The sequence below is a fragment of the Callithrix jacchus genome, chromosome 15 (genome assembly GCF_049354715.1).
Source record: "Callithrix jacchus isolate 240 chromosome 15, calJac240_pri, whole genome shotgun sequence".
In the NCBI taxonomy this organism is placed as follows: Eukaryota; Metazoa; Chordata; class Mammalia; order Primates; family Cebidae; genus Callithrix; species Callithrix jacchus.
In genome coordinates this window covers 70,881,181-71,024,661 of record NC_133516.1, presented here as the reverse complement: position 1 = coordinate 71,024,661, position 143,481 = coordinate 70,881,181, and the positions used below count along the sequence as shown (strand labels likewise).

Here is a 143,481-nt window from a genome sequence, read left to right as displayed (position 1 = left end):
TTGACAAACCTAACAAAAACAAGTAATAAGGAAAGGATTCCCTATTTAATAAATGTTGTTGGGAAAACTGGCTAGCCATATGCAGAAAGCTAAAACTGGATCCCTTCCTTACACTTCATACAAAAATTAACTCTAAATGGATTAAACACTTAAATGTAAGACCCCAAACCATAACACCCCTAGAAGAAAATTTGGCAATACTATTCAGGACATAGGCATGGGCAAGGACTTCATGACTAAGACACCAAAAGCAATGGCAACAAAAGCCAAAATTGACAAATGGGATCTAATTAAACTAAAGAGCTTCTACACAGGAGAATAATCTATCATCAGAGTGAACAGGTAAACTACAGAATGGGAGAAAATTCTTGCAATCTATCCATCTGACAAAGGGAGAATAGCTAGAATCTACAAAGAACTTAAACAAATTTGCAAGAAAAAAAACAACACCATAAAAAAGTGGGCAAAGGATATGAACAGACACTTCTCAAAAGTGAGGATTTATGCAGCCAACAAACATATGAAAAAAAGCTCATCATCACTGGTCATTATAGAAATGCAAATTAAAACTGCATTGAGATACCATCTCAAGCCAGTTAGAATGGCAATCATTAAAATAATCAGGAGACAATAGATGCTAGAGAGGATGTTGAGAAATAGGAATGTTTTTATACCGTTGGTGGGAGTGTAAGTTCAAAGACAAATTGTGAAAGACAGTGTGGTGATTCCTCAAGGATCTAGAACTAGAAATACCATTTGAGTCAGCAATTCCATTACTGGATATACACCTGAAGCATTATGAATCATTCTATTATAAAGACACATGCACACATATGTTTACTGTGGCACTGTTCACAATAACAAAGACTTAGAACCAACCCAAATGCCCATCAATGATAAACTAAATTAAAAAATGTGACACATATACACCATGGAATACTATGCAGCCATAAAAAATGAGTTCATGTCCTTTGCAGGGACATGGATGAAGCTGGAAACCATCATTCTTAGCAAACTGATGCAAGAACAAAAAAACCAAACACCACATGTTCTCACTCATAAGTGGGTGTTGAACAATGAGAACACATGGATACAGGGAGGGGAAAAATCACATACCAGGACCTGTCAGAGGTGGGGGGCTAGGGGAGGGATAGCATTAAGAGAAATACCTAATGTAGATGACATGGGGATGAATGCAGCAAACCACCATGTCACATGTACCTATGTGACAAACCTACACGTTCTGCACATGTACTCCAAAACTTATAGTGTAATAATTTTTAAAAAAGCTTATCATCACTGGTCATTAGAGAAATGCAAAGTAAAACCACAGTGAGATACTATCTCACACCAGTTAGAACGGTGATCATTAAAAAGTCAGAAGACAACAGATGCTAGAGAGGACATGGAGAAATAGGAATGCTTTTACACTGTTGGTGGGAGTGTAACTTAGTTCAACTACTGTGGAAGACAGTGTGGTGATTCCTCAAGGATCTAGAACTAGAAATGCCATTTGACCCAGCAATCCCATTACTGGGTATATACCTAAAGGATTAGAAATTATTCTATTATAAAGACACATACACACATATGTTTATTGTGGCAGTGTTCACAATAGCAAAGACTTGGAACCAATCCAAATGCCCATCAATAATAGACTGGATAAAGAAAATATGGCACATATACACCATGGAATACTATGCAGCCATAAAAAGGGATGAGTTCATGTCCCTTGCAAGAACATGGATAAAGCTGGTTACCTGACACAAGAACAGAAAACCAAATGCTGCATGTTCTCACTCATAAGTGTGTGTTAGACAATGGGAACATATGGACACAAAGAGGGAAACATCACACACCGGGGCCTTTGGGGGATGGGAGGCTAGGGGAGGGTAGCAGGGTTTGGGGGAATAGGGGAGAGATAGCATTGAGAGAAATACCTAATGTAGATGATGGAGTGATGGATGCAGCAAATCACCATAGCACATGTATACCTATGTAACAAACCAGCATGTTCTGCACATATACCCCGGAACTTAAAATATAAAATATCATTTATAATAACCAAGTGGGATTTATCCCTGGGATACAAGGATGGTTCAACATATGCAAACCAATCAATGTGATCTATCATATCAACAGAATAAAGGACAAAAACCATATGATCATTTCAATTGATGCTGAAAAAGCACTTGATAAAATTCAACATCCCTTCCTGATAAAAACCCTTAAAAAACTGGATATAGAGGGAACATACCTCAACATAATAAAAGCCATATATGACATTATAATGAATGGGGAATATGTATCATAATGAATGGGAAAAAATCAAAAGACCTTCCCTAAGGTCTGGAACACAACAAGGATACCCACTGTCAACACTGTTATTTAACATATAGTACTGGAATTCCTAGCTAGAGCAATCAGACAAGAGAAAGAAATAAAAGGCTTCCAAAAAGGAAGAAGTCAAATTATCTTTGTAGATTATATAATCTTATATTTGGAAAAACTTAAACAACTGCATAAAAAAGTATTAGAACTCACAAACAAATTCAGTAAATTTGCAGGATACAAAATCTACATACAAAAATCAGTAGCATTTCTATATGCCAACAGTGAACAATCTGAAAAAGAAATTAAAATATAATCCCATCTACAATGGCCACAAATACAAAACCTAGAAATTAAATTTAAAGAAAGTAAAAGAGCTCTATAATAACAACTATAAAATATTAATGATAGAAATTGAAGAGGGCCCACAAAAATATGGAATGATATTCCACATTCACAGATGGAAGAATCAATATAGTTAAAAGTCCATACTACCCAAGTAATCCACAGGTTCAATGCAATTTTCATTGCAATACCAATTACATTATTCACAATAATAGAATAAAGAGTCCTAAAATTTATTTGGAACCACAAAAGACTCAGAATAGCCAAAGCTATCCTGAGAGAAAAAAATGAAACTGGAGAAATCACATTATCTGACTTCAAGTTATACTACAGAGCTATGGTAAACAAAATAGGAAGGTACTGACACAGAAACAGACACACAGACCATTAGAAGAGATTAGAGAACTGACAAATTCGTACACCTACAGCAAATTCATTTTTGACAAAGATGCCAAGAACAAACATTGGGGAACAGGGTATCTTCTATAAATGGTGCTGGGAAAACTGGATATCCGTATGCAGAAGAATGAAACTACACCTCTATCTCTCACAAAAATCGAATCAAAATGGATTAAAGGCTTTAAGACCTCAAACTAGAAAACTACTGCAAAAAAAGATTACAGAGACTCTCCAGGACATTGGTCTGGGCAAAATTTTCTTGAGTAATGCCCTACAAGCACAGGCAACCAAGGTAAAAATGGACAAATGAGATCACATCAGATTGAAAAAAAAAAGCTTCTGTACAGCAAAAGAAACAATCAGCAAAGTGAAAGGACAACCCACAGAATCAGATAAAATACTTGTAAATTACTCATTTGACAAGGGATTCGTAACCAGAATATTTAAGAAGCTCAAACAACTCTGTGTATAATAAATAAAACAATCTGATTTAAAAACAGGTAAATAATTTGAATAGAATCTTTTTCTTAAAAGAAGACATACAAGAGCAAACTGGCATACAAAAAGATGCTTGACGTGAGCAGTTATCAGACACATGCAAATCAAAACTACACTGCTACATCATCTCACCCCAGTTAAAGTGGCTTGTATGCGAAAGACAGGCAATAACAAATGCTGGCAAGGATGTGAAGTAAAGGGAACCCTCGTGGACTGTCGGTGGGAACGTAAATTAGCATAGTCACTATGGAGAAGAGGTTGGAGGTTCCTCAAAAAACTAAAAATAGAGCTACCAAATGATCCAGCAATCCCACTGCTGAGTATAAACCCAAAAGAAAGGAAATCAGTCTACTGAAGAGATATCTGCACCTCCGTGTTTGTTGCAGCACTGTTCAAAGTAGCCAAAAATTTGAAGCAAACTAAGTGTCCATCAACAGATGAATGGGTAAGAAAACTAGCCATCAACAAGAATGACATTTGCAAAGCAGGATTGACACTGGAGGTCACTATGTTAAATGAAATAAGCTAGGTACAGAAAGATGAACATCACATGTTCTCACTTATTTGTGGGATCTAAAACTTAAAACAATTGAACTCATGGAGACAGTAAAAGGATGGTTACCAGAGGCTGAGAAGGGTAATGGGGGCATGAGAAGGCAGGGATGGTTAATTGGTACAAAAAAGTTCTCAATAGAAAGAGTGAATAAGACCCACTATTTAATAGCACAACATGGTGACTACTGTCAGTAATAATTTAATTGTACATTTAAAAATAACTAAAGAGGCCAGGCATGGTGGCTCATACCTGTGATCTTAGCACTTTGGGAGGTCAAGGCAGGTAGATCACTTGAGGTAAGGAATTCAAGACTAGCCTGGCCTACATGGTGAAACCCTGTCTCTACAAAAATAGAAAAATCAGCCAGGCATGGGGCAGGCACCTGTAATCCCAACTACAGGCAGAGGCAGGTGAATCGCTTGAGCCTGGGAGGCAGAGGTTACAGTAAGCCAAGATTGCATCACGGTACTCCAGCCTGGGCAACAGAGTGAGACTCTGTCTCAAAAAATAAAATAAAATAAAAGAGTATGATTGGATTGCTTATAACACAAAGGATAAATGCTTGAGGGATTGGGTACCCCATTTCCATCATGTGATTATTATGCATGCATACCCGTATCAAAACATCTGATATACTCCATAAATATATACTATGTACCCACAATATTTAAAAACACAAATTTCTTTTAAAGAGCTGAAGAGGGGGGCCATTTTGTGAAGAGAGGAAGACTGAGCAGTTGCGTCCACATTGCCGACCTCGAGCAGCAGTCGGCTTCTGCACGTAGAACCCGGGAGTAGGAGACTCAGAATCAAATCTCTTCTCCCTCCTCCCTCTGGGTTACAAAACACTTGAAACATATAAGTTAGTGGAACTTTGCTTGAGTGAGATTTTTTTTTTTATCTTCAGCTACATTTTCAGCTTTGTGACAAACCTTATCATCAAACACAATGGCCAGCAATGTTACCAACAAGACAGATCCTCGCTCCATGAACTCCCGTGTGTTCACTGGAAATCTCAACACTCTCGTGGTCAAGAAATCTGATGTGGAGGCAATCTTTTCGAAGTATGGCAAAATTGTGGGCTGCTCTGTTCATAAGGGATTTGCCTTCGTTCAATATGTTAATGAGAGAAATGCCCGGGCTGCTGTAGCAGGAGAGGATGGCAGAATGATTGCTGGCCAGGTTTTAGATATTAACCTGGATGCAGAGCCAAAAGTGAACCAAGGAAAAGCAGGTGTGAAACGATCTGCAGCGGAGATGTATGGCTCCTCTTTTGACTTGGACTATGACTTTCAATGGGATTATTATTATAGGATGTACAGTTACCCAGCACGTGTACCTCCTCCTATTGCTTGGGCTGTAGTGCCCTCAAAACATCAGCGTGTATCGGGAAAAACCTCACTAAGGGGCAAAAGTGGCTTCAATTCTAAGAGTGGACAGCGGGGATCTTCCAAGTCTGGAAAATTGAAAGGAGATGACCTTCAGGCCATTAAGAAGGAACTGACCCAGATAAAACAAAAAGTGGATTCTCTCCTGGAACCTGGAAAAAATTGAAAAGGAACAGAGCAAACAAGCAGTAGAGATGAAGAATGATAAGTCAGAAGAGGAGCAGAGCAGCAGCTCCGTGAAGAAAGATGAGACTAATGTGAAGATGGAGTCTGAGGGGGGTGCAGATGACTCTGCTGAGGAGGGGGACCTACTGGATGATGATGATAATGAAGATCGGGGGGATGACCAGCTGGAGTTGATCAAGGATGATGAAAAAGAGGCTAAGGAAGGAGAAGATGACAGAGACAGCACCAATGGCAAGGATGACTCTTAAGCACATAGTGGGGTTTAGAAATCTTATCCCATTATTTCTTTACCTAGGCACTTGTCTAAGATCAAATTTTTCACCAGATCCTCTCCCCTAGTATCTTCAGCACATGCTCACTGTTCTCCCCACCCTTGTCCTTCCCATGTTCATTAATTCATATTTCCCTGCGCCTAGTCCCATTCTCACTTCCTTTGACACTCCTAGTAGTTTTGTTAAGTCTTACCCTGTAATTTTTGCTTTTAATTTTGATACCTCTTTATGACTTAACAATAAAAAGGATGTATGGTTTTTATCAACTGTCTCCAAAATAATCTCTTGTTATGCAGAGAGTACAGTTCTATTCATTCATACCTATGTTCAGTAGTTGCTTCCCTAACTGCAAACAATCTCATTTAGTTGAGTAGCTCCTGAAAGCAGCTTTGAGTTAGGAGTATGTGTGTTACACCCCAACATTAGTGTGCTTTGTGGGGCAGATCAACACAAATGTAACCATGTATTTTTGTGAATGAGAGTTGGCATGTCAAATGCATTCTCTAGAAAAATAGTGGTATAGTCTTAAGATTTGTTTTTTAAAGTTGATACTGTGGGTTATTTTTGTGAACAGCCTGATGTTTGGGACCTTTTTTTCTTCAACATAAACAAGTCCTTATTAAACCAGGAATTTGGAGAAAAAAAAAAAAAGGACTGAAGAATACCTTTGATACTCATTACTAGAGGAGTGGACATGACAGAGAAAGAATTAATGAGCCTGAATTTATGTGAATAGAAACTTTCTAAAGTAAAAACCAATGACGGACGAGGAATATTGGCTCACACTTGCAATCCCTGGACTTTGGGAGGCCAAAGTGGGAGGATCGCTTGAGGTCAGGAGTTTGAGACCAGCCTGGCCAACATGGCAAAAACTCATCTCTACTAAAAGTGCAAAAAAAATTAGCTGGGCATGGTGGTGCATGCCTGTAATCCTAGCTACTTTGGAGGCTGAGGCAGGAAAATTGCTTGAACCTGGGACAGGGAGGTGCAGTGAGCTGAGATTGACCCATCACACTCAATCCTGGGGGACAGAGCATAAGTCCCCCCCCAAAAAAAGAAAAAAATCCCAGAATATCCAAGAATTGTGAGACAACTACAAAAGGTGTAACATACACTTAATGAGAAAACCAGAAGGAGAAGAATGACAGAAAGGATCAAAGAAACATTGGAAGCAATAATGACTGAAAATTTCTCAAAACTGATGTCTGAAACCAAACCACAGACCCAGGAATTTTAAACAACAACATGCAGGATAAATATCAAGAAATCTATATGTAGGCATATATAGATTATGATAATAAAATGTATGGTCTTCACAGGTAAATCAATTTTGTTTGGTAACTAAACTGTAAATCACACTATAAACAGAAACAGAGACATAGTATAAACAAAATCATAAGACCCATGCTAGACTTGCAAAACATTATCTGTAAAGTAGATAGTGAAAAAAATAACTAAAATATACGAAGAGCTTCTACAAAGTGAGATGATAATTTAGTGGGCAGATGATATCACCACTGACAATAAATACTTTTATCTTAGTATGTTTGTACTTTATAAAAATAACAATGAGCTGGGCACAGTGGCTCACACCTGTAATCCAGGCACTTTGGGAAGGCAAGTCAGGTGGATCATGAGGTCAGGAGTTCGAAAGCAGCCTGGCCAACATGGTGAAACCCTATCTCTACTAAAAATACAAAAAAATAGCTGGGCATGGTGGCACGTAGCTGTAATCTTAGCTACTTGGGAGGCTGAGGCAGGAGAATTGCTTGAGCCAGGAGGTTACAGTGAGCCAAGATCACACCACTTCACTCCAGCCTGGATGAAAGAGCAAGACTCTGTCTCAAAATAAAAAAAACTAAAACAAATTCTTTAAAACTGACATATAAATAAGAAACTGAAGCTTCATTTCCAAGAGGCTTTAGTTGTCTGGGTATTATTTTTCTTACTGAAGAGCTAGCTGCCAAAATCAGGTGAACTGCACAGCTGTGTAGCTTCAACTTGGAAGATCTGCCCCAGCTTATGCAGCTGGGCAGTAGCAAGAGTGTACCTCTGGTTCCCATCCCATGGTTCTTTTATATCATCCATGAAAAAGATGAGCCCCGCAACCTCCTACAAAGTATAAGGATATTTTAGTAAAAATAGCCATGCCCATACAGGAGACCCAGAAGAGCTCATGTGTATCTCATGAAAATTGAAGCAAACCTGGAAAGCATGAAACACCTGGCAGCCGATTCCAGGTGAAGCTTAATTTTGCCTACCTTTGTTTTATCTTTTTCTTCTCTACAGAGGGTCTCTTGAGCACACAATGTTGTGTGTTTAACGTGGCAATCCATGGAGCAGAAACAGGAAGCAGGCTCAGTGTCCAGCAGGTGGATAAAGGTGACCTGTGCAGTTAAGTCAATTGTGCAGTTATGAGAATTTGTGAGGCTCAGCTCCCAAATACCATATACTTTCTTCCATCCAAATAACATTTAATGATTTGGGGAGTAGTGATCTCCTGACCTTGCTCAGCTTCTCCGAATGAGGGAGATTCAAGCACAGCATCTGTTAGTCACACTTCATAAATTAATTTGGTCCTTTGGAGTCTGTCTACAATGCTGTGTAGCAGGGAAATAATGGTGGGATGATAAGCAGAGCCATTGCATCCCATAGATAAAACAACTGTGAGGAGACTTCCCATTTAAAAAAAAAAAAAGTTCTTTTGTTGTTTAGATAGTCATAATGTCATTTGTATGGTTGAAAATGGAACCAGGACATGTCACCGCCAGTTGCTAGAACAAGCTTTCTCTCTGTGTGAAGAGAAAAGGGAAGCATAGAGTTCAGTAATAACAACCCTCAGAAGAACTCCACTGAAAGAGAATTGCTGATCTGTGTTTTCAGCCTGAAAATTCTGATTGCTGCTCTCTATTCTTATTTCTTAATTGCTTAATGTACCATGCAGGGTCTGGAGTAATGCCACCGAATGATCACTTTCTAATAATCACAAAAAGTTTTATACATAAAAATGAGTATAGAATATTCCTGGGCGGAACTCTTACCTGGCAGTCTTCTGACAACGTCTAAGCTGAGAATAATTACAAAGCTCTGGTGTCTCCCATCTTCTTCCTCCAGCAAATGCCTCCAAGATATTTATTACTTTTCTTGCCTTTAATTGGAATGGTAGCATATATCTATACATTTAATCTAAGCATTTGTAGGGGAGAATGATAGCCCTCATTTACTCTCCACAAAGCTGCTTTCAGTCTTACAACTCTCTAGATCTGCTACATTTCTGATAGACTTTTCCAAGACAGTAGGTGGCAACTGTAGTTCATATACATCTTTAAAACTATTTGAGACAAACAAATGGTAGGTAATAGCAGGGATTCTTATTCTTGGTATCCATTGTTTGGTATCTAAGACTATCCAAGATTGATACTTTTGGACAGTGGGGAATCTGATTGAAATCTGTGGCTGCTTATCCAGCAGATTGCCAAATGGGCAGTGGGAGTTCCTAAAAAGAAAAAGTAACTAGAAGAATTCTACTATGGAGGATTTGAAAAAGAATATTATTGATTTTAAAATGTAAAATTTTATTAACTTCTACAGTCCAAATTAACTAAAGTTAGAGGTTCTTTAGAAGACAATTTAAAGGCCAGGCACCCCCTCTCACTCCCGCCGTGGCTCACGCCTGTAATCCCAGCACTCTGGGAGGCCAAGGGAGGCAGATCACGAGGTCAAGAGATCCAGACCATCCTGGCCTACATGGTGAACCCCCATCCTGACTAAAGATACAAAAATTAGCTGGGCGTAGTGGCACATGCCTATAGTCTCAGCTACTCGGAAAGCTGAGGCAGGAGAACTGCTTGAATCTGGGAGGTGGAGGTTGCAGTGAGCCGAGATCGCACCATTGCACTCCAGCCCGATCGACAGTATGAGACTCCATCTCAAAAATAAAACAAAACAAAAAGATAATTTAAAAATATTTTCTTTAATATTTTAGCTACACAGTTATATTTCAGAAGGCAACCGGAAAACTTTCATAACTTTTCTAGAAGGTTGATCTAGGCAATTCTTACACACCCAATGATGCTGCCCTTCTGATCTGTAGACACGGGGCTGGCTCTCTGCCTACCAGACCTGGCTTGAATTTGCTGCTTATCCAAGCCACAGACCTTTCACCCTGGCAGACAACATCCATCCCTCTGGGTACATCCAAACACCTGCAGAGGCCTTGATACTCTTTATGTCTAGGTTAATTTGTAAAGGAGTTTCCAGTATATCCAAAGTTACTAAATTTTGTTCAATTCAGTGTCCTTGGGAAAGTACTAATGCACCAGGCAGGGTCTGGGTTTCACTTTGGCTTTTATAGTTTGTTTCCATTTTCCCATTTCATTTCTTAAAAATCTGTAGCTAGGCTCTGTGATGGCATTAGTTTACATTACTTAGTAGCTACACCACAATAATTTAAGTATTAGAGCATGGTAGATGTGCCTTGAATCCAATGACAGGGTCAGATGTGCCAGGAAGTGAAAGGAGAGTAGGCCTCTGAGGTGGTCTGACAGCTGGACCCAAAGGACTGCGAGAACTAAGAGTTCAGATCAGAACAGTGCTGCAAACACAGGGCCAGTTGATTTGCTACAAAACCTTTCAGGGAGCAAAGTAGCAGTGAACAGGTACAACCCCAGACTGGCCCTGTTTAGCCCTGCCTATGACGATGCACATTTTTTAAGTGTCTTAATACCTGTGTGCCTGCAGCTCTCATGTTAATAAACAATAGTCTGTCCTTCCCAATGTCAATGGTGTTAAAATGAACTTTTTGTTTTTCTTTTTTTCAGAACAAATTTGCCCTCCCCCTCGTTTTCCAGATACTCCAGTATCTGGAGCATCCTCAGAAAACATACTGGAATGGTAAATGAGCAGTTTTATCACATGGCGTTAAGCAGATAGATTTAACTGCATGTGCTTTAGAAGGCAATCTAGAAGTTTGCATAAAAGTGATGCACAACAATCCCGAATTCGGGATAATGCCCAACAACGTTGAGGGAAACCTATGAGAACTGGTAACTTGTGAAAAGTCTTTGATTAGGTTTTCTCCTGATAAAATCTGACCCACTCTTTCTGCCATTTATTATGGTTTTAATGTGTCATTTCAGTGTAAGAAAACAGGAACAGAAAATGTTCTTTTTCTATTGTCACAGCACAACTGTATTGTTCTATATGCTCACCCAGAAACTCTCTTAAGAACAGACTCCCCTCCCCCACAGTGGAGAATATAATTTCACTTATACTTCTATGCACAGAGTAAGTTTCTGTACTTCTAATTTGTAAGTTTGGTATATTGGATATTTGGAATATGTCTCTGCTTAAGTTATCTGTGCAAGTAGATCTGATCTGGGGGAAGTAGGGAAGATGGCAACATTTCTTCTTATACAAATCCTTGAATTCCCTTTAAGGTAGCAGTCAACACTGCCACCCTAATTCAGTCAGGTTAGAATTCTAAGTCACCTTAACTCTTTCTTGTATGACCTTTGTCCACCAAGAATGATTAACATTTTAAAACACGTGAATCCTGTGGTACAAAACAATCCGCCTGGACCCTACCTCTTAACATTTTGCATTTGAGTGTGCAACCTGGGAGCACAAAAACAAAACTAGGTAACAATTAACTTGATGAAGAGAACAGTATCTCATATCTCAACATTAATGTTGAATGTAAATGGCCTAAATGCTCCACTTAAAAGATACAGAATGGATTTTTAAAAATCACAAACCAAATATTCCAGAGACTCACCACACATCCTTATATGATACAAGGATCACTTCAAGAAGAAGATATTATAATCCTAAATTTATATGCACCTAACACTGGAGCTCCCAGATTCATAAGACAATTACTACTAGACCTAAAAAATGAGATAGCAACACAATAATAGTGGGAGACTTCGATGCACTAATGATAGCACTAGATGCATCACAGAGACAGAAATGATGGACTTGATGATGGAAGAAGATGAAGGACTTAAATGATACACTAGAATAAATAGACTCAGATATTTACAGAACATTCTACCAAAGAACTACAAAATATACATTCTTCTCATCAGCATGTGGAACATTCTCCAAGACAGATCATAAAACATGTCTGAATAAATGTTTAAGGTCAAAATAATGTCAAGTATCTCCTTAGACCATAGTGGAATAAATCTAGAAATAAATCCCAAAAAGGAGCCCTCAAAACTATGCAAATACATGGAAATTAAATAATCTGCTCCTGAGTGATTTCTGAGTTAACACTGAAATCAAGATGAGAATTTTAAAATCCTTTGAACTGAATGATAATAATGACACATGTTATCAAAACCGAGATACAGTAAAAGCAGTGCTAAGAGGAAAGTTTTTAGTGCTAAGTTGCTACATCAAAACGTCTGAAAGAGCAAAAATTGACAACCTAATGTCACATGTCAAGGAACTAGAGAAACAAGAACAATCTAAACCTAAAGCTAGCAGCAGAAAAGAAATAACAAAGATTAGAGAAGAACTAAATGAAATTCAAACAAAAACAAAACACCAATGAAACAAAAGGCTGGTTTTGGTTGAATTTTGTTTGAACAAATTCAAACACAAAATACAAAATATCAATGAAACCAAAGGCTGATTATCTGAAAAGGTAGGCAAAATTGATAGACTATTAACTAAACTAACTGAGGAAAGAAGATGATACAAATAAGCACAATTAGAAATGAAACTTGAGATATTTAACTGTTATACCACAGAAATACAAAAGATCACTTGAGACTACTACTAAACACCTTTATGCACACAAACTAGAAAACCTAGAGGAAATTCCTGGAAACATACAACCCTCCTAGATTACATCAGGAAGAAATAGAAACTCTAAACAGAACAACAAAGTGTGAGACTGAATCAGTAATTTTAAAATTGCCAACAAAAAAGCCCAGGATTTGATGGATTCAAAGCTGAATTCTACCAGATACTCAAGAAGGGTTGGTACCGATTCTACTGAAACTATTCCAAAAAATTGAGAAAGAAGGAATCCACCCTTAACCATCCTATGAAGCCAGTATCATCCCGACACCCAAACAAGGAAAGGACATAACAAAAAAAGAAAACTACAAACCAATGTCCCTGATGAACATAGATGCAATAATCCTCAACAAAATACTAGCTAACTGAATCCAACAGCACATCAAAAAGAATTTACAACTACAACCCCAAAAAGCAAATGCAACAAAAGCAAAAATAAATGGGACATAATTTAAAAATCTTCTGCACAGCAAAAGAAATACTCAGCAAACAGACAACCCACAGAATGTAAAAAATATTTGCAAACTACACATCTGACAAAGAACTAGTCTCCAGAATCTACTAAGAACTCAGACAGCTCTTCTCTGAACCACCCCTTTGCCTTCGGACTTCTCTGGGGCCAGCAGCCTCCCGACTCGCGGGCCCGGGGCCACAGGCTCAGCTGACTACCATGGGCTCCGTGTCCAACCAACAGTTTGCAGGTGGCTGCGCCAAGGCGGCCGAAGAGGCGCCCAAGGAGGCGCCAGAGGACGTGGCCCGGGCGATGGACAAGCCTCAGCTGCTGCACGGTGCAGGCATCTGTAAGTGGTTCAACGTGCGCATGGGGTTCGGCTTCCTGTCCATGACTGCCAGCACCGGGGTCGCCCTCGACCCCGCAGTGGACGTCTTTATGCATCAGAGTAAGCTGCACATGGAGGGCTTCCGGAGCTTGAAGAAGGATGAGGCCGTGGATTTCACTATTTTTTTTTTTTTTAAGCGGAGTTTTGCTCTTGTTACCCAGGCTGGAGTGCAATGGCGCGATCTCGGCGGAGTTCACCTTTAAAAAGTCAGCCAAGGGTCTGGAATCCATCCGTGTCACTGGACCTGGTGGGGTGTTCTGTATTGGGAGTGAGAGGCTGCCAAAGGGGAAGAAAATGCCGAAGCGCAGATCAAAAGGAGACAGGTGCTACAACTGTGGAGGTCTAGACCATCATGCCAAGGAATGCAAGCTGCCACCCCAGCCCGAGAAGTGCCACTTCTGCCAGAGCATCAGCCATATGGTAGCCTCATGTCCACTGAAGGCCCAGCAGGCCCCTAGCACACAGGGAAACCCAACACACTTTCGGGAGGAAGAAGAAGAAATCCACAGCCCTGCCCTGCTCCCGGAGGCCCAGAATTGAGCCCCAGTGGGTGGGGGCTATTCTTTTGCTATCAGGAAGTTTCAAGGAGCAGGTAGAGTGGAGAAAATGGGAATAAGGTGCATTGGGGCTAGTTGGCACTGCCATATATCTCAGGCTGGGGTTCACACCATCACCCTTTCTTCCCTCTAGGTCCGGGGAAAGGGTGAGTCAAAGGAACTCCATCCATGCTCTGTCCAAATGCAAGTGCGGGTTCTGGGGGCAACCAGGAGGAGGGAATCACCCTACAACCTGCACGCTTTATCTAAGGCTCCATCCCCAGAATTTCCAGCTTTTGAAAGTGGCCTGGATAGGGAAGTTGTTTTCCTTTTAAAGAAGGAGGTATAATAATAATTCCCATGCCAGAGTGAAATGATTAAGTATAAGACCAGATTCATTGAGCCAAGCCGCTACATTCTGTGGAAGCGAATCTCTCAGGAATATCAGGCAGTTTTTTTTTTTCCCACATCTTATATCCTCATACCCACTTTTGGGATAGGGTGCTGGCGATTGTCCCAAGCAATGGGTGGTAATGATGGCAAAAAGGGTGTTTGGGGAACAGTTGCAGACCTGCTGCTCCTACACTCACCCCACCCCATTCTGGGTCAATGTGATTTTATTTATTTGCTCCCTTGGATACTGCACCTTGGGTCCCACTTTCTCCAGGATGCCAACTGCACTAGCTGTGTGCGAATGACATATCTTGTGCATTTTAACTTTTTTTCCCTAAATACTCTGGTTTTGTATTTTTGCATATTTTCATCGAAGGCCCTCATTTCCTGCACTGTGTTCTCAGGTACATGAGCAATCTCAGGGGTAAGTCGGCAGCAGCTCCAGGTGTGCACAGCAGGAATACTTTTTGTTGTTTTTGCCACCGTGGAGAGCAACTATTTGGAGTGCACAGCCTATTGAACTACCTCATTTTGCCAATGACAGCTGGCTTTCTGCCACAGTGTCCTCTTGAAACCCCCCTGCCTTGAAAATGTTTTATGGGAGACTAGGTTTCAACTGGGTTGCCCATGACTTGATTGCCTCCTACTGGAAGATCAAAAATTAGTCTAAACAGGAAATGGTGGTTCAGAGAGGCTAGGAGAGGCTGGGCCAGGTGAAAGGCCCAGAGAGGAAGCCAAGATTAGGTGAGGATTGTCTAATCCTAGGGCACAGGACGGGCTTTACATCCCAGATCCAATCTTCACCCGGTTAGACGAGGCCTACCATGCACAGCAGGGTGTGTGTGTTCATAAAACCAGAGCTGGTAAGGATAAGTTTTGAGACCAGTACCCCTGTACTTAATCCTGTGCTGTCATGGGATGGCTATATGAAGTAGGGTCTAAAATCCTTAACCTGTCGAAATTCTTGGGTTCCAGGAAGACACACGAGCAGGGCTTTGTGGCGCCTGGGGCCGGTGTCCTGCCCTGCTGCAGTAGTGATTACTAGTGTCATGGTGGCTAAAGGAGAAAGGGGGTTTTGTTTACATGCCGTGAGATCACCGCAAACCTACCTCACTGTGTTGAAATGGGACAAATGCAATAGAACACGTTGGGTGGTGTGTGTCTGATCCTGGGTTCTTGTCTCCCCTAAATGCTGCCCCCCTCTAGTTATTGTATTTGTCTGGGCTTTGTAGGACTTCACTAATTTGGTGATTGCTAGGTGGCCTAGTTTGTGTAAATATAATGTATTGGTCTTTCTCCGTGTTCTTTGGGGTTTTGTTTACAAACTTCTTTTTGTATTGAGAGAAAAATAGCCAAAGCATCTTTGACAGAAGGTTCTGTACCAGGAAAAAAGATCTGAAACATTAGTTTGGGGGCCCTCTCCTTAAAGTGGGGATCTTGAACCATCCTTTCCTTTGTATTCCTCTTTACCTATCAGACCAGATCTTCTGTCCTAAAAATGTGTCTTCCACCCTGCCCTCTTTTCTGTTCACCCCCAAAAGAAAACCTACACACCCACACTCATACACATTTAATGCTTGGAGTGTCTCCACAACTTTTAAATAATGTATGCAAAAATCCAGAAGCAGCTAGAAACCCTCCATTCCTTGTTCCAGCCTCCTGAATCAAGACCAATACGTTTGCTTTGGTGAGCCACCATGTCCGGCCGATCATTTCTTGATGTATTCATGACAAACACTTAAGACACTGCTGTAGGCCAGGTGTGGTGCCTCATGCCTGTAATCCCAGTAGTTTGGGTGGCTGAGGTGGGTGGATCACGAGGTCAGGAGTTCAACACCATCCTGGCCAACACGGTGAAACCCCATCTCTACTAAAATACAAAAAATTAGCCAGGCATGGTGGTGTGTGCCTGTAATCCCAGCTACTCGGGAAGCGGAGGCAGGGGAATCACTTGAAACTGGGAGATAGAGGTTGCAGTAAGTTGAGATCGTGTCACTGCACTCCAGCCTGGGTGACAGAGCAAGACTCTATCTCAAAAAAAAAAAAAAAAAAAAAAAAGACACTGCTGTATTTTAGATGGATCAAACCTACTTAATTTTTAATCCTAAAGTAGAGAGATACAATTGGGGGCCTTCCATATAGAAAGTGGGGTCAGGAGGTCAAGAAAGGGAATATAAATGTATGTCCAAGTCACTCAGAAACTTTGATGCAGGTGCTAGAAACTTATGCCAAAGTGGCCACAAGATTGTTTAATAGGAGATGAATGAATGTAACTCCATGTTTACTGCTAGAAACCAAAGCTTTGTGTAAAATCTTGAATTTATGCGAGGGAGGTTAGGAAGGCCTGTACCTGTCTGTTCTTCTCCTGATCCCTTTCCCTCATTCCTGAACTGCAGGAGGCTGAGCCCCTTTGGGCTTTGGTGACCCCATCACTGGGGTGCGTTTATTTGATGGTTGATTTTGCTGTACTATTTTCTTTCCCATTTTCTCATCATTTATTAACACATGCTGACTCTTCCTTCCCTTCTCCTTTTCCAGAAAACTACAATGAATAATGACTTATTGATACTCAAAAAAAATAACTCAAACAAGCAATCTCATAAAAAAGTGGGCAAGGACATGAATACATATTTCTCAGAGATGATATACAATGGCCAACAAACATGAAAAACAATGTTCAACATTACTTATCATAACAAAATGCAAGTTAAAACCACAATGAGATACCGCCTTACACCTGCAAGAATGTTGTATATCTCAGTTTACAGTGTTATTGTTCAGCTGTTTCCTTTATATAATCCTTCATTTATAATCATATATTCGTTTATAGAATTAGTGCTTGAAGAGCAACTTACTGCTTACGTATATCTAGCATACTTAGTTCTATATAATCTTTCTATATAATCATACAATGGATGTAGTCAGAGCTGTACTGACACATTTAGTGCTGATTTGTAAAATCCTTCCCTGTAACCATATAGTAGTTTGTAGTAGGAGGAATGCCTAGAGCAGTCACAGAACAGAAGCAGTACCTGGGAAAACAGCCAGACCAGGATGAGAACCAAAGATCCAGGCGGTGGTGTTCCTGCCTGAAAGGGCATATGCTGTATGGCAGGCTTGGAGCAAGAGCCTCTCCTCCTGATTAAGGAGTTGTAATACCTTGCATCCAGTTCCTGTGGAAAGTAGGCCTCAGGCCCGAGATTCTGGAAGTAACTGAGGGAGAAGAACCCCTTGGGTATGACCAGTCACCACAGCTGTACACCCTGTCAGTCTTTTCTCGCTTCTGTGCTAGCTCAAAGAATCCTCCCAAAAATATCTTAAGAAAAGAGCACAAGTCCGTCAGCTCCCGCTGCATTGGCTTACAGTATCCTTCTATTAGAAATCCTTTGAAGTCTCCAGCCCCCAGTTAAGAAGTGTTGTGCACAACTCCTGCTGCACACAGCCCACCTCCTTGCCTCAGTGACCTAATGGGGGTGGACCCCTTTTCTGTACACGACCCTCTACTACTGCACATGGCACAGCCCCCTGCTGTGCACGGCCCACCTTTCTGCCCAGGTGACATAATGGGGTGGTCCCCTCGCTTGTAACTCACGTGATTATGTATGCCCTATTACTAAGCCTATATATAATAACCTCATGACCCTGCCCCCTGCTTGTACCTAATAAATACAGATGCTCTTGGGCATTTGGTGGCCACTGCTGATCTCCACTCACAGGTGGTGTGGCTCCCCCAAGTCCAGATGCTCTTCACCAGTTCTTCAATGTCGTCTCTTTACCTCTTGGATCCTGCACCTCAACACAGCATAAAGGACACCCCATGACCCTGTGGGGCCTCCACAGCCCTACATCTAGTGCCCAACGTGTGGGTACCCTACATCTGGCACCTAACTAGTGGGTGCTCTACAGTCATTATTAAAGTTACAAAACAATAGATGTTGGCATGGGTGTGGTGAAAAGGGAATGCTTATACACTGCCGGTGGGAATATAAATTAGTACAACCTCCATGGAAAATAGTATGAAGTTTCCTTAAAGAACTAAAAGTAACTCTGTGATTTAATCCTGCAATCCTGCTACTGGGTATCTAACCTAAAGGAAAAAAGATCATATGAAAAAGACACTTGCACACGTATATGTTTATAGCAGCATAATTCACCATTGCAAAGATGTGGAACTGACTTAAGTGCCCATCAACTAATGAGTGAATAAGGAAAATGTGATAAAGATACACCTTGCAGTACTGCTTAGCCATAAAAAGGAATAAAATAATGCATATTGCAGCAACCTGGATGGAGGTGGAGGTCATTATTCTAACTGATGAGCAACTCAGGACTGGCAAACCAAAAGCTATGTGTTCTCACTTATAAGCTGTGAGTACATAAAGCCACACAGAGTGACATAACGATCTTCAGAAACTCAGAATGGAGGGAGAAAGGGGGAAGCGGGAGGATAGAAATAAAAAATTACCTATTAGGTACAATGTACACTACCCGGGTGTCCAGTGCGCTGAAATATCAGAATTCACCACTATATAATTCACCAATGTGACAAAATAACACTTGTACCTCAAAAGCTATAGATAAAAAAAAAAATTTTTAAGTGCAGATCAAGGCAACAGGTCCTTCACATACAGCCAAACAGCCTGTGCCCTGCACACCCCAGGTGAGACCATATGTAGACCCATAGGTGAAGGAGTTGCTCTTGGGATTGTACAGTGCGCAGCCTGCACAACCAGACCTGGTATCCCTTCACATAATTCACTACAAATTCCTGATCCAGAAGTCAAGAAGCTGAATTTGGACACTAATTTCTCCAATAACTTACCTAGAGGACTTACTCAAGTCCCTTTTTCTCTCTGTGCCAGTTTCCTCTTCTGTAACAGGACTTGTGTCTGAAGTTTCCTCCTGCTATAAAATTCTGTGATTCTACAGAACCGATTTCAATTTTTGAAGGGCTGTTGTACAAAACATGAAATAAGCTCCCTCACCTGGCTTGAGAGAGAAGAATCAAGAGTTGGAGAGGGATATTAGAAACAGTTTATGCCTCAGTCAGAAATAAACTCTTCCTCATGATCAGAGCACCCAGCACCGATGAGGCAGCTCTGGGAGTGATGGGCTCCCCGTGGCTGGAGGATTATCAGTATACTGGATAAGCACCTGTTAGAGGTGGGCGGTCTCTTCCATCACGAAGAGTTCATTGTTGTAAAGCTTGGTTCGGCCTTCCCCAGTGCTAGGAGGCACTCAGCTGGGCCTGGGTCTTGTCCACACCTGCTGATAGTTATTAATGCAATGGACTTGTTGGTTCTGCCTCTCTACCCCTGCTGCAGCTCGCACAAGTCCACATTCTCCAAATTAAACTCAGCCTCTCGGGCCATGCTGGTGTTTACCTTTCCTCTGGCAAACAAATGCTTTCATCCCAGAAAGAACTAACAAATAAATAGCTTTACCCAGACTTGGGGTAGGGAGAAGATGGAGCTGGGATGGGGAACCACGCAGAATACTTGAGAAAGTTATCCATGCAAACACTTCCTGGAAGCTCTACTCAACAACAGCTAATGCTAATTGCAAATCACCCTTATCTAGGCAAGACTGCAGGTCCCCTAGGAATCCCTAGCAGCAGCAGCTGTGTAAGACTGGTTTAAGTTCCTGCACACGAGGGAAAAGAATCAGAGGGTTTTTGAAAAACAAATCACAACCATTTTTTTTCCCTTAATTCAGATCAGGTGCCCCCGAACAGTGTAGATGGATGAGGGTGAATTGCATTGCCTTTAAGTTGTGTCCAGAATTCCATGAGGAATGGCAAGATTTGGCAATTATCCACTCGAGATGATCAATGAGGGACATTCAGTTAGTCTTGGGAAGGTGGGGTCAGAATACCCCCACTGTTCAATAACTTCAGTGTTTTGCTCTCACTTTCAAAGTGAATCAATTTTTAAAAATCAGCTTAGATGTAGCTCTTAAAGACTTCAGTTCAGAAATGTAGCTCAGGGCACTGCTGGAGGCATTCAAACCAGAGTGACTCCATTTTGAGTGAGGGCTGGGAAAATGAGGCTGATACTTGCTGGGAGGCATTCCAAAAGGTTAGACTTTCCTAGCCTCTAGATGTTTACAGTTAAGGGAACAAATTCATAATGTTTACTAAACAGACCCAGACTTGGGAATGTCCAGATATCCCAATATCCAGAGAACAAAGGCATTCCTAATTTTGCTTTAAAAATAATACTAGTTCTTGCAAAATATAGTAATTAAGAAAATTAATCCTGTATCCCAAACCCTTGTAGCAGAGGGCATCTCCTGAAAACCTTTTTAATCCTATGTATAAACAAGCATTATGCCTAGGGTGGATGTGTTTCTCCTCTTACATTCAGGAACGCCCTACTCCATGAAGTAGCTGTACTTTTACTACTTTGCTTTCTTAATAAACTTACTTTGCACTGCAGACTCGCATTGAATTCTTTCTTGAATGAGATCCAAGAACTCTCTCTTGGGGTCTGGACTGAGATCTTTTTAAAAAAAATATACTTAAACTTTTGGGCTACATGTGCAGAACGCGCAAGTTTTTGTTAAATAGGTATAAACATGCCATGATGGTTTGCTGCACCTGACAACCCATTATCTATATTAGGTATTTCTCCTATTGCTATTCATCCCCTTGCCCCCCACCTTCTGACAGGCCCCAGTGTGTGATGTTCCCCTCCCTGTTTCCATGTGTTCTCATTGTTCAGTAGCCACTTATGAGTGAGAACATGTGGTGTTTGGTTTTATGTTCTTGTGTTAGTTTGCTGAGAATGATGCTTTTTAGCTTCATCCATATACCTGCAAAAGACATGAACTCTTCTTTTTTATGGCTGCATTGTATTCCATGGTGTATATGTGCCACATTTTCTTTATCCAGTCTATCCTTGATGGGAATTTGGGTTGGTTCCAAGTCTTTTATTGTGAACAGTGCCACAGTAAACATGCATGTGAATGTGTCTTTATAGCAGAATAATTTATAATCCTTTGGATGTCAGTTTGGTAGAGACACAGGGTACAGGAATGAGAGAGGCAGTCAGGGTAGGTTCCTGTATATGGACTGGGACTTAATCCACAGGGTTGCCACAACCCTGTGCCGATTGTGCCTTCGGGTGCCTGGTCAAAGGGGCAAGTGGGACTGAAATTCAATAAGGTTCAGCTCACCAAGTCATGTACCTTGTCACAGATTTTGATCCACCAGGAGAAAGGGGTGCCATTTCCACAGTTCCCAAAGGTGCTGTGTGGTCTAACAGGAGCCCTGTTTATCCTCCCCCTGGCATCATACCTTCAAAGCCTTTTTACACACAACTTCATGTTCTGTGTTCTCACAACTCCATGAAGAAGGGATTATGAGCTCTATTTTATAGATGAAGAAACTGAGGCTGAGATGTGAAAAGACAAAACCTACAGGAGCCATTCCTAGAGTGGTCTCCTCAGGTTCCAGGGACTCCCCTTTGGCTAGAAGATCCTGGGAGAACCAACAAAACTCTTGGCCATTTGTCTTCTGGCAATCTTTTTGTCATGTGGAAAAACACAGATTTGATGTATACAACTGACTCATGGTGTACCCTACATTACATAGCCACAGATACAAATTTTAAAAGGTGAGGTGAAATACTGACTCCGTCTATCGTTCTAAGATTTCCCCCACCCCAACAGATTGTCTTTGTAGGAAACTCATCTATAAAGGATGCCAGCAGAGACCAGGTTTTATTAATTTTGGATGAAATTCCATTTTGTGGCCCCTCCTCAGATTGGGAGGGGCCTGCAATCTCACACATTTGAAATAAATTTTGCTGAGAAACCAGGGCAGGTAATATCTAATTCTTACCTAGTACTAGCTTGGAGAGAAAATAAATGGGACTTTAGGGAAATTTTCCCCAAATTTTTGGTTTATAAAAATTTTCATTCTTGGTTTAAAAAAATCAGAGCCCAACCAAGAGAAGGGAATTTCCCCTACCTTGGCCAAGTCCCCTAAAGCATTCTGGAAACAACATTGTAGGAAGACTGTGAGTGAATTCAGATCCTTAATGAGCTTCTGAGTAAAATGGCATGGCTTGCTCTCTGGGGAGTAGACGATGGTACTGAAACCCTTGGGGGCAGTAAGTGTCATAATACTCCCCTTCCTTTTAAATCTAGAAAATTTATTCAACACATGAAATTCATTGAGAATTGTACTAAAAAATATACGCGCTGTCTATAAAACAAACGCTAAGGGGCTTTCTAACAGTTCCAATAACCAAGTCAGTTAAACAGATAAGCCAATACTCGGTGGCCATTAGAGAAAGCCTTTAGTACAGTCTGGCGCCATCTCGTGTCTAACATTGAGCTCGACACTTAGAAAATACATAGAGCAGAGGAATGTACTGGGAGGAGTGAGAGGCCAGGTGTTCCTGAGAATTGACAGGAGGGTTGGGGAGATGCAACTGGAAAAGTAGGTTAGGACCCGCTTATGATAGTCTTCATTTCACAGGCACTGAAAGGTTTTTAGCAGCTAAGCCACATGATCAGATCTGTTTTAGAGTAACTCAGCAGGAGGCACACAGGCACGGTCGGTGACAACAGATTAGACACCTAAGGGCTCACTGCTCCATACCCATGTTCACTGCTTGAAGTCTGGTGGCAAACCATTGGATCAGCAGCTCCTACTAGGATGTATGCAGGCATTACTGGTTTTGTTCGCATCTATATCCCCGCTGCCTAGAACAGTGCCTGGTACCTAAACGTCTTTATTTTAAAATAAAAGTGTATTTTCTTCATATATGACTACATGATAACACCGTTAAAATAGAGCCCGCACCCCATCCAGCTTCACAGCAGCCTGAGAGGAAGGCATCGCTTTCCTCATCTTACGGATGAAAACAGAGGGGCTCGGTGAGGTTGCCCTGGCAAGGGCAGAGGCGCAGCCCCCCGTGTATAATTCTTTCACGGCCAGGCTGCAGGGACCCCCCGCCTGTTGCAGGTAAAGGAGCTGGACTTCGGGATCCAGACCAGGCTTCCCCGGCGTCCGCTGCGTCACGCACTGACTCTCTCTGGACCTTCAAATTGCAGCATCTACACAGGAGGCGCCAGGACCATTCCCCAAACGCAAAGTCTTTAAAGCGACATTCCCCAGAACCCCCGCCCGCTCCCATGTGAACTAGACCCCACGGACTCCAGAGAAAGACACCACATCCGATCCCACCCAAAAATACGAAAAGTGGACCCGAGCGGGAAGCCTAAAGCTCCACACACTTGTCTTCGGGCGCCCTCCCCTGCCCTAAAGTTATAAATGAGGACGCTGAGGCAGCCAATGAAAAAGATTCTCATCGGTGGTTACAACTTGGGCCGGAGGAACCCAGGAGCCCTAGTTTTCGTTGGGACGGAAACGGTGGGATCCAAAACAGACAGCATGACGGGATTTCCAGAGCAGCCCATCTCAACAACTCCCACCGCCTCAAGTTGGCCCGACCCGCTCCGCCTCCAGTTCACCCGCTCGGCTCCGCCCGGCACGGGCTCGGCTCCACTCATTTCCGCTTGGCCCCACCGGACCCCCACCTCCTCTCTGTTCGGCTCCACTCGGCTACTTTCGGCTGCGCCAAACTCCCTCGGCTCGTCCACTCGGCCCCACCGGCTCCGCTTGGCCCCGCCCCCTCGCTCGGCTGTGCTTTGCCAGCGCGCTTACCCTCTTTGGCAGGTGGAGGAACGCGGTATCTCCTGTTCACCCCGCCGGCCTCCGGTGGAGCTGTCTGCTCCATCTGGCTTAGCCCATTTCGGCCCTCAGCGGTTTGAGTCGGGTACAAGTCCTCTCCATCCGGCCTGCTTCGCTCCCCGACTTCGGTCACCTACGAGGTCTACTCCTGAACCTGTCTCCCCCTCACCTACCCCAACGCTCTGGGGCAGCTCTGTTCGAAACGACCCAGGAGGGGTCTTGCAAAGCCTTCCATCATCGCGGGCACTGCGCGGCCTGAGGAACGAACTGAGCTCCGTATCTTAACTTGGCGACGCGTCTGGAGCCCCCACATTACAACTGGATGCCCTAGGGCAGCCCTCTCACATCTAAGTCTCAGTCTCCCCATTTGCAAAATGCAGCTGTTGCTAATTCTGCTCTTCCGAGTCCAGCGGGAGAATTAGAGGCCAGTGAGCACGTGCTGAACGCCCTCTGTGTGTTAGGCAGAGGTCACGGCCCTGGGTATGGAGGTGCACACAGATTAAACCTGCCTGTTTGCAAAAACGCCTGGCCCTCCTCTGCCTTTTACGCTGGCTGTGAGACTTTGAGCAAGTGGTCTAGCCTCTCGAGCCGTTTCCCCTTCCTAAGATGAGCAGAGCTCCTTGACAAGCAAGAACTGTCCGTGTGTGCCTTGCTCTCCAGCCCCAGACATCTCATAGAGGCGGCACAGGTGTCTGTGTCCTGCACCATCCTTCAGAAGGTTGGGTCGCAGGAATGATGGCCTATTATAATGACCTTCTGAATGACTACAATTCATTCCACAAACCTCTGAGGGCCTGGAACGCAATGCTGGGGAGACAGGGAAACAGTTGAGTACTTAAGTTGCAAGCTGCAGAAACTGACTTGGCCACTATAAATAAAAACAATTTGTTGGAAGGATACTGGGGAGGTGGTGAAATAAGGGAAGCTTGAAGACAAGATCCAATAAAGCAGAAGTTGGGCTACGTCAGGTGATCTTGGTGCCAAAACCCTCTGAACAGTCACCCCTGGACACTGCTGCTATGTGATGCCTTTCTGCTGTCCCGGTTAAGTGTCCAGAGAGAGGTTCTGATTGCCTGGGTGTAGGTGTCAGGGACTTCTTCACATTGAACTAGGTCTTGAAGGATGAGTAGAAATTTGCTAAAAGGAGAAGGAAAGGACATTCCAGGTGGAAGGAACAGCATGTACAGGGCATGTACATCACTGAAAAGAAATCTCAGGGCCATCTTGGACTTGTGCTTGCCTCAGTGTCCCAGGTACCTTCCTGGTCATGTCATTCAGTGCTCAAGAGGACCCTATAAAAGGGATATGATTAATTTTTGGGGAAAAAATATTGTATTGTCTTCATTAAAAGGTGAAGTGCTTTTATAAACCATTCAAGCTATATAGCAAAGTGCTGCCAAAATGGAGAGAGGAGAGCAATCACTACAAGCCGTAGTGCCCCAAACCCCAGAACTAATTTTAAGCAGCATAATTCCAGATGTTTTTCTAGGCATATATTTGGAAGGAGGGGTGGGAATGGAAGAAAGGAAGGGAGATGGAAGAGAGGGAGGATGGGGAGCAGAAGGGAAAGAAGAGAGGCAGGGTGCAAGGAAGGAAGGAAAGGAATTTTATTAAAACAAGATTATATTACATGTGCCAATTTAAGAAATTAAACATTTGGAGCATATTTCCACATGAATTTAACAAAAGAAAAGGAAATTTGAGGGAAATAAAAGCAGTTGTTAACTTTACATATTTGATTTGTTACCATAATGAATTTTTTTTACAAGATTCCCCCAGGTTTGTGGAGAACATTGAGATTAAGGGCCATTTCCTCCCTAAATTACATGTTTAAATCTTAGCATTTATTTTTCCTTGTTATGAATAATGAGAAAGTTAAGTCCTTCACACTTTCTATCATGCCCACACCGAATTGCTGTTGGTTATTGATTTTATTTATTTATTCATTATTTTTTGGAAACAGTCTCACTCTGTCTCCCAGGCTGGAGTGCAGTGATGTAATCTCTGCTCACTGCAACCTCCACCTCCCAGGTTCAAGCAATTCTCCTGCTTCAGCCTCCTGAGTAGCTGGCATTACAGGCACCCACCACAACACCCAGCTAATTTTTGTATATTTTTTAGTAGAGACACAGTTACACCATGTTGGTCAGGTTGGTCTTGAACTCCTGACGGCAAGTGATCTGCCTGCCTCGGCCTTCCAAAGTGCTGGTATTACAGGCAAGAGCCACCACAGCCAGGAGGGCTATTAATTTTGTAATGCCGAGGTCTGTAATATTCACAGACCTTGTAATATTCTGCCACCTCCCTTCTCTTGAATATTTAATCCTAGTCTGGGTTGGTTTGTTAGCATTGCTCACCTATAGTCCCTTTCTTAGTTTCTTTCTTTCTTTCTTTCTTTTTTTTTGAGACAGAGTCTGGGTCTGTCATCAAGGTTGTAGTGCCAGTGGCATAATCTCAGCTCACTGCAACCTCTGCCTCCTGGGTTCAAGCAGTTCTCATACCTCAGCCTACTGAGTAACTGGAATTACAGGCATGTGCCACCACACCTGGTTAATTTTTTTTTTTTTGTAGAAATGAGGTTTCACCATGTTGGCCAGGCTGGTCTTGAACTCCTGGCCTCAAGTGATCCGCCTGCCTCGGCCTTCCAAAGTGCTGGTATTACAGGCAAGAGCCACCATATCCCTTTCTGAATTTCTTATTTAGATTTATCTCTTGATTGGCGTAGACCCACTTTATGGATAGGAACATCAAAGCTGGTTCAAAGACACATTGCCCGTGGCACATCAGTGCAGAGCCAAGATTCTGACAAATATTTGCCTGACTCCAGAAGGAGAGCTCAGGAGACTGATGGCAGCTGTGAGATTTTGGACTTGGGTGTTGGCATCCAGGGAAGGAGGGAGTCACCCTCTCTTCGTGAACTTTCTGGGGCTGACAGAGGAACCTGGACAGGACTCGAGGCTAACTCTGCTTCAAGGGGTCAGATTAAGAGTTGAACAGGTTTCCCATAGTGCCTCTAGTCCAGCCCTAGAGATCTAAGGAGGGAATTAGTGATTCCTTCCTTAGAAGGTTGCTGATTCTCTTGGCCTAGATTTTTCTTGAGACTGAGCACTGCAAACAGAAAGTAGGACAATGAGAAGGCCCAATGCATCTGTTTTTCTTCCACTAGAATTAAAAATCCCCCAACCCGGAGGCCTAAACAATAAGATTTTATGTCACTTAAAAAAAAAAAAAAGCAAAAGCCCAGAGGCAGGCTGTGAGGCTGCTATGGCAGCTCAACCATGCCATCCTGTCCCAGGTTCCTTCTTGTTTTCCATTCGACCATCCTTCTCAAGATGGCTGCCGCAGGAAGGGGAAACTCGGGAAGCTAAAAGCCCAGGGGCTTCCGCTTACATCTCCTTTAACAGAACAAAGTCATGGCTGCCCCTAGCTGCAAAGGATGCTGGGAGGTGTAGTTTCTAAAGTCAGTCACAAGCCAGAAAGAAGTTTATTTTCAGGATAATTGAGATTTTTCACCACTTTTTCATCTACAATAACGAAAACAGCTACACTTAGTTGTTTGCAGATACTCATTTAAAGTGCCATTTGGGGACTAGGCACAGAGCTAGCTGCCTTGTGTAAACTGGTGAAAGAAGGGCTTGTCCTATCCTCACCTGACTTACTTAGGGAACAGTCACTGTGTTCAGAGTACTTAATCTACCACTTCACTTAATGTTCATCACACTGCTGGGACGTAAGTATTATCATGCCCATCCTACAGACCAGTAAACAGAAGCTCTGAGAGGCTAATGATCTGCTCAAGTCTCCATAATTATATAATGGAACCAGAATTCAAACCCATGTTGATCTATTCCAGAGCCTCAGCCATTACTTATTCCATTCTAGTAGGTTCCATCCCTAGCTGTGTCTTAGAACCTCTCTGAAAGCTTTTTATATGCTCCACAGAGATTCTGATTTAAGTGGTTGGAGGTAGGGTCCAAGCATCAGTATGTTTGTAATTATCTTATTTAATCCACACAACTGAAGATGGAGGTATTTATCTTTCTATTTAAAATCAGGGAAACTAAGACCCAGAGATGTGGGCTTACTTGCCTAAAGTCACACAGCAATTCCACAGTGTAACTAGAATATGTGTTCACATCCATCTTCTCCAAAGAGCTGTCCTTAGCTCCAGAAAAAGGCAGCCTCCCTAAAGCTGGGGGATATACTGGCCAATCCCTCTGCTCTAGCCCCAGAAGCCTCCCAGGGAATGTGCATGAGGGCAGAGCGCCAGGTGGCAACTGAGTGATAAACAGGCCAGGACATGCCAGGATATGTGCCGGAAGCCCAGCCCACTGAAAGCAGAGGTGTGGCTAGGCTGGGGTGGGAGCCGGACGTGGGGATGCACTTTTTCCCAGCACAACAAGCTGTGGGCTTCCTCCCTCCCAGATGAGCCCTCCCTGATATGGCAGGCCCAGAATGGGTCACTAGCTAGGGACTGGAGGGCTGGCAGGCAGGCAGGGGCCCAGGGCCAGTCCCCAGAGGAAGTCACATGACTGGGGGCACAGGCATGACCCAGGAATGATGAGGGGAGGGAGATATTTCAGGCCCGAGAGGAAGGGCCCAGCCCATGAGATGAATCACCCAGGCCGGAGATTATCCTGAGGAAGACCTTGGAGCTGGAATGGCGATAAGTGCTCTCCTCCCGAGGTGACCAGGAGCCCACGGGAAGCTGGCCAGTGGCCGGCGAGGCAAAGTGTGGCTGGAGCACACAGATGAGTCTCAGAGTGCCCACCAGCTCCAGGTGCTTTCCAGAAGGGATGTCTCAGTGGCCCTACAACACAAGGGGAAGCCCTGGAGACCAGTCCCTTGCACAAGGTCAGAGGGCCAGAGATCAGGTTTGGAGTGGGAGTGTGCCTCTCTGTTCCTACAGCTTGTCTCCCCAAAGCAGGGAGCTAAGACAGCCACTGCCCTCCTGCTCCAGGGACTTCCTGGGTGGACACAAAGCTTCACAGATAAAATACTAGGCTTTGGACTCCAAATGGCAAACCAGGTGTCAGAGCTTATGCTTGCTCCTGGATGAGGCACTAGACTTGTCCCAGCTTCTTATTACAGCAATGGGAAGTCAGGAGTCCAGAGGCTTACTCAGAACAAGGGGCCTACCCAGGACTCCAGAGCAGGCTGGACAGAGGCCAGTGGACCTGAGTCCTGCCTCCTGGCCCACAGGTGATGATCTTCTGGATCTCTAAGTGTGGCCATCAGCATCACCTGGGAACTTGTTAGAAATGCACATTTTGGGGTGCATTTCATTCAGCTCCAGATGGACTGAATGTGAACCTGGGCAGTGGGCATCCCTCTGTGTGTTAACAAGTCCTACTGCAGGGGATTCTCATGCCAGCAAAACCCAAAATCCACACACACACACACACACACACACACACACACACACACACACACTCATCAGATGGTATTTGGTATAAAATGTCCTCACACTGGTCTTTACCTCAAATTCAATTAAAACAGTCCCATCCACCTGATGGTCCATCCATGGGCTCACAAACCATGAGAGTGCACAGGTCTTTCAAAATCAACAGGAATTTATTTCTCAAACTTGAGGGATATGTGGGCTCCTTGAAAGGGGACGCTGCTTGTACATTACTCGCCCCCGCAACACAATGCAATGGTGGTTTAACTAATTTTTATTACACCATTGCTTAGGTTTATACTATCAGGAAACTAAGTGTAGTCTCTTATGCTATGAAAATCTGCAAGTTCCAGGTGAAATATAAACTGACATCAGTGCTACAAAACCTCACTTTTAAATGAATGATAATTGACGTATGCCAGAGAATGTTTCTTTGCTAAAGTTAAGTGGCAGCTTGTAGCCTGACCATGGTGTCACCTGCCATCACGTGGGGCCTTTTAAATTTGTCACCATGTATCACCCTCCGTCATGAGATAATCAACCTCCCAACCCCTTTCCTCTAGCCCTGCTACTCCTAACCCTTTCTTCACACAGGGCAGGGGCTTCAGTGCATTACTGCTTTCTTCACACAGGGCAGGGGCTTCAGTGCATTACTGCTTTCTTCTCCTGGGCTCCAAATCACAAAATTGGTTTTCGTGGGAACCTTATGACCATAAGCAAAAATGCAAACTCAAACAGGAAAGGTAATTAGAGGACAGTTCTCAGTTATAATGAGGTCATCCTGATAGTTTGAAATATGAGGATGTTAGATTCATGTTAAAAATGAAAAAAAAAAAATCGCTGGGTGTGGTGGCTCAAGCCTGTAATCCCAGCACTTTGGGAGGCCAAGGCGGGTGGATCACGAGGTCAAGAGATTGAAACCATCCTGGTCAACATGGTGAAACCCCGTCTCTACTAACAATACAAAAAAAAAAAAAAAAATTAGCAGGGTATGGTGGCTTGTGCCTGTAATCCCAGCTACTCAGGAGGCTGAGGCAGGAGAATTGCCTGAACCCAGGAGGAGGAGGTTGCGGTGAGCCAAGATTGCACCATTGCACTCCAGCCTGGGTAACAAGAGCGAAACTCTGTCTCAAAAAGAAAAAAAAAATCATTTTGAAATTCTCACTCTTGGAGCCCTGAGCATACCTCTCTGGAAACCTGGAAGTCCACACTTCCGAGCTGGAGAAATCAAGTCCCAGAGAACAGTGGGGACCCACTTTTCCCTTCTCTGATCCCTCTAACCTCTATCAGCTGATTTCTCACTAGTATGAGAAAGAAGTGTCCCAGTCACCATTGTACCCAAAGGTAAGGGGCGCCCTCGGGATGAGTGAGCTGCTCTCCCTGAGAGAGATTTGAGTACAGTTGGCTCAAATGGAGATGGGATAGACTTCTCTCTCCCTCTTCCAGGAAGTCCAACTTGGGAGGTGTTGAGGGGGACCTGGGCATCTGTTTCATACCCAAGTAATTTAGATGCACATAGAAGTTTGAGAAACAGTGGCCCCAATGATCTTTAAGATTCCTTCTGGGCCCGGTGTGTTGGCTCACGCCTGTAATCCCAACACTTTGGGAGGCTGAGGCAGGCAGATCACGAGGTCAAGAGATTGAGACCATCCTGGCCAACATGGTGAAACCCCGGCCTTACTAAAAAAAAACAAAAATTAGCCAGGCGTGGTGGTTCATGCCTGTAGATCCAGCTACTTAGGCGGCTGAGGCAGGAGAATCACTTGAACCCAGGAGGTAGAGATTGCAGTGAGCCAAGATTGTACTACTGCACTCCAGCCTGGAGACAGAGTGAGACTCTGTCTCAAAAAAAAAAAAAAAAAAAAGAAAGAAAAGAAAAGAAAAGAAAAGAAAAAAAGATTCCTACTGATCCTAGAGGGCTGGATTCCAATACATATCATTATTGCTATAATCATCATCATCAAATAACTATCATGTGTTGAGTGCATGCTATGTGTCAGATACTCTGCTAAATGTGTTACATATATGATAGCTATAACCCATGAGGTGGCATTATTATTATCATCTCCACACAGATGAAGAAACAGGCTAAGGGAGGTTCATCACTTCCCTAAGGTCACACAGCAAGATGCTGAGCCGACACTCAAAGCTGGGTGTGTTGCCCCAGTGCCCTCAGCAGTATTTCACATCCAACTCTGTCCCTAGCTGACCATGTGCCTTGGGAGCCTCTCAGGCCTGCTTTGGGCCTATCTCCCCACCTGCAGGATGGATTGTCTCTTTGCAGCCTCTTCCACAATCTTGTCCCCAAGATTCACAAACAGGTTGATGGTTCAGCAGGGGAGTCAATAGGACTTTGGCAGCAGGAGGAGAAAAACACCAATTTCCCAGACCCAAGACCCATGTTTCAGCTCATCCCAGTCAGAACGACCTTACCCGTTTCTGCCCCACCTCATGTTCTCTTGATAACACTGAGTCACCAGCCTGGGTGAGGCCCACCTCTTGCATAACAGTGGGCATTAGGAATGCTGGGATGGAGATGAAAGCTATGTGGGTGAAATCAGTGCAAAGGACCCTATTCTTGGCAGGGATGAGGAGATGTGGGAGAAGACAAAAAGGGAATGGCGACATGTGTTAACTTAAGTGCCAGACACTCAGCTAGGTGCCCAGCTAGACGCTGGGTAAGCAACTTAACCCCTCAACATCTCAATTTTCTCGTCTGGAAAATGAGGTTGTTTTGAGGAGTGCATGGGAATCATCCAGTTATTCATTTGTCTAAAAATTATTCATCGAGGGCTGCCCACGTGCCAGGCATCTTTCTAGGAAATGCAGCCATTAAGTAACAAATATCCCTACTTTGTGGGGCTGACAGTGCAATGAGGAAGACAAACATGTCAACAAATAAAGATACAGTGTAAAGTTGGGGTGGTACTGATAAATAAAGCCAGGGTAAGAGGTAGTTTAGAAAGTGCCATGAAAGGTCAGGGTACTCAGGGGCCACCCCCCGGGGTAGCCATTTGACAGGTGATATTTTGCTTGAATGAAGTAATGGGTGACCCATACAGCTATCTGGGAAAAGTGCTGCCAGAAGCAAAGAAATGTAAGGCATCCATCAGACAGCCTGGCACATAGTAGGTCCTCAGTAAATCATGGATGCTATGACAGTGCAAAGAGAGAAGCGATTTTCTTATTTGAGCAGACGGATGGTCTCTGTGTTCCTGCTACTCCCCAGCTATAGGAATGTAGTCTTCAGGCCCCAGCATTTTGTCCCGCCTGGTCTCATCCAGGGAGTAGGGACCTGTGGGCCAACAGCTGCAAGGCAGGGGGAAGAAGAGATTCCATCAGAGGCAGCACAGTCTCCCACCAGCCTGGCACACAGAGGGGGGCTCCCCAAGCAGACACCATGGTGCCAGTCACAGGGGGTTGAATGCTGGATAGCCACAAAATAATAGAGGCTGATCTCACTTGTGAAAACCCACATGGGACTGTGGGTTTATTACTATTATTTCTATCACAGCCCTACTCTGACAATGTGGGTACCTTCCCATCAACAGGATGAAGCCTACCGTCCTTTAAAACTGACACCCTAATGGCCTCTGCCACCTCCTTCCCAGCTCTTCTTCTTTCCAACTCCTCTGCTCTCCACGGGCTGATTACCCGGAGTCCTGTGAACATCACTGGGTGTGCAGCTCCGGGTCCCCTCTGGAGGTTCTCATGTCAGGATGGGGAGCAGACAAACACTCAGGCAAGGCTGAGCCAGCATGGTGGCTGCTTGTGCAGAGGCCAGTGTAGGGGCTGAGAAGGTCAATATCCCCTTGGAGGAGTTGGCCAGGGATGGCTTCTGGGGGAGGCAAAATGAAGCTTCAAGGGTGTTTTTCATTGTTCAGTTCTCAGCACATGTCTGCTCTTCGGAGAGGCCTTCTGTGGTCACACTACCTGAGGTTTCCCACCAAGCTGCTCTGCGTCATAACTCTAAATTTCATTTTCTTCTGAACACTATTCCATATGAGAGTATTTCTTTCCTTCATCCATTCATTCAACAAAAATGATGCTCCCAGTATAGGGCTCCCAGCAGCTCCACACACTTTAGTACTAAAAGCTTTGGCTATGGTTTGTGCTGCTGAAATTTTCTTCTAAGCATAAATGAAGAAAATGAAGGGATCAAACACAGGCAAAAGACTACAGTCTCACCCTGGGGACCTGCCACTGGAGACCGCCTTAAACACAAACATCCTTTCTTGATCCATGGCGGCACCAATGGTGGCAGTGGCCTCTCTCTTAATTTAATTTACAAGCATGTATGCAGCACTGGCTATGTTCCCGGCAATGCGATAAACTTGACGTACAGTATCAAACCTCAAAACAACCCAAGGAGGTAGAAACCATTACTATTCCCAGTTTACAAATAAACTGAGGCAAGGAGGGATTTAAGTAACTTTCCCAAGGTCACAGAGATAATAAATGGTGGAGCCAGAATGTGGACCCCTCTAGAGGCCTCACTGACAGCAGTGCCTGGTATACAGCAGGACTCCATATCCCTTACTGATTATCATTGCTCCCAGAAGTCTAAGCTGAGCTCCTTCTGTATCCAGCAGGGGGCGACAAAGCACCTGGCTGACTGTGCACCTGCCCCAGGTATGGTTGGCTTGGCTTAAAGAGGAACAGTACCTGCTGAAGAGATACCCTTCTCACTCCTTAATTCAGGCAGAGGGAGCTAAATGGAGAGAAAATTGTGGACTAGCATGACTGCCAAAGAAGAACTTTCTGCAATGGGTCGTCCTATTAAAACAGTCACGAAACCATTATTCACACTAGGTTCCGGGTTTTGGAATGAATCAAGTATAGTTCTCCCCTTGGGGGAGCTCCCAGTGAAGTGAAGGATTAAATGACCTGAACATTATTCGGCCCACAGAAATCCGAACAAGTTAAAAATAAACTGTTCTGGATCATGAAGCTACTGAGTAGCAGAGCTGGGATTCAACTCAGACTTATTTGACCCAAAAGTCCGCATTCCTTTCACCAAACCATGGTCCTCAGTTGATGCAAGCCCTGTCCTGAGTGCTGGGGACAGGGATGAATAATACAGCATCCTTCCCACAAGGAGATTATGTCCTGATGGAGGAGAGAGGGGAGTGAGTCCAGACAACATTCAGGGTGGGAAGGGCTCTGCCAGATCAGCACAAGACAGGTGGGAGCACAGAGGAAGAGATGCATTAAAAGGTGGTCCCTTTGAAGATCATGTCCACTGTGTTCACAGCTGTACCCCAGCATTGAACCCAGCCAAGGGCCCAGCACAGTTTAATCCTCAACAAATGTTTGATGCTGAATTAATGAGGAAGAGACCAAGTGCCTAGGAGTAATGTAGATCAAGGAAGGCTTTTCAGATGAGTTGATATTTGGGTGGGATTTGGAGGATAAGTTAGGAGTTTACCAGGTAGAAAAGACACCTAAAGGCATTCTAGACACATGCAAAGGAATGGCAGGCTCTCAACTTTTTAAAAAGTTGTCTCTCAACTTTTTAAAAAAAGCACAACCCGCAATGTATACACATACACATCCAACACACACAGGCACACATGAACACACATACAAGAGATGGAATCACCGGCCAGGCGCAGTGGCTCAAGCCTGTAATCCCAGCACTTTGGGAGGCCAAGGCAGGTGGATCACGAGATCAAGAGATCGAGACCATCCTGGTCAACATGGTGAAACCCCATCTCTACTAAAAATACAAAAAATTATCTGGGCACGGTGGTGCGTGCCTGTAATCCCAGCTACTTAGGAGGCTGAGGCAGGAGAATTGCCTGAACCCAGGAGGCGGAGGTTGCGGTGAGCCAAGATTGCGCCATTGCACTCCAGCCTGGGTAACAAGAGCAAAACTCTGTCTCAAAAAAAAAAGAGTTGGAGCCTTACACATAATGCCCTCTGTTATTTTCTGATCTATTTCTCTTGGTAAATGCTAGTGGCAACCCAATAATTTGTTGTGATACGGGAACAAGTGTTTGGGGAAAGTGGAGGCTGTAAAGGTAATTTTGAGCTAGACTGTAAAGATCTCTCGATGCTAGACTGATAAGATGGGACCCTTTTTAGTTCTGCGTCTCTTTCCTTCCTGTGAAGCCAGACACTGCAAATTCCTTTTTCCTTCTCTTGCCCTCTGATGAACTCCCTGCCTTTCAGGCTTGTCTTTGTTAACTTTAGTCACTCCATTTCCCCAGCTGGTTCTTTAAATCATGCTGAATTCCTGGGGCTCTGTACTGTGCCTTCCCCACTCATCTCTCTTGGTCTCCCAGGATATCCTATCCATGCCTTAATTTGAATGTCTGCCCACTTCTACGTAGCTGGGAAGATCCAAGCCAGAAGTGACAGCCTCAAGCCTCTCCCCGAGCACCAGTCACCCTTCAGTGACCTACAGACACTTCAGACTCAGCATGCCGAAAACGAAGTTCCACTCCCTGAGACTTTCTGCTCCCTAGCTTCCCCCTCTGTGTTTTCCTCACCAGCCACACTCTCATAGGACAGGACACTGTCCTGAAGGCCTTTTCCATCCTGCCCACCCTGCCTTCAAACTCACTCTCAAATACACTCCCTTCTCTCCCCACCATCCACCACCATCTTGTCCAGGCTGAGCCTTCTCTCCCATGGCTGTTTGAGACCTCCTGACTTGCCCTCCTCTCTTGTCCCTTGTTGGCTCCCACGACAGCCTCCCAAACATAAACCTGATCATGTAACACCCCTACCCCCTTAATATGCCCTGTGTCCCTAGACTCTTCCCTGCACATCTCCTTCCACCCTCATTCCCTCTAATGCCCCAATCTCCAGGCATCTCCACGGTCCTGTTTCCTCTGGTTTCAAAAACTCTACTTGCTTCATACCAACTCATATTTTTAGCATCCCACTTTAGGAACACTTCCTCCAGGAAGCCTTCCCTGATCCACTGAGACTGGATGAGGAACTCCTCTGTGTTCCCTCAGCCCTTTGGGCACCACACATCTTGGTGCCTAATACCTTCTTTCCTATTGGCGTGTCCCAAGCTTCTCCCCCACCTCCATTAGATGGGCAGCCTAATGGGATGGGGTGGGGTGGGTTATGAACAGATGCTGAAGTCAATATTCTCTAGGTTTGAAGCCCAACTCAGCCATGCACTATCTGTGGGAATTGGATAATTTATTTAATCCCTCCCTGATTCACTTTCCTCATACTATCAAATAATGATGGCTGTGATAATTATATCTACAAGTGGAGCACCTATGTTTTGGCATTTTCAGGGTATTCAGTGAGTTGATATGCTGAGGCCACAGATGACAGTGCCTGGCATGTAATAGTGCCACCTATATATTTGATCATTCAATCAGTCCTCAGATGGGTTGCCCCAGGAGGGGCACAGACTGGATTTATTTGATCTACTGATCTGTCTTGGACATATTCTTCCCTCCCATATTCCTCCTCTTCTTCCTCCTCCTTTTCTCTTACCTTCCAATGCATGCAGCACCTGCACTGACTCGTTGGTATGTGCCTGGCACCTGCCCTGACATCAGGTCACAAGTACACCCCAGCATTCATGACATGAATGAATCTTTGGCTTAGGAATGATGGTGAATGCAGAAAAATAAAGGGCATATTTGAGAGATTCTTTGGAGGTAGACTGCTCAGAGCTTGTGCTGACTGCATCTGAGGGTGGAAGAGGAGGAAAAGGAGGAGGAAGAACACAGGAGGGAAGAACATGGCCAGGAGAGACCTACTGATTTCCCTTGCCAAACCCTTAGCTCCTCCACCCATCTCCAGATCATTACATGGCACCTCCGATCACCCAAATACACCAGCCAACATCGGATCACTTGTCATCCTCTTTCTCTACTCCTCCCCCTCTCCCCTAAATCCTTTCGAGTATTATCAGTGTACAGACCTTATGTCCAAGGTCTCCTTCTCCTCTCTGTGCCCCACTTCCACCCTTACTGTCCCAGTTACAATTGCTGTGTAACAAGCACCCCCCCCCCCCGCAAACTTAGTGGTGTAAAACAATCAATATATCCACAAGTTACAGGCTCAGGAACTTGGGCAGGGTACACTGGGAATACTACACAGACATGGTCCACCATGCCTTAGCTTGGCAGACACAAAGCCAGCATGACATGATGGTGGGTGTACCTTTACCCACATTTCTGGCACCTGGGCAAGGTGACTCCAGTGCTGGACTCACCTGGGACTGTGGCTGGATCATGCACAGGTTGCCCCTGCCTATGCCTGGGCTCCCTCACAGCACGGTGGCCTCCAGGACTCTTCTATGGTGCTCAGGGCCCCAGCATCAGTGCTCCAGCCAACAAAACAAAGACTGCTGCATTCACTGTCTTCTATCATGAAGACTTGTAAGTTTTGAGCATCACTTCTACTACACCTTATTGGTGGAAGCCATCACAAGCCCCCCCCCCCCCCAGATTCAAGCAGGAAGAGCACAGAAAACCCAGATCTTCATGGGAGGAGGGTCACATAATTTTGTGGTCATGTTCTAAAAGCACCACCCTAACCCAAACCACCATGTCTCACCTGGACCCCTGCTGTTATCTCTCTGGTCTGCCTGACGGTGCACTTTACTGGCCTATCTCCATCCATACACCATGCTCCCATAAGACAGCCACCGGGAGCTTCTGAACACACAAATTAGATGGGTCACCCCTTCTTCATTCCTCCAATGCCTCCCAACTGAACACACCACTAAAACCCAGCCTCCTTGATGTGCCCACACAGCTTTGCAGATCTGTGTAGCCCCATCTACTCCCTTCAAGCCCAGGCCTTCTCTCTCTCTCTATCACAGCCTACCATGTCCTCCCTGGGGCTCATGCCCACCTCTGAGCTTTTGCACCTGCTGGTCCCCTTCCCGCAGTGTTGGACCCGCGATGCTGTGTCCTTCAGGCCTCAGCTCAAATGCCACCTCCTCAGATCTAAATGTACACGCCAACACCCAGCATTCCCTCTCCCACTCTCTGGCCCCAGGAGGAAAGACTTTTGCCTTTCTTCTTTCTTGTATCCACGGTGCCCATAATCACGATTGGCACAGAATATGGAATGTGATTGAATGCATGAATGGTGGCTTCGGGTGTGTGTGTGTGTAATTTAGAAAGGCAATCTTGAAAGATAGGTCTGCGGGTGGGAGGTTACTATAGGTGGGCACACTTTGTTTCACATATGGCTGTGTCACTCGCCAGCTGGTGACTCTGGGCAAACACCTTCAACTCCTTGAGCCTCAGTTTCTTCAGCTAAAACCTGAACCCAGGTTTGCCAGATCCGGGCATAAGGACAGCAGTTCCAGCAGTAACACCAAGCCAGGACCACAGCCGCTCCCAGGGAGCTCAGTCCCTGGAGCCCGAAAGGAACAGTCTCAGGAGACGTGGGCATAGCGGCTCCTAGAGACTGGGCAGTCCCCCAGGTGGCAGGTGGGACAGGCACCCAGGGGGAAGGACATTAACTGACAAAAACATAAACTGCCTCCCGGGTCTTGGCAACACGCAATTTCCAGGGACACTTAGACTTCCCTAGCTCACCGAATGGGGTGTACACCAAGGAAGGGGGTCAGCCCTCTCTGTCGGCTAGCAATCTCAAAGCATTCTGTCCCCCGGAGAGAGGCCGAGGTGCACCATCCGGCCGCGTCCGCCTGGTGTCGCCGCGAGCGCGCTGTGAGCAGCCAGCTGAGCCCCTCACACACCCGCTGCTCAGGCGCCCCACAGCTGTTCAGCGCGAGGCCACTGGGCCTCAGCCCAACTCAGTCTGTCAGCTAACAGCAGGATCCCAGAGGACACTGCCTAACCTGGGCATCCCCCTGCCGCCACCCTCGATAGATGGGGGTAAAGAAGAAATACACTGAGCCAGTTATCCCGGTCCGCCCGTCGCTCCGCAAAAGGGGGCGCTCTCCCCTGAAGCTGGGGTTGGGGAACTGGGGTGTGCCCTGTCAGCCCCAACTCCCTGTTCCGGGCTTCAGGGAGCGGGGCGGCAGACCAAGGCACTAGGGCTCTCAGCCGAGTCTGGTCCCCTCCACCCGAGGGCAGCCTCTGGACGCCCACCCGTCCCGCAACCTGTGAGTTAGTGACTCCTACCGCCTCCAACTGGGCTGTGCTCCCTGGCCTCCCACATGCACCCCGGATTAGGGAAGGGGGGGCCGGGAGCGCGCATGGAAAGGCGTGAGCGCGCACCTGGTGCAGGCGGTCCCGTCCCGCCGGCGCAGGGGTGCGGGGCGGGCGCTCCAGGGAGGCGGGCGGGGGAGGGGGCGGAGGAGGGACGGGGGAAAGGGGGGTGGGGCGGGGGCGGGAGGTAGCAGCGCCCCCGCACTCCCCGCGTCTCACACACTTGCACCGGTCGCTAGCGCGCAGCCCGGCGTCGCCCCACGCCGCGCTCGCTCCTCCCTCCCTCCTCCCGCTCCGTGGCTCCCGCGCTCCTGGCGAGGCTCAGGCGCCGAGCGCGCGGACGGGCGCACCGACAGCCAGCCCCGAGGACCCCTCGGCCCGCGCCTCCCGGGCGGGCTATGTTGATTGCCCAGCCGGGGCCGGCCCGCGGGATCAGCACAGCCCGGCCCGCGGCCCCGGCGGCCAGCAGGGACTATGAACCGGAAAGCGCGGCGCTGCCTGGGCCACCTCTTTCTCAGCCTGGGCATGGTCTACCTCCGGATCGGGTAAGGGCTGCCTGCGCCCTTTCCGCGCGTGTCTCGGCAAAGTTGGCACGGCCCGGGGAGGGAGGTGTGCCTCCTGCGAGCCTCTGCGGGCCACAACTTCCACAGCTTCTCCTAGAGGCCGGGTGGGCGCGGTGTGGGAGCGGTGGGCGCACAAAGGCCCCCAGCAGGCGGACGCCCCAGGAGATACAGGCAGGGGGACTGGCCATCCTGAGGACGTCTGAGTCTGGATACCCTAGGACCAGAGACAGCCGGTAGGGACGCTCCAGCCTGAGGGACTCTGGGAAGGGCTAGCTGCTACAAAGGTTCAGCCCATCCCGGCGACCCTTCGGACCCGCGCACAGGGGCAGCAGGTTCAGCAGGAACACCAAGCCAGGACCACAGCCGCTCTCAGGGAACTCAGTCCCTGAAGCCCGAGAGGAGCTCTCTTCGGAGGCGCGGGCACAGCCGCTCTAGAGACTGGGCAGTCTCCAGGTGGCAGGTGGGGCCGGTCCGTGCAAACAGGGAACAGGTACCCGCGGGAAGGACATTCGCTGACAAAAACAGAAACCGCCGCTCGGAGCCTTGGCACCACCCAATTTCCAGGGACCCTTAGACTTCCAGAGCCCCTTCCCGGGCCAAGGGGACAGCACGTCCCACCCCCCAACAAACACACACAAAGGTGGGACGAGAGGCGGCCCGAGACACCCAGGGAGACAAGCGCTAGAAAGAGGCGGGACACCCCGCCTCCTGGAACTAACTGGGCAGTCTAGGCGGCCGGGCGCGCGAACAGCCCCCGGGCTTCACCCAGCGTTTCTGTGGAGGTGGGGCTCGGGGGCGCTCTGGCTGGAAGGTGGGAGGGGGCAGCTCGGGACGCGTCCTGGGGCTGCTTGTGCAAAGCCGGTCACCCTTTGTATTTAAGACATAATGGGTGTGAGGCTCGGAGCGGTGGGGGTTGGGGGCGTCTAGGCATGGATAGAGGTTCTGGCGCTGAAGGGCCCGTTTGGTAGGTCTCACGCACCCTGCCCCTCCAGCCCTCAGCAGTGAACCCGCTACCGCTCCTTTTGGGGAGGGGTGGACCGCGAGGCTGCGGCGAGGGGGGTGTGTGGCAGATCCTTTGTGTTTTGTCGCTACTACCCCCTCCGTCTCCCCCGTCGCTTCCCAGTCCGCGTCTCTGGAGCCGGGATTTCGCAAGCTGTCGGGCAGCGGCGGCCAGCAGGTGCGTGCGGAGCCGACCAGGGTCCGCCAGCCCGACCAGCGGCGGAGAGGCGGCTGCGAGGCTCGCGCACTGCCAGCCTGCCGGAGTGTTTTAAGTGTTATTGATTCGCCCGCGTCTGGGTGGCTTTTCTTTTTTCCCCTGCTTTAATCTTCATCTTGGCCCGCGCCCCGCCGCCCCGCGCACATCCAGCATGCAGGAAGCCTGTCGGGCCGATTGGCTCCGGCCGCGTGCGGCTTTATCTCCTTTTTAATTAGAAACGGGGAGGAGGGACCCGGGTGGCGGGGAAGAGAGAAAGGGAAAACAGCAGAAAATAACCTCCCCTGGCCGCCCCGCCCGCCCGCGGGCCGCCCTCCCGCCGGCGCCGCGGCCTCCCGGGATTGGCCCTGCGGGGGCCCAGCTGCCCGGGAGGGAGGGAGGAAGGGAGGGAGTCCGGCAGGGCGCTGGCCTTCCACCCCAAGCTGCACTCTGGGTTGGAGAGGTCCAGGTCGGGGAGGTGGGAGTTGCAGGTGGGAACTGCTGCTTGCTGCACCTCGGGTTACTCATCTGTAAAGTGGGCATGAGGGTTGAAGTCTGAACGTCCCTAAATGGGTTTTTCCAGTTTCCCAGATGTGACTGGGTTCTACCCGCTTCTGGCTGATGGTGGGCATCTGTGGTATTCTTACTTTACTCGGATAGTTCAGGTAACTCTAGCACTGGCCTATTAACAACAATCAGATTCAGTAAGAATAACAATTACACCACTACCACATTTATGGGGCACTCACTATGTGCCTGGCACCTACTAAGCACTTTCCATGTTCTAGCACATTTGGTTTTCACAGCAGCCAATGAGGTGGGACTAGTTATCAATACCCTAATTTAGCCATGGAGAAACTGAAGTGCAGAAAAGGAAGGAAGCTTGCCTAAGATGGCACAGCTAGTAAGTGAGGGAAGCTTAGATGGGAACCTAGGCCAGAGCCTTAGGGGCTAGTCTATTACACCTGTGAATTTTTGGCCCCAGTGTGCGAATGTGTCCAGTCTCTGCTGGTGTAGAAATGACCTGGTGGCCAGCTAGGTGCTCAGAGGATCCTCCTGACAAATGATGCCTAAACATCTCCACTTAATCTTCTCATGCTGCTTCTTCCCCAGACATTCCCGGCATTTTAGACTCTGTTAGACTAACTAGTGTGTGTTAGACTCTGGTTTAGGGCTGAGATATAGAAGTAAACACCTCCAACACCTGCTAGCTGAGGACCTTCCTCCAGGTCTCAACCTCTGTGAGCCTCAGTTTTCGGATATGTGAAATGGGTGTGATGATTGCCGCCCCACAGAGCTGTGTGGCAAGGTCACATGAGCTGCTGCTTGTGGCAGCACCCAGCATACTGCCTTGGCACATAGTAGGGACACTGCCCAAGTTTACTGATGCATTTCATGCATATTTGGGGGCACCTGCCATGTAGTAGGTACTCACCCAGAGCCACATCTTTGAAGTGCCACAATCCATTTCTTCAGGCGTCATTTAGTGAACCAGCCGACAGCCTCCCTGCCCTCAAGGAGCTCATCCTCTCAGGAGGAAGACAGTGATCAAGTGAGCATGCAAATTAAAAGCAAACACATACATGAAAACAATTCAGTAGACCATGAGTAATCACGAATATCCAGTTAACAAAACAGAGATTGTGATGGAAAGTTATTAGGGGTAGGGAGGGGAGGGAGGCTCCCTTAGCTGGGCTGGGCAGGGAGGTGTCCCTCGAGGTCATGTGAATAATGGCAAGAAACCAAACTTGTGAAGATCAGGGGTGAGAGCACTTCCAGGGAGAGCAGGCAGCAGGGATGGAGTGCCTACTGCAGGGAGAAGGCTGGCACGTTGGGGGAACCTAGGGAAACAGGGCAGGACTGGTCAGCTGTGCGCTTGGAGGGTGTGGGTCTACTTTACTTCTGGAAGTTATTGATACAGGAGAACCACACTGTAACAAATTGCAATTCCAGAACAACTGCCCACAGCTGAGCCCCAGGACAAGGTACTTGCCCAGTGGCTCTACCTGCCACCGTAACACTGCCACCAGGCCAAGCCACCACCACCCTTAGTCTGCCTGGTCCCTCTGCTCCTGCTCTGGCACTGCACAGGCCTTTCCTACATGGAGTGGGGACCACCAGGTCATGTTAATGTCCTACTTACGCCCTTCAGTGCTTCTTGATGCTGCCTGATACCCTCAGAAAATGCCAGCCCTCAGCCATCGCCCCTCCCCAGGATCTCCCTGTTTCTCAAGCCCCAATTTTGCATCAGCTTCTATTCCTTGAAGATCCCGAGCTTGTCTCCCTCCTAAAACTTTGCATTTTCTGTTCCTTCTGCACAGAATACACTTCTCCAGATCTTCCCACAGCTGCCTCCTGGCCATTCAGATCTCTGTTCCAATGTCACCTTCTCAAGGAAATCCTCCTTGATCACCTCAGCTAAAGTGGCCCCCACTTCCCTCGCCACCCCCACGCTCTAGTTGCCATCTTCCTTTCCTTTCTTCATAGTGCACGTCATTGTCAGAGATGGCCTGTTTTATTCATGTGTGACACCTGTGTTGTCACCCTCCCTAGTTCCTTGAGGGCAGGGTCTTGCCCGTCAGGTGCACAGCTGTCTGCCAGCGTGGTACCTGCCATATGATGGATATCCGATATAGATCAGTGAGTGAGGTGAGGAAGGTAAGAGTCCCCTCGTAATAGGCACACACATCCTTCAGGCCAGTCATGCCTGGAGTGGGATGCATATACTCCATTGGCAGCAGGAAGAAAATGCCAGGACTTTTACTTACAATTACTTTTTAAGGTATTTTCAATAATAAAGCGTATGTATACATGAGAGTATATGTTACATATACATTTAAAAAACAGATTTTTTAATGAACATTAGTGCACGCATCCCTCCTTCAGAGGCACTTGCTGCATGAAACTTTGAAGTCATCATTTCCTTGCTTGCCTTTACAATTTTGCCAAAGAGATAATTCCTTAGCAATACAGGGTTTCTTTTGCATGCTTTTGAACTTCATCTCAATTACATCCTACCATAAACTCAAAGGCAACTTGCCTTTCTCACTCAACATGTTTGTGACATACATCATCTTTTTTTGTTTCCAAAAAGGAAATCAAGTTTCACTGATATTGAGTATACATGTTGATACAAGAGCCTATGTAGAAATTGTAGTGTTTCTCAGTAAATGCACATGAGTTAGGGGTACAGGATCAAAAAAGTTGGGAGACCACTGCTCGGGGGAGTGGGGTGGCTAGGGCTGGACACCTAGGAAGGGTACCTAGGCCATGCCCTTTTGCTGGCCTAACGCTCCATCTCTCTGTGTCTCTCCCTCCAGTGGCTTCTCCTCAGTGGTAGCTCTGGGCGCAAGCATCATCTGTAACAAGATCCCAGGCCTGGCTCCCAGACAGCGGGCGATCTGCCAGAGCCGGCCCGACGCCATCATCGTCATAGGAGAAGGCTCACAAATGGGCCTGGACGAGTGTCAGTTTCAGTTCCGCAATGGCCGCTGGAACTGCTCTGCACTGGGGGAGCGCACCGTCTTCGGGAAGGAGCTCAAAGTGGGTATGTGCTCACCCAAATACCCCAGCAGGGTGTTACAGACTATAGGAAGACCAGAATACCCTCAGGTATCCAATGGAACTCCCTCGCCTACCCCTGCTAGAATGCCCTTCAGTGTGGGGTCCTGCAGGTGCATTCAGGACTTGCAATGAGGGTCAGGTCTCTGGTTGAATCCATACCCAACCGTTTATTGACAGAAGTGCAAACCAGCAACCAGTGACCCGAATGCTAACCTCTGATACACACAATGATGATGTTTTGTTTTGAATTGGAGCCCAAACTTTAAAACTTGTTGTTACACCTAAAAAAATAGGAATTTCTGGCTTCTTTTGAAAAGTGGACAGATCTACTCATAATTTACATGTGTACCCACGTGGTTGCAAAGTATTGAAACTGAGAACACAGCTCCCTTTAGTTGTAGCAGTGACTAGGCAACCCATTCACTGCTGCAGTCCCCACCACTCCCTACTGCTACCCAGCCTGCACAATCCTGTGACATGATCCGCTGGACTCCTATGGACTTTTACTCTGCAGCTGTCTTATGGGAATGGTGCCTGCAGACACATACATACACACAGAGTTTTGAGACACACATTTGACTTCAGAAGCAATTATAACAAAAGCCCATAGAAAAGGGTCAGAGAGAGCAATGCTGGTCTCCAGGAGGCCCTGATCAGTGGGGGGAGGCCACACTGTGTGTCTTCTGGCCTGTGTACATGTGCATTAGGGGACCAGAAACTGCTGCAGGCTCGCTTCTGCACTGTGAACTTCCTGAAAGCAAGGTCAGCCTCAGATATCTTTGGGTATCCCCACTGCCTCCCCCTCATGTCACAGTGCTGTCACATATGGGCTCCCAGGCTGATCCATGCTCCCCCATGTCATCTCCCTTTTGCCCCCGGCCATCCGGCCATCCAGCAGACCCTTCTGCACCCAGCAGGCAGGATCAGCCTTTTAAAATGGAAATCAGATCATGTCACTGGGCTCCTTAAACCCCTCTGGAGGCTTTCTTGCATCAGAATGAAATCCCCCTGCTCATCTGGCTGCTGCTGACCTCTGCCTGCCTCTGCCTTCCATCTTCCCCCTTTGCCTTGCTCACTCAGCCTTGTCCTTTTTCCCAAACACATCACACTGGACACTACGCATTCATTCTGCTTTATCTCCTTTCCTTAGCCTTGTGCCCCTCACACTGTCTTCTAGAGCCCTGTTGATCACCTATCAAAAGTCCCCTCTCACCCCAAAGCTCCACCCCCTCAGCCAAGCACTCCACACTGTCTGAATCCATTCCCAAGTGGTTTGCAATGTCAGCCTCATGAGGGCAGGGCTCCACTCCCATGCTTACCATGAACACTTTCTTCCCCTTGCCTTTTGGAAGGAAGTACAGCTTCATCCAGCCTGCAGCAGGCTTGGGTTTGTCCCAATATTCTGTGAGTGCCTTCTTACTCACACCATATGGAAGTGCAGACAGGATCTCAGTATGGGGTCCTGCAGGGACATTGACTTGCATTCTGGACTCCCAGTGAGGGCCAGGTCTCTGGTTGAATCCATACCACCTGAGAGTTTATCGACAGAGATGAAAACCAGCAAGCAGTGACCCAAATGTCACCCAGTGATACCCAGGGTCACTGGTGAAGTTGGCAGAGGGCCTTTCCACAGGTGAGCCTTTTCCAGGGTCTCGTTGTGCCTTGCACCATCTTTTCTGCTTCTCCCTCTTCCCAACCCTAGGGCTCAATTATCAGGTGGAAACAGAGGCCCAGAGAGAGAATGGGACTGTCCCAGGTCACATAGTGAGTGGCATCAACACTGAGACTGCAGTTAGGCTGCTGAATCTGTCTTGTGAGCCTTCCCTTCACCTGTGGTTTTTGTGCTTTCTTCTACTTAGACATGACACACACACACACACACACACACTATTCCTGGGACCCAGGCCTGGGCTCCAGCATTGTTTTAAACCTGTGGCTTCCAATATATAAGATGTTACAGATGAGGAAACTGGGGCTCAAAAGGGCCTCACCCAAAGTAAAAAAAAGTGAGTGGCAGGGTCTCTCAGGACTGGGTTCATTCCAGTACAAATTTCAGTCTCAGAACAGCCAGTACCTCAGCTGGCATTGGAATAGTCCCCACAGAGGTCTGGGGCGCAGCAGGAGGGCTGCAGTGCAGGGCAGTGCCTGGACAAAGATCCCCTCCTGTTGAGCAGCCCTCAGCTGGCCAGGGTTGTAGAAGTGAGGCTGGGGAGGAATACTGCCAGTGCACACCAGTGAGGAGCAGAGTCCATTGACAAGAGGCATTCTAGTGGGCTTGGCAGGCAGAGGTGGCTGGGGAAATTCCAGCGAAGAAAGGTGCCCAAGAAAATCCATGGGACAGCGATGCTAGGACAGTTGGTCTGGGGAGCCTGGAAGGAAGTAGGAGCTGGAGCCAGGAGGTATGTAGCCAGATACAGATACAAATGTAACAAGTTTGAATTTCTGGGTGGGAGCTGCTGGAAGATTTTGAGTGTGGGAGTGACTGCCAGAGGATAGGCTGAATTTATGAAATTGTCACTATGCAATGATTTTTGGCCCACAAAAATGGCAACATAATATGATTCAACCCAATAGGAATTTTAAGATTCATGAAAGAGTGGGTATAAGTTCAATTCGTTATAATACTTGCTGATTTATTCATGCATTCACTAAGTTATTGGGTGTCCATTGTGGCTGGAGGCGGCTGTTCCAGTGTGTGTGGCCAGGGAAGGGCTCTGGGTTTGTGAGGGAGGTGAGGTATGGGCGTGTCTCGGGGGAGAGCATGTCAGGCAAAGGAAACAGTAGGTGCAAAGGCCCTGAGGTAGAACATGCTTTAGGGGTAGCTTGAGGAACAGCAAGGGGGCTGGGGTGGCTGAAGTAGAGTGAGGGAGGCTGAAGGGGAAGGCTTAGGGAGCCAGGAGCTGGATGGTACAACATCCCTCAAGCCAGGGCAGGGATCTGGATTTCCCTTCATGGGAATGGAGACCTCCTGAAGGGGCGACAGTAAGGGAGGGACAGCGTCCAACTTTGGGTTTAGCAGCATCACTCTGGCTGCTAGAAAAAGCATGAACTGCAGTGTGGGGTGGCAGTGGGAGTCAGGAGTCTGGCTGACTGTTCCAGGAAGGAGGTGATGGTGGCTCAGCCTGTGATAGCCATGGAGACCTGCTTTGAAAGCCACCAGCCAGTAGGGAGGGAGAGTGACAAACCAAAGCCCAGCTAGGAAGGAGGGAGTCACCCTGGCCTGGGCTTCTAGGGTGGCAGCAGTGGGAAGAGGAATATGAGTCAAGACAAGAGCCCTGACAGTCTGAAACCCCCCTGAGCTTAGGTTTCCTCAGGACATCGAGAAGCAAGCATCACATTTAGGGTCTCTGGGCTCCTCCCAGTGCTCTCACCCCCATCGGGTTGCAACTTTCTGGGATGAACAGCTAACAAGGGCTGTCTTGTAGGGGTGAGGATCAGGGCTGTGGTCTTCTGCATTTGGAGCTGTGGCCACCAAGTCCTAACTTTGAACAACAGGACCCATTGCCTGCCTTTAAAGAGAAATTTCCCAAAGCTCCACCCCATACTTCTGCTTACAAATCATTGGCCAGAACTTAGTCACATGGCCACACCTAGTTGCAAGGGAAGCTGGGAAGCATAGTCTTGTATTCAGAGTGGACATGATACCAACTGGAGCTCTGTGACTGAAGAGGAAAAGTTCTTTGTCCCATGCTTGGTTCCCTTCTGAGTGTTCTGGTTTCCTGCATAGAGCTGAGGGGCAGCAATGGGCATGTACCAGGCAAGGCCCCTTTGCATGCTAGAAACTGAATGCCAATTCAAGCTGCCTCTGGTGAAAGGAGGACTTACGTATGCCTAAGGTACCAGAGTGCCAGGGGAAGATGCTTACTTTTGGAATGGGCTGGATCAGAGATAGTGTTGGCATCCAGCAACCCCAGGGCCACCTCTTGGGGCAGCAGGATGGCTTTTGCACCTCCAGTGCCACAACTTCCAGGTTTAAGTACCCCCAGGCCTTGGTCTTTCTCTGGGAGCACCTGCAGAAGTTCTAAGATTCATTCAGATTGGACCAGCTAATGGGGCTTGACTTTCAGTTGTGTACCCATCCCAAACTAATCACAGTGGCCAAGGGCAACAGTGCTATTTCTGGCCCAGCCTGGGAGCCCCACCCAGACCATCTCTCAGGGGAGAGGAACTGCTCACGAGTATACTAGTCTGCTAGGGCTGCCAGAACAAAGCCCTGCAGACCAGGTAGCTTAAACAGCAGAAATGTACTGCCAGTTTGAGAGGCTGGATGTCTGAGATCCAGGTGTCTCAGGAGCCTCTTTCTTGGGCTTGCCACCTTCTCCGTAGGTTCTCACATGGCCTTTCCCCTTGTACATGTGCCCCAAGCATCTTGTGTCCTGGTCTCCTTTTTTATAAGGACACGAGTCATACAGGATTAGGGCCCATACTAACAGTCTCATTTTAACCTAATTATAAGACTAAAGTTCCTATCTCCAGATGCAGCCGTACTCTGAGGTACTGACTCAGTCCATAGTAATGAATAACCAGAGTGCAGCATGGTCCAGGCTTTAGGGAGAGGCATAGCGGGTGTGGTGGACTCTCAGAAGTGAGACCTCAGGATGGAGGAGGGGTCTGGACAGTGGAGACGGCCCTTGATCTGGGACTTAGAAGGTGGGGAGAAATTTACCAGTCAGTGAATGGGACCCAAGCAGAGGAAACAACAAGGCGAAGACATAGTCATGTGAGACCTAAGGAGGCAGGGAGCAGGGGCCTGAAGCTGCAGGAGACGATGGCTCAGGGAGCCCTCTGTGAGACGGCAGGCTAGCTGTGAAGACCCTTGAATGCCAGGGATTATTTGAGCGGGGTGTGGCCCCACATCAGTTTGACCAACTGCTACCGAGGTGCAGTGTGACCTTTGAGGGGTCTAAGAAGGCCTTCACTTCCCTGTAGACTTTTTTCTTTCTTTCTTTCCCTTCTTTCCTTCCTCCCTCACTCACTCTCTTTCTCCCTTTCTTTCCTTCCTTCCTTCCCTCCCTCCCTCTGTCCCTCCCTCCTTCCTTCCTTCCTTCCTTCCCTCCTTCCTTCCTTCTTGGTAGGGTCTTGCTATGTCAACCATGCTGTAGTGCAGTGGTGCATCATAGCTCACTGCAGCCTCCACCTCCTGGGCTCCAGGAATCCTTCCACTGGGATTACAGGCACATGAGAACTCACCTGGTAAATTCTTTTCTGTTGTTTTGTAGAGATGGGGGTCTCACTGTGTTGCCCAGGCTGGTCTCGAATTCCCAACTTCAAGCAATTCAAGTAAATTCTTTTCTGTTGTTTTGTAGAGATGGGGGTCTCACTGTGTTGCCCAGGCTGGTCTCGAATTCCCAACTTCAAGCAATTCTGCCTTGGCCTCCCAAAGCAATGGGATTACAGGTGTGAGCCACTGCACCTGGCCATTTATTTTCTTAAATAATATAGTGATCTTCCTCGAATTCATCCCCAACACAACTTGTCATCCACCTCTGTGAGACTCCCTCATGTCTCTCCTGCCTCTCCCTCCCTGGCTACGCTTTCCCTATCTTGAATCTTGAGTTTCTCATTCCCTTGCTTATTTATGTTTAATATATCATATGGAGATCTTCACCAAAAGTAAATGACTTCATTTTGGTTGGATTGAGTTGATATTGTGCCAAGTTCCTCCTCTGCTGGCCAGCGGCACAGCTCCAACACCGGGACTGGCCAGCTGTATGTCTGCCCAGTGAGTGGGTGAGAAAGGCAATCTCACCAGCATCCTGATTTTCACTTCCCTGAGAAGTGATGAGCTTGAAATCTCTTCCTGGCTGTGCGTGTTCACTCTTCCATGAGTTACCTCTTCATGCTTTTTGCCCATTTTTCTGTTGGGTTGTGGGTTCTCCCATTGCGTTTGGCCAGTGTGATTGTAGTCACAGTGCAGGGAAACCAGGCAATGCCTCAGGATGAGGGGGTTCCTTAGGGTGAGTGGGCTGTGTGGGGCTTCCCTCTATCTTGTATCTTTTCACTGAGGATCAGTGTGGACCAGGAGCCAAGACAGCCCTTTCTCATCCATCCATTGGGTCCTTGGCACCCCTGAAAGAAAGTGTGTACACCTCTGTCTCATTCCTAGGAGGCAGGCTTAGAATCAGGCAGAGGCTGCCCAAGATCATGTGGCTGGGTTTTGTGGCAGAGCTGGAATACGTTGTGAGCTCCTCCTTGCTCAAGGGATTCTTCTGTTTGCACAATCCTGCCAGCGTTGAGATTGTCAAGTCGGCCATGTATCTGGGAACCCCTTGTCTTGTTGCAGGTGTGGGGCTGCCAAGTGAGCACTGAAATCAGAGTCACATGGCCAGCTTTGCATCCTGGCCCCATCCCTTCCTTGCAGATGACTTTAAGTGAGTACTTGGCCTTTCTGATAGTCTACAGAATGGGGGAGTCACACACCCACCATGCTTGGTGGCAGTGGCATTACATGATATGGGATATAAGTGCCTGGCACATCGTTATCAATTGGATGCCATCCCCTTCCTGCATCCAGGAGGCCTGTGTGTCCATGTCACATGAACACAAGCTCAAGGAACCCAGGACCCATGCTCTAGATTTTATTGGTGATTATGAACCTAAGCTGACCATTTTGACTCTACCTCCAAAACATATCCCCCAATGTGTCCAGTTTTCACCACCTTCACCACCACCTTCTGATTCAAACTGCCATCTTCAGGGACTTGTTGCCAGGACAATGACATCAACCTCCAGCTACACCCCACCTCCTCCCTTTCCTCCTGCAATCCGTGCAGCCATCCAGCATGACATCTTCCCGTGTTGCTCGGAGCGTGGCATCCTGCTGTGTAAAACCCTCCCGTGGTTTCCTGTTGTTCTGAGAACAAAATGCACACCATCCTCTGCTCCTTTACGGACCTCTGCCAAAGTCCCTCCCGCCTCAGGGCCTTTCCTTCGCTGTTCCCGCTGCCTGGATGCTCTTTGCCAGCTTGGCTCGCTTCCTCTGTCTTTCTATCCTCTGCTCACCTGTCAGCCCCTCGGAGAAGCCGTCGTTACCCCTCTCTAGTGTACACTGCCTGTCCTTGTCCGCTTTTCTCTTCATATCACTTTGTCACTCCAGGATGTATTCTCTGTGACTTGCTCATCTGTGCAGCGCTGTGTAGCAGTTCAGCCCCGAAGCTTCCTGCTTGGTCATTTACCAACAGTGAGCCTTGACCAAACGGGAGTGATGATAGCACTGGTCTCACAGGCAGGAGGATGAGGTTACTTACTGCACTCAGAACTGTGCTTGGCACACAGGGAGTGCCCCATACATTGTAGCTGTGTTGTTACTATTGTCTATCTGTCTCTCTGGCCAGAAGGCAGCTCTATGAGGGAACAGGGGCCTCTGACCCAGTACTTGGCACATGGAGGGCACAGTCCCCGTGGAGGTGCTCAGCGGATGTAGGGACACCACAGGTACCAGAGCAGCCCCTTGCCCCAACTCCTCTCTGCAGCAGGAGATGATGCAGAGGGCACTTGGGAGAAGCAGCTGAGTGATGGTGGGCAACCTGTCCTCACCTGCATATGCAGGTCTCCACTCAAAGGCCACCTCCTCCAGGAGGTCTTCCTGGACCATCCTGCCTGAGACAGCACCCTCCACCCTTCCTCTACAGGGCACCCTGCACTGTTGTCTTTACAGCACTTACCACTTTGGGAAGTGACTTTGTTTACTTTTGCGAGAACCTGTCTGACATTTATTTTCTCAGCCACCATGAGGCTCCATGGGACCCAGAACTGCTGATCCTCTTCTCCCCAGACCCCCTGCGTCTTTCCTGGGGCCTAGCACACAGTAGGTCCTCATGGAAGACGTGGAGAAGTGCATGGCCCCCAGGCAGGTCAGCTCCTTTGTACCTCATGTGGCCCCAGTTCCTCTGAGCCCTTGAGGACAGGCCTGGCCTTGTTTATCTTCTGAATGCTGAGTCTTGGGAGTAACTCATGCACAGTAGGTGCTCCGTTTTCTCTGTTGTGTGAGTGACCACTGTTCATTTCTGACCCCAAATACAAAACTGCACGTTCATATCTGCACGTTTTCGTTTAGATCCATTCTAGCCAGGCAGTCTCATTCATCAAGATTTTTTAAATGTCAGTTTGACCAACCATTCTGTTAGCTCTCCTGTCCATCTCTGCATTGGCTTAAAATGGGATAAAAATGTTGACTAAGTCAGTGCCTAGGAAAGACCCCTACGGCACAATTCAAGAGGAGCTGTGCCCAGGATCTGCTTAGCAAATCACCAGGACCTGGGCTCCACACCCCCACTACTGCCAGCTGCCCTGGGGAGAAAAGGATATTTCCATGGACAATAAAATGGGAGGACTCAGCATATTATGCTCCCTGCTCCTGGAGAGTCAGGATGCCTGCCAGCATATTAAAGGCTCTGAAAAATCCTGCAGACAAGATAGCTTGAGCTGACTCAATCTGCAGGGTCCACTCATTTCCATCCATGGACTCACTGACTGTACAGTGGAGCTGCTCTTCAGGGGCACACACACTGGGGAATATCACTCTGGAGAGCCTCACAGAATGACCATACTCAGAACATGGTTTATGGATCAACTTGGAATCTACCAAAAAGTATATTCACCCACCACCAATGTCCATCCATATCTTTCTCCAAAGGTACAGAAGAGGCACATCCTAGCCTCTGACTTTGCCATGGACAAGGAAATCTATTCTAATCCATATTACCCTTGAAAGTCCCTTCAATCATGCATAAAATTCAGGATACCTGAGTTTCCATACAAGTGCAGGAGAGCATGAACATACATGTAAAATGTATATACAGCAATGCAGTATATAGGATGTCGAGTATCTGTCTACAATATAAGTATAAAATAGTTTAACTTTTTTCTTGTACATTTGGTTCAATTTATGCAAGCTAAATGTTCATGGAATAAGACTCCCTCACCTCTGTGTTCACTCATTTATTCATGTCTTCATCCCACAGAAATTTACAGGATCTCTGCAGTAAATGCTGGGGGGCAGTCTGGGGCACTTGCTGTCTGGTGGGGGTAAACTGGGAAGTCAAGGCCGAAGAGTGCTCTGGGGATCTGGTAGAAGAGACACAGGCACTGGGAGATGAGCACAGGGCTGTCTTCAGGGATCACCTGAACTAGGGGCACTCCACAACCCAGGAGGGGAAGAGGAGGGGCGGCAGGAAGGGCTTGGCGGGGTGACCCAGACAGGAGCCCTGGGATCCAGAGCAGCTTGGCATGCGAGACCGCAGGGTGTGGGGTGTGGATGGCAGAAGAGGCTGGGCAAAGAGGTGGGGCCAGGCATCCCACAGGATTTTGGGACCAGACTCAGGGGGTTTGCTTGGGAGGGCAGTTGTCAGAAGGATTTAATCAGAGGAGAGACAGGATGTAGGAAGATAATCAAATTCTTTGCACACACAGAACTTTGCTATGTCTCCAGCATTATCATCGGCAAAGACATGGTGATTTCCCGCCATGTGCTCCTGGGGATGGGTGCATTCTTTTCCACATGCTCACGACCTCCTGTTTGGTACCCTCCTGCCAGAATTTTTCCAGGGATGGGCACAAATGACCTAGGAGTCAACCCCTGGAGTCCACCCTCCTCTGTCTACAATCTGGGAAACTCTGATGCATTTCTGGGCTTCTGCCTCTGTTGAATTTGTCACCACTTCTCTTGGGCAGTCACTTAAGCAGCTCTCTCCTCTCTCTGACATGACTGCCTGGGATGAGGGTCCCATGTCTGGGGATCCACACACCTTGCAAAATGGACTCCATCATGTTTTCCCTCTAGGGCTGTCAGAGTGCAACACCATGTCTGGTGAGCTGGTGAATGCTTGGAAGGATGGATTTGAAGACCTTTCCAGTGAGAGAGACAGAAGCAAGGGGTGGGCCGGCTTCACTTTCTCTCTGCCATTTCTTAACAATGCGCCATCTTGCCCAAGCAAAAGACCTATTCTTTCCTTATTCTTGCTTAGAATGCAGCTAACAAAGGACTTTTTGTCTCGTTTGTATTTTTTTTTTTGTGCAAGCCTCAGTTCATCCTGGGTTTTAGCTCTCCTGACACTATTCTTTGAGATTAGTCTTTTGTTATAATGTTCTCTTTCCAGCTTTCATATGGTAGGCAGGCAGGCAGGCATGCGCACACACACAGACACACACACTTGCTTTCACAAGCACATTCATTCATTCATTCAACTGTTGAGGATTCACAGATAAACAATCTAGGTCCCCACAACCTAGCAGCAAGAAACGGATCATTCAATTCAATACAAAATAAGGATGTACAAGGTTCTGGGCCGCAAGTGGAGGGAGGGAGGGGATATCTGGGAGGCCTCTCAGAGTAGAGAACTTGGCAGCTGTGGCTTGATGGATATGGTGCTAACCAATAACGCATCTAATAGGAGCTACTGTTTATTGATCCCTTACCAAGTGCAGGCTGAGCTTACCATGTGCATTGGCTTATTTAATCCTCGCAGCAACTCTGGGACATAGATATTTTGCTATTCCCACTTTACCAATGAGGAAACTGAGGCCTTGAGAGGTGAGTTAACTCACTCAAGGTCCCACCACCAGGAAGAGGGAGCCAGGATGTAAACTCAGATTTATCTGCCTCCAGGGCTCTGCTTTAAAACCTACTGGGCTACATTCACTGCCCCTCAACAGACAGATGGAACAAGAAGGGCAATTGCAGGCTGAGGGAACAGCATGTGCAAAGGCGTGAAGCCAGGAAGGAGCAGATGTTGACCATTGGGAAGTGGTCAGCAGTGTGCTCTGGCCTTGCTCACTGGGAAGAGAGACCCTTGGATAGGGAAAGAGAGGCTGGGACTTGCACACGCCCTTCCCCAGTTTCCCTAGCTGTGGGCCTGTTACCTTACCAAGCTCAGCCCAGACACAACTCCCTGTACCCCCAAATCTTCCAGTTGTTCACTGAGAGGCTCCCTACTTCTTCTTGATGATAGCCCCGTGTGGCATTCTGAGCCCTGAGGGGCTGTGAACTGCCTGCCACGAGGCTGGCAAGAGCAACATTTTTCCATCTGTATATTTTCCAAATCATATATTTCAGCTTGTGTCACTGCAGATTGCTTGCTCTCTGACCCATTGGCTTTAAATAGCAAAAGAAAAAAAAATACAATGCACTTTGTGGTTTCCAGTAAGATACCGTAAATACACCCAGATAATATTCCGGTGCAAACCATTTACTGTGGCTGCATAGGGCGGTGGAATGGAATCTTTCAGGCAGGCTTGGACATCGGTTTATTTCCTCTGTACCCGCCAGGACCGTTATGGAGATGGAACCACAGAGGGCGTCAGCTGGGCTCCCCAGTTTCATCTCAGTGATAATACTCATTGTTCTTCATCGAGCACCTTCTGAGGGCTCCACAGAGGTCTCGTTTAATTTTCACAACTTGGCAATGTCCTCCTAAGAGTTCCCATTTCAGAGATGGGGAAGCTGAGGCTCAGAGAGGCAGAGTTCTTGCTTGGGGCGCCCCCGGTGAATGAGAAGTAGACAGGAGAGACTGACAAGTTCCACCTTATCAGAGTTCTGAGCTGAAGTCACCTGGGATATCCCAGGAGGGAAGGTCCCTGGGCTTCTGGGAGCCAGAGGAGCTTCTAGTCTTGCTGAGTCACTGGTGACCTCTCCCATCCTCCTGGAGGCTATCATTCCAGTAGGAGCCCTTGGGCTTTGTGTCTGTGGCTCTAGGAACCTCTTCTCAGATTCTGGGGATAGGTAGGGCTGGCAGAATTTACAGCTGCCCACAGCCTCACCCCCTCTGGTGCTACACTGGCTCGCCGGCTTTCACCACCAGCTGACCACACCATGTCAGGCCATCGCTCAGGGTGTCCCTTGGCCTGATGCCTTCTCTGCCCCCAGAGAGCCTCATGACCTCCCCACTCAAGTCACCACCCCAGATGTCCCCCACTCCCATCACTGCTCTGTGTTACCTTCTTCAAAGTCTTCAGCTGCCATGCAGTGGCATGATCCTGCTACTTGTCCTTCTACGAAGGCAAAGCCATGTCTGAACTCCTCATCTGAGTATTCCCATGCCCTTGAACAGTGCCTGGCACATGGTACATGCTCAGGAAATATCTGCTGAGTGAAGGAACAGATGGCTTGGTCAGGGAGGAGGAGGGAAGGGCAGGATTTGAGAGAGGTTCTTCCTCTGCTTCTGGGCAGGAGTGAGAGGCAGGTCCTTCACAGCAGGCTGTCCCCACTGCCAGGAGTGGAGGGTCTTATCCTAGAGGGCACACATGCCATGGTGGCCAAGCCTAGGGTCCACTCACAGGCTCCACATGGATGGTCTGGGCAAGAATGTGGGCCTGGAGTCAGTAGGACTGGAATGATTATCAAGACCTTGAGGCAGGGAAGTGGATCAAACCCTGGGGTCAGGCCATCCAAGTTTGAATTCTCACAGGTTGTATCACATGGGCCCCAGTTTCCACATCTGTAAACTGGAGATAATAGCGACCCCCACCTCACAGGCTGTTGCTATAGATTGTAGATCTATATGGAGTGCTTAGAACAGAGCCTGGTGAATAAGAAACATTTTGTGTGTCTTTGCTCGGCTTTTTATGAACTGTATGCCATTGGGCATATGATCTCATCCCATTCCCGCAGCAATGCAACAAACATCTTCGAACCACCCTTATGGTATCTCCTAAGAGAAATGAGATGACATTCAGGTAATTACCCACCTGAATGAAGGGGCTGCCCCAGGCAGCTGACTGAAGGGCTGTTCCCGGAGCAGTGGGCATGCTCAGGGTCCAGGGGAGTTCTCAGGAGTGGGGAGGCACAGCAGGTGACCTCCAGGTTTGCATCCTGCCTCTTCCTGAGCAAGTCACCTCACCTCCCCAAGCCTCAGTTTCCCCACCTCACCTGGGATGAGTAAAGGAGGCAGGCATGGATGGAGTCTGAGATTTATTTTAAGATTCCAGGAGACTTTTCCACATCCTTTCTACCATCAAGCCCTGTTCTCAGCTCAGCAAGCCATCCAGTTTGAATGGTTCTGATCCATTATTTATTGATAAGTTTTAATTCATAACAACTGAACGCCATCTCATTTTAGAAGTAAGTACATTTTGACAAGAGTTGATATCTTAAGCCAGAAGAGTCTCTGTGGGGTTTCCATGCACTGATGGGCCAGGAAGGGAGCTGGTGGGGCTGAGGAAGGATACTGCCCAACTTGGGTCTTGAATCCCAGCTTTGGCCGGTTTCTAGCTGGGTGACCTCAGCAAATCACTAAGTCAGAGCCTCCATTTCCTCAAGTGTAATACCGTGGGGAATGACGTCCATACTGGGGAATGTTGAAAACACTGCACAGTGGGCCAAGCCTGGGTCTGAAACCTAGTAGGTGCCCAACAAATGTTACCTTCTCTCCACTCTTTCCCATCTTCCTGAAAAAAACCAAAAAACCCAAGTGTCTGGCTAACTCTGTGCTGATGCCCTGGGGCAGTCTTGTTTTGATGAAGGGGCTAGGAGATTGGCTGTGAGGGGCTGGGGTTTATCAGGCTCCATATCTGCCTGGTTAGAGCCTCTTGGAGCCTCAGTTTCCTCATCTGCAAAATGGAGAGGCTGTTATTACCTCCACTGAGGGTTGTTTTCATGGGGAATAGATGGGCATCTTCTTCTAAAGCGCTGAGCAAGGAGCCTGGCAAACAATAAGCAGCCATTAAAGACCATGTGGTTGAAGGCACACAGTCCGTGGAGACCAAGGCAGAGCTTTCTTTCATTCGTTTATTCATTCCACTGCTATTTCCTGGGTACCTACTGTGTGCCAGGCCCTGAGGACATAGCGAGGGACATGACAAAGTGCTTATCTTCAAAGGAATTATATCCTAGAGGGGCAGAGGACATGGTGGTAGGGCTGGTACGGGGAACAGATAATCAATCAGCAGATAAGTCTAAAATGGCGGGGAGCGATAAGGACCATGGGTAAAACAGATGCAGGGCAAGTTCCTCTTCATACCTCCCAGTGGCACAGGTAATTTCATCAATTATTATAATTATAATGCTCAATACTGTTTGTTTAGGTAACTGCTAGGTGCCAGTGATATCTACCTCTTCCTACAGGGTAGCTGCTAATAACAGATGACACGATGGAGGCTCAGAGAGGTCAAGTGACTTGCCCAAGGTCACACAGCTTTTAGCATGGTTGAAATTGGGACTCAGGTCTGTCTCACCCCTCACACATTTTGGAGGGTGTTGGAGACAATGGGAGTGACAGACATGATCCCTGTCATCTTGTAAACCTGAAACTTCACTGGGCAGACAGACACCGGATCAGCCTCACACACTTGCCTCTGCCAGAGGCTGTTGTGACCTTCAGGACATTGTGAAATGGGACTCAGTGATAGCAACAACGACAAAACTCCAGCGCAACGGCTGATGTTTCCCAAGTGCTCACTACACGCCAGGCACTGTGCTCAGCACCACTCAGCGCCCCCAGGTAATGATGCAGTTCACTCAGACGCATAGTGCTGTGATATAGTATCCATTTCACAGAGGAAGCAATGAAGGGGCAAAGAGGATAACAGGCCTGACATTAGTCACACAGCCAGCTGGATGCCCAGGGCAGTTTCCTCCATGGTCAGTGTGGGCTGGAGTGGGCTTGGACCATCCCAGTCTAACGTGGGTGGGTAAGGGCAATGTTGAAGTTAATGGCAAGAGTTGAAAGTGACTCTTTTGCATCTGAAAGGATTGGACTTTACCGGCCTGTATCTGGGTCCCCGAAAGCTCTGAAGCCAAGAATGACTGTCCTTCATCCGCCCCTTGACTACCGCCTTCACTTCTCAGGGCAGTGAGTGCTGAGGAAGCCCAGCTTGGCGGGGAGGGAAGGCCACCGCACTTGATGAGCCCTCACTCTGGGCTGTGAGGGAGAAAGCTCTCCTTCTGGAGCTCAGGGAAGTGAAATGCGCCCCAGGGTACAGCTGCCCTTCCCCACCTTGGGGGTGGGATGGGGTTGGAAGCCTTCTGCAGTTAGCTGTCCATCTCTCACTATCTGCACCATTGTGCACTGCTCCAGAGACAGAGACCCAGAGACGGTCACCACTGGGCTGTAGAGCAGAGGGCACACAAAATTACCACAGGAGTCTTGGGCGGGCAGCCTCCTCCTGTGCCATCTGCTCCCCCACCAGAGAGAAGCCAGGGAGAGGGGCCAGTCTTAGAGGACAGGCCAGGCTCTCTGTGCCCCCTCAATTCACACACTCCATTCTTGGCCCGATAAAGAGGACACGGTCTCCTGTCAACTTCAGGAGCCTGCCAGTGGTGCCTGCTCCCCGCACTTGGGAGTCATTTCATCCCTGGCAGCAGTTATTAGTCTATATGGGGTGCCCACAGGCTGGGTCTGCAGCTCAGCTCTGCTGCCCACATATTGAGTGTCCTGAGCAAGCCAAAACTTTCTCTTGGCCTCAGTGTCTTCAACTATAAATGAAAAGCCCTCCTCCTTACCTCTCAGCCTTCTTGTACTTGTAGAGACTTGTTACCTCCATCATAGATAAGAACTGTAATAACTGGAGTACTTGGGGCCACATTCTCATGCCAACCTCTGTGCTAAGTGCTTTAGTATTGTTAATCTTTACCATCACATTTTACAACAGAGGAACTGGAGCACAGAGAGGTTAGGTGACTCACCCAAGGTCACACAGTGAGAAAACAATAAAACAGATTTCTTCCCCACCCTCCATCTGATTGTCCTTTTCTCTCATGTCCTTGAGGAACTATACTGATGTTGACTATCTCCCGAGGGCTTGGTTTTCTTGTGCGTTTGATACTCTGGAGAAGTGTGAGCTGGTGCCTGCAGTCGGAGAGCTTTCTCTTTGCTCCTCTAGGGGCCTGGGGAATCACTGGACCAGCGGTGAGTCTTCCCACTTGCCTTGGAGCCACTGGAGCATGCAGGGGGATATGTTTGAGCCTCAAATCTGTGCAAATGCAGGAAGCAGCGACCAATTTCCAGGAGATTCTGGCTTCCTCCAACCCCACCCACCCACCTCCTGCACTGGCTGTGGACCTGCGTGCTTGTCTAGCTTTGCCGGAGGGTGGGGACAGGTGCAGACTTTCCCTGTCTGTCTGCCCTTTCTCTGCCCGAGGATCTATCCATGAGGCTCTCTCTTTTCCAATGCCCTGCCTCAGCAGTGCTCAGAGCCTGGTCTTCTGTCACCTTGTGGGCTTAATCCCAAAGCTCCCTCCTTTGCGGAGCTCAGCAGCGTGAATTCTGTTTCTACCTATCTTGATGGCAGTTCTGTCTTCAACTTGTGGCTGAGACAGGTTCCCTTGTCCTCCTGTGGCCAAGTCCAGCATGGCAGATCTGACACAGCATTTCTTGATTTCATGTAGCAAAAGCATTGTTGGTTTTACTGCTGGACTGGAAGTTGAGCCTGTGCATGTGCGCCATGGCTCCCTTGTCCCTGCTGCCCTGTGCCAGGCCCTCTGATGGGCATGTGTTGCTCAGAGGTGTTTTCTTTTTCTTTTCATTTCTTTCTTTTCTTTTCTCTCTCTTTTTTTTTTTTAAGATGGAGTCTCACTCTGTCACCCAGGCTGGAGTGCTGTGGCACAGTCTCGGCTCACTGCAACCTCCACCTCCTGCCTCAGTCTCCCAAGTAGTTGGGATTACAGGCGTGTGCCACCACGCCCAGCTAATTTTTGTATTTTTAGTAAGGATGGGGTTTCACCATGTTGGCCAGGCTGGTCTTGAACTCCTGACCTCAAATGATCCACCTGCCCCGCCTCAGCCTCCCAAAGTGCTGGGATTACAAGTGTGAGCCACCGCGCCTAGCCCCATCAGAGATGTTTTCTAGTACAAAGGAAATGACAAGTACAGAGCAAGGAGCCCAGTAGGTGCTCAGATAACATCCTTTCCCAATCCCAAAGGTGGAGTTGAGCTCCCCAGGGGCTACATTCCCCTGGGTGCCAAATTTCATGTATGTGGAGCCAGGCACTGGCTACTCATTTCTGCATTTGGCATGGCCCCCTCCTCTATCTTCTCAGCAGCTCCTGTCAGGTAGATGTTGGCACTCTCCACATTTCATCAATGAGGAGACTGAGGTGCTGAGAGGAGAATGAGCCCCCCCAAGTCCCAGTCAGTAAGTGGCAGAGCTGGGACTTGAGCCCAGGCCTTCTGGCTCCAGAGCCCCTGTGTTAGCAGGGACACCGTGGGTGGGCTGGCATGGCACACCACGGCAAAGCCAGCCCTGGTATGGAAGCCATCCAGGCCAGCAGGTGGACAGGCCTACCTTCTGCAGGGTGGGAGGGCAGTGATTTGGGTGGGGGGGCAAGTTGTTTGTGTCGATCTCCCTCCTGGGGAGAGAGGCCCCAAGGCGAATGAGGAGGTGGGTGAGGAAAGAACCTCCCTGGGCATGGGACAAAGTGACCTGAGGCTGGAAGCAGCTTGGAGCAATTCATCCACCTCCTCACACACTGCTTAAGCCATCTCCATCCCAGCATTCTGAAACACCTTCTCTGGCCCCCCTTTGCCTGCTCCAGGCTCAGGGGCCTCTTCTTCCAGGTGCCTTCCCTGAAACCCACCCAGGCTACATGAGAGAGAACTTGCCCAGCGCTCCTCAGGGCTTACACCACTCACAGGGCTTCTCATCCGTTGCTTTTGTCCATCTTCACCTGTACAGCAGACATAGCCTTCTAACCCATTTTGCAGCTGAGGAGACTGAAGCCCAGAGAGGCTAAGAGGCTAGGTAGCAGCACCCTATTTATGTCAGCTCTGAGTGTCTACCTGCCCACACTGTCTCCTGCACCCCAGCTGCTCAGGACCCTGTCCCTCCAGTGGAGATACAGTCTAGTGAGGAGGCCACAGAAGAAGGGAGGGGATGGACATCTGAAATAGCAAGCGACACACGGAAAGAATAACAGTGGTCATAGAAACAAGAGCTAGGGTGCAGGTATGAACCAAACATGGAGCCAAGAGCTTTGCATGGACCAACTCTTGTTCTCCCTCATGGCCATGAGAAAGCTACCAATGACATGCCCCCATTTTACAGCCAGAGAGACTGAGGTGCAGGAAGGGGTAGTCCGTGGCTAATAGTCACAGAGCCCGGGATTCATGTTCCTGGGATTCAAACTCAGGCCTTCTGGCTCCAGAGCCAGTGCCCTCTGTGGGTGTTGGAGAAATACTGCTTTACGATGCTGTGAGCTTTGTGCACGTGTGCAGGTTACATGGTCATGTCAAGTGTGCTCGGGAGTGGGGAGTGGGGACTGATGGGCTAGAGGAGTCCCCCCAATCTGGCCTTCCAGAGCCTGGGCAACCAGCCATGCCTTCTTCCTTTATCACCCAGTCGACTCCCCAGGGAACTGGAGGTTGAATGGGTATGTGCATAATGGGAGGTGCTCAACTCAGCACCCCAAGAGGGAGCTTTGTTGGAAGTTAGGAATAGGTACTCAGTCGAGCTTTGGAGAGCCATTGCATCAAGCTCAGCCTCAGTCCTTAGTCAGGCCCAGCCTCCTCCCAGATGCCGCGGACCTGACCTCAGCTTGTCCCCTCTTCTCTCCTCGCAGGGAGCCGGGAGGCCGCATTCACCTACGCCATCATTGCCGCTGGTGTAGCCCACGCCATCACAGCTGCCTGTACCCAGGGCAACCTGAGCGACTGCGGCTGTGACAAGGAGAAGCAAGGCCAGTACCACCGGGACGAGGGCTGGAAGTGGGGTGGCTGCTCTGCCGACATCCGCTACGGCATCGGCTTCGCCAAGGTCTTTGTGGATGCCCGGGAGATCAAGCAGAATGCCCGGACTCTCATGAACTTGCACAATAACGAGGCAGGCCGAAAGGTAGGCAGCCAGGGAGGGCAGCTGGGCAGCGCTCGTGGAGACGCTGCAAAATGGCTTGTTTGTAACATCTGGTGCTGGGTGTCTGGTGAGGAGCCACAGGGCTCTGCCCTCAGCCGCATTCTGCTTGGCGCTGGCATCAGCTTGTGGCTGGTCAGGATTTGTGTATGGCATGAAGCTTGTCAGTTACTGGAGAAGTTGGATAACTGAGTCTCCCTTAAGACAAATTGGATGTTACCCAGCAAGATGGGAAGAGGGACAGATGTGAACTCTTATCCTTGGGAGGGGCCAAATAAGCCTTTCTCCCTTGCTCCCTTCCTTCCTTCCTCCTTCCCTCCTTTTTTCTCTCCCTCCCTCCCTTTTCTCAGGCTTCTGGCCACATCCTGTGTGTCAGAGCCTCCCAGGTGGCCTTGGTGAGTCACACAGAATTGCTCACCTGGTCTGCCCCAGGATGATGTCCTGGGGGAAATTACCAGGTCCTGCCTGTCTAGTCCCATGGCTGGGAGCTCCTGCCCAGGGTGGCACATCCCTGCAGGGGTCCCAGCTGCTCCTTCCTCCCAGTTTTTCTGATCAGATCACCCTGCAGGTCCCAGGTCCCAGGTCCCAGGCTCCCTCCTGCCCTTAAAGCCCTCACTTTCTCCAGGCAGACTGGAGGAGGACAAGTGGCTTCCCTCTCGAGCCTCAGTTTCCTCACCTGGCTGGGCCATGGTGAGAATTAAAGGAGAGAATAGCAGGCCCGCAGCAAGTCAGGGCCAGGTTGGGTCCTGTGGGAGTGTTTTCTGTGAGCCACCCAGCTCCACCAGTGTGAGGTTTATGTGGTTGCTCTGTCGTGCTGCCATGAGCCCATGGGTGACGCAGACACAGGGAAGTGTCAGAGGTTATAAGACCAATCTCAATGGGCTTTCTGGAGGAGATAACCCCCAAAAGATGAGTGAGGTTTGAGTAGGCAGGGAAGGGAGATGGAGGCAGCCAAGGTCTGGTGAGTGGGGGAGAAATGGACACAAGCCCAGAGGTAGGGGCAGGGAGCCAGTTAGGAACCACACTGGCTGGTCTGTGAACCCCTGAAAGGGGAGCCCCTGTGGGATGGGCCAAGGAGCACAGCCTTATGTTCTGCCCCTGGATCTGCCTGCGGCTGCCATCTCCTTGTCCTTCAGGTTTCAGCCGTGATGTTCTATCCCCAGAGAGGCCTCCCTTTCCATTCCTTCCTAGCCTTTTCTCGGAGGTTGCCTCGTTCCATGGCTTTCTCCCCTCTCTAGACTGTGAGCACCCTGAGGATGGAGGCCTGGGCTGTCCCAGCCACAGCAGCACTCCTGAGTCAGGCACGCAGCAGGCACTCTACAAATAGGTATGGAATGAACGGATGAGTGCCTTGGGGTTGCTGGGGAGCCACTGATGGTTCCGGGGCAGGAGAAGGGCAGAAGTCAAAGACCCTTGGGAGGCAGAAGGCTACCTTGAGTGGGGTCAGGAACTGGGTCTGGGTGGAGGGCAGGCCGTGCCTGACCTGGTGTTTCTGAGCAGGAACAGCTCTCCCAGCTCAGGGAAGCCCAGCAGAGGGCCATAAATCCCCTGCCTGCCCCATGCTCTCTGGTTAGGGAGGACCCTTGGGGCTGGCTTTATAGAAAAGCAGTTCTATAGGCACCATGTACTTCCTGAGCCAAGAGGTAGGACTGCGGGCTCACTGGTATATGCAGAGAAAGGCCTGAGCCACACCTGCCCCACCCCTTGTGCCACAGGGGTGGAAATGGAGGCTCAGTGAGGGTACCAGCGGACCCCTGGGGACTTAGGTCAGTGACTACACACTCCACTCAGCCAAAGCATGGCAAGGTGGTCTTCTGGCCTGGCCCCAGGTGGCCAGACCCTCACATGCTGCCATGGGTCACCCCAAGAGTCCCAACAAAGGCAGAAACAAAGACAGCCACCAGCTGTTGTGGGTTCCAGATTCTCTTCTGGCCTCAGTTGCCACATCTGTTGATTAGGACTATGACCCTCACCGTGTTCTGACTGGTGCCAGTCGGTTCCCCAGGATTTTGCAACATGCCATTTACTTGAAGGCATGGGACCCCACCCCAGGAGCCCCCACCCGACAGGCTGCCATGGGCCCCATGCATGGCAGAGTTGGGGAACCAATGGGAGCAAAGGGGCCAGCCTGCCACAGCTCCTGGCTGAGCGCCTCGGAAAGGCTCGCAGATGTGTTTATCACCCGCTCCCTCACTCCTGCTGCAAGGAAACAAGACTCAACCTGACCACAGGCTCTGGGGCTTGTTGGCAGCTTGTGTGAGAGAAGGGGAAGTGGGGAGGCCAGGGTGAGGGGGGTGCACCATGTGGCTTCTGCAGACCTGATGAGGGGCTGCCCCAGGGCTGCAGGAGAGCCCCTGACTCCCCTGGCAGACAAGGGGGAGTAAATGCTGCAGGGATGTCCTGCCCTCACAGGTCTCCAGTTTGAGTCTGAGCCCAGCCCGGTGTAGGCCATGGGGAAGGGGCAGCACTGCGGGGAGGCTGCAGCGGGGGGGCGGGGGGGAATCCCTTTTTTCCCTCACTGCCTCATCAATTGTGTGGTCTGCAGGCCGAATCAGAATGGTTAGGTGCCAATAGCTTTTGGCAATGTGACTTTAGAATTATAGTTTCCCCTATTGGCATTTTGGATTGAAATCAGTGGCCACTCAGGTCGGGGTCCTAGAATATGAAATTCACAGCCTAGCATGTGTTGTGTGGGATCACAGCCTCCTCAGGTGGGAGGAAGGGAAGGGTCAGAGGCATTGTGTTGAAATCATTGGATGGTGGAATCTTTGTGGCTTTGAATAATTTCTTTCCAGCCTTTTGGACAGCAAGGAAATTACCCACAGTCTTTGCCCTCAAGACTAGATGCTCAGTCTAGTGAGAGAATCAGGTACAAGAAGCAAAACTTCTGATTCAGGGATACACATTGTAGGAGAAGCGTGATACAGAAAGTGCAGAGAAGAGGTCAGAGGAAGAGTGGTTTGTTTCCTCTTGAAGACTGGAGTGCTGGGCAGAAGAAGGGAACTCTCAGCAGGGCTTGGAAGGATAAGGAGTCCTCCTGGTGGACGAAGCATCAGGAAGGAAGAGGGCAGTCCCAGCAGCACAGGCATGTTCAAAAAGCATGAATTCCTAACAAAGCAAGCTGTGGGGGCTCCGTGTGGCTGAGGCTGGGGAGGATGAGTGATGAGGCTGCAGAGGGGGCTACATGGAACACTTGACCTTAAATGTCAGAACAAGGAGTGGGACTTCGTCTTAGGCTGGAGGTGCCCAGAAGAGGCTTTGGTGGGGCAGTGCTCGGCAGGTTTCTGGCCCTGTCTGGGATAGAGTGGAGTACAGAGTGAAGCGGCTGTGGCCACGGTTGGTGCCTAAACCCAGCAGGGACCTCGGGGCGCATGGCTGGGGAGACTGTTTAGGAAGCATAATGGGTAGGAGCTGTCTCAGGTGTGTTTGGGGTAGAGGGGCAGGAGGGTAACAGAAGCCCTGGTATTTGTAGGATTGCCTGGTGGGAGGGTTAAAGGGGGAAAGCCGGAGAGAGCCTGGGCCACAGCCTAGGCAAATGGGTACTCAGACAGGAGGGCTATGGGAAGGGAAGGGCAGTCAGGGAGGCTGGAGGAGAAGCAGGAGAACCTGCGCCTTCTGGGTGCATTTGTGAGTGCATGTAGATATCCCTCTGTGGGATTGCAGAGAAGCCTGGGCAGCTGCTTCCTAGACCTGGAAGGGCAGCCAAGAGCCAGGGGTCTCTGAGCCTCCATGATAATATTGTATCTGGCAAGCCAGGCTTTTGAGGACTTACTGTACAGAGAGAGAAGTGTACCAGGGAGCTCCAGGGGGCCTGGGGGAGAGGGGCCCTCAGCAACCCCTTCATGAGAGTGTGGTGACTGAGCCCAGGAGAGGCAGCCCTGGGGATGGGGGCCCAGCTGGGACAGGGCTGGCCCCTGCTGGAATGCGCCGCTTGCTCCAAGGGAGGTGAGCTCAGGGGGATGGAATTCCACCGGAGTGAAAAGTCACCTCCCAGTCCCTGCCCAGCCTCTTGCACACGGAGGGGTGTCGGTCTTGTCCCTTCCTGCCCTGCCCCGTCTGGTCTGGGTGCTCCTGGGAGCTGGATTCCCACCCCTGCCCTGGCCGCAGGCGGGCGTGTGAGTCAGGGGACACCAGGAACCAGCCCCTGGCAGCTGGGGTGGAGCCCAGATAAGACCTGCTCAGCTATGCTCCTCTCTGCAGTTCCGAGGGCCACTTGCATATTTGACCAGATAGAGTGGCCAGTGGTGGCATGTTGAGGGCCTGAGGAGCCAGGCTCCACCCAGCCCGAAGCTGACTGGCCAGGCCAGGCTGGAAGGAGGCATCCTCAGGCTTCTGTGCCCTCCATTCCTGCCCCGCCCCTGGGCACAGGTGTGGGTTCTCGCCCTTCAGAATGGAATGGCTTGCAGCCAGGACTCAGGGGACTTGGATCAAGAATAGCCTTGGGCACATCGTAGCCCTTCAGAGCCTTGGCTTCTTCCAAGGCAGGAAGAAGGGAGGGTCTCAAGGTCTGACATGCAGGGTGGGGAATGACACGGGGTTCTTAGGACCATTGGACCCCAATCTTGTCTCCAACTACTCTCCCACACACCACCCTCCAATCACACACTCCCACAGTCAACCAAGCTTATTCCCACCCCAGGGCCTTTCCACAGGCCGCTTCCTCTGTCAGAAAAGCTCTCCCCTTAAATCTTTGCAGAACTACCTCCTTCTATTCCTTGAAGTCCCCGCTCAGATGTCGCCTTGCCAGGGAAGTCCTCCCCAACTTCCCTCCCCACTGTCTGCCTCGTCTTTCCCCGTCATTCTGCTTTACTTGCATGTGAAACCACCATACAGAATGATCTCATTTGCACAGCTCTGTGCATCTGAATTGCTTGTTGCCTCCCGCTGCAGGGCAGCACCACAAGGGTAGCAATGGCCTAAGTTCACCCCTGTGCCTAGAACAGCGCCTGGTGCATAGGAAGTGCTCAAGCAATATTTGTTGAGTGAACAAATGACATGGCAAGGGCTTGCTCTTTCTTGGGGGGATTTCCAGGAGGAGGGTTGCCAGGTATATACAGGATCCCCACTTAGAGTTGAATTTGAGATAAACAACAAATAATATTCTTATAAGTATGTCCCAACTATTGCACAAGACATACTACAAAATGATTTGTCATTTATCTCAAATTCAGATTTAACTGAGTTTGTGTTTTTGAGTTGAGCTGATATGGAGATAATTGTAAATTCACATGCAATTGTAGAATATGGAGAGATCCTGTGTACCCTTTGCCCAGTTTCTCCCAATGGTGACAGCTTGCAAAACTATAAGACAACATCACAACTAGGACGCTGATGCTGGGACAGTCAAGATGCAGAGCACGCAGTGGTCCCCAGGCTGCCCTTGTATTGCCCCTTCTACTTCCCTTCCCCTCCCTAATCCCCAGCAAGTGCTGATTTCTTCTCCACTTTTATAATTTTGTTGTTTTAACAATGTCACACAGATGATCTGTTTTCCACTTTTATAATTTCATTATTTTAACAATTTCACACAGGTGAATCTTACAGTATAACCTCTCGAGATGAACTTCTTTTCATTCAGCACAATTCCCTCAAGTCTCCTTCGAGTGTTGTGGATCAGTGGCTGAATAGTATTCCAGGGCACAGAGGCTCCACAGTTAGTTTTGCCATTCACCTGTTGAAGGGTGTCTGGGTTGTTTGCACGTTTTGACTATTACACATAAAGCTGCCGCGAACATATGTGTATAGGTTTTTTGTCAATGTAAGGTTCGATTTCTCTAGGATAAAATGTGCAAGAGCACAAATGCACAGTAGCTATCTGTATAGCTTTGTAAGAAGGGGCCAAACTGTTTTCCGTTTTGTGGAAGAGTGTTTGTGCTGTTTTATATTCCTGCTAGCAATGTGTGAGTGGCACCATTTTTTCACGTCCTCAGCAGCATTTGGTTTATCACTGTTTTTAATTTTTTTTTTTTTTTTTGCCATTCTGATAGATGTATGTCATACCTCATCGTGGCTTTGATCAGCATCTCCTGAATGGCTAATGACGTTGAACATCTTTTCAGGTGCTTGCCATCTGGGTGTTCTCTCTGGTGTAGCATCTGTGTATGTCTTTTTGCCTCTTCTCTAAATAGGTAGTTTACTTTTTACTGGTGAGTTTGGATATTTCTTTATATATTCTAGAAGCTAGTATTTGGTCATACATGCAGTTGGCAAATATATTTTCCCAGTCTGTAGCATGTCTTTTTTATCATCTTCATAGGGTCTTTCACAGAGCAAAAGTGTTTAACTTTGTTTTCATTGATAAGTTTCAGTGGATCTATTTTTCCTCAAATGGATTGTGCCTTTGATATTGTCTAAAAACTCTTTGCTCAGCCCTAGATCCCAAAGATTTTCCTGTTTTTTTCCTAAAAGTTTTATGTTTTGCATTTCTCCGTGACTTGCTTTTTTTAAAATTTGTTAATTAAAAAAATCAACTAAAATTTCTTTCTTTTTCAAATTGTATGTTACATGTTTGTTTATTTATTTATTTATTTATTTATTTATTTATTTATTTATTTTTGAGACGGAGTTTCACTCTTGTTACCCAGGCTGGAGTGCAATGGCGCGATCTCGGCTCACCGCAACCTCCGCCTCCTGGGTTCAGGCAATTCTCCTGCCTCAGCCTCCTGAGTAGCTGGGATTACAGGCACACGCCACCATGCCCAGCTAATTTTTTGTATCTTTAGTAGAGACAGCGTTTCACCATGTTGACCAGGATGGTCTCGATCTCTTGACCTTTTGATCCACCCACCTCGGCCTCCCAAAGTGCTGCGATTACAGGCATGAGCCACCGCGCCCGGCCCACGTTTATTTATTTTTAATTGTGATAAAATATACTTAGCATGAAACTTGCCGAGTCAGGCATTCTGAGGTGTGCACCCAGTGGCACTACGCACACTGGCACTGTTGTGTGCCATCCCCACCTCAGAACTTTATCATCTTCCCAAATGGATGCTCTGTCCCTGTTCAACAACCACCTCCCATGTCCCCCTCCCACACACACCCAAGCCCCTGGCACCCACCTTTCCACTTCCCGTCTCTATGAATCTGACTGCTCTAGGCACCCCACGTAAAAGGCAATTATATAGTTTTTGTTCTTTCATGCCTGGCTTATTTCAGTTAGCATAATTTCTGAAAGGTTCTGTGATCGCTTTGAATTAACTTTTCCATGAGGTGTAAGTTTAGGTCAGGGTTCATTTTTCAGCCTATATATGGGCTAAATCTGAGAACCCTCCCTAGCCTCCTCTGTCAAGAACAGCGGCCTCAGGACAGTGTGAAGGAAAACTGTAGGATTGTTTTAGAACTGGAGATTCTCTCTTCTGTGAGCATTTAATCAATGAGAGACTGAGACCCAGACCTGGAGGGCCCCTGCCAAGGCCACACACACCAAGGGAGTGGAGAGGCGAGAGCTGCACCCTGGCTCCCGGCTCAGACCTCCCTTCTGCTCCCTGGAGCTGGCTAGGGCAGGGGAGCTGGGCTGGATGAGAGGCTGAGGTAGGGGCCAGGAGGTCCGTGGTGGGCTTGAGAAAAGCCTAGTGAAATGACCAGGCCAGGGTGTGTGGGCCCAGAGGAAGGAGCCCAGACGAGACCAGAGAGGAAGCTACCAAGGACGGGTTGGAGGGGGACCAGCCCAGGCTGGGGCGGAGGGTGCCCACGAGGCCGGAGGTTTTGCCAGTTTTCTCCGATGACACAGCAAGGGCAGGGCCCAGCCAGGTCCTGTCAGTGATGCCACAGTGATAGCAGTGGATGGTGCCTGGGGAGGAAGGGGATGAGATAAGAGAGGCCACATAGGTAGAGGCAGGGGCAGCCCTTCCCAGAGACTGGAAACGTCTGTGGCCCCAGCTTCACAGGACCTGGTCCCTGGCATCCCACTTTGCTCTGGGCTGCTAAGACCACCCAACCCCCAACCTGGATGGACATGGGCAGCCAGAGCAGGCCCTGAGGAAGCCCTGGACACCCAGGCCTGGGAGGAGTCAGGTGGCTCAGCCTTGAGTGGGGCAGCCTCAGGAAGGTGTCACCATCCTGCAGTCCCTGAGGACTGGGGGTGGTGTGGTTGGGAGGGTGGCAGGCAGGACCAGGACCCACAGGATGGAAGAATATGGGGAAAAGGCAGTTGAACTGAGAAGGAACTTACTCCCAGGAAGGTGGATGTGGTCCCTGTCAGAGCAGGTGGTGCAGGTGGAGGGAAGGTTTTCATCTGCTGGGAGAATATGGACACAATTCTAATAAATCACTTGAAATATAGGTACTAATTTAATACCCACCTTAGTCTTATAAGGTTAGCATTCTCTGTTCTCTCGATTTTACAAATAAGAAAATGGAAGCACAGAGAGGTTAAGAAAGTTGCTTAATGTGACACAGCTGGCAGGTGCAGCCCTGGGATGTAAACCCAAGCAGTCCAGCTCCAGATGCAGGTCTTAACCTCAAACTATGCTCCCAGCCCCAGGGGTCTTGGACTCAGGTGCTTTTATGCCCACAGTCTCCTGATTCTGAAATGCTGTGATTCCAAGATGTTCCCCTAAGATTCACAGATCCTCTGAATTGGGGAACTTGGAGACTACAGTCCTCAGCCCCCAAATGCTATGTGGTCATCTGGGTTGTGGGTTATCCAGGCATGCACACGTGTGTCCTCTCCCATTCTGTCACTGCAGCCTTGGGACAGTCCTTGGGCCAACACCCTCTGCCTGGGAGAGGACATGTCAGGGCCAGGGAGGAACTTGGTTGTAAGAGAAGGTGATTCTGCATGGCACCCTGGCATGTGAGGGGCCCCAGGCTATCATGGGGGTTCAGGGTAAACTGGACAAGGAGATGCCCAGACAGGAACCCATGCCCTGTGCAGGGACCAGGGCACCTCCTCTTTTAGCAGAGTTTCTGGGCTTGTTCAGCCTGATAAAGGACAGTGAGGGAGCCTTCCAGGCAGTCATGAGACTTGCCTCAGTGTCTCCCAGAGCCCCACCTGGGCCTGGCATACTCTTGGTGACATAAAGTGGCACACATCCTAGGCCATGTCACAAACAGCGACCAGAGCACTGCAGGCAGTGGGGTTGGGTGTGTCTGTCTCTGCCTTCTCATTCCCACGCTTGCACAGGGGGCAGGTGGGAGGAGGGTGTGCCTTGTGCTCTGAGGTGGGCTCTGGAGTCCACTCCTGGCTTTGCTGCTTGCTGGCTGTGTGGTCTTGGCCATGTTACTCTGCCTCTCTGTGCCTCAGTTTCTCCAGGGACACTTAGTAGCGCCCTAGAGTGTTATGAGGGTTACATGATTAAAAGAATTTAAAGTGCTTATAGCTGCACTGTCCAATATGATCACAAGCCACATGGGGCTACTTAAATTTAAATGAGGTACAAATAAATAAGATTTAAAATTCTGTTTCACAGTCCATGTTTCAAGTGCTCAGTAGCCACCTATGGATCATGGCTTTCTACTAGATGGTTCCATGGTAGCAGGAAGTTCTGTTGGACATCACTGTCTTAGAGTGGCGGGCATGGAGTAAGGGCTGAGATGTTGGTGCTACTGCTAAGGGACCCGCAGAGGTCTCAGAGGCAGTGGAAGCTCATCTTGTCACCTCCCTGGCCTTCTGCCAGCCCAAGGGGGTCTCAGATGCTGGCTGTCTGATTTCTCTTGGAAGGAATTCCCAGTGTGGCTGCTGGCCCTGCAGCTGGAAACTCATTTGAAACCCACCTGAGGTGGAGAGGGGGCAGCATGGTGAGGCCCTGAGAGCCCCCAGGTGAAGTAGAGTCAGAAGCTCAGTTACACCATGGTGAGACCAAGTCAAAAGGCGCCCACCACGGACAATTGGCGCCTTTGTCCTCAGAAGGGGGACTGGGACTCCTGGGTATTATCAGAGCTGCTGGGAAGAGGGAGGGAGGGTAGCTGAGTGATGGGAGGAAGGTGGGCAAGAAGAGGGGCAGGAGTGGTCCCAGAGGGAGGGAGAAACAAGGTGTTCTGGAGGGTCTGGCACCAGGAGCTGGCAGCTGTCACTTTTCCTAATCCTCAACAGTTGTGTCTTTTGAAGAGAAATCCAGGTGCAACTGTGTCCCTAGGAAGGACTCCTTGCCTGACAAAGGCACTTCTTTAAGTCACCGCCTTTCAGTGTGCACTGAGACACTGTCAAGGCTGCTCATAGTGGTGAGCACTTGCTCTTGCTCTGTCCTGGGTGGGGTTCTAGGTGCTCTTTCTGGGTTATTCCATTTGATTAGCCCAACATCTTTGGGGACCCTTGGTAACTCCATTTCTCGGATGGGCAGCTGAGATCCAGGCAGTGAATGTGAGCAGGGATCCCAGGCTCCTGGGCAGGAGAGCTGGACTCAGGGTCTTATAGCCTCCCCAGGCCATGGCGGGCATGGGCAGTGAGGTCAGCACTCAGCTGCTCACTGCAAGACACTGTGTGCTTGCAGACCTGCCCTTCCATGTGCTGGCCTCATTCCAAATGCTCTTTGTAAATGATCTCATGGGAAAGGGTCACTTGTCATTCATATTTAACAGATGAGGAAATTGAGGCAGTGAGCAGTTCAGTGGTATGCTTGAGATTGCCCAGGTAAAAAGCATCTGAGCCCGGATACCCTCCAGCCATCCCAACTCTGCAACCCAACTTCTGTCCATCCTTGGTGCAGCCTCTTGTTAATCCTAAATTGTGTGTGTGTGTGTGTGTGTGTGTGTGTGTGTGTGTGTGTGTGTGTGTCTGCACCTGGATGGATTGGTAGTATTTTGAAATAATCAAGATTCCAACAAAGCCAGGCATGATGGCTCACACCTGTAATCCCAGCACTTTAGGAGGCCGAGGGTAGGTGGATCACCTGAGGTCAGGAGTTTGAGACCAGCCTGGCCAACATGGAGAAACCCATCTCTACTAAAAATACAAAAATTAGCTGGGTGAGGTGGCGTGTGCCTGTAATCCCAGCTACTCAGGAGGCTGAGGAAGAAGAATCGCTTGAACCTGGGAGGCAGAGGTTGCAGTGAGCTGAGATTGTGCCGCTGTACTCCAGCCTGGGTGACAGAGTGAGACTCCATCTCAGGGGAAAAAAAAAAAAAGGATTCTGAAATGACATTGGTAAAACACTTGGTGATTTGCAAGACCGTTTTTTTTTTAAACATCTTTTCTTGGCCAAGTCTCACAGCTATGCTCCAGGTGAGCAGTATAACTGTGCTCGTTTTGCAGGTGAGGCAGCTGAGGCTCTGGTTGGGGGCTGCTCAGTACCCTGGAGGTGTTATCTGCTGGGCTGAGACTTTTGGATGGGAGGCAGGTCAGGAGCTTCTGGCCAGACCATGCAGGGAGGTGCGATGGCCTGGATGTGGAAAGGGGGAAAGAGCTCCGATAAGAGCCCTGACTGTGCCACTTGTTTCCTCTGTGTCCTTGGGCTGTCACCATTCTCGAGCCTCAGTTTCCTCATTGAGAAGAAGGCAGTGAGAATCTACTTGTCAGAGCTGTTGTGCAGCTGACGTGAGTAATGCCCCTAGAGTGCCTCATCCTACGCTCTCAGGCACAATGAGTGCTTGGAAGGCAGTTGCTGCTGTTATGAATATCATTGTTAGTATCAGTAGTAGTAGTGATTTTAAAGCCACTGGCAAGTCTCAATTGTTACATTTTATTCCTAAGGACTGTTCTACGTCTGAAACTCTGCTTTGTCCGTGTACTGGCTGTAGAGTGTGCTAGTGGACTTGAGAGGAGGAGCAGTCCAGGTCACGATTGAGATTTTCTGCTGCGCTGAGCAGGGAGGGCCACAGGACACCAAGCCATGGCAAGGCCACACTGGTCCTCCTTTATCCAAGATAGGTGATGTCCTCCTGCGTCTTTCATTCCTGCTGAGTAGCCATCTCCAGAGGGGGGCCTCTGCCCTTGTCCTTTCAGCCCTATGCCACACATACCCAAGTACACACCACCTGCCAGGACCTTAAAAGTTGTTGATAAAGTCCAGTCTCCAGCCCAGACCTGCCTCCCAAACATAAGCCCCACACATCCAGCCGCCCACCCTGTCTCCCTGCTTCGGATGTCTACTGGTCCGTGAGCACTCATCTATCCCAACCTAACTCCTGATCTTTCTCCCACAAAACTGATCGTGTCTTTGTCTCCATCCCCTGGTTCAGTAAATAGTGTCTGCAGTCTTCTAGTTGTATAAGCCAAATCCTGGCCCTGGCCTTGGCCATGACGCTTTTCTTTCTTTCATACCCCACATTCAACATGTCAGTTCCACCTACATCTGTCCAGAATCTGCCGCTTAATAACTTATACCACCGAGTTCACGGTCCAAGCCATGACATCTCTTCCCTACAGTGACACAACAGTCCTCTACCCCAGAGTCCAAGCCACCAGCAGCTCTTCCCTGACATAGCACAGTAGTCCCCTCACCCCAAGGTCCTATCCACCAGCATCTCTTCTCTGACATAGCACAGCAGTCCCCTCACCCCAAGGTCCTATCCACCAGCATCTCTTCTCTGACATAGCACAGCAGTCCCCTCACCCCAAGGTCCTATCCATCAGCATCTCTTGCCTGACATAGCACAGTAGTCCCCTCACCCCAAGGTCCTATCCACCAGCATCTCTTCACTGACATAGCACAGTAGTCCCCTCACCCCAAGGTCCTATCCATCAGCATCTCTTGCCTGACATAGCACAGTAGTCCCCTCACCCCAAGGTCCTATCCACCAGCATCTCTTCACTGACATAGCACAGTAGTCCCCTCACCCCAAGGTCCTATCCATCAGCGTCTCTTCCCTGCAGGAGCACACCAGCCTACTAACTTGGGCCTCTGCAGGCTTTTCAAATGTGGGTTAAACCCTGCCACCTCACTTATAATCTCGCAATGGCTCCCATCTCACCCAGAGAACATGCAGAAGCCTTTACCGTTGCTCACAGGCCCCTCCCTCACCCTGTCTCCTTCCCCTTCATTCTCTCTGTTACCCTGCAGCGGTCTTCCTGCTGCTCCTCACACCCATTTGGTATGTCCCTGCCCCAGGCCCCTTGCACTTGCCATTCCCTCTGCCTGGAAAGCTCTCCCCACAGACATCCACCCTCTCACCTCCTCAAGTCTTTGCTCAAATATCACCTCTCAAGGAGGCCTTTCCTGAGCACCATATTTGAACCCGCCCACCAGTCTGTCTCTCCGCTTCCTGCTCCCTTCCACGTGTTGTTTTTCTTCGTAGCACTCATGGCCACCTGACATAATATTGGTACTTTGCCAAGTGATCCCAGTGTGGCTGGGAAAAGTTAGAGTGGCTGCTCCAGAAGGCCTCCTGTGGGAACAGCACAGGCCCAGACAGAAGCTGCCCTCCCACCTTTTTCCCTCTGCGCCTTCGATATTGGCTCCAGTGGGCCAGCAGCACATGAATATTTTATACCTGTACAGCTTTTGTCTTACTCCAGCACGGTTCTAATTACTTCATAGGCATGAGTTCCCAAAATTCTCATAAGAACTCTGTGAAGTCAGTCCTGGCATTGTCTCCCTTTTACAAATGAGGAAACTGAGGCACAGAGAGGTTCAGTAGCTCACCCAAGGTCATAAAGTTGTTGATAAGCAGAGAGCCTGGATATGAACTCAGGCAGTCTGGCTTCAGAGGCAGCACTCTAGCTCTACTTCCTCTCTTTTGTGTATTCATCCACTTACTCATTCATTAAGAATTTATAGAGTGTCTTCTTTGCCTTAGGTGCAAGATTTTAGACACCAACAGATGACTAAAAACTGATCCCTGCCATCAGGAAGCTCCGTCTAATTGGAAATGCTGAACAAGTAAATAAGGGAAAAGGAAAAACATATTTATTCAGCCAACATTCACTGGCACCTGAGATTATTTCCCAGCCTTTAAAAAGTTAGAGGGGGCCAGCCCCTGGTGTGTTCCCTGATAGTGTTCATTTCTAAACCAGAGAGCCAAATCCCTATATGCCAACTCTGTTTTAGGCACTGAAGTCTGAGATAAATAATATACCGTTTCTGAATTTGAGAGGGGTTACATTCTAATGACAGAGGAAGAAGAGTGAATTGCTGCATGTAAATATGACAACATGAACTGGATTTGGTAGAGGAGTATGTAGGGGACTATGGGACTCCAGGATAGGAGCTCTAACCATTTGGGGACTGGTTTGGATGGGTGCATGGCTATATGGATGGATGGATGGATGGATGGATGGATGGATGGATGGATGGATGGATGCATGCATGAATGGATAGATGGATATTTGCTAGATAGATAGTAATGGGAAAGCTGGTTGAATGAATGGAATATTAATGAATAGATGGATGGATGGTTAAATGGATAGATCTTAGCAGATAGTCGGATGGATGTTTGGGTAGTTGGATAGATGGATGGCTGGCTGGCTGGATGGATGGATGAATAGATGGATGGATAGATGGATAGATGACTAGCTATTTGGAAGGATGGTTGGGTGAATAGATGAGTAAAAAGCTGAGCTCACTGCTGGAAAGTTGGACATTTTCCCAGTGAGATCACCAGACCAGCTAAAAGAAAGAAATGGAAATCCATGCATTCATTCATTCATTCATTCAACAAATATTTACTAAGTACCTATTTATGTGTCTTGTACTATTTTAGGCTCCTGGATTAGACATGGTACTTGCCTTTATGGAGCTGACATTCCGGGGGAAGGGAGACAGCAAACAAATAATCAAATATATGTGGAATCTATTGTCAGAGAGTTATAAATGCTATGATGAACCAACAAAGCAGGATAAGAAGGCAGAGATGTCAGGAGCAGGGGCATTTTATTTTAGGCAGTCAGGAGAAGCCTCCCGGAGAAGGTAAGTTCTGAACAGGAAGTGAGGAAATGAGCCATCTGGGGAACTGCATTTGAGTCAGAGGGAATTGCAAGGTCAAGAGCCCAGAGGCAAAGAGGCCAGTGTGGCTCTCAGGGAGGAGAGGAGGTCACAGAGAGATGTGTTAGAGAGTGGGGAGTACAGGGCGCTGCTCCCCTGAGAGAGAGAGCTTGGGTTGGCTTGTGTCTTGGAAGCCCTCAGAGAACATTGAATCTGGGCTGATCAGCGTTAGGAAGGGCACCACCCTGCCTGCGCCCAGCTCGCTGGTTCCCAGCCCTGCTCCCTCCTGGCTGCCTGGCAGTTGGGAGGCTGTCAGCATTTTAACTACAGCTCCACGCTTTCAATGGTTTACAACTGGACCGTAAAACAGGCCCTGGGCAACATGCTCACCATTTCTATATTTAGTGCCATTTAATGCTTGTTGGCCAAGTTTTCAGAGAGTAAAAGGAGGAATTTGGTTGTAGAGTGGGGAAGGGGTCGGTTAAGTTTTGTTTGTTTGTTTTTTAAAACACTCAGATGTATTTTTCAGTTGTTTTCTGAGATTATTTCCCAGGGGGACTAGCTCCTGGTGTATTCCCTGATAGTGTTCATTGCTAAGCCAGAGAGCCAGATCCCTTGCAAAGCTGCCCTCTCTTTAAAGTCTGTGTGCACTTCTTAGTGAGGGTTGGGTTTAAAGGACACCACGGGCTGAGGGTGTGACTAAGGGGCAAAGGCTTCCATGACTTAATATTTCACCTGATACGGGCTGGGCTTCAGGCCACATGCTCCCACCCCTTATCTGGGCTCCCCTCTAAGACTGCCAGCCTTAGGCTCTTCCAAGCTTCTCAAACCTCACCTGGGGAGTGTGTGGAAAAGCAGCTCCTGACTCCATGTGTGAGTCTAGGGTGAGGGCTGAGAGTCTGCATTTCCGACAAGGTCCCAGGTGATGTGGATGGTGCTGGCCCAGGAACCACACTTTGAGTTGCAAGGATTTCAACCAGCACCATGCAGTAGAAATATAATACCAATCACATGGGCCATATGACATTTGCTAGTTGCCACATCAAAAAGGTAAAAGGAGGTGCCGTTAAACTTAATAAGATATTTTATTTTATCTAAGATATCCCAAATATCTATGTGATACTGATTACGTATCATTTCAATATGTAATCAATATACAAATACTGAGATACTACTTTATTTTTCTGTAATAAGTCTTTGAAGTCTGGCATTTGTTTTACATTTACAGCACATCTCAGTTCAGACTAGCCACAGTTCAAGCATTCATATGGCTCATGGCTCCCGTTTTGGAGGCTGCAGATCTAAATCCAGCTTAAATACCCCTGGTGATAGGGAGCTTGCTACCTTCTGGAAAGTCCACTCCATACCTACAGGATCCTAGCTGATAGTTGCCCCTTGAGGTTAGCTGGGGAGACCCAGCTTCACTCTCTGGGCCCCTAAGCCAGTTGGCATTCTCTGTCCAGGACAGTCCTGCAAAACTTTGGGGTCTCCAACCAGGAGCTCCTCCTGTGAGTCTCTGCCTCAGCCAGCCCCCACAACAGCCCTGAGATGGTTTTTGAGGTAGTTCATAATCTCTGATTTTCTTGTTGAAGGACCAGCCTCAGAGAGGTTAAGTGGTATCCTGAGAGTATCCAGTCAACAGGTGGCAGAGCTGGGGCTTGAAGTAAGGACTTTAAAACCTTTTCTGCCTCTGCTGTAGGAGGCTTCAGTTCCCTCAGAGGACCTTCCAGGTCCACTGTTTCTCCTGCACACATGCCAGCCAGCAGGCCTAGATGGTGCTAGCAGAGCCTCAGGGACTGCAGTGGGGTGAGGACCCGAAGCCGCGCAGCTGAGACAGAAACCCACATCCCTCTGGGCCCTGGCTCTCTGCTCCTGCAGAGCACTGAGATATTGATTATTTTTCAACCATGCCCCCCACCCACTCTGCCCAGGAGAAGAGGCCCCATCACACCCTCAGCTGGAAACTGCAGGCACATAGAGATTATCAGGCTGTATTCCCATTCTCCCAGCTGGAAAACTCTACCCAACCAGGGGCCGGAACAGAGTATCTCAGAGGAGGTGTCCCAGAGCTATTCCAGGGCAGCATAGAACCTCGGTTCAGGCCAGTCCAGCCTCCTGGACACCAGCTCCTGCATGCTGGATGCCAACACAAATCAAAAGAGGCCAGAGATGCTCCTCATGTCTCAGGGAGCTCCTGTCTGGGATGGGAGGTTCATAGGGCTTCATTCGTAGCTGGCCACCTGGGCAGGGCCTTGCTAGAGCCCAGGCGGCTCAGATTGAAGTGGTTAAGGGCACAGAGGGTGTTCAGTTAGGTGTGACCTGGCTCCTGGGCCCTTTCTCCATGTTCCAGAGCATTGCCACCTGTGTCCCTGCCCCAGAGACTCTCAGGATACTTCAGCCTTGATCTTCTGTGGACTAAGTCAGGGCCTCTTCTAAAAGAACCCACCGTGAAAGAATGGCTATCTGGACTTCTGAGCAAGGGTGAATTCATTCATTCACTCAGCAAATGCTTGCTGGGTGTCTCCCAAGAGGCAGACCTCCTCTAGATGCTCCGGAATACAGCAGATGGGGGCTCTGTGTTTCTGGAGCTGACATTCAGGGGAGGGGAGAGCAAGCAAGTCATCCCAAAGTGCCCCTCATGGCTGTCGGGATGTGAGATGGGGATGTGAGAGGGGCCAGCCAGGGTGGCTTTACATTGCTGAGCCAGAGCTGAGGAATTGGAGGAAGGGTGTCACAGGCAGAAGGAACAGCTGTTGCAGAGTCCTGGGGCAGGAATGGGCTTGGTGTGGTCCTGGAATACCTAACATTAAGTGTTCACAGAAGGGTTTTGGCAGGGCTGAGAGGCCATAGGTGCCCTGGGGCCTCAGGGGACAGGGCAAAGATGGGGTTCTCATCAGAGGCTACCACTTGGCCTCCAGTAGCTGCCCATACTCCCACACCAGACACCCCCAGTAGTGCCCCGCAGTATGCTGGGCTCCAGTCAGGAGGAGCCAGGCCCCTGGGCCTCAGCACTCACAGTCTCATGGCAGTTCCATCCAGGCCTCCCTTCAGGTTCCAACTTGCCTTTCTTTCCTACCTGGGGCTGTCACGGCTGCACCAAGCTTCTCTTCTGCACCCACACCCACTCCCTTGGTTTTTCCAGCCCCAGAGCATTGCACTCCTGCTGAGGCACTGGTGACACCCTTCCCTCACATTTCCAGTGATGAACTCCTCTTCATCCTTCAGACCCCACAGGTCACCTCCTCCAACTGCTCATGGGCCCCATGGCAGTTCATACAGGCCTTCATTGTGGACCAGACTCCCTTCTACAGGTCTGCTTGTCTCCCTGACTACCTGGGTGTTTCTTGAAGACAGAGACTGTCCAACTACCCTCACTTTACTGGCACTCAGCACAGGCCCTGCAGCGGGAGCTTCCACTGGAGGAAAAGGAACACCCATGTGGATGGAGGACGTGACCAGGGCTCTCCACCCCTGGCCACATGTGAGATTCCCGAGGAGCTTTTTAAAATAGCAGACACCTGGCCACACCTGAGACCAATGAAATCTAACCTCTGCAGGTAGGGCCCAGGCATCAGCAGATTCTAAAAGCCTGAGACTCTGCAGGTGACTCTGAAGCAGAGCCTTGGGAGACTGTGCGGATGCTGCCATGCCCATCCAGAGGCCAGGGCTGAGCCCTGCACACCCACACGAGGGCTGACGCCCCGTCACCACACTAGCAGCTGTGCTCCATGGGCCCAAGTCCCTAGGGACACTGGCCCAATGGAGTCTCTGGTCTTTTTCTTTTTTAAACGGTGTTACTGAGATATAATTCTCATGCCATGCAATCCACCCTCTTAGAGTGTACAAGTCCATGGTTTTTAGGGTATTCACAGTTGTGCAACCATCACCACAATCAATTTTGAAACTTCAGCACTCGTCAAAGAAACCCTGTACCCATTAGTCACTCCTTGTTCCCTGTCTCCCAGGCCCTGACAGCCATTCCTCTGCTTTCTGTCTCTGTGGATCTCCTGTCCTGGACATTGCATACACGTGGAAGCATACACTCAGTGGGCTTTTGTGTCTGCGGTCTTTCATTCAGCATAATGTCTTCAAGGCTCATCCATGTTGCAACATGTGTCAGTACTTCATTCCTTTTTATAGCTGAATAATATTCCACCGTACAGAAAGATGATATTGTGTTCACCCATTCATCCACTGATGGATGTTCGAGTTGTTTCGCCTTTTGGTTATCATGAATAATGCTGTTATGCACATTTGTGGACAAGTTTGTGTGTAAGTGTGTTTCTGGTGTTACTGTTCCCCCAGCCTCGTGGGGAGGCCCCATCCATCTTTGAAGTCTACCATCTTTGGGGTTGTCCTGAAAGAGCCAAGGTCTCTGGCCAAGAGAGGAGCATCTGGACTGATGTAGGGGGCGCATGCCCTGGGTCCTCTAGCTCTGTGTCCTATTGCTCTGCATCCCAGTGGGGTTGGCCAGAGCCAGGCAGGTCAGCAGGAGCTGTGGATGCTGGCTCGGCCCTCATCGGTTGCAGAGATTGTAATTGATTTACCACCAAAGGGGCTCACAGAGGCCTTGTCCTGGGAGCTGGCCAGGTGGGTGGTCCTCTGGTTTCTGCGTGCTTCCCCATTCTCTCTGGTTCTGCCTTACTGAGCCTCCACCCTGTGTCTTCCTGCATCATAGGACCTTCCTGCTCAGGTCTCTAGTCTGTCCTCTGTATGAATGCCTGAGAGAGCTTCTCCATTGCCATTCCACATGTGCTCCTCTGACCCCAGTGAGAACCATCAGGACAAACACCCCGCAGGCCCTCCAGCCTGGCCTACTGCCCTCCTTCCTGTTTCCTGACTGCTCCCTGCTTCCTTCTGCCCTCGGCCTTTGCCCATGCTCTTCCCTCTGCCTGGCCTGCCCTTTCCTCCCTTTCTGTCTCATCAACTCCTCCTCAATATCTGATTCTCAGCTCAAGAAGGTCACTTCCTCACCTCCTCACTCCAGCCACTTTCTTTTTTACTGCTCTCATTCATTTGCAAGTATTTACTGAGCCCCAGCTATGTTCCTGGCACTGGTTGAGCTGCTGGGGACACTGCAGGGTATGGACAGACTAGGTCCTTGCCCCTGGGCAGTTTACATTCTAGAGGGAGACATGATAAACACAACAACTAAAATGTGTGCTGTGACACATTTGACACAAGCAAGGGAGCAAAACAAGCCAGGGCAGGGGTGGGAAAACCAGGGCAGAAGTCAGGGAGAGCCTCACAGGGAAGGTGAGATTTGAGCAAAGGCTGGAAGGACTGAGGAAGGGAGCCACATGGAGAGTGGGGAAGAGTACCCAAGGCAGAGAGCAGCAGGTGCAAAGGCCCTGAGGCAGGAGTGTGCCTGGGGTGCCGGAGGAACAGCAAGGAACCCACTGTGACCAACGTGGAGTGAACGAGGGCACAGGAGATGAGATCAAAGAGGCAGCAGGGGATGCCTGAAAGACAGATGGAGAGAAAACAGTATAAGGAGCTCCATGCACCCAACTCGCAGCATGCACCTGACTTCCAGCATGTACCCAACCCACAGCATGCACCAACCCATATTTTCTGCACCCAACGCACAGCGGGCACCAACCCATATGCTCTGCACCCAACCCAAGGCATACACCCAACTTCCAGCATGTACTCAACCCACAGTGTGCACCTGACCTCCAGCATGCACCTGACCCATGGCATACACCCGACCTCCGCTGTGCACCCGACCCCCAGCATAAGCAACCCCAGTTTGTGGCCCAAGTCCTCTACTTCGTTTTCTCTCCTCAGGTTCCCACAACTGGAAAAGTTTAAGGAAAACCCTAGACAGCATGTTATTTAACCCACACATGACTGTGTATCTCAAATCAATAGGGATATCTAAAAAAAAATAACCATGGTATCATTACCACTCTGAGTAAAATCAGCAATTGCTCAATGCCATCTAATACTCTGCCTGATTCAGATTTCTCTTAAAAACATTTTCCAGCCAGGCTGTGGAGGGAACTTCGAGAGCTGTGACCACAGGAGCAGGGGCAGGTTTGTGCTTTCCTTCAGAGCTGTCATTGGTGGAAGCTGGTATCAGCTTCATGCCCGTGTGATAGTTGGTGGCACAGCCACCCCCCTCTTCCAGAGCTTAAGCTTCAAGGGAGTCAGGGGCTTGCCTCTTTCTGCCCACCTGACCACCAACCTCAGCACCAGGCTAGGGAAGGGATTAAGTTAATGTGTAGTGGAAAGATGAATGAGTGGATGAATGAATGAGTGAATGAATGACTTAATCCCAAGTCCATTTTATGGTGCTCCAGCAGTTGGGAGAAACACATGGGTTCAGCAGCTCCATGTCCCCCGGTCAGCCTCTCTGCTCCTCATGCTGTAGTTGTGGTCACCCGATTGCCTCACCCCAGGCCACAGGCCACAGTCCCCACTAACCTAGACTCTAGGACAGACCTGCCCAAGGCAACCCCTGACCCATAGTCAACCTAGCAGCCTCCAGGAAGGTCGCTTACGAGAGCGAGGCAGCCAGAATGTATCTGGGAGGGGCTGCACTGTGTGGGGCTCGACTATTCCACCTCTGAAATGGGTCTGCTACTTTAAATGCTCCAGTTTACAGGGTAGCAAAGCTGAGACCTGGCCCAGGGCCTGCAGGGCCAGTGTGCAGTGGGTCCATCTGCTAGCTGCCACCATATGGGCTCCCTTCATGTTTGAGGGTGTGTGAGTGTGTGTGAGCTTGTGTGCTGGGAAGTGTGTGGGCAGGACTGTGTATGAAGGGCTATGTGTGCATAGGTTGTGTAGGGATGGACAGCATGGCAAGTAGCTGTCTGTGAGCATGTGGGTTGTGCATACCTGCCTGTGAGGGTGCATGCTGTGGGTATGTGTGCACAGGTGTGTGCTTTGAGTGTGCAGTGAGTGTGAAGGCATGGGGCTGTGCCTGGGGAGGTTGTATGTGTGTAAGCACATGGGGGGATGACTTTGTGCAAGCCTTACAGGTTGCTTGTGGGGAGTAGAAGCCTAGAAAGAGATGAGTCTGGGGTGAGGGGCTATGTGCCCACAGTTCTTGGGCTCCTACAAGGACCCAAGTTGGGCAGAGACCACCAGTTCATGGAGGGCCTCGAGAGCCAGGCAGTGGAATCTCCACTTCAACCTCAGCAGCCATAGAGGGCATTTGAGCAGTTGTAACTGGGCCAACACTGAGTTTCAGAAGGCCCCCAATGTAGACCAGGAAAACTCTCTGGTTTGGGTGGGAACTCCTCTTCCTGGACCTCCCAGGCTGCATTCCAGGGGCCCTGTCCTATGGGGTGCACCTTTTCCCTGCCATCCACACAGTGTCAGGCAGGAGTATTTGCTTGAAGTCAGTGCATCCAGAATGACTTAAAGAATGCACCAAAAAGAAAATACTTCAAATGTTTACAGAAAAAAAAGCCGTTTTTTACACTCTTTCATCTGAGTCGCCCAGAGGTATACAGCTGCAGCTGGCTGAAATGCAGCTTTCTGAAGATGGATTGACATGGGGAGGGAGAGGAGGAGGAATAGGGGGAGGAGGAGCAGGAGAAAGAGCAGGAGGAGTCTGAAGAGGAGGAGGAGGAGGAAGAGCAGGAGGAGCTTGAGAAGGTGTAGGAGCAAGAGGAGCCTGTGGAGGAAGAGTGAGAGGGGCCTGTGGACTAGAAGGAGTAGGAGGAGCCTGTGGACCGGAAGGAGTGGGAGGAGCCTGTAGAGAAGGAGGAGTGGGAGGAGCCTGTGGAGGAGGAGGAGAGGAGCCTGTGGACTAGAAGGAGTGGGAGGAGCCTGTGGAGGAGGAGGAATGGGAGGAGCCTGTGGAGGAGGAGGAGGAGGAGGAAGAGCAGGAGAAGCCTGGGAAGAAGAAGGAGACTGTGGAGGAGGAGAAGCCTGCAGAGAAAGAGGAGGAGCGGGAGGAAGGGTGGAGCAAGAGGAGGCAGAGGGGGAGAAGGAGGAACAGGAAGAGCCTGAGAAGGAGGAGCAGAAGGATCCTGAGGAGGAGGAATAGGGGGAGGAAGAGGAGGAACATCATCAGGAGCAGGAGAAGCAGGAGCAGGAACAGGAGGGGAGCAGATGACGAGCTGCCTCTCCTGTGTCGGCATCCACACTCATTGTCTCCTGGGGTGGGGCTTCCAAGGCTGCCTGCCCACTGAGCTCCACATTGTCTTCGTTCAGTGCCTTGGAAAGGGCCCCTGATTTGGACATTTGCAAGCAGGACAGGTCCTGGGCAGGACTCTGGGGAGATACACCTAAGCAGTGAGGAAGGTAGCCCTGGGCATTGAGAGAAGCTGGCCAGTGATGCAGCAGCCACAGGGCCTTCTGCTGGTCCCATGAGAAACCTGGGGCTGGGTTAGCCCCATGGAGGCATGGAGACGGGCCTTTGTGCTCAGCACCAACCAGTCTTTGGCTGGGGGACTGCCCAGAGAGGAGGTCACAGCCTTGGGTGGGACAGCTCCCATCAGAGGAGGGCAGTGCCTAGGAAGAAACTCAGCTGCTAGCCATCAGCAGCAACACTCCTGGCAGCTACAGAGGGAGTGCCTGGTCCTGAAGGACAGATCTTGGTGGCATGCGACAGTGTCCACTACACAAGCCAGCCCAGGGACCATCACCAAGGCCACGAGCCCATCCTAGCCCACCCACCTTCCTTCTATTACACTACATCACAGCTCCAGAGCCAGACTGCCAGTTTCCAATACCAATTCAGCGCTTCCCGACTGTCTGACTGTGGCCAACACTGCCACCCCTTGGCTCCCCAGTCTGCTTATCTGTGAAACGGGCCGATGATGGTCAACCTGCCTCAGAAGGTTTCTGTGTGCATTTGCGTCAGGCATTGGACACTGCAGCTACCTGGGAGGCAGCGGCTTTGATCAGCGGTGGGCATGGATGCTGCCCTTGTGCTGCTCAGCCTGCTGAGAAGTTTGGGCATACACATAGGAAGAAATGACACTGAGTAGCTTGGGCCTGAGGCCAGCATTGAGCCCTAGGCCAAGAAATTGTCCCCCTGCAGAGCCTCGAACAGTGGCACAATCCTACACCATCACAGTGATGATTGTGAGCGCCTCCTTCCCCTGGGACTCTACCTTCAGTCATTTAACCCCGATGCTGCACCAGCAGGTGTGTTCCATTGAGCTCATGTCACGAGGAGCCAGGGTCTGAGAGATGGCGCAATCAGGGGTAACAGAGGAAACTTTGGGTTAAGGATGACCACAGGGGTGAGGGCAGGATTTAGGGAATCCTAAAAAGGCCTTGGGGCTGGCAACAGTGGGGAGTTCTGACTGCCCTAGAAGGCAGTTTTAGTGGAGAAAGTGTGGCTTGGGGAAAGGGGCCATCAGGCAGGTGCTGTAGTTCCAGGTAGAGGGAGACATTTCCAGGAGTGGGATTTCCCACGGGGAAGCTGGAGGGCAAGGAGGGACACAGCTCAGCCTCCTGAGGCAGAGCAGGGTGAGCAGCAGCTAGGGATACCTTCCACCACACACAGGGAACATTGGACCCATGTGTCACTTGGTTGGTGCAGGGTGGGTGCTTGGAGACAAGAAACATGAAGAGCTGAGGCACGGGGCACAGGAGAGGAAGCCAGGGGACTTGGTGACCATATCCTGTCTCAAGTCTCTGGAGTCTGACCCAGGCATGGCCTTCCTTGGTGGAAACCAAGCCATCAGCCCTCCAGCCTGAGGGTGAGGGGCCTCCATGCCCAGCAAAGCTCCTGCCTGCTTTCTGAGCATCTCCTTGACCAGACCCGCCTTTACCATGTGGTCAGACTGACTTGGATCTTTTTGGAGAAGGTTGAGGAACAAACCTGCTGGGGAGAGGGTGGCCGGGGTCTGAGCATAGGAGACAGCTGTACCAGAAATGTGGATGGGAGAGAGAGGATGCTGCAGGGACCAGGAACATATTGTGTGAGGGGAAAACAAAGGTAGCTACTGCAAGGGCTGTTTAATGATGCCCTGAGGCTGCCATGCCAGGTGGCAGCAGTACAGACAAGCTTCAGGCACTGGGGAAGCATTTGCAAAGGACAGGGGTTCTCTAGTGAGTTGACCTGGGTGTGGGAGAAGGCAGGAGAAAGGACAAACAGCTGGGGCTTCAACAGCAGGGCTCCCCAGGAACTCCTAATGACCTCTCAGGGAAATGGTCACTTCCTCACATCTCCGCAGCTGTTGCACTGCACAGAAATGGACTTTCACCCCACAGACATCTGGGAGAGTATGGACAACTTCAGCCAACCTGCTTCTCTCCTCCCCCGACCTCCTTGTCTCCCTCCGTCCCCATCTTTTCTCACCAAGATCACCCTGTGGTGCCTTCATTGGTAGGGAAAACTGAGGCTCAGAGAAGGAAAGGGACTTGCCTGCAGCCACACAGCAGTGTGCAAACAGAAGCAGGACCCCCATCCAACAGTTCCTTCCACCCCACAGTGCTGCTCTCCCTGCCTGCCCTTCCAGCCCTGTGCGCGCTCATCCCAGCATCCACTGCTCAAAATGAGAAAAGTTCCCACAGGCTGGGCGCCAGTTCTGTGAGATGCATGGTGCCAGGCCTCAAACAGGTCTCCTGTTTAACCCACTGTTCCCTTTAAAAGGACTTGTCCCTACTTTACAATGAGGAAAAAATCACTTAGGATGCATTTGGTTGCAAGTAACAGAACGTCTTACTATTACCAAAAGTGGTTTTGATGATAGGAGATTTTGTTTTCCTGCAGAATAAAAGTCTGGACATGGTTTCAGAGGCTCAACAGTCTCTCCTTGGGACCTGGCTCTTTTCACCCTTTCACTCTGCCATTGTCACTTTGTCAGCCTCTAGCTCTTGCCTAATAGTCACAAAATCACACTCTTACACCACAGCATCCAAATGTAGAAAGTGAAAAGTTGCTCTCCCGGTTCTCTTTTTTTTTTTTCAGGCAATGCGTTGTGTTTTCAGCCTCCATGCTCAGAAGTAGGCCAGCAGCAATGAGGAAATGGAGAGCCAGAGAGTGTACCATGTTCCCTTGGGCCATTTCCGCCATCACCAGCATGTGGTGGCAGGGGTGGGATTTGAACTGAGCTTCTTGGGCAACCTGACCCTACCACGATGCCTGCCCTTCTGCTTCAGGCTGCCTTTTGCCACACTGTGTTTTTGTGGAGACTGGTTCTGATTGCCCAGGTCACTGCTCATAACCTGAGGTGCAGGTGGTCCGGAACTGACCACTCCTTGAAGAGGAGCCAGGCTAGCCAACCTCAGATGGGCTCCAGAGGGGAGGCAGCAGCAGATACCCAGCTAAGCCAGAGTCTCAAACTCCAGCCCTCGAGGTCCTGGCCTTCCAAAGGCCTTTTTAGACAAATCAGTCCTTGGCTCCCTAGACCCGCTCCATGCCATGTGTGGCTTAAAACCCATCATTTAGGGGCTGGCTCTCTGCTTTGCAAAGGGCATCTCCACCACCCAGATGAAAGCATTTGTGTTCCAGTTAGCGTACTTTAAGCTGTAATGGATAGAAACCCAACTCAAGCTTGCTTAAGAACAAAGGGTATTCATTAGTTCCTGGAGCACAATGGTCTTGAGTTAATGAATTCAGGTCCAGGGTGCAAATGATATTCCCGGGACCCAGCTGCATACACCCCTCCCTCACTCCCTCTCTGTTTCTCAGCTCTGCTTTCCTAGTTGGGGCCATTCTCAGCCCCATGTGGTTGCACGATGCCTGTCCACAGCTCTGGCCCCTGCATTCCTTCATGTTCATATCTGGTGGGAGATAACCACGACCCACTTCAGTTTGACCCTGACTGGTCTGAGTCACCCATCCTTAGCAATGACCAGTGGGGCTACTATGGCGTCGGGGGCTAGGGAAGGCCTCACTGAGGAGTCACTGTTTGCAAATCTTCAAGGCCTCACTGGACTTGCTAGAAAATAAGGCAACAAGATAAGGGCATCAGGTGCTGGGGTTGGGTAAGGCTGGGACAGAAGGCTCTGCAGAGGAGGTGGCACCATGGAGGGCTGTGGAGGGCTGGGCTGGGCTGGGCCTGCGGAGATGAATGGGGACACATTCCTGGAGGAGGGCAGTGCAGGATCGATCCCAGAGTGCCCAGTGCTTCAGGGTGCCTGCCGTGGGTGCTGGGGGCAGGGATGACAGTGAGCAGTGTGTTTAATCTGGGAAGCAGCTTTTGGTTTTGGTTTTTAAAATTAGATGTCCCTCAGAATGCTATGGAGGGTGGCGAACACTTCCAGTCACAGGAGTACCATGTGGCATGGACCCTATGGGAGCCAGAGGTCGCTGTCTGACCTCCCCCTCACAAGGCTCCTTCCTTCTTCCAGGAAGTTCACCCCCAAGTCACCTGGGCAGCCTGACGGTCTGGGACAGGCCCAGAAGTGCCGAATTCGATAGTATCTATTTGGCATTATGAATCAAGGAATTTTCTGGAGCCAAGTTTCTCTCCAGTCCCCTCCCAGGGCTGAGAACCCCACCCTGAATAATTCCAGGCTCTGGGCAGCACCTGGTACATTGTTGGCACTTCCTGGGGGACCTGTCAGAAAGAGATTGATTTTTCTCCCTCCAGTGGTGCAGAAAATCCTTCCTGCTGCTCCAGACAGGTTTGGGGCATGGCTGGGAGGCAGAGAATGCTCTGGGTTGCAGCCCCACCCAACCTGGTGCAGGAATCCCTTTTACAGACCCCAGCTGCTGCTTACACACATTCCAGGACAGGGAGCTCATTACCTCACCAGCAACCCTCTTGAGCCCTGGTGAGCTTTGTTGGGCAGGTTGGCCTCTCACTGAGCTGGAATCTACTGTTCTGTGACTCCAGCCATCAACTGGGGTCCCAGTTCTGCCCTCTGGACACACAGTCCTCCTGCTCTCTCTGTCCTGGGTCAGGACTGAAGAGCGTGTGGAGTAGTGACCAGGGATCCCAGAAACTACCTTCTCCAGGCTGAGCAGCTCCAGCTCATTCAATGTGGGTCCTCCAGCCCTCTCCTGTAGACATGCTCTGTTTCTTTCCATCTGCTGAGGCATACTCCAGTTCTGAAAACTGCATAGCAAGACTATCCCCTCCTTTATTGTGGGCATTAGGCCTTAGTTAATATGGCCCCTGAGTGTTGGCTTTTTAGTAGCCTCTTAGCTCATATTGAACTTGTGATTACTTTCAATCTTTCTCAGTCTCTCCCATATTGTGATTTTGCAATCATTTTTTTTAAATATCAAAAACTGGAGGTATTTAGCCCTCTTCTGGCTGGTTTCAGCCACTTGTTTTATTCTGTGGAAGGGACTGAAGTCTGTCTGGCACTTCACTCATATTATCCTCTGTAGGTGCCTGAGCTGGCTGGAGTCAGATTTCAGTAGCACCAAAAGACCCTTCACCAGGTGCCCTTCTTCCTGGCCACTCACTGTACCTGAAATGTCCTCATGATGTGCTCAATGTATGCTCTTCCTTAAGCCTGCTCCCTCTTCTGGTTCTCTGCTCTGTTCTCCAGTCTGAAATGCCTTTTCTCCATCTCCCTGAGTTTGGCCAATTTTAAGTGATCCCTCCTGTTATCTGACTCCAGCTCAGCCCCGGCCTTCTGGGGGAGGCTTCCTTGAGATGCACACAGGAGCAGCTCCCACAGGTTCAAGTTTCCTTCTCTGTCATTTTCACTCCTTCATAGAACTTACAGTGTATGATTAGACTCGGGGGAATTATTAATTCCATAGCTACTTCTGGTTTGGAATCATAAGCTCAGAGGTGTCAAGGACTGCAAACTCAGGGAAGGTGGGACTAGAAGCTCAGAGAAGATTGCAACAGCGTCTGCTGTGTCATCATCCTCCTGGGGACTCCCCTGCAGGGGTGACGCCAAATAGCACACAGTAGGTGCTCACTGTAAACAGGTGCATGAGTGAATGCGTATGTGGACAGACACGCCGTAGATCCCATTCCCCTTACAAACACCAGGCAGCACCATTTGCATGCAAGGTTCTTCGTCAGAGGCTGGGAATTTAGAGGTGAATGACCTGGCCTGGGGCCCAAGGAGTGTGGCAGGTGGGGTTCTCTGGAAGCAGAGGCTGACATGGAGTTTCAGGTCCCAGCTATTTACTGTGGATCTGTATAAAGGGGAAGAGGAGGAGCGGGGCTGGACAGAGGGAGGACTCAAGCTTGGATGCTGGCCAGCAAAGCCTTGATGGGGAGTGCTGGACTCAGTCCTGCCCCTGGCTAAAACAGCCAGACCTTTAAACCCCTGACTCTCTCAGTCCCCAGATGCAGGGCCCCACACCCCGAAGGATCTGACAGCTGGAGGCTGTGTGCTAATCATACTTCCAGGCCAATGGTGTGTTGGAGCCCACTCCGTTGGGCTGGAAGACCCACTACTAAATATTCAGGGATTAGTGAATTGTTAAATTGTCGGTAGCTAAAATCAGTCATGGCAGGAGCGTTTACTTTATTCCTCAGAAATTGGGAAACACTACATACCAGGGCTTTTTGTTTTTTTTTGTTGAGAGCCAGTTCGGGCAGCATACCACTACCTGTAGCTGTGAAGCAAGTCCTCCCTTGGAGGGCAATTGGGATGCTCTGTCTCTGTGTCCACCACAAAGAACTGCTGGCCTGGGGGCATGCTGACAGATAGGCAGATCATCCCAGTGTGAAGGAGACAAGGACCCTAACAGCGCAGGCTAGACTCAGAAACAATGAGGGAGTGACTGTCTATCCTGACAATCAGGGAAGGCTTTGTGAGGAGGTGACTTTTTTCCTGATGTGGCAGAAGATTTAAATACTACAAAAGACAATCCCATGAAAAGTAAGGCTCCTGTTTGTCCACCTAGTCCCCTGGCACTGGTGTCCTCCCCGGAGACAGCTGCTCTTACCAATTCCCCTCATATAATTCCAGAAACCCTGTGCTCTTACAAGCACACATGTATGAGTCTTCTCTCTCATACACACAAGCTCCCATGCTGCAAGCTTTTCTGCACCTTGCTTTGCTCTCTTAACTATGGAGTATGCCTGGTTAGTGTGTAAGAGCCACCTCATTCTCTTCAGCAGCTATAGGACTTTCTAGCTCATAGATATGCCATAATTTATATATCCAGTCTCCACTGGCAGATCTTCAGATTCTTTTGGCCTTTGGCTATTTCAGGTAAGGCCTCTGTGAGGCTGACATTTTGCACAAGCACAAGCCTCCCCACGGGGTACATATTTGGTAGTGGGATGGTAGGGCCATCGTCTGCAATGGTGATAAAGATTGGCCTTCCAGATAAGGAACGGCAGGTGCAGGGCCGAGAGGCATGGAAGGGTAAGCTTGCTCAAGTGGAGGTGGCTGCTGCCAAGAGAGCACGGGCCTGGAGGCCAGGAGGGTAGGAACCAGCTCCACCCTGCCGCAGAGGAGCCAGGTGGTCATGGCTGGATGCCACAGGCACACTCAGACTGGGAAACTAAGGAATGTTTAGAAAGAGACCGATGTCCAACAACCGATGGATGTGTGGATAAAATGTGGCATACCTGTACCATGGTACGTTATTTAGCCATGAAAAGGAAGAGAATTCGGACACATGCTACATGTGCAGACCCTGAAAAATTTATGCTGAGTGAAGGAAGCTAGACATACAAAATGCCACATACTGTGTGATTCCATTTATAAAATACATCTGTCTAGAACAGACACATCTACAAAGACCCCAGGTAGATTAGGGAAGAGGGGAAATGGGGAGTGACTGGAATGGGTAGGGGGTTTCTTTTGTGGGGGTGACTAAAATGTTCCAGAATTAGATTGTAATGATAGTTGCATAACTCTGAATATACTAAAAACCATTGAATTGTACACTTTTGATGAGTGAATTGTATGGTATGTGAATTGTACTGCAGTAAGCTATTTTAAAAGTGAAAGAGTTTGCTAATAAAACAGGACAAAGGTAAAGGAACCTGAAGAGATGGTGCAGCACCCTGGAGCTGGCTACACAGGGGAGCTGTTACTCCTTGGGCCTGAGGACAGGGGAGGCTGAGCTGCTAGAATCCAGGGGGCTGTATAGACAGGACTTCCCAGCGGGAGCTGTGACCTTTGATAGGGGAATGCAGACATTTTGAAGGGCCCAGCAGGTATCAAGCAGGGGGAATAACTCTTAGAACTTTCCTCCTGTCCTCTGATTTCCTGCCAGTGCCTTCCACTGGCCAATCCATCTGAAAGGGCCTACTGAGGCCAGACACTAGATTCACAAATTTACTTCCTCATTCATTTTCTCACATATTGTGAAATCTCAGCATCACAAGATGGCAAAATGGCAAACTCTAGCAGTTTCTCATAGCTGGTCTTTAACCTGCAACCCAATGGTGCAGCTGCCAACATAAAATACCAACATTCTTCCACTGCTCCAAGCCCCTTGATTGTCCCCCTGCTTGAATCCTCTTGACTTCACCTGTATCCAGCAATGGGGGGTTGATGCCTGGCTATCCTGGCAGGGCCTGTGGGACTCTGGATATTCAACTGACAGTTACTCAGGCCTGGGACACACTGTGGAGTGATTTGAATGCACCCTGTTGGTGAATTGCCTTCAGGAGTTTTCTGTGCACCTGCTGTGTGCCAGGCTCTGGGAAGCTGCATGGAGCCATATCACCTTAAAGCCTGAGCCTGAAAGCCCTCAGAGCTCCTGACACTTAAGCACAGAGCCCAGGCTGTCCAAGTGGGGAAGGAGCTCAGAAGGTCCCTCGGGCAGCTCAGAAGCCTGGCCTCGAGCAGTGGGGTACAGAGTGCAGCTTTGTCCCTCATACACTTCCTCTGCTGTTGTTCCCTGCCTCGGGGAGAGGGCTGAGTGCCCATCTGGTGACCAGTCCTGGCCAGGCAGCTGTGATTATGCCTGGCTTAATGTGGACATAATGCAGTCACTGCAGCTCTCAAAATGCAGAGTGTGCAGGGCTAGCGGGCGGGATGTCACCTGATTGGGGCCCATTCAATACTACCACAGTGTCAGGCCATCCGTGGCCTCAGAGGAACAGGGAGGCCACATCGGGGGCCAAGAGGGCAGGAGGGGCAGTGACTCCCACCCAGGACCCAGGAGCCGCCTTCTACACTGGGCCATTGCTTAGGGCCCACCACAGTAGAAGCCCTCAGTATCACAGATGTGGAAACACGCAAGCCTTGGTATTGCTTTCCCACGAGAACCTTCCAGGGGCTTCCCATTGCCTTTAAGAAAACAACTACTGAGGTATAATTCACATGTCATACAGCATCACCACTTAAAGTGTGCAATTCAGTGGCTTGTAATATACACTCGCAGATATGTGCAACCATCACCACAGTCAATTTTACATCTTTTTGTCACCTCAAAAAGAAACCTTTACCCAGTAGCCACCACTCTCCATTTCCCTTCTTCCCCCAACCACTAATCTCTCGCGTGTCATTATGGATTTGCCTATTCTAGGCATTACATATAAATGCAATCACATGACATGTGGCCTTTTGCGTCTGGCTACTTTCACTTAGCAGATAATGTTTTCAAGGCTCATCCATGTTGTAGCGTGTGTCAGTACTTCACTCCTTTTTATGGCTGAATAACATTCCATTGTATACCTCGTTTTGTTTATCATCTAAATGTTGATGGAGTTATTCCCTCACATTTTAGCTGTTGTGAATAATGCCACTATGAGCAATCATATACTCATTTTATTGTGGGAATATGTTTCCATTTATCTTAGGCATACACTTAGGAGTGGAACTGTTGAGTCACACACTCTGTGACTAACTTTCTGAGAAGCTGCCAGACTGTTTCCCAGGGCAGCTGCCTCATTTCAGATGCCTACTGGCAGTGCAGGAGGGTTCTGATGGCTTCACACCCTTGCTGACACTTGTCATTGTCTTAGCCTCCTCATGAGCATAAAGGAGCAACTGGTTGTGGTTCCAATTTGCCTTCCCCTGGGGACCCAGTGCTGCTGAACATCTTCTCATGTGCTTGTTGGCCATTGTTGTACCCATTGCATTTTTATAAATTGAGATATTGCTTATGTGAAAAAGGTGCACAGAGCACCCCGTTCACTTAAAAGAATAGTTACAAAGCATGATCCATGTAACCATAACCCATATGAAGGAGCAGAATATTGTCAGGACCCCCAGAAGACCACTGGGTGCTCCTGGCCAACCACAGTCCCTCCGCACCCTGGGGCTGACCTTGTCTTGATATTGGTGAATGGGCTCCTAAACAATACAATCCAGTTTTGCCTGCCTTTGAACGTGATCCAAATGAAATCACTCTGTGGAAATCATTTCTGACTTGCTTCTGTCCCTCCACACTGTGTTTCTGAGTTAGTCCCTGTCACTGTGGCTTGCTAGATCTGTTCATTGTCACTGCCCTATTGTGTTCCGTTGAAATGCACACACTGTGGTTTCTCCACTCACTGTGGATGGTCATCTGGATGGTGCCCAGGTCAGAGCGATTATGAACATTGCTGTGTGGACATTCTTGAGCCTGTTTCCTTTGCACACACAGTGTAAGTCTCTAGAGTATGTGTCTTGGAAATGGAAGGTCTGAGTCATAGGCATGTGGATCTTCAGCCTTACTAGATAGTGGATAACAGGTTTCCAACATACGTGTACCACGTGTGCATGCCTCCAGCAGTGTCTGAGCATTCTAGGTGCTCCGTATGCTCGCCAACACTCATTATTGTCAGAATCCATTTTGAGCATCCCCCAGGCATCTCTGTGTCAAAGCCTCCAGCTCAACTAGGCCTGAGTGCATAAGAAACAGCTGCCTAACTCTGCTCCCAGTTATGTCATCACGGCTCCAAGTCTTTGCTCTTTCTCTTACTACTTAAGCCAAGGCAGAAAGACAGGCTGGACATTTGGGAACTATCCCCTTACTGACAACCAAAAGGGATATCTATGTTGTTTTGGGGACACAGCCTGCATTTGAAGGGGCTGCTCATCCATCGTGGGCTGCATGTGTGGGGGTTCTGGGACAGTGCTGCCTATAGGAGGTGTTCTGTGATGCCAGGCTCTGGAATCAGAGCCTTCAACCAGCCAGTCCTGTTCCTGAACACTCTGGATGCCTGTGGCATCACTGGCTCATTGATTGCAGATACTGAGGTTGAAAGGTGGTGGCTCTCCCTCCCTGGTGGTTCTGTTGACCAAATACTGGCCACCACTACTGGAAGCAGAGCTCTTAGGGCTAGGAGGACCCTGAACATGGACCCAATTTTCAGAGACAGGGACTTAATCTTTTCACCTCAGAATTCCCAGCATCCTGAACAGGCCTAGGGCCAGAGGCAAGACTAGTGAGTGTTTTTTGAAGTGTCTGATTCTGTTTCAGCACCCTGATTTTGGCAGAAAAGATGGAATTGTCTTCCCTATATGTTAGAGTTAAGGAAACTGAGGCCCAGAAAAGAAGCACCACATGGGAACTAAGTGGCCAGCAGGCACTGAACTCACCCCTCAGCTCCAAGCCCCTTGCCTCAGTCTGTCTCATAGACCAGCTCTGAGACTTAGTTGAGCCTCAAGGTTTTTTTCTGTAAAAAGGAGTCATAATCATACTAGCTTCATGGACTTAATAAGATGCCAAACATAAAGGCATGGGCCAGTGTGTGTGCAGGGGGTTAATAAATGTCCACTCACTTACCCCTTCATCCATTCATTCTTTCATGATATAATAGGCAAAAGCAATTTGACAGCCTGAATGAAGGATGATGAAAATGCTCATACACAGTGACCAAGCAACTGTGCTCACCGGGAAATCCCCATCTCCATGCCTGGTACACAGTAGGAGCTCAATTCATGTCTTAGATGGAGGAGGAAGGAAGAGAAGCTTTAGTCCCAAAGATATTTCTTTGTAGTTGAAAAAGGAAGAAAGAGGTGGAGGGAGGGAGGAAGGAAAGCAAGAGAAAGAAAGAAAAACAAATTTTAAAGTACCCTAAATACAACCTGAATATCCTGTACACTGGGTCAAATATTGCTTTCTCTTACTGCTGGGCTATTCTAAAACAAACATATGCAAAATATGGCTCATGGCCCAACTCTAGTCCACTATCTTTGTAGGTGAATAAAGTTTAAATGAAGAATATCCACTAGTCAATTCTTGAACTTCATATAAATGGAATCATAAAGTATGTCCTCTTTGGTGTCCAACTTCTTTCACTCAACATTGCCTCTCAAAGATCCAGTCTTTGTGCATGTATGAGCAATTCATTCGTTCTCATTGCTGTGTAGTACTTTGTTGTGTGAGTATCATTAAGCACTACTGTTATCCTCATTCTACATAAGGGGAAACTGCTGCACAGAGGGCAGAGGTGGCTTGCACAGCACAAAGGCTTGAGTGAGAGGGCTTGGAATCCAGGTCTGAGTTTTCTACACCAGAAAGAAAACTAAAGTCAGACCCAGGTGGGGCAGGGGTGGGGTGGGGTGGGGGCTGCACTCAGCCTTGGTGTGCAGTGACTTGGGCTGTGCTCTTCCCTGCCCTCCCCTGCAGATCCTGGAGGAGAACATGAAGCTGGAATGTAAGTGCCATGGTGTATCAGGCTCGTGCACCACCAAGACGTGCTGGACCACACTGCCACAGTTTCGGGAGCTGGGCTACGTGCTCAAGGACAAGTACAACGAGGCCGTTCACGTGGAGCCCGTGCGCGCCAGCCGCAACAAGCGGCCCACCTTCCTAAAGATCAAGAAGCCACTGTCCTACCGCAAGCCCATGGACACCGACCTGGTGTACATCGAGAAGTCGCCCAACTACTGCGAGGAAGACCCGGTGACCGGCAGCGTGGGCACCCAGGGCCGCGCCTGCAACAAGACGGCCCCCCAAGCCAGCGGCTGTGACCTCATGTGCTGTGGGCGTGGCTACAACACCCACCAGTACGCCCGAGTGTGGCAGTGCAACTGTAAGTTCCACTGGTGCTGCTATGTCAAGTGCAACACGTGCAGCGAGCGCACGGAGATGTACACGTGCAAGTGAGCCCCGTGTGCACACCACCCTCCTGCTGTTAGTTAAATTGCTGGGAGGACCGGACCGTTTCCAAGCTGCGGGCTTTCTGGCAGGTCACTGCCTGGATCTTCGCAGGGAACCACAGAAATTCTGAGCTTGTCTTTTCTGCTGAGGAGGGTACTTTTCCTGGGTTTCCTGCAGGTATCTGCGGGAAAAAAAATCTCTCAGAGCCCTCAGCTATTCTGTTCCACACCCAATGCTGCTCCACCCTCCCCCAGACACAGCCCAGGTCCCTCTTCCGCTGGAGTGAAGCCTTTTGCAGCAGGAACTCTGGAACCCTGGGCCTCACCGTAGCAATATTTAACAGTTTATTCTGATAAAAATAATATTAATTTATTTAATTAAAAAGAATTCTTCCACCTCGTCGGGATCCGTTTTCTGCAATCAAAGTGGACTGCTTGCTTTCCTAGCGGGATGATTGTGTTGCTAGGATGAGGAGCCGTGTAAAACTGTACATAACTATTCTTTATGCAGACATTTCTACTAGTCGATTTTGCAAGTACCCGCCCCCCGCAGCACTAGATGTTTAAGTACAAGAGCAGGCATCCTTTATACATATATAGATCTATATACACACACATTTTTTTTTTTTTTGCTGTTTGCTGCTACTTATCCAGAAATTTAAGCTGGTCTAGATTTGGAGATGTTTTTTCCAGAGTATGTTTCCCATTCTTTTGCCCCCCTATCCCCACCAAGTTCAAATGTCACCATTAGAAATATCCAGTCTGGAATATATAGAGAGGAAAAATAATAATAAATTCCCAGCAGTTTCCATCTTTCAGAAAGTAAGCCACTGGGTAAGAGAGAATATTTTGTAAGAGACTATTTTTATATGAATATTTTATTTATATTGAGTCTGCTGTATCATTCCATGGCCTGTGCTTCTTCTTAATTCTGGTACTCAATTTGGGGTAAGGAGGGCGATGCCTGGGTGTGGCAGGACCCCTCACACAGCTGGATTCTTGAGTTCTGTTTGCCAAGTGGGCACAAGCTCCCCCTGGATGCCTGGAGTTGAGCCGTCATCTCATCTGTGTTAGCTGGGAAAGAAATCAAATCCCCAGCCTCAGCCTGTTAAGCTCAGGCTTTTCAAGCAGGGCCACGGAGTAGTGGCCTCAAAATGAGTCACTGTGGTGGGTGGTCATGGTGCCCGTCAAAGGGACTTGGCCGTTATCATGCAGCAGAGGCCTGCTCAGGGAGCCCCACACCTCACCAAGACACCTGCCATTGCCTACGTGTCCCAGAAGGTGAGATGCAGTCATCAGATGAGGGGCCAAAAAAAAAGGTGGGGTGAGGGGCTGATGAGCAGCTGGGCCCAGCGGGGCTTCCTGGATATCCTGCTCCCAAGGCCAAGCAGCAGGGAGAGGTGTGAGTGAGCCCACTTTGCTTTGGGTCCAGCTACGCCCAGAGCCTCAGCCTGAAAGCTGTCCTCCAGCAGGCTGGGGGTATTCTAATATGTGTCCATTTGCATTTCTGTGTGTGTGTGTCCTTAGGGACTTGGAGGTAGCCACATGACTTGGTGTCTTCCAGTGCCTCCGCTGTGCTCCTGTGTATATGTTTGTGTGTTTCTAGGCTACCCAAGTGTCTGTTGCTCTCTATGTGCCTGGGAGATCAGGTCTCAGGTGTGGAGCTGCGTGCCTTTGCATCTGCTGCTCCCCAGGGTCTCTGCTTGCATGTGGGGGCTGGTGGTGTGAGGCAGACGGCAGAGACTGTGTGTGATTGTGTCGAGCCACCAAGAGATGGCACCTCTGAACTCTGTCCTGACAGCCGTGGGTGAAAATCAGACACCTCTGAGACACAGCCCATGGCCCCACCTGCTAGGAGCCCTTCAGTATCTAGGCTGTGTCTGATCCCTCAATGTTCACACTGAGCCTGGATCACAGCATGGGCAAATAAAAGTACTGGATGGTTGCTTGGTTTCTTCCGTTGGACCTTTTTTTCCCCCATTTTTCTTTTACTTGGGTGTCTGGAGGAGTGGGCATATGAAGGAGTCATGGAGTGAATGGTTGGAGGTAGGTGAATGGGTGAATGTGTAGATGAATAAGCAGGTGGGTGGGTAGATGAATAAATGGATGGATGGATGGATAGATGGATGGATGAAGGGATAAACAGATGGGTAGATGGATAGATAAGTGGATGGATGAATGGATGAATAGATAGGAGAGTAGGTGAGTGGATGAAATAGGTACACCTACAGATAGGTAGGTGAGGAGTTTCTTGGGAGTCCACAGGTCACATTTTATCTTTGCCTTGGAAAACCTACTGCCATGAGCAGGGTGGCTTCCCAATCCTGCAACACTTCTGCTTCAGACCTCCTTAGCACCTGGGAATGGGGGAGATTCTGACCAGCCTTTCCAGATGAGTGTCCAATGCTAATTATGCAAACAAACCTCAGAAGAGTCATTCTTGTGTCCTTCCTCACTGTAGGTTCCCAACCCTGGGGCCTGCCCTCTATCTGGGTACCCTACTCAGCTGTGCTCTGAGCCCCAGTTTCTCCACCTGTGAAATCAGAATAATAACACCTACCTCACAGGGCTGTTGTGAGGACCCTCCCAGTAATGACTGTATGGAACTTTGAGTTGCAAAGCAATGGATGAATGTGAAATATTATTAATTATTATTATCACTGTTCTCTCCACAACTATGGGATTCTTCAAACATGGCTCATGGTAATAAATATTTGGTTCTGTGTTGGGCAGAGGTATCCACCAGCCCCTCTGGTCTTTTCCTAAAGTGGCTTTTCAACAAAACTGACATTACAAAGGCCAAAATTGTTAGAGGCTGAATAAAACATCAGAAAGCCCAGGACTATAGTGATGAGAAAGCAGATGCCTGGGGTCTTAGCAGGAACCCAGTCTCAGAAAGTAAGCTGCTCAACACAGGGACATTTTTGCCACATGGGAATGTGTGCCTCTTCATGGTCAAATCCTCCGATTTTTCAAGAAAGGACAAACATCCAGATTTTTAAGTAAAATCTCCCACTTTTCAATACTTTGACAAACACCATGAGGATGAAGCAAAACATGACTGCAGGCTGAACTTGGCCTTTATGCTACCAGCATACAGTCTCTGACTTGGGCCCATCTCTTGTTTTAGAACTGGAGAAACTGAGGCCCAAAGACGGGCAGGGCTTTGAACTGGAGTAACCGAGGCCCAGAGAGGGACAGGGCTTTACTCAAGGCCACACAGCAAGTCCGGCAGAAAGAAAACCAAGCCCAGGATGTGTGCCTCCTGGGGATGGCCTTGCACCAACATAGTGCACTGATAGAGGCAGCAAAATAATTTGAGGGAGGGGGTTAAGAGGGACAAAATTCCTACACACACACACACACACAGAGAGAGAGAGAGAGAGAGAGAGAGAGAGAGAGAGAGAGAGAGAGAGAGAGAGAGAGAGAGAGAGAGAGAGGACTTGAATTTAAAACTAGCTCAGGACTTCATGGAGCAGGAAACAGGCTTTCACAAAGGCCCTGAGGAGATTAGCCAGTACCTGAACCCCTCTGCAGAGGGTGCCCTGCCAGTTAGCAAGGAAGCCCCTCTGTAAGACCTGGGTCAGAACAGACCTGGGGAGGCTTTTCCCACCCAAGGTCAGGACAGTCCTGTAGAAGCTTTTCCCACCTGAGGTCAGGACAGTCTTGGGGAGACTTTTCCACCCAAGGTCAGGACAGTCCTGGGGAGGCTTTTCCCACCTGAGGTGGGGCTGTCCTCTGCTCACATCCAGTCCAAGACATGTCTTCTCAGCCGTGAGGAAGCCTCTTGCTCCCACTTTACATATGACAACCAGTCTCAGTTTGTTACCTCTTGCTTCTGGGTGGTGGGGCCTTGAAGAGGTGACCAGTCTGCTCCAGGTCTCCCTGCTTCCACTCATATCCCAAGCTCTGGCCAGACCTCCAAGCTCTGCCAGACCAAACCACATCATACCTACCACCAGCCATGGCTTCCCATTGTCCTGTAGGTTACCAGTCTCACCTCTTTAAGGACCCACCACCCAGAAGCAAGGGAAGGAAGGCTATTGTTTGGGCTGTCCCACATCATCTGAGCCATCATCACCTGAGCCTTCCACCACCTCAAACAGAGGCTTGAGGACGATGTAGAGAAAAGGTTCAGGCTGTGGACCACAGAGGCTGTCCACACCAGATGCAGATTGCCATTGTCAACTTCCTCCCCACCACCAGGCACATTCAACAGACTGCCAAGCTCTGGCAGTTTCTCCCTGGGGCATCTCATGAGTTTCCTCACTGCCCATCACCTCCTTTGGCCACTATTTTCTCTTTCAGGTGAGAACCTGAAAGAATGCCAAGGCCCCCTCCAGGTCTTCCTGCTTCCACTCATACCCCAAGTTCTGGCCAGAACGCCAAGCTCTAGCCAGACCAACCCACATCATAGCTACTACCACCCACAGCTTCCCATTGTCCTGTAGGTAAAGTCCAAGTTCCTTATCCCACAGTGACCTTGCACCTGCCATGCTGGCAGTCTTTTGCACAACAGTAGTAATGGTGCCACTTAGGAGATAAGTACTCTGCCAGACAAGGTTCTAGCAGTTCTCATGCCCTCTCTCTCATCACTACACCCTATTTGTCTCCAGCACAGAATTACAGTGGTCCCGTTTCCCTGTACATCTTGTCCTTTGCTGTCTCTTCTGCCTGGAGCACTCACCTTTCTTTCTCCCACCTGACAAACTCCTCTGAAGACGCCTCTGAAGAGTCCGTTTGTGCTGCTGCAAGGAGGATGAGACCCAGGGCCACTCACATGCAACCCTTGCCACACTCTCTCCCCGGCCTACTAGCATCAGAACTACACTCCCTGATGGTGCTCCAGAGCCTGCTACGGAACCCACTCACATGAAAAGTCACTGACAGGCACAGGACTGGAGCCCATGTCCCAGGCTCAATGATCAGGCTCCTTTCCTGCTTACGGATTTATGTCAGTGAGCTATGACTGAATAACAAACTACCCCCAAACTCACTGCCTCCAGACAATGTGGATTGATCATTGTTCATGAGTCCATGGGTGTGCTGGGCACTTCTAGTCTCTACTGGGCTCTCTCACACACCTACGGTCAACTATGGGTCATGTAGGTGGGCCTGCTGAGTTTAGCAGAACCTTTCACATATTTTTGGGGTCAGCTGTCTATAGGCTGTTCTAGGATGGCTTCTGCTAGGAAGACCAGGGCCTCTTCCTAATGGTCTCATCCTTAAGCAGGCTGGCCCAAGCTGGTTTCCATCAGAGAGGAAGTACTCCAAAAGTGGGAACAGATGCTGCAAGGCTTCTTGAAGACCTGGCTCAAAGCGTCACTACACTTAGTTCCTCCATGTCCTACTGGCAAAAGCAAGTCCAGGCCAGCCCAGATTCAAGGAATAGGGATGCAGATGCCACCTCTTACCAGGAGGACCTGCCCAGCTACATAGTAAAGGGTGTGGGAACAGGGAAGGGAATGAGTTCCCAGAACTCGACCACGGGACAGAAGACATTTACATCAGAAGGAGAGCTCCTTAGCACCGATGCTGTGGTGGGGACACAGCACTCTGCTGTGTGGACCCCAGAGCCTCAGCTGCTTACCCTGACAGCTGTGCAGCCCTGGAGTCAGTAGTGGGTCTTGTCTTCCTCTACTCCATTCATCAGCAAGTCCCATTGATTCAACCTCAAACTCTACCCAAATCTGAGCCCTCTCTGTCTGCACAGCCACCAGCCATTCATGGGGCTGAGTCTGGCTGGCTTTTGTTTGTTTTTTGTTTTTTTAGACAGAGTTTCTCTCTTGTCACCCAGGCTGGAGTGCAGTTATGTGATCTGGGCTCACTGCAACCTCCACCTCCAGGTTCAAGCAATTCTCCTGCCTCAGCCTCTGGAGTAGCTGAGATTACAGGCACCTACCACCACGCCCAGCTAATTTTTGTATTTTTAGTAAAGACGGGGTTTCACCATGTTGGCCAGGCTGGTCTCAAACTCCTGACCTCAGGCAATCTGCCCACCTTGGCCTCCCAAAGTGCTGGGATTGCAGGCATGAGCCATCCAGCCTTGGCTGGCTTTTTGCCTCTCCTAGTTTCTCTTCTTCTTGGCCATGGGACTGGGTTCTGGATGATGGAGTAGAGGCCATGTACTTCACTTCCTGGCCCATCGACACCCCCCACACTCCTTACCCATGTGGGCCACGGGGTGCCAACTGTGAAGCCACAGAGGGAAGGGCCCTGGGTTCCTGATTGGCCAAGTGGAGGAAAGTCAACCTGTTGGTCAGGAATATCCACAGGTAAGAACTACATGGCTGCTGTGGGATCCAGGAGTTAGTCTAGTACATCACGGAGCCCCTTCCTATCTGGGGTTCAGCTATTGTGACCTTCCCCCTCCTTCTGTTCCTCTAACAAGCCAGCTTCCACGCTGCCTCTGGGCCTGTGCACATGCTCCTCTCTCGTGTCATCACATGGCCGGCTCCTTCTTGTTAATAGGGCTCATGTCAAATGCCAACAATTCAGGATATACTCACAACCAACCTGGCTCCCAGCGTCCCCTCACCCACTATTTTTGTTTCTTTGTGGCTCTTAGCACTATCTGAAATGATACTTCTCATTAGTTAGAGGCTACATAGTATAGTGATTAAGAGCATGGACCCAGGAGCCAGATGCCTTGGATTCACTCCTGGCTCTATTTACTGGCTGTGTGGTTTGGGGTAAGTAACTTAACATTTCTGTGCCTGTATTTCATCATTAGTAAAATGGGAAGAGTAATGGGATTATCACAGTGACTAAATGAGTTAATATATGTAAGTTGCTAAACATAGTGCCTGGCATGCCGTGAGAGTGTGGAAGTGTGAGCTTTGCGTATTAATATGGTCATTATGTTTCATGAGAGCAAGACTTTGTCTGTCTTTGTGGCTGCTGGGTCCTCAGTGCCAGCACACAGTTGGGGTTAATAAATATTTGTTGAATGAGAATGAATGAGATCGGAGCCTGTTCCCAGACTTGCCAGGCCCCCTGCCTGGGCCCAGCTCAGTGGCGGTGGGCTTGGGCGGGCGTCTGAGTGGAGGAGTTGGAGGACAAGCGGAGGGTCTGTACCAACGGCCGACTGCTTGCTCAGGGGCCAGTCGGGGAGTGGACACAGATCAAGCCCCTCAACGTGGTCACAGGCACATCTGCCCCATTGACAGGGCAGCCACTAGTTGCCACAACAACGTTTCTGGCCCCAGAAGAATGTGCTGGAGACAAAGGGAGAGCTCTACAGCTACTCCCCAGCTTAGGCCTCGAGATGGCAAGCTGCCCTGACCCAGAGAAAGTGCCACATCACGCATGCGTGTGCGTGCGCGCGCACACACACACATATACACACACACAGTCACCGAGCAAGAGACCCAGAATGAGCCACACAGCCCGAGAACAAGCAGATGCTCACAAAGGGAGGGACAGAGCGCTGACAGACCCTGTAAGAGGCTTCAGAGAGACACACAAGCCACCCTCAGGGGTACAGGGTCAAAGGCATATAATGCACACTGGTCTGAACCCAAGCCACAGACTGGGGCTCAGGGGAGGCCCCTGGCAAACATGTTTCACCTAGGGGCCCCTGGCTTGAAATGTCATTAACCTGCAGTCCCCACACCTGCCTAGCAGTAGGCCCAGTGTGTGGATTGTGGGAGCTGATAGGCAGGTGGATGAGGGTGTGTTGGGTGGAGGGTGATGGGGTGGCCTTGGGGATGTGCAGGTTGGAGAGAGACCCAATGTCACCTCCCCTGGAGGTCATATCAGGCAAGAGGTACTTGAGCATAAAGAGAGACAACCTCCAAGGCCCAAGAGAGCACCCTTCTGAGGCTCCCTCTTACCTCACGCAGAGCAGCATGCCCCCTGCACAGCTCCCATTCTTGGCCCAAAAGGCTGGATTCCAATTACAGCTTGCCCCTCTTAGTGTGCAGAGGTTGAGTCAGGCTCTTCCACCCTCTGAGCCCTAGCGTCTTCACTGTAAAGTGCAGGGAGGTCCCAGGTGTGCCTCCCCAGTGCTACTGCTAGACTCAGACCCCAGCCCAGTAGGTGCCAGGTGCACATCAGGGGCTGGAGAGGCCCCTGCCTGAAATAGACCTTAGACAGTGATTCTCAAAGTGAGGTCCTAAGATGTCTCTCAGAGTATCAGGAAAGCAAAAGGCCAAAACTATTTTCATAGCAATAGGAAGATATTTGCCTTCTCACACTCATGCTCTCACAGGTGTGCAACGGAGTTTCCCAGGGCTACACGTGGTATGATATCGCAGCAGAGTGAAGACAACAGCGGATGTGAGAGTCCAGCTGACTTCTGTTAAGCCAAGCAGTGAAGAGGTTTGCAAAAATGTAAAATGAGGTCACTTCTCACTTTCATGTTCTTTTATAGGTTTTAAAACAGAGCTATTTTTCATTAAAAATGTATTACTTATGTAAACAAAATAGGTTTGTTAACATTTTCAAGTGAATTAATTTTTTCACAGCTTTAATTTCTATTACTGTGAATATGGATAGATATGACAGACCCATACACATACACATCAGCTCAAGGTCTGCACTAATTTTTCTAAAGGTTAAAGGGTCCTGAGATCCAAAAGCTTGAGAACTGCTGCCTTAGACACACTGCTAGCAATTAATTATAGCTCCCCTGTAATATGTAATATAAATAGGGAGCACATCATCAGGCCTTCACTGTGCATCAGGCCCTATTCTGAGGCCATCAGAAGACTTACCTCACAGAATCCAGCCCTACAAGATAGGCTCTATTAAGATACCGGCACACACCTGTGTATAGCAGCACACTTCACAAGTACAAAACTATGGAACCAGCCCAAATGCCCAGCAATCAACGACAATGTTATATATATATTATATATAATAGACAACAATATGATACACTATAGTGTTCCATCATATATATGCACTACGCAGCCATCAAAGGGAACGAGATAATGGCATTTGTATCAACCTGGATGGAATGGAGATCGTTATTCTAAGTGAAGTAACTCAGCACTGGAAAAACAAACATCCTATGTTCTCACTCATAAGTGGGAGTTAAGCTATGAGGACGCAAAGGCATAAGAATGACACAATGGACTTTGGGCACTCGGGGGAAAGTGTGAGAAGGGAGTGAGGGATAAAAGACTATACATTGGGTCCAGTGTACACTGCTCAGGTGATGGGTACACCAAAATCGCAGAAATCATCACTAAAGAACTTATTCATATAATCAAACAACACCTGTTCCCCCAAAAAACTATTGAAATAATAACTAACTAAATAAATAAAATGAAACCATTAAATGTATGATTTTAGGAAAAGATGGAGGAAGAAACCAAGGCTGAGTTTCCAGCAACTTGATGAAGCCGTGCGCTTGCAAGTGGCAGTCAGGACTCAAACCGAGGCAGTATGAAGCGAGTCCGCCCCACCCCACCCCAACCCACCCCACCACCTCTTGTCTCTCCCTGTGCCTAGGAATGCCCAGTTTATATTAGAATTTCTGATAAACAACAACAACAACAAAATTTAGTGTAAATATGTTGCAAATATTACACAGGATATACCTATGCTAAAAACTGTTCATTTGAATTTCATCTGAACTTCCGCTTTTCACTGGTGTCCTATATTTTTATTTGCTAAATCTGGCAACCCTAACTGTGCCAGGCTGCTCTGGATGCTAAATAAGACAGGCAGACCCCTGCCTCCTAGATTTCTGGTCCAGACAGGACCACCCAGCTGTTTCCAGCTGTGCACCTGCAGCCAGTGCCTCCACCTCTCTGAGCTGCAGAGAAAGGCATTCTGGTCTTTCTCTCTAGGGCGGAGATGGGGGTAGGTAGGGTGGGCAGCTGAGATGTTGTGGTGATTTTGGGCACTTTTCTTTCTGGCAACACTTTCCCCCAAATTCTGTCTCTCCTCATAACCAGTGAGGCCTGCTTTGAGAGGTTGTCCCTAGAGCTGTGGAATCTGTGTACCCCACCTCCTTCCCCTCTGCCATCCCCCAGAGGTGGCTTCTGTCTTCCTTCTTCCTCTCCACCCTGAGTGACCAAGGAGAGGAGAGCTGTGTGCTCTGTAGCCTGGCTCTGACCCTCTCTGGGCACACAAGTGTTCTCCAGGAGGACTGGGCTGTGGAGATTCTACTTGACAACACGATCCGGAACATCTGCAGGTCCCAGGATTTCCCCATCTGTAAAATAGTGACACCCATTTTACAGCTGAGGAAACTGAGGCTCAGCTCCCAGGATGTGTCCGTTAGCATTTAATTAGGTGTCAGGTGGGCCCTTCTCTCCATAGGGACATCTTCTGCTGGTCCCCACCTGCAGGCCAGCACACCTGGACAGCAGCAGAGTTCACGTGGCAGACGCTCTGACGTGGCTTCCCTTGGAAGGCAGCCAGGGCCACGCATCCATCAGGGATGCGGGTGGAGAATCAGTGAGAACTCAGGTGGACTTTTTCACTTAATATGTAATTACTTCCTTTTCCCGCCAGCCTGGGCCCCTCTCTGCTATTTCATTTTTTCCTTTGATCTTTGAAAGGATTTCGGTTAACATGGCTGAGCACCAACCAAGGGCACGGAGGGCACAGGTGGCAGGGGTCCTGACAAAAGAGAGCCAGGACCGGAGTCCAGACAGGGCAGCAGGGTAGCCGGGAACACATGGTCAGGGCCCACACACTGCGTGTGATGTGACCCAGGGCAGGCTGCTCAGCCTCCCTGGGCCGCAGCCTCCTCACCATTGATGGCATGCTAGAGCGGCCAGGTCTCACGCTGAGCATTTTGCACATATGCACTCCTGCAATCCTCACAGTAACACCACGGGGCAGGTACTGCTGTCTCCCCTCATAGCCAGCGAGGCCTGCTTTGAGAGGCTGTCCCCAGAGCTGTGGAATCTTGCTGCATGTGTTTGCTAGGGCTGCTGTCATAAAGTACTGCACACTGGGTGGCTTCAACAATGGAAATTCATTTCCTCACTGTTCAAGAAGCAGAAAGTTTAAAATCAAGGTATAGGCAGGGTTGTGTTTTCTCAAGGCCACAAGGGCTGTGCTGCACATTAAATGCCACAAGCCATGGGAAGTGTTTGGAACAGTACCTGTTAGCTGTTACTATGAGAGTCTGCCAGACCTGGGTTCAAATGCAGCTCTGATCCCTCATGGCTCTGTGGCCTGGGGGTTGGGGTTTCATTCGTCTCTCAGATTGGTTAGTTATCCTTCCCCAGACATCTGCTGCCAGGTTCCAACAGGCTCCCAGATGTCCACCTAAGCACATGCCACTGGGCACTGGAACAGCACTGCCATGTGAGTCATTTCTCCTTCTCCCCAGTTGCTGGGACCCTTGCTGTCCAAGGCTCTTTAGACCTTGTGATCCCACCCTCCCGGGACCTCCCTTGAGGCACAGTGGAGGGCCTGATCCAAGGGACCTATCAGCCGCGGTTGGCAGAAGGGAAGAGGGAGGAGAGGAGAACTGAGTTTAATTCAGGTGAGGAAGGCAGAGAATCATTGGGGAAGATGGAGTCACAGCAGCCAAATTTAGGCTCTTAACATGAAACAAAAAAGCGAAGCAGACAAATCCCGGAGACAGTGATTTTCAAGGCGCTGGATTTCAGGCAACAAAGAATGCAATGGTCACCCAGCTATGGCCTTGAGAGCTTCCAGGTGGTGGCCCGGGAAGGTGGGGCTACTCAGAGCCCAGAGAACTCCTAGGAGTCCTGGAAGATGGGGGCAGCCATGGTTCAGAGAGCAAAGTGCCAGAGAGAAGAGAGGAGCTCTGGAAACCTGTAGAGGGTCCCCCTGAGTAGTTGCAGAGCACTGGTCAGGGCATGTGCGTGAGGAAACTAGTTGAGGCCAGGGAAGAACCATCTGAAAGGATTAGAGAGAAGGTTGCCTGCACTCTCCCAGGGCTGGGGATAGTACATGTTCCTGCCAGCCAGACTGAAAAATCTCCTAACTGCCAGGGCAGCAGCTAGACTGCTCAGGAAGGTCTTGCCTCTGTAGTGGGGAATGATTAGTCCTAGCCTGGGCACCGGAAGAGGTTTCAGACTTCTCAATCAAAGCCTAAGAGCAAGACTGCTAAGCTGCTCAAGGAGATTCCCAGGAACACAGAAATATTCAGCACCCAACAGAGAAAAACTCAGTGTCTGGCATCCTACAACTAACCAGGCAGGCACAGGAGAATGCCACAATGAGGACAAAAATCAAAACCAACCCAGAGCTGGGCTCGGTGGTTCATGCCTCCGATTGGCAGAAGGGAAGAGGGTAGTAATTATCAAATAAATCCAACATGTTACAAAATAATGTTATTATAAAATAATCCCAACATTTTGGGAGGCCAAGGTAGGCAAATTGTTTGAACCCAGGAGATTGAAACCAGCCTGGGCAACATGGCAAAACCCTGTCTTTACAAAATATATAAAAATTAACTGAGTGTGGTGGCTTGCATCTGTAGTTTCGGCTACTGGTGAGGTTGAAGTGGAAGGATCTCTTGAACCCAGGAGGTCGAGGCTGCAGTAAGCTATGATCATACCACTGCCCTCCAGCATGGATGACAGAGAGAAACCTTGTCTTCCCTCTCTCCAACTCCAAAAAAAACAAAAACAAACAAAAAACAGAACTGCTACAGACAGTAGAATAAGCAGAGAACATTAAAATCGTCATTGTAACTGCATGCTGTATGTTCAGAAACTTAAGTTGAGATACGTAGGATATGAAAAAAGCCTTCTAGAGATGAAATTTCTAAAGATGAAAACTACAAGTTCTGAGAAGAAGAAATATACCAGACAGGGTTACCAGTAGATTAGACACTGTAGAAGAAAAAATTAGCAATTTGAAGACAGAGCAATAGAAACTATCCAACATGAAACACACAGAGAAAACATAACTTTTCAACAAAAAAGTGCATCAGTGATCTGTGGGACAACTTCAGGCAGCCTAACATGCAAGGAATTGGGGTCTGGGAAGGAGAAGGGGTTAGGGGAACAGAAAAAGTATTTGAAAAAATAATGGCCAAAAACGTTTAAATCTAAGGAAAACTATAAACCCACAGAGCCCAGAGCTCCACAAACCCCAAGCACAGAAACATGAAAGAAACCACACCAAGGCACAGCATAATCAAATTGCTCAAACCCAGTGAAAAAGAGAAAATCTTAAAAGCAGCCAGAGGAAAAGAAGGCATTACTTTTGTAGATACACAAAAGGTAAAAGAATTCTTTACCACAGACCCACACTACCTGCAAGAAATTCTAAAGAATGCCCTTTAGGTAAAAGGAAAACCTGGATTTATTCAAAGGAACAAAGAGCATTGGAAATGGTCATTTTATGGGGTGATGTAAAAGATGATTTTTGTGTCATTTAAATATCTTTCAAGAATAATTGACTGTTGTTTTTAAATGTAGTTTTAGAGATAGGATCTCACTAGTTTGCCCAGGCTCATCTCAAACTCCTGAGCCCAAGGGATCCTCCTGTCTCAGCCTCCCAAGTAGCGGGATTATAGGCATGCCCCACCACACCTGACTGTTTAAACAAAAATACCAGCCTGCTGCAGAGATTATCATTTAAATGTGGAGAACGAGGGACAGAAAGGGTAAGCCGCCTGCTGCACATGTGGTGGATGTGAATCCAGGCTTTAAGAGTTTGGTTTCATTTTTGGTGGAAATGAAAATATACTAGTTTTAAGTACAGTTGACCCTGGAGCAACGTGGGGGTTAGGGGAACTGGCTCCTCTTGCAGTTGAAAATCTATGTATAACTTTTGACTCCCCAAAAACTTGGCTACTAATAGCCTACTGTTAACTAGATGCCTTACTGATAATATCAGCAGTCAGTTAATGCCTACTTCGTATGTTACATGTATTATGTACTATGTACTGTATTCTTACAGTAAGGTAAGCTTAAGAATATGAAATGTTAGTAAGAAAATCATAGGAAGAGAAAAGATATTACTATTCATTCAGTGGAAGTGGATCGTCATAAAGGTTCATAAAGGTCTCCATCCTCATCTTCCCGTTGAGCAGGCTGAGGAGGAGGAAGAGGAAGAGTTAGTCTGCTGTCTCAGGGGTGCCAAATACAGAAGAAACTCTGAGGATAACTGGCTCCAAGGAGTTCCAACTGTGTTGCTCAAAGATCAGCTGTGAGTGGATATACTTACATATGCATATATATGTATATGTGTATGTGTGAGTATGTGTGCATATATATATTTATGCCTAGATAGTGAATCTATTTACATGAAATTTGCCTGGAATGGTGTATACAGTGGCTTTCCCAGGTGGTGGGCCTATGAGTTTTCTGGAGTTTTTTGCTTATCTGTATTTCATAATTTTTTTTTTTTTTTGAGGCAACTTTTGCTCTGTGACGCAGGCCAGAGTCCCGTGGTGCAATCTCGGCTCACTGCAACCTCCACCTCCCAGGTTCAAGCAATTCTCCTGCCTCAGCCTCCTGAGTAGCTGGAATTACAGGCATGCACCACCACATCTGGCTAATTTCTGTACTTTTAGTAGACATGGGGTTTCACCATGTTTGGCCAGGCCGGTCTCAAACTCCTGACCTCAGGTGATCCACCCACCTCAGCCTCCCAAAGTGCTAGGATTACAGGCGTGAGCCACCACGCCCAGCATGTATTTTGTAATCTTACTTCATCCTGACTTGGTACAAAAACTTTAAATTGCCTAGAGAAGAATAAAGCTCCTAGTTTCATGGGGGTGTGGAGACTGTTTTCACAATCTGTTTCCTTTCTTACCCATTTTAGAGTAGGTCTCTACAGGGCCCCCATCTCAAGAAGCCCCAGGCAGCATGACTCCCACTTGGAAATGCTGTGGCCCACATGGGAGCCCAGAGGCCTGCAGCCACCAGCAGGACCTCACTCCAGAGCCAGCTCTCTACTTGCCTCCTAGATGTTGCCATCTGAATAACAGTACAAGAAATAATAGCACCAAAACTATAAATAAAAAAGCAGCTCCATCAGTCAGCCTCCCCGGGTGCGCCAGGCACAGCAGATGCCACAGCAGTCCCTGACCTTGGCTGCACACCAGCATTGCAGTGGAGCTTAGAGAAGACAAATGCCCAGAGCCTTGGGCTGGACGGGGGAGCAGCCAGGGCTGGTGACCACAGCTGCAGCACTCACTTGACCTCCCCAGAACTGCCCTCTCCCCCTAGAACTCTGCAAGGCAGATATTCGGCATTCCCCAGTTACGGATGATAGAGTAAGACCCAGAATGGGACTGAGTTCTGACTTGTCCCAGATCACGTAGCCAGACAAGGGCAGACCTAGGTTGGAACCCTGTTCCCTGCTATAGTGCAGCACAGACTCCTCACTCCCCACCTGGCCGAGTCTAGACTCAGCATTTTCTACATGAATTGTTCTGCATTCCCTATTTGCGATCTCAGAGAATGGTCCTTCTCCAGATTTTCAGTAACCTAAGGTGGGACCCCACCCTGCCCCGCCTGCCGCCAAAGCCAATCTTGGTTCCCCTTCTCCTCCCAGCTTGCACATCTAATCAGTCAACAGGTCCCACCGACCTCATCTCCCAAATCTCTCTGCTCCAACCCCACTCTCATCACCTACTCAGACCTCCCCAGTCTTTCCCCAAAAGGTGGCCAGGTCTCCCAGCTCTCCAAGCTACCGTCCCTCTCTGGGCTCCTCTGACCCTGTACTCCTCTCTCTCTCCCACTGGCTAGTAGCTGCCTATCTATTCCTGCCTCCCCTCACCAGACAGAGAGCTCCTCAAGGACAGGGACCACATCGATCCTGCCATAAGGCCTCAGCACCCTACACAAGCAAGGCACACTGTGGACACCAATAAATGCTTAGTGAATGAGTCAACAAATTCAATGAATGAGGGAATTGATGAATGACAAATTCATTAATGATCAGGTCTTTTCCTTCTTTCCCCTTTGGGCTCCAAGGATTCAAAGTGAAGGATTCTTTTATTCTGCTCTGTGTGTCATACTCTCAGCACTGGCCTTGCTTGAGCAGACCCTAATGAATGTTTGTTGATTGAATAACAGAATGGGCCTGCTGTTTGGAATGCTCTTCCCCTAGACATCCCCATGGCTCACACTTTTGCCTCCTGCAAGTCTTTGCTCAAATGTCACCTTCTCAAGGAGGCCCGACCACCCTATTTGAACCCGAAAGCACCTGCTTCTTTCCAGGACTCCAACCTCCCCTCCCTGCTGCTCTGCTGCTTCATCTTCTGACTTAGGATTCCTTTCACTTGCTTATTATGTTTATCACTTATCATCTGTGTCCCACCTACCACCAGAATAACAATTGTTTTAAACACAGATCTTTGTTTTGTGTAATTTCCCCAGTGCCTAAAACAGTGTCTGTCTAACATGAGTGTCCAATAAATACTTATTGAATGAGAAAACAGCTCTTGCTTTGCGCTGACTGCTCTGTGGTCTGGGGCCAATTCCTTAATCCCTCTGAGCTCCTGCATACTCATCCTTAGAATAACAACAGCAACAACAACAATGTAATGAAGGACTCTCTAGGACCTTGGCTGCCTTTGGGTGGGTGGTATGGCAGTCATTGGAATGCTCATAGATATTCTGTCTGTCCAACTTCCAGGCACATAATTGGGCTGTGCCTTCTGCCCCATTGGGGTTCAGCATGTGACCCACCTTGACCAGTTTGAATGGAAGGGGAAGTGATGAGACTCCATAACTGCCAGCGTATGACTCACCACTCTCTTCTCCCCTCTGCCCAAAGATTGGCTGTGTTCCCAATGGTGGCTGCCCCATCAGCCTGCTCCCCGAGTGAGAATGGCACAAAGTAAAGCCGCTGCTGGCCCATTTGGATGTGTGAGATGCATGAGAAATAAGCTTTGTTGTATTAAGCCACTGGGATTTGGGGCCTTTTGTCATTGCAGCATAGCCTCGTCTCTCCTGACTGATGCCAACAGAATAAGCTCTTTGGTCCTGACATATCTGAATCTGCAATCTTTGTCTATATGTTACCCTAAGAGCATGCTGCCCCAGCTGCCCACCCCTGACACTGGGGAGGGTGGCCTGGCAGGTGTCATAGTAACAGTAGTTTATCTGTGTTGTGTATGGACCACCCCACAGCTGCCCCACTTCATCCTCAGCACAACCCAGTGACCAGGTACTGCTATTGTCCCTTTGGAGGCACAGAGGTACAGAGCTGTGAGGTGCCAGGGCTGGGACTTACCCCAGGCGGGCTAGCTCCAGGGTCTGGACTCTTTTAAGTGAGCCCCGCATCAGGTGGCTCTGTGTTTCTGCCTCTCTCATGATTCAGGTTCTCACCACCCCCATCCCAGCTTCCAGCTTGCTGTCCAAAGAAAGCTTATAGCTCAGCGTCAGGCTTCCCTGCTGGATATACTTGGGCCCAGATGGAGGGCAGGGTATGCTAGGCTCCAGCTGGCTTTGCTAAGGGAGTTATGTGGGAGAGGGGCTCCTGGTCACGGCAAGGATGGAGGTCTAGCAGGCACCAGGATGCAGCCTCTGGCTGCTTGGAACCCTTTAACGTGCCCCACATGAGTCAGTGTGTAGATCATCCCATGCTTCTTTGGGATTCCCCTCTTCCCCACTCTGGGCAATTTCTTCAAGAGCATCCAGTGCTCCTGGTCCCTGACCAAGTAGCATTGGTTGGGTCATAGAATATCTACTCATCTGGACCAGCTGGTCCAGCCTCTGCATTTAACAATGGGTGGAATGGAGGCCCCAAGATGAATGGGCACTTAGCAGAAACTGCACAGCAGGCAAGATAGCTCAGTTTGCCCAGAGCTCTCCGTTACAAAACTGGTTTCCACGATTAGACACACCCCTGTGAGAGGCCATTCTCATTTAAATGTGGAGCAGTGATGGCTGATTTCCCCCTCAACTTGGGAAGTGGGGAGAAGGGAAAGAAACATCTTTCTTATGCCAGGAGCTTGGCATAAGAAATCTCACTAAAGCCTCTGCGGCAGGTCTCATGAGGGCCCACTTCACAGGTGGGAAGCCTGAGCCTGCCAAGCACTAGCTGCTGAGTGGCAGAGCCAGGATCCACACTTGGGCTCCCCCAAAATAGCCAGGGTGTGTACCGCAAAACCACATTCCACTTGAACTTACAGCCTCCATCTCTGCAGGAACTGCCCCCTTAACAGGGAGCAGAGTAAAACCATTGAAGACAGGACTCCTCTGGGACCTCGGCTGACTTTGGTGAGGTAGAGTCACACACCTTAGCTACTGACTCGCTGCGTGTCTTGGTCCAGGGCTTCCACCTCCTGAGGAGCCTGTCTCGTCAGCCATCAAATGGGAATGATAAGGGGTTCTTTCTTCAATGAAGGAACGAGATCACATGCCTTTCATCGCACCCGGCAAGTGGAGGTTGGCAAGAACCGGTCCATCGGCACCTGAGTGGTGGGCACCCTGCAGGGCACATCCTCACACACTGCATCTGGCCTAAGGGACCTGAGGGAATGTCTCAGGATAAATATTCAGGAGCAGAATTAATGCTTCTCGGGTGGGTATGACTTCATGTGCATAAGAACCAGGAGATTAGGAGATGGCTTTCTTGATTGGTTCCACAGGTCACCACTCTCACTCAGGACACCAGAGGGTCTCTATGGCATGCCCACGCCAGCACTTGGCATAACCCAGCTTTCTAATTCCTGCCAGTCTAATCAATATAAGGCGATAGCTCATTGTTATTTTAATTTGCATTTCTCTATTTACTAATGAGTAAACATCTTCCTGAGATGTTTGGCCTTTCCCGTTTCCACTTTTATGAATTGCTATTTTAATACCTTTGGTGCATTTTCCCACTGGGTCCTCTATCTGACAAACCTCCTCTAAGCTTCTCGTCTGGCCAGCCTCCCTGGCTCCTTCGGAAGCCTGCACCAGCCCCTCATGCCCTGGGCTCTCTGCACTCCCGTAGTTCCCTCCCCAGCCGGAGGCAGAGACTGTGCTGCATCCTCACTCCTGCTCACCTGTCTGCCTCACTCATTCACCCACTGGGTTCCCTTTACACCTGGGATAAAATTCAAACTCCTTACCATGGCCAGAGGGTCCACTCTGACCCCAGCAGACGCTGAGCACTCTTCATGTCCCTGCTCGCTTGCTTAAGCCACTCGGGCTTCCTGGCTGGGTCTGACCTGCCATGCTCCACCCCACCCTCTCTTCCTTGAGTCAGGTTCTCCTGTAGAAGTCACTGCCTCCCGGCCAGGCTCATGTCTATAATCCCAGCACTTTGGGAGGGCGAGGCAGGCAGATCTCAAGGTCAGGAATTTGACACCAGCCTGGCCAATATGGTGAAAACCCATCTCTACTAAAAATACAAGAATTAGCCAGGCATGGTGGCAGGCACCTGTAGTCCCAGCTACTCAGGAGGCTAAGGTGGGAGAATTGCTTGAACCCGGGAGGCAGAGGTTGCAGTGAGCTGAGATTGTGCCACTGCACTCCAGCCTGGGCAACAGAGTAAGACTCTGTCTCAAAAAAAAAAAAAAAAAAAAGTCACCTCCTCCCAGAGGCCTTCCTGACCTCCCTGCCTGAAGTACCAGTGCATGGATTCCTGCCTCCACTCTACCACTGAGCTAGCTTGTCTTTTCCTGGCCCTTACCAATCTGGTCATTAGATCATGCATGTTTTGTGGGGTTTTGGAGGTGAGGCGGCTGATGAATACCAAGTCCATAACAAAGAGTGTAGCCTCTGTACAGGAGCCCAGGCCCCTGGGTGCCTTCCCCACCCAACCCTGACATGGTGCCCAGGGCTGTTTAAACTCTAGTATTTATGAGATACCACCTAATACCTCTCCCCTGGCTGCTCCTAAGTTATGGCGGCTTAATCGGTGCCAGAAAAGATCTTGGCAGTGAAGGCAGAGAGGCCAAGCACATTTGTGCCTCCACCTCCTCCAAGCACAGCCACTTCCCGCAGGCCCCAGCCCAGATCTCCCACCCAGCCCCAACCCCAGCCCCGTGCACTTAGAGGATAGTTCTGTAGGACCGCTTCTTTCCAGGGAACTATGAGCAGGAGTGGAAACACACCACAGCCAGACCTGGGTGGGGGAAGCTAGTGGGCCTAGCCCACCTCAATTCCTGACAGTCACCTTAATAGAGGAGCCACAGGTGGCAGGAGGCTGGGCCACATAGTGCCCATGGGGACCCCCTTCCTGCATGCTCTCCTGGACTGCTGAAACCCAAGAAACCAACCTCCATTGTGGGCCACCAGGATGCGTCGGTTTAGCCACAACTGGAACAACCAACTAAAACATGGATTGAGGTATGGAGGCAGGTCCATCACATTTGCTGCAGGTGGAAACCAGAGTAGGCCAGTCCCCGATCCAGCTCAGTGAATGAACCCAGAGATGGGATGAACTGGGCCAGCCCTTGCCTCTCTGTGCTCCCTCCAGTGTAAAGAAGTAATATCCATATATATAGTTATAGTTATTGTTGTTGTTCAACAGGGTCTCACTCTGTCACCCAGGCTGGAGTGCAAAGGCACAATCTCAGCTCACAGCAACTGCTGCCTCCTGGGTTCAAGTGAATCTCCCACCTGAGTCTCCCAAGTAGCTGGGATTACAGGCATGCACCACCACGTCTGGCTATTTTTCATATTTTTAGTAGACATGGGATTTTACCATGTTGGCCAGGCTGGTCTCGAATTCCTGCCCTCAAGTGATCCACCCACCTCAGCCACCCAAAGTGCTGGGATTACAGAGGGTAAGCCACCATGCCTGCCCATATCCTTTATATTTTTATTAACAAGAGTAATACATGTTCCCTAGTTTAAAATGTAGAAGTATCTAAAGCAAAGGGTTAAAACATACCCATCTCCTCCATAATCCTACTCCCCAGAAGTAGCCTTATGACCAGTTTTGCTATATGAATGATAAACGGATACACACATATTCCCATTATATGCCTGTTTTACAAGTTTTCTGAGCATCATGAGATGGGCAAGTAAACACCTTTCTTTTTAACAGCCATAGAGTATTTCGCAGCCTGAAGGTATCCAAATGTATTTCATCAGTCTCCTATTTATGGACATTGAATAAGACTCCATGTGTTTGCCGCCATCACAAACGACGTCCTAACAAAGATCCTCAAACATTTCTCTTTTGCACAAGTGTTGCTGTGAGAAGCTTAGAAGCGGGGTTTTGGGGCCAACAGTGATGGCTTTTACATTTTTGTTAGATTCCCTGTCAAAAGAGATGCCCCCACTGACTACTCAACACCAGGGTGTCAACACCTGGAGGGGGCTGGAGCATTGTGCGTTCTATACCACGGCCCTGGATAAACCCCGTAGAACCCGGGAGGTAGTGAGCTTTCCTTTGCTGAAGGGATGCAAGGGGCTTCAGACAACCACCCACAAGGATGCTGCAGGCAGGGTTTCTCCATCAAGCGCCGGGTGCCCAGGATGACCTGTCATTTGTTTCCACTAGCAGATATTATTTTCATACAAACCTCTGGGGGCTGATCCTGGCTGAGAGCTGCGTGAGGTTCCTTCACAGCTGAAGTTCCCTCTCCCAGAGCCTGCTTGGGGAAACTAGAGCAACCCTGAGCCAAACAAACAGCTTGAAGATGAAATTTACCCAACCATCTCTCAGAGACGGCCCTGTGAAATACATACAAGAAATACACAGCCTTTTAGAATCAGTGCCACTGTTTGTCACCAGATGTTCAGAGACTGGGGTGCTAATTTATGCAGGCAAGTAGGAAGAGGAGAGATGAGCAGGGGGGCTGGAAGATGGGAGGGGGCCGCGGAGGCGGCAGGAAGACAATTCCAACCACAGTGCTATAGGATGGGCAGGCTGGGAGAGGGCTGTGCTGGGGGTTGCAAGGAAATGCATTAGTGGAGGGACAGAGGAGAGGCAGATGGGATTTTACCACGTAAAATGGTAAAGAGGAGAGGAGAGGAAACCCTAGAATATTTAGGGTCTCTTTTGGCAATGAAATGTGATGAGCCAGAGACTCTAAGAATCTGATTTCGTTACAAGATTCTGTATTTCTGTTGAGAATTTTCATAATCAGATTCCTGGATTCTGTGATTCTGTTTTTCAATGCTCTGATCTCATGATTCTGAGCCTCTCGTTCTATGTTAAAGCTCCAGGGAGGCCCCACAGGTCAGGCTACTGAGGACCAAGTCTAACTCTGAGTAGTTTGTAGAACCTGGGCACATTGCCGGCCAGCTCTGTGCCCATTTCCTGGGCTGCAGATTGGGAGAGAATGTCTGGGCTTGTGGTGTCATGAGAGCATTCAGCGAGCACTGAAGTGGGGCGCAGCACACAGTGGGTGTGCCGCTCATGCTGGCTTTGGCGGCTTTGCCCTGAGCTTCAGCTGCAGAGTCCAGAGGTCAATCCTGGGAGCAGAGGCCTGGGACAGAGCTTTTGTTCTGGGTGCTTCTCCAGATATGGAAGCGTCTGGGGCTCCAGGGCCCAGGTCCACTGGGCAGCCAGCTCTTTACAGCAGGCAGCCGCGAGAAAGCAAAGCAAACATGCAGAGGGAAGGAAGCTCCTCAGGCTGCGGGAAAGCAAACAAGGGCCATTTCCTCCAACCACACGCTGCGGATGGCCAACCTTTCCCAGGGCCGATCCTCGGGGGTCCTCCTCGGGCGCCTGGCTGGTGTTTGGACAGCTTGAGAGGCGCGGGGGCAGAGAAAGTAAAGACGCGAGAGCCAGGCCCAGCACAGCCCTCTCTTACCCCACTCCTCTCCAGGGCACTGCTGGGCAGTCTTCCTGGTCACGTGCCCAGCTTTGAACCTCGGGTCCTTCTGTCAGGGGGACAGGCCTGTGTGGGGCTTCAGCATGGGGTGCTCGAGCTGGGAATAAAATGACATCAGTGATAATCACTGTTGACAAAATACCTACCAGAGGCCATGCGCTATTCTTAGTGCCACGTGCAGATTATTTCATTTGGTGATCATTGCACCCTCTGTTATTACCCTCACTTAAGGAAACTGAGGCAGGGTTGAGCAATTTTACAGCCCAGATGGTCTGGCTCTGGGCATGCCACAGTTAATAAACCACAGATTTCCTTCCAAGAGATAGCAATACTGAGGCTAGCAGGGAGCAGTTTTGGAAAAAGCCATTTGGTTTATTTCTTTCAGGTCCCATAATGACCCTAGTAGGTGTGTACCGTTAATGTTCCCATTTTTAGATAAGGTAAACTGAGGAGCAGAGAAATGAAGCCACTTGTTCAAGATTATCCCATTAGAAAAGGGAGTAGCTGGGATTCCAACCTGTTTCTATCCCGTGCCAAAGCTCATGATTGTCACCTCCATGCTAGTATATGACTTCCCTCTTGCTGCTGAAGCAAATGACCACAGACTCAGTGGCTTAAAACAATACAAATGTATTTTCTTACAGTTCTGGGGGCCAGAAGTCGGTAATCAGTTTCACCAGGCTGAAGTCAAGTGAAACTTGGGCAGGGCTGGATCCTCTGAAGTTCTGAGGGGAGAAGCTGTGTCCTTGTCTTGTTCAGCTCCTGCACGCCTTGGCTTGAGGTTCCTTCCCCAGCTCCAGAGCACAGGGCTCTACTCTCTGCTTCCATCCTCCCTGCCCCTTCTCCTCTGACTCTGACCGCCCACGTCCCTCTTGTAATGACCCTTGCCATTACATAGTCATGCCTAGCCCTCATGCATAATCCAGGGTGATCTTTCTATCTGAAGAGCTTTCATTCCTTCCCAGAATCAAAGTCCCTTTTGCCACATAAGGTAACATACTCCCAGGTCCCAGAGACTAGGGCATGGACATATTTGGGGCCCATTATCCTGCTCACCTCAGGTGAGCCAGGTGTTTTGCTGAAGCAGAGGTAATGATCTCCTCCTTCCTAGATGTCTATAAGCACATTTTAGGCCCACTGGAAAATCTGGTGGTAAAGCTTCTGGATGTTTAACTCAGAAGCTGAAGACCTGGGAACCCATCCTTAGCCCGTCTGGAAACATCGAAGCATCCTGGCCCTACACATGGGGGGTGACTTCTCCTCCACAGGTCCCCCAGCACCTGGCCTGCACACGCAAGTTTGAATGACTGGGATGCTTGCCTGCGAGCTTGCAGAGGGCAGAGCTCAGCGCCCCTCTCTCTAGCACTGGCCCACCCCATGGTCGTGTTTAACAAACGGGCATGGAGAGAGAAAGCCATGGAAGATCAGAGGGCTCCTGTGACTGTCATGTTCACGTGACATGTCATATTGGAGGTGCTCAGCAGTGTGTGTTGAATTAATCCCCCACAGCCTGCAGAGTGGCACAGTCCAGGTGAACCTTCTATCATGATGAAAATATTGTATTCTGCACCACTGAGTGTGGCAGCCACTGGCCACGAGTGGCTACAGAGTACTTGAAACACGGCTGATGCAGCTGAGGAACTGGATTTTGCATTTTTCTTTTTGTAAATTTAAGTAGCCACCTGTGGCTAGTGGCTTCAGCATTGGACAGAGCAGCTCTAGCATCTTCCCAGGACCTGGGCCCTACAGACTCCGACTTGGTTCCAAGGGCAGGTCTTTGCTTAGAAGGATCTTCCCAGGACCCCAAATCCCTGCCTATGGTGGGCCTCTTCAATTTACCTCCCCCGACACCCCACCGCCCCATCTGAGAGGTATATTTGTAAAGGTATCAATCCCAATTTTAGGACCTGGGCCTGGTCCTTCTCTCCACCCCACGTAGAAATTCTCATCCCTGACAGCCCCACTCTTGTTCCTGTCTGTTGGGCCTTCCACAGCCATGACCAGTATTAACTGAGGGCCTGCCAGAAGCCGGGTATGCACAGGGAGAGAGGAATCACTGTTACCCATTTTGCAGAGCAAGAGGGGAAAGATTCAGCGGGGCCAGAGGCTTCTCCAGGTCCCCCAGTAAAGCAGAGGATGCACAAGACAACAAACCCAGACCTCCCATATGCTGCTGCAGAGAAACTTCTAGAGCCAAGGAGCCCAGCCTCTTGCTGCAGAGACCAACGAGGGTTACCTGAGGCAACAGCAGCACCCCCATCAACTCGCTTACCACACCCAACCTGATTCCTCACCCGGAGCTGGTGTCCCACCAAGAGTGGGTCGGGGCAGATGGCTACATTGGCAGAGCCCCCTGTGGTGCCAGGTTCAGTTTAGTCCAGGGCTGAGGAACAAAGGGCTTTCACGGGGTGTAATCCAGGCCGAGGGGAGAAGAATGGTCAGGTGTATTGAGAGGCAGGTTCACATGGAGGGAGAGAGTGAGGCTTGCGGGCCTGGCTGGCACAGGGGCCCTGGTTCCGGCTCACACTCCCGGGGCGGCAGACGGTCGCTGGCAGCGAGTGAAGGCCCCATTTGTGTGCTATGTCAGCTGGGAGGGAAGGCCTTTTAAGGGGTGAGATCGTGTGGCCCGATAGCGGGCCGGGGCCTCTCCCTGGGGGGGGACCAGGCCCCCTGTGAGGACTGTCGGCCATTGTTAACTGCGCTGCATATGAAGGAAAACGGGACACAGGCAGTCAGCTGATACCTGTGCGATCTGGCCACCGGGGTACTCAGCTCCAGTGCCTGCAGCTCCAGTTACACGGCCTGCCGGGCAAGGGGGGTGCACCCACCCTGGGAAGGGCCCACGGTCTGGCTGATGTGCCTCCATCCGCCGCATGCCCAGGACAGGCGACAGGGAGCCAGCCAGCGGATCGAGAAGGTGAGAAGCTGAGACAAATGAGGCCGGCCGGGAGGTGGCATGAGGTGTGAAGAGGGCACAGCCCTGTGAGCCTTCCCTCAGGTGTGAGCTCACCTCGGAAGGCGGGACTGGGAGCACACTTTTGAGACTGTTTGACTGTGTCCAGCTTCCAAAAGGAAGGGGAAGTTGAGGAGAACATGGGGAAATAAAGCTGTGAGTGGAAAGTGGAGATGAGTGGGCAGGAGGCTTCCAGCTGTGCTGGGAATCAGCTCTGGCATTGGATAGCCAAGGGTGAGCTGTATTTGGAAATGTGGGGATAGACAGGATGGCCCAGGCTCATGCCCTTCTTGTTCTATAGATGGGGAAACTGAGGCCCAGAGAAGTGAGCAAGGAGCCTCAGCATTAGTTACAAGGAGAAGGCATAGGACTTGGAAGGTGAGCAGGAAATAGGGGTGATTCCTCATGCCAAGCACAGAGAGGGTGAGTAATCACCGGTGAATGAGGGAGTGAGTCAACAGCATTAAGGAGGCAGGGAGGGGAAGGGGAAAGGGAGGATGAAGAAGCCTGAAGGGCTTTAAAAGATCACTTGCATCCTGCTGCTGCTTAAGATGCTAGACCAGCTGTCACCATGGTAACAGGAGAAAATCACAGAGCAATTTGTAATCAGCCATGGTTCTTGCTGCTCCCTGGGAACATTGCTCCCCATCTGCATCTCTGAGCAGGAGGAGCCCTGCAGATCCCAGAGGCCAGCCCCACCGGATGCTTGAGACCCTTTCAGTCCCCCTCCATGCAGAGCTGTCCATCCACAGCTCACATAGCTCCCTGAATAGGGAGCTACCTCCTTTCGGACCAGCCTGCCCCAGCCCTGTGGGCCCTGCCTGGGAGCAAGCTTTCCCTCCTGACAACCTGGAGCTTACATCTCTGTGCTCTGGCCACTGAGGCCCAGCTCCGCTATCTCTACCCACAACCATACTTCCTCCTGTGCCCTATGGCAGCCTTCAGTGACTGCTGGCAACCCCATTCTCCATTTGAAGTATATTCCGCAAATGGAGAAGCCAAATGGTGTACTTCTCTCAACCAGCCCCAAGGACACGATCCAGGAAAAGTCTAAATAGCATAAAGCACAAAATTCACCTCCTCAATTTCTGGCATAGATCTTGACTAATTGGACCTGAGTTCAAGTTGACCCAGCAGTGGGCTTACCTCCCCATTGTCTCCATTGTCCTGTTCATTGAGGGTCTCACACACATGTGCAACATAATAAGGCTGATACGACGCTCCTGATTATTCTCTGGGATCTTCCTGCATGTCCTAAAGGTCCAAGGTAATTCTCACATTGTCCCTGACCGCTCTGTGATCCAGGGGTCCCACAGAGGGCCTACCAGGGTGCCTGTCCCCATTTTATGTATGAGAAAACTGAGACTCAGTGAGAAGTGACCTGGCCAAAGTCACACAGCACATAAAGGTGAGAAGCAGCAGGAGCAGCATCCTAGGGCAGACAGAGTCAATCCAAGGTAGGGAAAGAACAGATGTGGGAGCCTCAGGCTGGACCCCTTAGCACTGGACTAGGTAGGGGTGGGCTTGTGGCTTGGGCTGCTGGAACCTGCAGACCAGGGGAAGAAGGGGCTTGGACTCCAGATTCACTTATGATGTGACCTTGGACAAACTTCTTTCCTCCTCCAGGCATCAGTCTCCAGTTCTGGACAATGGGGCCATTAAGCTAACCTAGGAGGCACAGGATGGGGTGCAGGGGAGGAGCTGAGGGCTGAGGGAGCAAGGACAGGCAGGGCACCACCCCTTCACTGCACAGCAGCCCTGGGGCCGTGTCCTCTGCAACCCAGTCCCCACTACCTCTGAGGTCGCCTTGCATGGCTCCATAACTCACTCTGTGGTCCATTACCGCCTGTCCCAACTCCGGCCCTGGAAGTTGTCCAGTCACAAATAGAAAGGCGCCAGGGGTTGGCAGAGCAGGCGGGTCTGTGGTTCTGAGGATGGGAGCCTCCTCCGATCAATGGGGTCTGGGGAGAATGCTGTGGGGGGGCGGGGGGGAAGGAAAGAGCCGTGTCTTGTCCCTGCCTTGGCCTCCAGCCCCTGACCTGGAACCCACCCTTGGTGGTCTGCACACACTGATACCTCCTGCCTCCTGCTGCAGGGACCCTGGGCCTGCCCATGCAAAAACTGGGGTGGAAAGGGGAAAGGATCCACTGGAAGTTACTCTGCAGATAGACCCAGCCAGAACCAAGGTCGGCCAGCCTCAATTCCTGGTGGAAAATTTTCCCCAGTAGCTGTTTGCTGGGTTTGCATCCAGGGGAGGAGGATTTTTGTTTATCAGCGGGAGAATCTCGTGGAGCCCTGAGGAACCTGATGACAGGGAGATGCTCCTAGCTAAAGTTTGACAAGAGGCAGGAGAAAGTTCTGCTCTGCCACTCCCTCCCTGTGTGTCTTTGGGTGAGGGGGCCTTTGTTTCCATTGCTGCAAAATAGATTCATTGTGGGGAGACTTAGCATAGGGAAACAATCTTTTGGGGACCCCCCTCCCTGACTTAGGGCCCATCTAGATCACCCCTGGCCCCCATCCCGGGAGGCAGTGTACTGAAGATACCTGGGCTCTGCTGGTGCCTTAATGGATAAGAGACCATCCCAGCCACAGTCTGAGGGGAAGACCCCTGCAGGTAGCGGGGCTGAAGAATGACCCAGAGGCCTCCGAGAGGCCCTTTCAGGGTACCTATCCCAAGCAGCCTGGACCCCGGGGATTACTTTGCTCCTCTTCATCACCCAGAAATGGATTCTCAGAGAGGCAGAGTGACCTGCCTGGGGTCATGGAGCGAGTGAGCAGCCCAGGCTGGAAGTGAGCACATGTGCTGGTCCCCTTTAGAGCTGCCCTGCCCAGCCCAGCAGCTACAGCCACATGCGGCTCCTCAGCACTTGAAACATGTTAAGTGCTGAATTGAGATGTGCTCTAAGCATCAGATGCACACCAGACTTCATGAAGGAAAAAAAATTCAAAATGTCTCATTCATAGTAGTTGAAATACAGATTACATGTTGAAAATAATATTTTGGGTAGATTGAGTTATGTAAATTAGACAATTAAATTTGATTTCACCTGTTCCTTTTGATATTTTCTTTAATCTAACTTCCATTAAGTTAGAAATCTCACGTGAATCTTACACTGTGTGTCTATGGGACAGTCAAGCCCACCCCCTACGCCACACTGTGCCTCTCACACCTATCATTTAACGTCCAGGGCCTCCATGGCCTCCTCAATCAGCAGAAGGCAGTGAGAAGGGTAGAGAGCATGTATGCCAAGCGCTATGGCCAACGCTCAAATGTTCCCCCTTACGTGGTGGTTGTTGCCCGCTGCTACTGTTATTACCAGCTTAGGCCCAGAGAGAGAAGCAGCTGCCCTGGGGATGCACAGCAGGATGATGGGACCAGCAGTGGGATCTGAGAGTCCCTCCACCCACACCCCAGGCCTCGGTAGCAGGAGGTAGGAGGGAAGGAGGCAGCTGGGGAACCCTTTGAATTGCTCAGGTCCAAGCGCCTCACACAATGGAATCACTGACCAGGCCAAGGCCGGGGGCCCAAGGCAGGCTTGGCCTCTGTCTGCTTAGCATACCAGGCGGAGGCTCCCACCCCTTCCTGGAGAGGGTTCCAGGAGCAACCATAATGTCCCGATTGTCACACAATGCCATGATGGAGGGCCCTGTCACATTTTTGTCCCCGTTACTGGGGTCCCCATTCACGGCCACTGTCACTGCACTCAGAACAAGCCAGGCCAGGCCAGGCAGCCTCCTTTGCATTAAAATGGGACGAGAAATAAGCCTTCTCGGCTGTTCAGCTGGGCAGAAAACGGGATTAGGCCAAGGACAGGGCTGAAGGCCCCTGCGGGGGGGCCATTCCAGGGAAGGCCGGTATCAGCCGCTGCCCACCCAGCCCGAGCAGGCCTCAAACCTACAGCTGAGGTTCCCAGATGACCTGGGGGCACACAGCCCCTTCCCTGGGCCTCAGCTTGCCTAGCTCTGAAACAGGGAGGCAGAGGGAGGCTCTCAACTAAATGAGCGCCTTCAGACTTAGTTCTGTAGCTGAGAAACTCCAAGTTGACAGTAAAAAATGCATGCAATACAGGACAAAGCACAGCTGTCCCACTTGGGTCGGGGCAGGACAAGAGGGTGGCACGGATGTGGCTGGCTGTCCATCCTTCTGGGTGTTTCCCAGCAAAACTCTGGAGATCATGAATCACGGAGGGCCCCATTGGATAAGGCTATTTCTAAAGCGGTTTAGTAGCAGCACTCAGCAGCTGTAAGGTGTGCGAAGTACAAAAGCACTGAAAGCAACCGGGAGGCCCAACAATAGAGGACAGGCCAGCTCACTCAGGGGACTGCACCCCTGCTGAATATGTCACCAGCAGTGGATTACACATGGGAAGGTTTGTTCCAAGACACTCGCACAGTGAGGCTCGGGATAGCAAAATTCACAACAGCCCGAATGCCCATAAATAGGGGATCAGTTAACTAAATCACAAACCATCCATATGCTGTAACCCCACGTGGCCACTAAAACGAATGGAGGAGGGCTGTGAAATTTGAAATGGAAGAGAGTCCAAGAAATATTAGCAAACGAACAATGAAAGGTACAGACCAGTGTGTTTAGGGGGGAAATAGACAGTGTGGAGATGCAGAGAATGAAGCATAAAAAACTGCTGACATTGGCAATCTCTAAAAATTCAAGGGCTGAAGAGGAAATGTTTACTTGGTAGCTCATGCACTCCTTTACTGTAATATATTTTTTCCCCTATGAACACGCATTTCCTTTAAAAGTAAAATAATAGAAAGGCAACCGCCCTGGTACAGAAATCCTCTAAGGCAACCACCTGGGCACAAAAGTCCTCTAAGGTCCTCCTGGCCTGCTATTTCAATAGGATCAGTTCAACCCATATTGAGCAAGTTCTTCAGGGAGCTGTGTCCTGTGTGGCCGTGATCCAGCCACCAAAACATCCCCACTCAGAGACAGAGACAAGACAATGGCCTCCTCAGCTTGATGTCATGAAGGCAGCCAGTGCACATCAGATATTGCCCCAGAGGAGGGAGGGGAGCGCCAAAGACTGGGCAGAGGGGGGAAACCAGCTGGGTCTCAAAGGATGAATATGAGTTTGCTGGACAGATCAACAAGGAAGAGTTTTCAAAGAGAGAGAGGAAAAGAGGATGGTGTGTGTGTGTGTGTGTGTGTGTGTGTGTGAAGTCTTTGTCTGTCTTGTCCTTTACCCTGTCCTCTACCCTGTCCTCAATTCCTCAGTTCACCAGTACATGGTAGGCACTCATTGAGATGTACTCCAAGTGTCACATCAGATGTCAAAAACCAACATTGCATATATCAGTGTTAGCCACCATTTTTGAAGTGCCAGCTGTGTGCCAGGCACTGTTTTAGCCCTTCATATTCATAAACTCTTTACATAACCCTCCAAGGTAGGTATCACTCTTTAGTTTCCCTGGTTTATAGATAAAGAAGCTGTGACTTTAAGAGCCGAAGCAGCTAATCCAAGTTCCAGAAGCTTGCTGGTGTCTGGGCTGGGATGGGAACCAGGGCGATCTGCACCTAAGCTCACACTACACAACATTCTCCTTGCAGCTGGAGAACTTGTTGACTGAGCCCTTCAAGCGGGGCATGTAGATGTGTTCACACTCTCTCTGGCACGTGGTAAAGCACAGAGAGATCTCTTCCTTGCCCACAGCCCCTCAGCTGGCAAGGGACAGAGTGCAGACTTTAACACTGTGGGTCCAGCTCCAAAGCCCACGTTCCCCTGACCACAGACACTACCTCCGGAAAGGCGCTGGCAACTCAGTGCCAACAGGACCCAGGTGGTAAACGTGAAAATGGAAGACAGCAGGCTATGGGAAAGATGATAGAGAATGGTGGGAAGTGTGGTTAAAAGGCAGCATGGGCCTCACCTAAGGTTTCCAGATGTATTATTCCAGAGCACATGAGGCCAGATAATACACACTAAGGGCCACCACTCTCTAACCTCTGACTTGCCCCCCACTCCGCCAAAGGTGCAGAGGAAGCCAAATCAGCCACGTCACTATCTCTGAGCTCCTTATCCTGCCCTAAGCCAGCCCAGGGGGCAGCCTTCCTCTTCCATCCTCCAAACTGTTCCAGGTTCAATCTGGGTTTGACCTCTTGCTGCAGTCCTTCCTGGACCCTAGCAGGGGGCACACTTCATGGACAGAGGCGAGGGGTGAGTAAAAATGCATGGCAGCTGGGGTCTGCAGTCTGGCCTTATGCCATTCCTGTTGTCTTGGTATTAGAAACCAAATGCAGGCCACCCTCCACACCCTGCCCTTGCCCAAGCCCCAGAAACACGGGCTGGGGTGCTCCACGTCAGATTAAATGGCACTTATGACAGCTGTCAGCGCGTTTGAGTTGATTACTCTATAATTTGTATTCAGTTGCAGGTCATTACCAAAATTACAATTAAACACTGGCACCCTGTAATTAGATGCTTTTATGAATTAGGTCCCGAGGTATTAATGGTAAATTTGTAAGTTCTGCCCCTCCCCCAACTCTGATGCCCTTTCCCAGCCAGCCAAGGGCCCGAGGTCCACTTCAGCTCTTCTGAGGACCCAAGCTGGCTTCAGTGACGGCTTTGGCGCTTCCTGGGTGGTGGCTACCAGTGCAGGGAGTTGTAGCTCGGGATAGTGAAAATCAGAAACAGTCCGAATATCTAGCAAAACAGGCTGCTGACTAAATAATTCATGAGCCATCCATGCTCATGATGGGTGATCACTAAAAAAAATTCAGGAGGGCCATGAAATTTGAAACAGAGGATGTCCAAGAAATACTCACAAATGAACAAAGGCATCAGCTCGCTAGGGAAGAGTCTGCATCCCACACGTCTGCTCCAGGCACACGGCCTGCACTCATCCCACTGATGTTCACTGAGAACCTTCCAGGTGCCAGGCACCAGCCAGGGGCTGAGGTTACAGCCGTGAGTGTGCCAGGCAGCAACCCCTCCCAGTGAAACTGACAGTCAAATAGCAACAACCAAAAACGTGAGGAAGGTATTTGGTATGGGAGAGCACAATAAAGGCTAACGAGAAACCGTGACCCTTGGAAGGGAGATGGGACATGCTGCATGGGCCAGGTGTGGAAATGTTAGACGCTGCGGTCACAGATCTCCCTGAGAAATGAAAGGTCTTTGGACCCGAGGCAGTGAGCCAACCGAACATCTGGGGGAACAGATTTCTGGGAGAGGAAACAGCCAGTGCAAATGCCCGGGGCAGGAGAGTGCTGGGCAAAGCTGAGACTGACTGTGTGGCCGGAGTGCAGTAACCACAGAGGGTGAAGGGGATGGAGTGAGAGAGGTCACAGGACCCGGATCACAGGGGCCTTGTAGGCCACTAGGGACTCGGGCGGGTGCTTGAAAAATATTTGTCAAAGGAATCAATTGGGGGAGTTGGAGGGATACTGAGAGGCAGTCTAACTCCATTCAGGCATCAGAAAAGGCTTTTGAGCATTTTCTTTCTTTTCCTTTCATTATAAACGCTCATCCCCTGACCACATGCTCTGTGCAGGAAGGGAGGTTGGCTCATGCACGTCAGCCCCTAAGCCCACGGGGAAGCCACCATTCTCCCCAAACCACAGCGAGGAAAGAGCCTAAGAGGGGCCTGGCATGGCTGAGGAAGCCTCACAGCCTCGGGAGGCAGAACAGCTCAAGACTGAAGAGTACAGACCCAAACCTCCCCATCAGGCTCAAGTATCACACAGGTTGTGCTGATTACAGCACACTGCACCTGTTCCACCACCTATACAAAGTGGGTAGCATGGGGTCTACCTCAGTGGGTAGCTGTAAGAGAGACCCCGCCCAATATCTGGCACACAGCAAAGTTAGAAAGTGGTAGTTAGGGCCAGGCACGGTGGCTCACGCCTGTAATCCCAGCACTTTGGGAGGCTGAGGCGGCAGATCACGTGGTCAAGAGATCGAGACCATCCTGACCAACATGGTGGAATCGTGTCTGTACTAAAAATACAAAAATTAGCCAGGTATGGTGGTGCACACCTGTAGTCCCAGCTACTCTGGAGGCTGAGGCAGGAGAATCGCTTGAACCCAGGAGGTGGGGGTTGCAGTGAGCCAAGATCGGGCCACTACATTCCAGCCTGGTGACCAAGCGAGACTCTGTCTCACAAAAAAAAAAAAACAAAAAAGGTTGTAGTTAGTGCTGTTATCAGCTCTGCTCCTCTCTGCCATGTGACCTTGAGCAAGTCCTTCCATGTTAGCCTCAGTTTCCTGATGCTTGCACGGTGTTTGTGAGATGCCGGTGGGGAAAGCAGGTTTGTGCGAAGTGGTCAGTGTGTGTTGGGTACTATCGGTGTTGGTATTGCTGCAGTGAGGGCACTAGAGTCAGACCCTGCAAGGATGCCCCATGATTCCCTTGAGAATGATGGAGCTAAAAAGAGGCAAAAAGTAAAATGCCCAAAATGCAGAGGTCATAGTAAAGCCAAGTGAAAATTATTAATATTTTGAGGCCTACCTGAGAACTGACTGGCATCAACAGTAGGATAGCTTCTCTAAAGAAGGAAGCGCAGAGTTCAGATCACATTAACCAAGACCTATACCCAGCACAAGGGAGGTGATTGTTCAGTTATATCCTGTACTATACAGAGTCCTCTAGAAGGAACTGGGTCCTACCCTTGAGGAGAAGTGGGAACATCCTAGGTACAGTCAGAAGAGAGGAAGAGACAGGCTGGAAATTCCAGCCTGGGAGGAGCCAGAACCATAAGGAAACTCACAGGGAGGCCAACTCACATTCCCTGGAAGAAAAAATATCTTCACTGCCAGAGCTGTGTGGGACTGAATGGGTGGCCTAAGGTGTTGGGGGATGGGTGCAAGCAGGGTTACAGAACAGCCTGCATGGGGGTGCTGGGGAGCTGACTGTAGCCCAGGGTTGGGGTTTGAGCCCTTGATCCATGATGTCCTTACCCAGTGATGTCCGTCTGCTCACCGCCCCATGAGATCTGGGCTTGGGGTGGAAGGGAGCCGGCAGCACAGCAACTTGTCCAGGTTTGTAGACTTTAGGGCCCAACTGCATAGATTTGAATCCTGGCTTCTCTGGGCCTCAGTTTGCCCACCTCCAGCTAACAGGATTGTTGTGAGAATTCAGCAAGTAAGAGCAGCTAAGGTGTTGAGAGGAGTGCCTGCCACCATTATTTAGGATGGGGGCACCTAGGCTGCAGGTCCCTGAGTTCCAGAGCCTCGGGAGGAAACAGAGATGTCACGCCACACAGGCATAAAGCTGTCCCCTGGGAACTGGCTTCTCTCCACCCCCAGCCACTGACAGAGTCCCCTTCGAGTCGCCACTGCCCTGGAGATGGTGAATGGGTGCTTTGTGCCACCACCACAGCCTGTTGCTGCAGGCCCGGCCCCTGCTCCCTCCCTGGCTCCTTCCTGAACCGGTAGCAGGAAGCATGTGTGCTTCATCCCCAAGATACAGGGCACCTGGTAGCAACCCAGCCAGGCTGCCTGCCCCACACATCCAGCCCCACAAGTGGCCTGGCTTCCTGGGCAGCAGATGGGCAAGGATCAGGGTGGGGCAGGAACCCTGAGTCCCCAGAGACCCTACCCCACCTCCCCATCCCCCTGGCACAGCCAGGCTCAAGCCTGGGACACGTGAGGACTGCTGGGCTGCTGCTCAACACCCAGCAGAGAATACCCCATCCTCTGCTCCACACAGACCCCTTCCCAGTTGGGCTGGTCCCTACTACTGAGCTAATCTGGGGGGCAGCTTGGGACCCCTAGAACAGAGATTTCAGAGCGGCCTCTGGGGTGCTTACAACAACCTCACATATGGGGCATTCACAGTGCAGATTCCCCAGGCTCTATCCCAGACCTACCAAGTCCAAATATCTGGAGACAAAGGTCATGAATCTGCATTTTAAACAGTGTGACCCCGTGCATCCTCCGGTTTGAAGAGCATTGCCCTAGCACTGTAGGATCTCTGGCAGTTTGAGAACTTTGCAATAATCTGATCTTTTAGGCCACTTAAAATCTTTAGAATTGGGGAATATTCGATTTGGGAGAGAAGGGAGAATGTTTGGAATCCTCAGAACTTCCAAGTGTTTTGATCTTTAAAGAATTATTCAATCTTCCGAATGAGCAGACACTTCTGAGTGAATTTCTCCTGAGTCAGACACTCTTACACATCCTGCAAAACTTTTGCTCTCTCTACTGAGTTTCTTTCATTTTCCAATTCAATCAGATATCATTTGTCTTCCTTCATAATTTGTTATTTTGGAATAATTTCAGACTCACAAAGTTTTCCTGTGTAGCCTTCACTCAGCTTCCCAATGTTTGTATCTTGCAAAATAAAGTGCAGTGACTGAAACCAGGAAATTGTCATGGATAAAATACTGTTAACCAACCTAAAAACCTTATTTGAATAACTTTCCCAGAATGTCCTGCTGGTCCCAAATCTGATCAAGATCCCATATTGCCTTTAGCTGTTACGTCTCTGCCAACTTGGGACCATTTCTCAGTTGTGATTGGTCACTTATATTTTACTTGATGTTTTTAAAGAACACAGGTCAGTTATTTTGTAGAGTGTGCTTCGGTTTGGATCTGTCTGATGTTTTCTCATGATCAGAACGAGGTTATGTATTTTTGGCAAGAATGTCACAGAAGTGATGTGGGGCACTTTCCAAGGCCTTGCTCAGGGGGGTGCACAATGGTGTGTCTTATCACTGCCCACCGCTCCTGTCACCTGTGTCTTTGCCTAAACCCACCCTCTTCTTTTAAACTTACTGCCTGATTTAATGTAGCCATAAGCAAGAACATCCCGCAAACTGTGATGGGTTTGACACGCTACAGCTACTAAAACCGAAAATATCTTTTCCCTGTGCCACCTAAAAGCATCTTAATGGCCTCAAGGCTACAGATGCCACTTTTGACAAATACTGATTTATATTATTTAGCAAGCTCATCCAGCCCTCGGCCCACAGGCAGCATGCGGCCCAGGGCAACTTTGAATGTTGCCCAAGACAAATTCATAAACTTTCTTAAAACATTATGAGATTTTTTGTGTGTGATTTCTTTTTTTTTTTTTTTAGGTAATTAGCTACTTAGTATATTCTATGTGTGGCCCAAGACAATTATTCTTTTCCCAATGTGGCCCAGGGAAGTCAAAATATTGGACACCCCTGTTATTTAGGATTTTTTTTTTGAGCGCAAAATGCTGCTTTGGTTTATTGATGATTATTATAGCTGTTGTTTTGAAAGAGTCATCAGAAGCATCAGAACTCTTTGCTGGCTCTATCTTTCTTCAATGCAGGATGCTGACCACCATTAGGAGATAAGTTTTGAGTCTTCTCTCTCAGCTTCCCAGCCTGTCTTCGCAGTGCCTACAATTGCCTAGAGCAATGTAGCTTGCTAAAAAAATGCAGATTTCTTGGCATCAAGTAATCTTGGCCTATTTAGTAGCTTTGGGGTGAGGACCTGGGCTCTACCATTTTACCAATTCTGCAAGATTGGGGTCCCCAGCCATGTGGAGATACCCTTGTCCCTTCAGCACCTTGCACAGATATGTCTTACTTAGCCCATTCAGGGTGCTATAACAAAATACCGTAATACCAGACACAGTGGCTCATGCCTGTAATCCCTGCACTGTGAGAGGCCAAGGCAGGTGGACCACTTGAGCTCAGGAATTAGAGACCAGCCTAGGCGACATGGAGAAATACTGCCTCCACCAAAAAAAATACAGAACTTAGCTGGGCACAGTGGTATCTGCCTATAGTCCCAGCTACTCAGGAGGCTGAGCTGGGAGGATCACTTGTACTCAGGAGGTCAAAGCTGCAGTGAGCTGAGAGTGCATCACTGCACTCCAGTCTGGGTGACAGAGGAAGACCCTATGGGGAAAAAAATACCATAGACTCAGTAGCTTATAAGTAACAGAAATTTGTTTCTCATCGTTCCAGAGGCTGGAAGTCCGAGATTAACGAGCCTGCGGATTGGGTGTCTGGTGAGGGCCCACTTTGTGGTCCACAGATGGCTTCCTTCACTGTGTCTTCACATGGTATAAGGGGCCAGGGAGCTCTCTCAGGCCTCTTTCATAAGGCACTAATCCCATTCATAAGAACTCTGCCCCATGACCTAATCACCTCCCAAAGGCCCCACCTCCTAATGCCATCACCTTGGGGGTGAGGATGTCAACATATGCATTTCCGGGGGTCACAAATACTCAGGGCATAGCACTAGGCATTTATCACATGTCATTCCATCAATACAATTCCATATAGGAAAAGTCAAGATATCTGAGAATCTGTGGGGTCTGCCTCCCAAGAGGCCGCCATGAAATGAAAGCTCATGCAGAGGTTCATGGAAGCCACCGCATCTGCCCAGACCACGGCATCTAACCCTGCCACGTACAAGCCACGTCCGCACTACCTCCCATTCTCACAAGGATACCACTCATTGGGAAAACTCTTCCCTGGACCAAACTGGAAGGGATTCCTGAAAACATTGCTCCTAGCCTTTGTAGTGTGCCAAGCTGAATGACAGATGATCCAACACGACCACACTTTGTCCAGTTGGCATCCTGCTCACCTGTTTTAACCATATTTAGCCCCTGAATGAAGACCATAATACTGCACTTATGTCTAAGCCAGTACAACTACCCCTCAACCAACTGGAAGCATCTACCCTCTCCCTCAAGAGGAGACACATGTTGCACATGTCATTTCCCCTCTGCTAGCTAAGGCACACACCCCCTTGGATGTCCTTAACTTGAATGCAGAGATACAGATTCGTTACTGTTCATCTACTTTGTATTTCAACAATATGGAAATGGGAGAGGGAGGAAGGAGAAAGAGGGTGGATTAATCTATACAGGTATATGCATAGAAAAGCAAGAAACACACACACACACACAAATTCTGCAGCCTCTGTTTCTGCAACTAATCATGTGGCTATATTTGTAACTTCCATCTTCCCTTCCCTATTCCATATGCCCTCTTCCTTCATCTGAGTTTAGTTCCTAGCCTGACAGCTGCATTCCTGGAGGGATGATGTTATTCATGGTTCTGCCTATACCAGGCTGCTGTAGTTTTCTAGTAACAACAAGATTCAGAAGTCCCAAGAGGTGCCCCAGAGAACACCTAAGTACCAGCTCTACTCCCCTCTGTCTGCCCCCTGTTTCTGATTCTCAGTATCAATTGCCCCAGTCAGGAGAAAAACACCTCTCTAAGCCCATTAGTTCAGTGGTATGAAAGGCTAGGTGGCAGTTTTGACTTCCAATCGCTGGGACGATTTTTTGATGTCTCCTAGTGGGAGCATTTCTTCCTTGAGAATCAACATCTCTAAACCAGTATAGCATAAAGCTGTTGAGAGAGGAAGCAAAGCACTGGCGAATGGGATGTCATGGTGAGAAGATCCACTCCCAGCTCCAGCCCTTGACATTCATATCTGTGAATCCTGGTTGTGGGAGAAACCACACAGATGTATTGGTCACTGTGTCAGAGCACAGGCCACATCCTGTAGGACATTCCCTCAGCCCCACAGACTGTCATGCAGTTGGGAATCTTTAAGCAACCACTCCTCAGTTCTATCAGGCCAGCTGCTTCAGGGAGATGGTGAGATGTAAAGGCCAGTTAACTGCCCAATCCCAAGCCTGTTGCTGCACTTAATGCAAGGCAAAATGAGTTTTCCTGGCTATATGCAATGCTGTGCAGAACACTGTGGACAACGGGTTGAGCGTTCTGTGAGACGACAGATGATGGCTTTGGGAGAAGCAGTGAGGATGGAAGGCAAATCCATATCCAGAAAAAGTGACAATTCCAGTGACAACAAATCATTGCCTTTCCATGATGGAAGTGTTCCAATGTCATCCACCTGCCATGAGGTGTCTGGCTGGTGTTATACCAATAAGGGCATAGAGGAGCTCGGTACTCATGTCTGCTGTTGGTGGGATGGAGTATCAGCAGTGCCTGCAGCTAAATCATCCTCAATGAGTGGAAATCCATGTTTTGCTGAGCTCAAGCAGAACCTCAATTTCTGCCACCATGGCCATTTGTTAATAAAACCAGTAGTCAATGACAGATGTGGCTGAGGGAAGAGGCTGACTGACATCCTCAAGACAGGTCATCTTGCCGTCAGATTGCTGGGAGGTTCCTCTGCTGAGCTGGCCCTTTGGTGGGCACAATGATGGGATACCAATGTCTGACAGTGTGTGCTCATTTGCAAAGGTCTAGCCACATACTTTATCACAGGTTTCCTTGTCACTCATTTTCCAATAGCGTTCCTTCCATCCTCTATGTTCCTCATCATCCAGCCAAATCATTAGCCGTTGCTCATGAACCTATGTAGATCCGTACCCTTATCTCTGCCTGAAGCCAAAATGCCCATCCAAATGCACTGTTCAAGTTCTTCCCACAAAGAGGGTTTCTCTTCACCGCTGTCGTTCAGGGCCACGCTGAGAGGAGCTGGAGTGCTATGGCTGTCTGTTGAGTGGTGTCAACATATCATGCAGAGTCATCTGTCAACTGGGGTGAATGTTTTCTTCCTCTACCAAGTACTCATAACAATCTCCCCACAAAACATAGGTATGAGGAGAGGAGAAGCAGGTGCCACGGGGGTCTGAGCCGCTTGTTTATACTACTCACTTGTTTCTCCAGCACCTGTTCCAGCCCAGTGTTGTATATACCATTTCCACCTGCAGGTGAAATGCTATCGAGGGCACCCAGCTCTATGCCTTGTGAGCCAGACAGCACTCAAGCCACGACAGGCAGCTCCATGATCAAGCATCAGTCTCTCCCAGTTCTACCAGTGACAACCCAGAAACTCTTTCTCCAAAGGGAAATAATTCTCTGAAGATGATCATATGGCTCTGTTCCAATACCCCAAGGGTCCTTCCTGCAATTCACCTGTAGGAGCTGCCCAAGGCTCCATGTAGCTTCACTATCTTCCATTGCCACTTATAACACCATTGGGTCTGCTGGGTCTATGGCCCAAGCAACAAAGCCTTTTGTACAGCAACCTGGACCTATTGCGGAGCCTTTTCTTGTTTGGGGTCACACTCAAAACTGGCAGCAATCTGGGTGAGAGTCACACACTCAACATTGTCCTCACAATCCAAGGCCCACTAGGCATGGCTTCTTTCTTAGTGGCAGGAGGAGCGAGGTGCAGCCATCCAGCCATCTTCACCCAGGAGGGGATACCCTGACATGCCCCAACTTATGGGAACCCTAGCAGTTTCACTAAGGTGGCAGGTTCCTGAATTTTTGTGTGGCTTTTTTCCTATCTCCTCACAATACGAATCTGACCAAGGTGGCTGAGATATTCATGGTTCTCATTTCCCAGGTCCAAATGGCATGTTATCAGTGAAGGAGACCAGCATGGTGGCCTGCAGGATGGCTGGCTGCTCTAGATTTCAAGGGAGGGCTGGTGAATTGATAGAACACTGAGGGAAGGAAGGGCAGGGGTGCTGCTGCCCCTCCAGATGGCAGCCAGCTGCTTCCAGGGCTCCTTGAATGAGAAGAACAGAGAAAGCAGGTGCCACCAGCTGCAAGGGGCCATTGTGATTTGCTCCAGGTTAAAAACAAGCAAACAAGCACAAAGCAGCTGCCACAATTGAGCCACCATCCCATTAAGTTTACAACAATCCGGCCGAGCGCAGTGGCTCACACCTGTAATTCCAACACTTGGGAAGCCAAGACAAGTGAATCACATGAGGCCAGGAGTTCCAGACAGCCTGGGCAACATGGTGAAACCCTAACTCTATGAAAATTAGCCAGCCATGGTGGTGTATGCCTGTGGTTCCAGCTATTTGGGAGGCTGAAGTAGGAGGATCACTTGAGCCCAGGAGGTATAGGTCACAGTGAGCCCAGATTGCACCCTTGCTAAACACTTACAGGCACCTCACTGGCTGGGCCATCCCACACTCACTGGTGGTCAGTCCCAGCCAGACAATCCCACAGGCACTCAGCCACGGGCCTCTCCACCTAAGTAAGAACCACAGAACTGCACAGCTGTAAATACACCCACCCACTCATCTCACACACACTCATCTTTCTCTCTCTCTCTCTCTCTCTCTCTCTTCTCTCTCTCTCTCTCTCTCTCTTCCTCTCTCCTTCCCCACACACACACCCTATCTGGATTCAGACCAGATATACATACTCATCCCCACCCAGTCATACACAAATAGCCCTCACACCTTCACCCCTGCACACTCACAGTTCTCCCCCTCACTGCCACTGACTCAGCACCTCCCTCTGGTACTAAGCACCCGCAGTGTACACATCCCACCCCACACACCACCTCCTCACCTCTCCCAGTACCTGCCCAGTTGAGACGCACACTCACAGTCCAGCACTGCCACATGCCCAAACCAAATGCACCGAAAACCCCACAGCACGGACATATACCATCATGCTGTGGTGCATGCAAACCTACAGTCCGCCCCCACTAAAGACCAACGCCAGCCCTCCTCCACGACATACTCAGAGGCACGGCACACACTGCCCTGACACACACACCCACCTGCTCAGATACATCCCATCTAAATTCACTCACACCCAGTCCCACTCAGCCACTATGCCACGCCCACTACACTTCACACACACATGTGCACACACAGGCTGTCCCAGCCACAGCAGCACAGGGCCTCCATTGCCTTCAATGGGCTCTCTCTCACCTTTCCCAGGTGATCTGCAGGGCCCAGAGAAGCTGAGCATCCTCTCCCGGCAGGCAAACTCCAGTGCCAGGTGCCTGGACAGGTGGCCATGAGGGGCAGTGACCTCTTGGTGCCCCAACAACCCCTGCTGCTTGTGTCCCAGGTCCTTCTCAATGCTCTCCTAATTTTTGGAAACAAATAAAATATTAAAATAAAAATAATTCCCAGGAGGCAGATCCTTTGATAATTATGTGCAGGTGTGAAATCACTCCTGGCTCCCTGGCTGCCCCCAACCCCACTTCCCATGTATGGCGGGTTGATCATTCCAAAGCCAGCCACCCATTAATCCCTGCAACGGGCCAGGCCTGCCCACCCACCTGGCAGCCCACACTCAGAACCCAGATCCTCAGGAAAGCAGGGGGCACACCCAGCAATCCCATGGGACCAGACCTGGCACCATTTGCAAGGGCCTCATGCTCACCCTTAGAGGGAAGCTCTGTGATTCATATCTGCATCCTGGAGCAGGAAACTAAGGCTGTGAGCAGGGCTGTGACATGCCCAAGTCACAGGTAAGCTGGGGGTACCCCACCACCTGGTCCTGCAGGATGGGACTTCCTCCCACTCTGCATCTCCCAGCAGGAAGAGCAGAGACAGGCAGGGAGTCACGGGAGGAGGAACCAGGCTGGAGACAGGCTTCGAGGAGCAGCTGGAGAATTCATCATGGTCTCCAGTCCCTGCAGGGCTGCTCTACACCTATGTCCCCAAGGAGCGGGGTCACAGGAAGGCAGACTCAATGTGCCCTATGGAGAACGGCCATCCCCATCCTGAGCCGCTGTGGAGAAGCAGCTGCCTCATGCTGGAAGGTGTGCAAGCTGGGGCTGCTGGCCAGCCTCCGGGGGGGCCATCTTTGCTGGATTGGTGGCTTCCTGACTTTCCAGCACCCCTGCATCAGGAATACCCAGGGTCCCTTGTTCTTCTCATCACCCCAGGTGGCCCCATTCTGAGCACACTGGGAGCAGCAGCCACGAGGCCTACCATGACCACAGAGTCTATGGAAGGCTATGTCCCCTCGGGAGCAGCCAGGCCCCTGACAAGCCCTCCTCCCAGCTTCCCCCACTACCCAAGGCCCCCACTTCCCAGCCTCATTGGCCTCCTTGCTGCCCCAAACACCCCCACACCTTTGCCTGGCTCTTCTTCCACTGGGCTGCCCTGCCTTACCCTGCAGACACCCATGCAGCCTTCCCACCAGTGGGAACGCCTCTGCCCTGGGAATCAGTCCTTCTTCCATCAGCCCCAGCAGCGGCCACCCTCACCCTGGAGGCCAGCAGCGCCCCTCTGATGTCCTCCTGTCATCCACCTCACTTTGCTGGAACTATCTGACCTCACTCTCAAGGACCTGAACCATGCTATGTCCACCTGTCTGTCCCCAAGCCCCTCTGGCCCCACCCCCACCCTGAGGCATGGAGACTTCCTGCCCAAGCCAGTCTCAGCTCCTGCATTCCCACCACCTCCATAGGAACGGTGAAGACAGTGGGCTCACTCTGGGGGAGATTCTTTTCATTGCCGTCCAGCCCTGGTGCCAGTCAGCAAAGGGCTGTCCCCAGCTCCCCCACCCGCTAGATCTCCCAAGACAGCCTCATGGGGGACCCCCCCCATTTGAACCTCTAAGCAGAGAGCAAGACCCTAATAGGACAGACAGGGAAACTGAGGCTCCCACCGCCCATAGACAGAGGCAGCATCTGGACCCAGGACCAGGTCTCATCTCTCTGCAGTGCTCTGGCCACCCACGGTGGGCTCACCCCTCCTTTCCTCC

The 143,481-nt window shown here is 49.5% G+C and overlaps 2 protein-coding genes and 1 pseudogene across 4 annotated transcripts; all 3 read left to right on the top strand.

Moving 5' to 3' along the window:
• The first annotated feature begins 4,877 nt into the window (after positions 1-4,877).
• LOC100388631 (heterogeneous nuclear ribonucleoproteins C1/C2 pseudogene) lies at positions 4,878-6,237 on the top strand (annotated as a pseudogene).
• A 7,218-nt stretch (positions 6,238-13,455) lies between these two features.
• LOC100388273 (protein lin-28 homolog A-like) lies at positions 13,456-14,173 on the top strand. Its single transcript, XM_002758650.2, has 2 exons — positions 13,456-13,733; positions 13,813-14,173. The coding sequence occupies exons 1-2, from the start codon at positions 13,456-13,458 to the stop codon at positions 14,162-14,164; spliced, it is 630 nt and encodes a 209-aa protein (XP_002758696.2). The 3' UTR covers positions 14,165-14,173.
• A 25,437-nt stretch (positions 14,174-39,610) lies between these two features.
• WNT7A (Wnt family member 7A) lies at positions 39,611-102,230 on the top strand. 3 transcript variants are annotated; one of them, XM_078351696.1, is made up of 4 exons: positions 39,611-39,720; positions 44,842-45,068; positions 63,576-63,847; positions 99,020-102,230. In XM_078351696.1, exons 2-4 carry the CDS (start codon positions 44,972-44,974, stop codon positions 99,497-99,499), a joined length of 849 nt encoding a protein of 282 aa, XP_078207822.1. In that variant the 5' UTR covers positions 39,611-39,720; positions 44,842-44,971; the 3' UTR covers positions 99,500-102,230. The 3 variants fall into 3 exon arrangements, with proteins under 3 accessions (XP_078207822.1, XP_002758695.1, XP_078207821.1); XM_002758649.6 differs by lacking the exon at positions 39,611-39,720 and adding an exon at positions 39,984-40,311; XM_078351695.1 differs by lacking the exons at positions 39,611-39,720; positions 44,842-45,068 and adding an exon at positions 59,145-60,927.
• Positions 102,231-143,481: the final 41,251 nt, after the last annotated feature.

Bases quoted from the DNA above. Each gene is read 5' to 3' on its own strand.
- LOC100388273 (XM_002758650.2), top strand. From the start codon at position 13,456: ATGGGCTCCGTGTCCAACCAACAGTTTGCAGGTGGCTGCGCCAAGGCG. The intron at 13,734-13,812 runs GGATTTCACTAT...CGCGATCTCGGC, and splicing joins TTGAAGAAGGATGAGGCCGT to GGAGTTCACCTTTAAAAAGT.
- WNT7A (XM_002758649.6), top strand. From the start codon at position 40,241: ATGAACCGGAAAGCGCGGCGCTGCCTGGGCCACCTCTTTCTCAGCCTG. The intron at 45,069-63,575 runs GTATGTGCTCAC...CTCTCCTCGCAG, and splicing joins CGGGAAGGAGCTCAAAGTGG to GGAGCCGGGAGGCCGCATTC. The intron at 63,848-99,019 runs GTAGGCAGCCAG...CCTCCCCTGCAG, and splicing joins ATAACGAGGCAGGCCGAAAG to ATCCTGGAGGAGAACATGAA.